The 125,456-nt window shown below is 50.5% G+C and overlaps 6 protein-coding genes and 1 long non-coding RNA gene across 31 annotated transcripts in view; 5 read left to right on the top strand and 2 right to left on the bottom strand.

Moving 5' to 3' along the window:
- The first annotated feature begins 5,631 nt into the window (after positions 1-5,631).
- Positions 5,632-18,246, top strand: MLF1 (myeloid leukemia factor 1). Of its 6 annotated transcripts, none has more exons than XM_038146180.1 (8): positions 5,632-5,756; positions 10,356-10,530; positions 12,819-12,863; positions 13,700-13,789; positions 14,106-14,234; positions 15,735-15,894; positions 16,154-16,286; positions 16,435-18,246. In XM_038146180.1, exons 1-8 carry the CDS (start codon positions 5,710-5,712, stop codon positions 16,535-16,537), a joined length of 882 nt encoding a protein of 293 aa, XP_038002108.1. In that variant the 5' UTR covers positions 5,632-5,709; the 3' UTR covers positions 16,538-18,246. The 6 variants fall into 6 exon arrangements, with proteins under 6 accessions (XP_038002108.1, XP_038002111.1, XP_038002107.1 ...); XM_038146179.1 differs by lacking the exon at positions 5,632-5,756 and adding an exon at positions 9,194-9,321; XM_038146184.1 differs by lacking the exon at positions 5,632-5,756 and adding an exon at positions 9,207-9,353.
- A 1,273-nt stretch (positions 18,247-19,519) lies between these two features.
- Positions 19,520-37,158, top strand: GFM1 (G elongation factor mitochondrial 1). The gene is made up of 18 exons (XM_038145486.1): positions 19,520-19,677; positions 20,331-20,483; positions 20,789-20,921; positions 21,345-21,549; positions 22,209-22,325; positions 23,052-23,202; positions 23,501-23,655; positions 24,419-24,503; positions 25,600-25,737; positions 26,630-26,731; positions 26,821-26,877; positions 27,189-27,326; positions 28,016-28,098; positions 33,516-33,678; positions 34,443-34,587; positions 35,771-35,931; positions 36,427-36,480; positions 36,742-37,158. Exons 1-18 carry the CDS (start codon positions 19,624-19,626, stop codon positions 36,871-36,873), a joined length of 2,226 nt encoding a protein of 741 aa, XP_038001414.1. The 5' UTR covers positions 19,520-19,623; the 3' UTR covers positions 36,874-37,158.
- LXN (latexin) lies at positions 24,513-33,509 on the bottom strand. Of its 3 annotated transcripts, XM_038145502.1 has the most exons (7): positions 32,992-33,509; positions 31,962-32,024; positions 31,339-31,513; positions 30,651-30,787; positions 29,499-29,561; positions 28,822-28,910; positions 28,465-28,781 (listed from the first exon to the last, which is right to left on the bottom strand). In XM_038145502.1, the coding sequence occupies exons 1-7, from the start codon at positions 33,118-33,120 to the stop codon at positions 28,778-28,780; spliced, it is 660 nt and encodes a 219-aa protein (XP_038001430.1). In that variant the 5' UTR covers positions 33,121-33,509; the 3' UTR covers positions 28,465-28,777. The 3 variants fall into 3 exon arrangements, with proteins under 3 accessions (XP_038001431.1, XP_038001430.1, XP_038001429.1); XM_038145503.1 differs by lacking the exons at positions 28,465-28,781; positions 28,822-28,910 and adding an exon at positions 24,513-24,941; XM_038145501.1 differs by having other exon boundaries at positions 28,465-28,910.
- Positions 37,159-39,367: 2,209 nt separating the features above from the next.
- Positions 39,368-46,734, bottom strand: LOC119704374 (ovocalyxin-32-like). The gene is made up of 6 exons (XM_038145500.1): positions 46,447-46,734; positions 42,460-42,522; positions 41,523-41,697; positions 40,749-40,885; positions 40,032-40,094; positions 39,368-39,943 (listed from the first exon to the last, which is right to left on the bottom strand). The coding sequence occupies exons 1-6, from the start codon at positions 46,669-46,671 to the stop codon at positions 39,785-39,787; spliced, it is 822 nt and encodes a 273-aa protein (XP_038001428.1). The 5' UTR covers positions 46,672-46,734; the 3' UTR covers positions 39,368-39,784.
- Positions 46,735-47,394: 660 nt separating this feature from the next.
- On the top strand, positions 47,395-62,959 carry LOC119704376. 4 transcript variants are annotated; one of them, XR_005257956.1, is made up of 6 exons: positions 47,395-48,224; positions 48,347-48,697; positions 50,008-50,128; positions 53,132-54,914; positions 58,495-58,610; positions 62,421-62,959. It is a non-coding gene; the product is annotated as an uncharacterized LOC119704376 (long non-coding RNA). The 4 variants fall into 4 exon arrangements; XR_005257955.1 differs by adding an exon at positions 49,255-49,379 and having other exon boundaries at positions 47,395-48,697; XR_005257954.1 differs by having other exon boundaries at positions 47,395-48,697.
- Positions 62,960-64,372: 1,413 nt separating this feature from the next.
- Positions 64,373-85,705, top strand: MFSD1 (major facilitator superfamily domain containing 1). Of its 14 annotated transcripts, none has more exons than XM_038145489.1 (17): positions 64,373-64,529; positions 64,625-64,677; positions 65,285-65,397; positions 65,761-65,803; positions 66,410-66,477; positions 67,353-67,461; positions 67,952-68,054; positions 68,853-68,951; positions 69,457-69,568; positions 70,049-70,105; positions 70,623-70,779; positions 71,905-72,002; positions 72,817-72,929; positions 73,304-73,351; positions 73,502-73,562; positions 75,143-75,257; positions 75,482-75,685. In XM_038145489.1, exons 1-17 carry the CDS (start codon positions 64,373-64,375, stop codon positions 75,539-75,541), a joined length of 1,566 nt encoding a protein of 521 aa, XP_038001417.1. In that variant the 3' UTR covers positions 75,542-75,685. The 14 variants fall into 14 exon arrangements, 10 of the variants coding, with proteins under 10 accessions (XP_038001417.1, XP_038001420.1, XP_038001419.1 ...); XM_038145492.1 differs by lacking the exons at positions 75,143-75,257; positions 75,482-75,685 and adding exons at positions 73,675-73,735; positions 74,317-74,961; XM_038145491.1 differs by lacking the exons at positions 75,143-75,257; positions 75,482-75,685 and adding an exon at positions 85,565-85,697.
- A 14,076-nt stretch (positions 85,706-99,781) lies between these two features.
- The window catches only part of LOC119704743 (IQCJ-SCHIP1 readthrough transcript protein-like), a 50,470-nt gene continuing 24,795 nt past the window's right edge, over positions 99,782-125,456 (top strand). The window contains exons 1-4 of one of the 2 annotated variants that reach the window (XM_038146394.1): positions 99,782-100,023; positions 113,277-113,341; positions 114,192-114,272; positions 117,195-117,384. In XM_038146394.1, the coding sequence (XP_038002322.1) occupies positions 100,015-100,023; positions 113,277-113,341; positions 114,192-114,272; positions 117,195-117,384 (345 nt within the window). In that variant the 5' untranslated portion in view covers positions 99,782-100,014. Of the gene's footprint in view, positions 100,024-100,200; positions 100,219-113,276; positions 113,342-114,191; positions 114,273-117,194; positions 117,385-125,456 lie in introns of those variants that run through there. The other variant, XM_038146395.1, reaches the window with a different exon arrangement.

Here is a 125,456-nt window from a genome sequence, read left to right as displayed (position 1 = left end):
GCTCATCCCTAATTGACCATCTCTGGTTTGTGTGGTGGGGGCAGCTGGGCTGCAGTGGGCTATAAAAGGAAGGTCCTCAGCAGCCTGCACGAGCTGCTGACAGCTCTATTTATAGCCCAGCCCCAGCCCCAAAATGTGTTTCTTCCCCTTTTTTGGTGCTGCAAGTTCAGGGTTAGGAGTTCCTGCAGGCAGGAGTTCCTCCTGCAGCCTCCTGGTGACTCCTTTTATCAGCTGCAGGCACACAAGGGCAGTTTTTTAGGGATATTTCCTAATTATACACAAAGAGAGGGCATGGGGAGGTTTTCTGTCACAAGTTGCTGGGTGGGAAATGGAAAAAATTGGAATAATAGTAAAAGAAATTGATTTTTTTTCTCTATAGAAAGGAGGGATTGTCTTTCCCTGGCTTGCATCTTATATAAAATAGGGTTCAACTTATCCAGGTAAGGCTGACAGCATAGTCCTGAACAGGGATTTTATATTTCATCACAACTAAACCTCCTCTGGTCAACACTTGGCTCTGATTGCTCCATTTCCCTCGTTAGGGTAATTAATTACCCAGCTTTTAAACCTTGTCAGACCCAGCATCTTCAGAGGAGACTGACAGGATTCAGACTGGGCTTCAACAGAAAAATCTGCTGATAATGAGCTAAGGAGCATCAATTCTTTCTTTCCTCTTGGTTTCTTCTTTGTGCGTACAAACCAGGTACTTCCTTTGAAATTTGCTGTTTCATTTCCTCTGTGTTTGTGTTTTAAAGAAGGGAACCTTGTCACTCAGTTCCACTCTTCAGTGAATTTCAGTCTGGCCAGCAGTGTTGTGCCCAGCCCCAGGGAGGGCCTGGCTCCACTTCTCCCACTCACACATGGGCAGAAATGCAATTTCCACCTCCAAGCGTTAAAGCATCCCTGCTGCTTCAGAATAATCCCTTGGGTTATGGGAGTGGATGGTTTCCCAGAAAGGCAGGAATATTCCTGGTTTTCAGCCGCTGCACCAAGTGTTCCCCACAGATTTTAGTGTGTTTTACATAAAAACTTGATCACAATCAGAGTCTTTCTGGGCATCACCAGAATTGATTTTTACTCTGCAGGGAACAGAAAACAAACCCAGACTGGTGGGAAGAAAACCTCTCAGCATGAGGAGTTAGGAGGAACTCAGGGCTTGGAGGGAAATGTTTGGGGCAGGAACCTAACCAGGGATCTTTGGAATGGAGAGAGAACAGGGGAATTACAAATACAACAAACATCAGTATGGCAACGTGACCTTTTGTTCTGGCTGCATGTGCTCAAGAAAGCTCTGAAGTCTGGAGCAGATTTAAATAGTCCTATCACCAAAATGAATAAGAATTAAGAAGGTAAATTAATTCCTAAGGGAAATCACTGTAGATCTCATTAGCTCAGGAACAAGATACCTTAAAACTTTTAATTAAAGATAATATTTACTGCAAACGGATAAGAGTTGGCAGGTTTCAGCAGAAGCCATAATCTCATTTATGCAAAGTTTTCTCCTATTAGGGCAGACATCATTAATCTCATTGGAGATGCCCTCCAGCCTGCCAGAGCTGCAGCAGAGGAGCTCCTCACGGAATTCTTTTAATCTGCACAAAGGAGCTGCAGCTGCAGCAGCCCCAGCCCCGGAGAAGGGCTGAGCAATTAAAGAGATCCCTGTGCAAACACAGCCCTGCATCCCTGGCACCCCGCATCCCAGAAGGAGCTCCTCCCAACAGCTGCAAAGGAGCAACCTCTGTCTCATCCCTGGCTTCCCTGTGGGATCCAGGGAAATGGGAATTAACAACCTCTGCAGCCTCATCCCTGGGTTCCTGCACAGGATCCAGGAAAATGGGAATTAACAACCTCTGTCTCATCCCTGGCTTCCCTATGGGATCCAGGAAAATGGGAATTAACAACCTCTGTCTCATCCCTGGCTTCCCTATGGGATCCAGGAAAATGGGAATTAACAGCCTCTGTCTCATCCCTGGCTTCCCTATGGGATCCAGGAAAATGGGAATTAACAATCTCTGTCTCATCCCTGGCTTCCCTATGGGATCCAGGAAAATGGGAAAGGAACAACCACTGCAGCCTCACGCCTGGGTTCCTGCAAAGGATCCAGGAAAAAATGGGGAATTGACACCTCTGCAGCCTGATCCCTGTGTGCTGCTCAGGATCCAGCCCTGGATGCAGGAGCTGCTCTGGAGCTGCTCTGGAGCTGCTCTGGCTGCCAGGTTCCATCCCTGGGAGTCAGGGCAGTGTGGGTGATGTGGAGTGCTGGGAACAGCTGTGGGAAAGTTGCACATCCCTGTCCCAGGGTTGGAAATCATTTCTTTTTTCATGGCTGAGTTTAGGGAATCCTGGAAGGGTTTGGGTTGGGAGGGATCTTAAAGATCCACCTGGATGGGCAGGGACACCTCCCACTGTCCCAGGTGCTCCCAGCCCCAGGGTCCAGCCTGGCCTGGGACACTGCCAGGGATCCAGGGGCAGCCCCAGCTGCTCTGGAATCCCATCCCAGCCCCTCCCCACCCTCCCAGGGAACAATTCTTTCCCAAAATCCCACCCAACCCTGCCCCTGGCAGTGGGAATTCATTCCCTGTGTCCTGTCCCTCCTCAGATTCCCCACAGGAAGCATGCCTGGGATAGCCAGGTGGGATTAGCAGAGCCTGGAGTGTTTCCATGGCAGTCAGGAGAGGAGATCCTGTTCCACCAGGATCCATCGGGCTGCAGGGGTCTGGCCCGAAGGAGAGCAGAGCCAGCAAAGGGCAATGAGCTGAGGCTGCAGCTGATCACAGCACCCAGCGGATTCTGCTCTCAGCTGCTGGAATTTCCTCAGATCCCAGGCTTTGGGATTCACTCCAGGCTGGAATGTTTCTGGGGAGTGGCTGGTGGCAGGGAATGCCGCCAGGGTCACCCTGATGCCTTCAGTTCAGCTTTGGATTTCCCAGGTTCTGCACTGCATTCTGACAGTTTGTGACTCTGAACTCCACGTGAAGTGCCAGCAGCTCTCCTCAGAGCTCAGTCCCACAGAACAATCCTTTTCCAGCCCCAGAACCAAGGGCACCACTGCAGCTTCAGCCCCAAAAGTGCAAACAGCAGGGAAGGGAGGAGAGCAGCCTGGGAGGGTGGGACTGCAGAACCTGGAGCTGGAACTGGACAATGACCCCAACATGGAAAGGGACCAAAACTTATAAAAGTGTGAAAACTCGTGGCTCGGGGTCTGTTTTGGGTCCATCTTGGGTGTAGCCTCAGTCAGGCTCTTGCACTGCCCAAGGTGTGTCCTGTAAAGGCCTTTTAATAAATCCCTGCTTTATTCCTTTATCGTTTCCAGCCTCTGTTCCAGGGGCCTCTGAAGGCATCAACCCCAGGTGACCCCTGGGGAGGAGAGAGCAGCAAATAAAGCAGCTCAGGGAGGCAGCTCTGCCTCTGCTGGGCTTTTCGTGGCCGAATCTGCCAGTTGGGATGGGTTTCATTGCTCACACACAGAATATTACAAATATTTCAGTAGCCTCCAGCTCTGCACTGCAGTTACTCAAAGATTTTGGAACTATTGAAAACTGCTCTGAAGGTAAAGTCTATCCACACTAAAAATGCCACAAGTATTGTTTTTAGCACAGTGATTAATTCATTTACAGTGGTCATTTATTAATTGTCAATATTCTGACTAACAGAGCTGCTCTGGTTGCTTTTAGGGCAGCCATTCCAGGCTGGAATGTTCACTTGTCACAAACCAGCCAGGTGGGTTTCCTTTAACACAGTTCCTGCATCAAATACAAAATTCAAATTCTCCTGTCACTCTAGGACATGAAACAACACGATGTGGACACGCTGCTGTTCCCAAGGTAAGAAGGGAAGTTTATTTTCTGACTCCAACATTTATAGGTTTCCAAAAGCGTCAGTGCATTGGAGGGTGACAGTGCCACCTCTCCAGTGACACCGGGCAGACCAACAGTCCATCAGACTCCTCCTCCTCCAGAAAAGAATGCAAACCAAGAAGTTATTTACAGAAAGTGCGCGAGACGCTTTGTTACAAGAACGCAAACATCAGAAGGCTTAGAAAGATCATAAAAAATCAGGGCAACATTCTCCTGCTCCTGGAACTTCATCTTCTCAAAACGTCCTATGGCTGGGAACGATCTCCCAAATCCGTGCTTTTGCTGAAACCTCCCTGTGACAATTCCAAGGGTTCGCTGGGGGTTTCCCTTTATCCGCTTCTTCTGCTACAACCAGGACTCGTTTTACCTGCCCAGGGCAGGGCCGGGAGGGGACAGTGAGCTGCCCCGGAGCTCCGGGGAGGGGACGTGCCCTGGCGCCCCGGTGCCGGAGCATCGCGGTCCCTGCGGCACCCCGGGATCCCGCTCACGTTCATCCCGGTCCCCGCGGCATCCCGGGATCCCGCTCACGCTCGTCCCGGTCCCCGCGGCATCCCGGGATCCCGCTCACGCTCATCCCCATCCCGGCGGCATCCCGGGATCCCGCTCACGCTCATCCCCGTGCGGCGGCTCGGGTGCCTCGGCGCGGCCTCCCGGTGCTTCCCGCGGTGCCAGCGCCGCCGGAGCCGCGGCTTTGTTGTACCGCCACCTCCCGGGAAACTCCCGAGCTCCTCCCGGCACCGCCGAGAGCGGGCGGGACGCGCCGCAGCCCCGCTGAGGCCGGGCCGGGCCCCGCCGCGCTCTCCGCAGGAGCGGGGCTGCGGGACGGGCTGCGATCCCCGCGATCCCCGCAATTCCCGCTTCCCGGAACTTTCCCGATTCCCGGTTCCGCGTTCCCGATTCCCGGTTCCCCGTTCCAGATTCCCGGTTCCCGTTTTCCGGTTCCCGGTTCCCGGTTCCCGTTTTCCGGTTCCCGGTTCCCGATTGCCGGTTCCCGGTTCCCGTTTCCCCGTTCCCGATTCCCGATTCCCGGTTCCCGATTCCCGCTTCCCGGTTCCGGGTTCCCGTTTCCCGTTTCCCCGTTCCCGTTTCCCGTTCCAGTTTCTCAGTTCCCGGTTCCCCGTTTCCCCCTTCCCGATTCCCTGTTCCCGGTTCCCAATTCCTGGTTCCCGATTCCCACTTCCCGCTTCCCTGTTCCCGTTCCAGTTTCCCTGTTCCAGTTTCCCCGTTCCCGTTTCCCGGTTCCCGTTTCCCTGTTCCCGTTTCCCCGTTCCCCCGTTCCTGTTCCCGTTTTCCCGGTTCCCGTTTCCCCGTTCCCGTTCCCCGTTCCCTGTTCCCGTTCCCGTTTCCCCGTTCCCGTTCCCCGTTCCCTGTTCCCGTTCCCGTTTCCCCGTTCCCGTTTCCCCGTTCCCGTTTCCCCGTTCCCGTTCCCGTTCCCTGTTCCCGTTTTCCCGGTTCCCGTTTCCCCGTTCCCCGTTTCCCTGTTCCCGTTTCCCGTTCCCTGTTCCCCGTTCCCCGTTCCCGGTTCCCCGTTCCCGTTCCCCGTTCCCGTTTCCCTGTTCCCGTTTCCCGTTCCCGTTTCCCCGTTCCCGTTCCCGTTTCCCTGTTCCCCGTTCCCGTTCCCCGTTTCCCTGTTCCCCGTTCCCGTTTCCCGTTTCCCGTTCCCGGTTCCCTTCAGGAGCGGCGGCCCCGCGGTCGCCACGGCAACGGCGGCGCGCGGCGGAGCCCCGCCCCTCGCTTCACGCCGACCAATGGGAACGGCCGGGGAGGTCACGTGCGGGGGCGGGGCGGCGCGCGGCGCGGTGAGGAGGGGCCGCGCGGGGCCGGGGGCGCGCAGAGCGCAGCGGCCGCCGCCATGTTCGGGGGGCTCGGGAGGTGCTTCGAGGACGATCCCTTCTTCAGGTGAGGGGCGGGCGGCTGCGGGGCGCGGCGGGGAGGCGGAGGAGGACCGGCCGAGAGCGGGCTGAGGCGGCGGTGGGCTCCGAGGGGCCGGTCCGGGGCTGTAAACGGGCGGGCGGGGTGGGTGTGTGGGACCGGCCGTTGGCTGAGGCAGCCCCGGGAGTCGGTGCTGATTGAAGGGGTCGGTGCCGGTGGATGGACCAGGATCGGGGCACATTGAAGGGATCGGTGCAGGTGTCACGACCAGGGCGGATTAAAGGGCTCGGGGCAGGTGGATGGACCGGGATCGGGGCGGGTTAAAGGGACCAAGGCGGGTTACGGGGGTCGGTGCCGGTGCAGGAGCCGCTGTCGGGGCCGTTGCACCGCCCGTGTGTCCCGGCCGGTACCGTCCGTGCCCCCTAAAGCCCGGTGCGGGTTAAACGTCCTCAGCGAGGTTCAATAGCGGAGCCTTGAGTTTGCCTCCCCTCTCAGAAGGGAAGGGTTTAATCCACGTTTCATACAGAGATCTTCCTCTCCGTGGCTGGCGGTTCTGGAGTTGGCTTGCTCTCGAGTTCCTAGATGCAGGTTGGGAGCGGTGCAGCTGATCCGGGTTTGTGCGTGCTGGATCAATCGCTTAGCCTCAGGCTGCCTCTGACCTCCTCTCGGTGCGGCCCTGCTCAGCACCGGCTGAGAGCGCTGATGGCAAACCGTCTCCTTGTGCTCGTTTCCCGATGGTGCTTTACCCCAGCAGATTGGGGTTTTATCCCCTGCGAGGCACAGGTTGTCCAGGTCCCTGGAATTGTTCAAGGTTGGACGGGTTGGAGCAGCCGGGGGTGGTGGCAGGTGTCCCTGCCCATGCAGGGGGTGGAACAGGACCATCTCTAAGGTCCTTTCCAGCCCAAACCATTCTGTGATGCTGTTTCCATAGCGTGAGCACAGTGGTGGCTCCTGTCTGTGAATGCAAGTCTGAGCCCAGTTTATTCCCTGTGGGAATCTTCTTTTGCCACTGGAATCCAAATAAAAGTAGTGAGTGATGCAAATGCTGCTCCCCTCAGCCAGAGCTGCTGAATTACCTGCTCTGGCCCCAGTCCATGTCTTTGGTCAGAAACTGTGATTTGTAGTGGATGGAAATGGGATCAGAGCACGCTGAGGAGCCTCGATAATTACTTCAAATCTTGGAAAAAACTCTCAGGAATTCAATTAGCAGCCAAGATAAGGGGTGGGTAAGGAAGGGAGCAGCAGGCCCTGTGATGTGGTTTGTTGTCTGGATCTCCTGGTTACTGGGAGCTCTGGCTGGGGCTGCTTAAAGGAGAATCTCCTGCTGAGCTACAGCACATTCCAGGAGAATTCCCAAAGCTGTGCCGCACACATTAGCACTCTTGGTTTCTAGGAATATTCCTGCTGTTAGAACAGCTCGTGAGTTCTGTGCAGGAAACTGCCCTATGCAAATCCTCTGCGTGAAATTAAAGTGATAATAGAAATTATGTCTTGTTTGAAATAACAATTGCTTCTTTATTAATTTATCGTTGTTATTGTAGCCACAAGGATCGCAGGAGGCGGAGGCAGGGAGCGTGGGTGAAAGATGAGCTGGAAACTGAGACTCATTTTCTCAGCACTGTCCTGTCGGTGTGCTTTGCATACAGTGAAGGAAATGAGCCGATCACCTCAGATAAGATTAGCCTCCAAAATAGAGTCATAATGGGCTCCAGCTGCCTCATAAGGACAGTTTGGTGCTGAACTGGAAATAGTGCCTGGGTTGGAGCCCCTGTGGCAGCAGCTGTCCCCGGGAAGCAGCAGTCACTCACCCAAAGGTGCTGGCTCCATCCCTGCAGTCACTCACCCAAAGGTGCTGGGCTCCATCCCTGCAGTCACTCACCCAAAGGTGCTGGCTCCACCCCTGCAGTCACTCACCCAAAGGTGCTGGCTCCATCCCTGCAGTCACTCACCCAAAGGTGCTGGCTCCATCCCTGCAGTCGCTCACCCAAAGGTGCTGGCTCCACCCCTGCAGTCACTCACCCAAAGGTGCTGGCTCCACCCCTGCAGTCGCTCACCCAAAGGTGCTGGCTCCATCCCTGCAGCCCTGCCCAGGTGCAGGAGCTGTGTTTGCCCTGCCAACTGCCCGCCCTGCATTTCGTTCTCTTCAGTTTGTTGTGCCAGCTGTTCTCTCCAGAGGGAATCTGCAGCTGCAGCCTTACATAACTTCCTGAGTGGGGAAAAAATCTAATATTTCCATCTAATACCTAATCAAAAGAAACACATCTAATACCAAGTACAGTTTACAAAAGTAGTAAGTGGGATTTATTGTTCTAGGACTGATTTTTCACGCACTGAAGTAAGCAGTAATGTTATACTTGCATGTTTAATGTCAGGTGGGGTCAGGTTAATACACATTAAATGAAATTCTGTTACTGCAGAGTGCTGGAAGAATAAAGGTATACATTGTTTGTCTCCATCCAGAATTTAATTTTAAAAGTAATTTAGTGTTTAACACATGGAGGGCACAGATGTGCTGTGCAAAGCCCTGTGAACCCCTCGCTTTCTCCTCATCACTTCTATGCTATAAGAAAAATCACAGCCTTCTCATCAAAAGTACTTCCCACCCCCAAAAAAAAGGTCATATTTAAGTCAAAAATTGTTAAGTTAGAGTGTCCTACACCTGTTGCCATCCCATAAAATCTCTGCTTGCAGCGAGGATCTTCAAATCCTGCAGAGGCTGCCTTGTTCAGTACATCTCTGTCAGGGTGAGCTGCTCCTCTTGGAATTCTGGCTTGAGTTTCAGTCGTTGGAACCACCAAGGTTCAATTCCTTGGAAACCTTGTCTTCCACATGGATTTTCTGTTCCCCTTCCAATGGTTTAACCCTGCTCTAGACCATACCAAAATTGGGGTGTTTCTTTTGAGGCTTGGCAGCATTAATTCTTTTTATTAATGACTCCCTGAAATTTGGGGTTGAGGGCCTTTCCTTCTGTTCCTGAGCCTGCCGTTCCTCGGTTTGTGTCTGATTTCCCTGTCCCTGGTTCCAAGGAGCTCTTTGTGTGTGATAACCAGAGCTCTCTGGGGCCTGGGATCTGCTGGAATTGTGCACATCCCGCGGTGGGGCTGCTGTGACTCCCTGCCCTTGGCTCGTGCCAGCCCTTTTTCCATCTGTTCTTCATCCTGGGCTGGGTGAGCTCCTTATCAACCAGGGCTGGAGCCAAAGCTGGGAGCAGAGCAGGGGCTGCATCGTGGCATCATTAAAACACTTTCTGGGCTGAGTTTAAATCTGGGTATAGCTTCAAGGGATTTTTTTGGTGTTAAAAAAATCTTATTTCAAAATTCATCCAACCTCACGTTCGTCTTTTTCACTTGAAAGGGAAAAAAATAAACATTGAGTGTGAGTTTGGCACAAGATCAAAGCGGCCACGTGATGTGGGAGCTGCTTTTTGTGGGGCTGGAGATAAGGGGTGGGAAGCAAAGCTGGGCAGGAGATAAAACCGGGCAGGGAAAAGTCAGGAGCAGCCTGGAGCCTTTCCTCCTGGGATGTCCCAGGAAAGGCTGTGCTGTCCTGAACGGCTTGGGGAGTGCCAGGAACTGAGGGGGAGGAGGATGAGGTGTGTTAAACCCAAATAACCATTCCTGGGAAGTGAGTGTTCATGGTAATAAAGTGTTTTCAGTGGGACAGCAAAGAGGAAGATGAGATGGAAGGAGGAAATGAAGCAGGGTCATTGGTGTGGGAAGTGTTCATTGGTGTGGGAAGTGTTCATTTGCAGCCTGGCCCTCAGGCAGCAGCACTGCTCATACCCTGCACTTCAGAAAAATTCCTCTTTGCTCCTCTTCTGGCCTTAATTAGGAATATCAGGGCTTGTCCAGCTTAGAGAGCTAGGGAAGTTGAGCAAGGTTTTCCTTGCAAGCCAAGCTTTGGGAATAGCAGTGGAGTTCTGTAGGTTTTTGGCAGAGGAGAGGAGAGAGAAAATAAGAGGCAAACAAAAAAGCCAGTGAAAATCTTCCTAAGCACAGGAAAGGGATGTGGGAACAGGATTTATGGAGAGGGAAGGTACAGGTGCAGCAGTGGGTGGCTACAAGAGATGGAACTGGCCTGAATTTAGAGGATAATGGGTATTTTTAAGCATAGGGGAGAAGGAAAAGTGGGATGGAAACTGCCAGCAGGATCAATTTGAGGGATGGGGGGGATCCAGTGGGACACGAGGAGTTCAGTGGATAGGACTGTGCTAAGCTTTGGTAGATGAAGGGGGAAAATTTAAAACAAATTATTTTATTGTCAGATGTTGGAGGTGGAAATAGTGAGAAATGAAATATGGGTGGGTTTAGGGTTCTGGCAGGTATTAAACTGGAGTGGAAGGTGCAGCCAAGGATGGATATTTTGGAGAAGATGAGGAAAAGGAATAGGGACAGCCAGGAGAGCAGTGAGGGCAGCTGAGAGAAAATAGATCTCAAACACCCAACCTGAGAGATGGGAAGGGAAGAGAAAATCAGAGTTTGTTAGGAACGGGAGATTGCCCAGTTGGGTCCTAGTAAAGTAACAATTTTGGATAAAGAACCCTATGGAATATTAAAAAAGGGAGTTTGAGCTATCCCGGAGCCGTCGTCCATCAGCTGCAATAACGCGGTGCCTCTCTGGCTGCAGGGATCCCTTCGCTGCCCACCATGAGCACATGAGGCAGGTGATGAGGAGCTTCGCCGAGCCTTTCGGGCGGGAGCCGCTCCTGAGCCTCCCGGAGGGAGGGGAGAGACCGGCCGGGAGGAGAGCGGGCGGCAGAGCCCCGCAGGACTCGCAGGTGGCCACGAGGAGCAGCCGCAGGGTAAGTGACCCTCCCTGGGCTCCGGGACTGCTGGGGAACGGGCCCTGCCCGGGAAACTGGCCTGGCTCTGCTCCTGGAGCCCCCTTCAGCCGCTCACCGCTCGGGCCAGAGGGTTCCTCTGCTGGTTCCCCCATGGCACGTTCCTTATCTCTGCTGAGCGTCTGTCTGGGGTTTGCTGATCACCAGACAGACATTTAATGAACAAACGGGTCACTTCTCCAGTGCTTGCTTTCATAAATGTTATACATTAAATGGTGCTGTCAGAGAAAGGCACTGAAAATGTCCCACATGTTCTCTACGTGTATTTCCTTTCCATGTGAACTTTAAAGGTGCCTGGATGTGGCTGCAGTACCCCTGTAAGTGTTCAAGGCCAGGTTCTTTCCAGGGCCCTTCCAGCCCGACCCATTCCATAATTCCATGATGTATTTGTGCATTTCAGTCCCTGTGTGCAGCTGGTTCAGTTTGATTTCCACAAGCCTGGGTTTCACCACCTCAGGAATATCCATCCATGGATTTTAAATCATGTTTCAGCTTTGCAGCTGGAAATTAACACTTCATGCTCTGAATTTGGGCTGATTGTCAATATTCTCTCAGATACAAACCTGCAAGAATTAAAGCTCAGGGAAATGGGTGTGGAATTCAGTATTTCTGTGTGTTACCAAGTGAAACTGATGGTCTGTGTTTAATTGAAGTGTTTTTTCAGCTCTGGGCATGCAGGACCATCATATCTAACCCTTATCTAGAGCTGTATTTATAGAGGATGAACGTTGGGAGCTGCTTCCTTTCCCTGCAGATACTCAGCAGCTGCCTCCCCGTTGCTTTCGTGCTTCCCGCTGGATTTTCAGAGACTGTTGAAGAAAAGGCAGGTGACAGGGGCTGGTGGCCAGGCCAGAGCTGGAACAGAGCCTGTCACCTGCAGCTCCAGAGGGGAACTGGCACATTCCTTCCCCTGCTCATCCAGTTCCTGGCAAATATAGAAACTGCATCTAATTAGGGCATCATCCTCCCTCTGATCCTTAGGCCTTGGATCAGGGGTGCCTAAAGCCAGATCAGAGCTTTTCCTTTAGAGAAAGAGCCTGTCAAAGCTCAGGGGTTGTGTCCCTGCTCCTGCAGCGAGGGACAAAGGTGAGGCCCAAACCCTTCCCAGGATCTCCTGGTGTTCCTCCTGTTCCCCTGGAGAGCTGTCAGATGTCACACCAGAGTCAGCACTGGTCGCTTTGCCTTGTCATCTCAAACTGCTGCTCCACCAAGGACTGAAACCCTTAAAATTACATTTTTATGTAGGAAAAGGTGGAGCTTTGCTGCCATGTCAAAATATACTTCACTCAAATTACTGACACTAATTAGTAGTGTTGTAATTCTGTTTAATTAAATTGCAGCACGCCTAAAACTGCTTTGAAAAGAACCACATTAGTTGGGACAACTCAAGGAGTGCCATTGTAAGATTCAGAGTTAAAACTGCTTTTCCTTTCTCCAGCAGGTTTGTAGTTCAGTTTTAGGGAAGAAGGAATGAGCTAAAACATATTAAGAAATGCTGTTAATTAGAATTTTTGGGAGATGAGATTATCTTATAAATAAAAATAAGACAAATGTTTAACAGCTTTTAGTGGCTTTTTAGTGTTCTAAAACAGCTTTGTATGCCTAATAACTCTTACTGGTGAGGACTTGATATGGAGAGAAAAAAAAAATATTACTATTTACAGCTCTGCCTAATCTGTCCTGACAGAAACCTGAGGAGTTCCTAAAGCTGTTCCAGAATTGGAGAATTCCTTCTTTTTCCACTAAAGTTCCTGCCAAGGGTTGGGTCCTTCTGGCACCCCGTGTGTGTGCAGCCCTTATCTGACTCTCCAGCCTGGGTTTCTTGGAAACACCCTGTGCTTCCCAGGATCCCACTGCCCTGCCGTGCAGCAATCCTCAATATCCGTGGGATAATTTGTTGATTTGTTGATTTTAATCAGCTTTCAGGGCTGCCTGACTGCATTGCAGGGTGGGGCCTGAAGTGTGGAATCAGCACCAAGGTTCTTGTGGGGTTCTGGTGTTTGCCACCCTCGGAGTGCTTTTCACACGCTCTTATCAGTATTTATTAGATGTAGTCACAGTTATCACTTTCTAATATCATCAGTATAAATATGTATTATTTCCACATACCCAGGGATTAATGAATTAATTAGCAAGGCCCTCCTGAGTGATTTTGATTAGATGGGAAATGTTTCATGCAATCTGCTTCATATAAAAGTAATTTCTGCTGTTCCTGATAATAATTCCAGGTGTTGCTCCTTTTTTTCCAGGCCACCAGCTTCTCCCTCATGCCCTTTGCAGGTTTTGGGAGAGGGGTTAGTATCCCTGGAGTAGCTCCTGTGTAAGCTGTGTGTAACCAAAGCATGGCAGAGGCTCAGCTCTGTGCTTGCATCCTGCTTTTGGTGCTCTTTGCAGTTTGGGAATAAGAAAATCCAGGGAAAAAATCCTTCCTGGGGCACTGACCTCTGGATATGGATGGGATCATCCCTGGGGAAACTGCAAACCCTGGGTGCTGCTGGAGAATGCTTTTGTGGGGGTGGCACAGAGCCACTGCTCCCAGGAGGGCAGAGCAGCTCCTGGAGATGGGCTTGGGGTGCTCTCCAGCTGTGGTTTGGGGGTCTGGAATATCCTGTTAAATATCCATCATCTGTCCATAGCTCTTGCCCAGAGGATTCCGATTTCTTGTACTCAAAAAATAAGTTGAAGATTTTCTGTCCTTTAATTTTACTTCGTTTGGGGCTTAAATGCAGCTTTAAGTTTGCAACGCTGAAATACGTAACCTGGAAATGAATTTATTGAAATTTAAACCCTGAAGGGTCATACAGGACTTTGAGAGCAGGAGCTGGTGAGGTTTATGAACACATTTGTGAAATAATTGGATGCTTGAATATCCAGGGAACATTTTTGTTAAATAAACTCATTTTGTGGCCAGTTTGACATCTGAGTGACAAATCTTCCACTTTTGTCTTCCCAATACTTCCATCTTAATCCAGCTGCCTCAATTTCCTTTTGAAAAGATGCATTTTGGCTTGTCTGTGTGTGAAGTGCAGTCTGAAAAGCTTTTTGAGTTAAAAATGCATGTGAAAACCAGCTCCAGGACTGGGAGAGTTGAGACTCTTTGAACTGAAGTCTTTTGTTTCCCTTCTTTCAGTGGGATGCAGATTTTGTGGATCCGTTTTCTGCAATGGACAGGATGATGTCAAACATGAGGAACAGCATGCTGGAAATGCACAGGAAATTTGTGAGTTCTTTTGAAAATCATTCTGGAATTTATTGCACTGGAGAGTGCAGTTATTTCAAATATTCCTTAGAAAATAATGCCAAGAGAAATGGGACTAATCTCAAGGAGATAGTAAGAATTAAAGGGGGTTTTGCCCAGATTAAATTGTGTTTATAATTTTTCTTTATTCTTTGAGGATAAAACCGAAGTTTAATGTGGTGCCAAACCACGACAGAGGGTTAATTTTGTGCAGGGATATTTTCCATAATAAAATAATAAGGAATAACTCTTATTCACCAGTTGTAAGTTCCAGTAATGAGCCTGCCTTGCTTTGCAGGATGACCTGTCCCTCCAGCCCGAGGGGCACAGTTTCAGCTCCTCCTCCATGATGACCTATTCCAGAGTGGGGGATGAACCTCCCAAAGTTTTCCAAGCCACGGCCCAGACCCGCACGGCTCCAGGAGGGGTGAGTGGTGCTGGGATCCAGCCCAGGAGCTGGGCACTGCCCAGGGCTCGGGTGCAGCCACACCGAAGCAGTGCCTGCAGCTGCTTTTCCTGCAGACAGTTACTCCTGGAGTTTACAGAATGCTGGCATCACTGAGCTTGCGCTGGGTCCAGTTTGTGCCCGGTCCCCACCTTGTCACTGAGTGCCACCTCCAGGCATTCCTTGGACACCTCCAGGGATGGGCACTCCAGACCTCCCTGGGAGCCCCTTCCCGTGTTTATTGCCCCTTTCCATGGAGAAATTCCTGCTGATGTCCACCCTGAGCTCCCCTGGCCCAGCCTGAGGCCATTCCCTCTCCTCCTGTCCCTGTGCCCTGGGAGCAGAGCCCGACCCCCCTTGACTGCTCAGAGAAGATTTAGGGATTGAGGAAAACACAGCGCTCTCAAACCCTGCTCGGTATTAAAGGTCTGGTTTCCTCCCTGTAATTTTGTGCTTTAAGTACACCCCAGAATAAATTACAGTCCCATCCAAGGCTGGGAAAACAGAGCACAGAGCAGCAATTTTCCAATGCCCTTCTCTTTGCTGTAATGAATCCTTTTCCTGTCCACTTCAACTCCAGGAGAGACACTGATTTATGCAGCCCCTGCCTTCAAAGCAGCCCTTTGCCCAGACACTTACATAACCCTGAGCTGCAGCTCCCTTGCAGCTGTTGTGTCTAATCCTGCCGGGAACTGGGAGCGGGAATGTGAAGCTGGCCCGGGCTGTGAAAGCCTAGACAGGATCCCCAAAGGCCGAGGGCAGGATTGGCTGGGACTGTGTGCCAGCTCCAGCACACCCGTTATCACACGGCTTCTAATAATAGCCCAGGACACTGATAAGGGCCAGCCTGCCTTCCAGGCCACTCAACACCACAGCCCAATAACTGGTTGTTCCTCACGCTGGGAATTTTGGCACTGGGTGTTGATCTTTCTGTTGCCAAGGAGAATGTTGGAACCTTGGCTCTGTAGGATTTTTAAACTCAGGGTTTTTTTCCCCCAATAATTAATAGCCAGTTAAAAACCAGAGGTGTTGTTTCATCTTCCTCTCTGGTGGCCAAAGGAAAAAAGCTTGATTTGTATTTTGTTGGTGTGTTTGCAGCCAAGACAGGAAATGAGAGAATTGGAAAAGCCTGGAAAACCTGACTTTTGTAAAGGAAAGATAAAAAACTGTTGGGGGAGGATTTAACCCTTGGCATGGGCCTGGAGTGCCAGGACAAGTGGGAATGACTTCCCCTGCAGAGAGCAGGGTTGGGTGGGATATTGGAAGGGAATTCTTCCAGGGAAGCTGTGGCTGCCCCTGGATCCCTGGCAGGTTGGACACTGGGGCTGGGAACACCTGGGACAGTGGGAGGTGTCCCTGCCATGGCAGGGCTGGCACTGCATGGGCTTTAAGTCCTTCCAACCCAAACCATCCTGGGATTCTGTAAACCCTTGTACCTCATTTTTAGTTGCAAGGACACTCAGTTCCATTTTTTTTTAACAGGTTAGAGAAACAAGAAAAGCACTGAAGGATTCTGAAAGTGGGCTGGAGAAAATATCTGTTGGTCACCACATCCAGGATCGGGCTCATGTCATCAAAAAATCCAAGAACTCCAAGACTGGGGAGGAGGAGATGAACCAAGAATTCATCAACCTGGATGAATGTAGGTCTTTTTAGGCAGCTAACGGGCTTTACAGTTTCACACTCTGATTTGGAAGTTCCAGCTTGAGATATCTTAAAAGGCACTTTTAGACTGAAAGTCTCCAAATCCAAATTCTCTTTTATAGATCCCAAAAACAGTTGCAGGCCCTGTGGAGAATTGTGGACTACAAAGCTTAAAATCACTACCCAAACCCCCTGACACTCATTAACTGTTTTTTCCTCTCTTTGTTAACATTTCAAATACATGTATCTGCTTTCAGCCGAGGCTGGCACCTTTGATGAGGAGTGGCAGAAGGAGATCATGAAGTTCAGGCCTTGCCGAAGCAGAGAAGCTGTGGAAGCTCCAAGATCCAGAAGTGTGCGTTACAGCCCCAGGGACGGAGGATCAAGAAGGTAAAAACAGTTCCCTGCTGTCCTGCAGGATAAGGAAATTCCAGCAGCAGAAGGAAAATCCAGCTCTGGAGCAATGCTCCAAGGGGAACTGCAGGTTTTATTCCTCCTGTTTTCATGGAGATGGTGACCATTGCTGCTCTTTTTGCAGAGAGAAGCCACTTGGAGCTCCAGGATCCAGAGTGCCCAGGGATTCCTTGGAGGCTCTCAGTGTGAAAGGAACACCTGTCCCCCTGAAGGGCTCCAGGAACTAAGTGTCCCCATTCCCTGGGGTGGAGGTTCCCTGGAGCAGATGATGGTGCTCAGTGCTCGTGTCCATAAAATACACCTGGATTTGTGACCAATCTCTGCTCTGTGTTGTGCCTTTGCTCCTCCTGCCTCTCAGTGTCCTCAGCTCCTCAGCGAATTCCAACCCAACAACTTTCTGCCTAGAAGCACTTTATGGGACATCTCTGAGCCTGGTAAAACCAGCTTGGATTTGCAGAGCTGTCCTGCTCCAGCTGCACCAATCTCAGGCTTTACTGAGCCTGCTACTGCAGCTCCTCCTTCCCACTCTGAGTGGCACAGAAAGCAAATTTCCTTTCTTTTGGGTTGCTGAAATAATTACTGATTTTCTAGGTTAATTAATAGAACTTGCATCCACTGTAAAGCACTACTTTAAAATCATACTGTAAATTGTTACAGAGCCCCCACACTCGCCTTGGTGTAATAAAAAACGAGAGGAAATACTGAAATATGGCAATACTTCACATTTATCAGAGTTTTTATGTTAGTAAGCTGTGCTTGCACCTCCTTTCCTGTGCCTGAACTGTCAGCTTTGTATTCCTGATCCTTTGTTTCCTGTGGAGTTAGCCCATCCATTTCCATTTTGAGGATTGTCTGTAGTAATTAAATACTGTAATTATCCTGTAGAAATAACAGTGTCCTGGGATCAGCTGCGACTAGGAGTTACTCATGGGAAAAATACATGGGAGAAATGAGTTTAACTGGAATGATTTCATCATTTCTTGTGTTCTAAAGAGCCCTGGATACAGGAACCCCTCTCCTTTGTGTGTTCTTTGTGTTTTACTGAGGGTAGAATGACCCTAAATCTATGTTTGATAGGAGTTTAGAAGAGCCAGCAGTGTCTGAGAGCAGGAAAATCCTGGATTCCAGGTGTTCAGTCCCTGTACTGTTCTACCACACAGAATTATCCCTGTGGTGTAGCAGAAAGAATTTCTGTAAATTAAATAATATAAATTAATAACATTAAAGCATTACATAAATTCAAGGCTCCATTATAATGCAGCCTTTAAAAGTACTATTTGTATGATAAAATAGAGTTTAGTAAGTTAAGAGTAATATTTGTTTGGCCAAAAAGCCTCTAAATCATATTTAATCTTCCTGCAGTTTCCCTAGGTTATTTAATTTTAATTAATTAATGTTTTTTAATGTGCAAACCCAATCAGCAGCACTTCTGTGGAGCTCTGAAAAGAGAAGGACAATTATTTGCTTGTGGTCTCTTCCTGAATTAGAGAAGTATCAGTGGCAATAAGTTGATGTGATCAATATTAATGGCAATAATTGAACCATTTAATGAGCAGGGGGGGTCAGGGGGGGTTGGACACCCCTTAAAGTCAGAGCTCAACCCAGGGCTCATTTTCCATCCACTGGAGACAAACATGGATTCTGTAATTTATGAGAGAATCTTCTCAGTAATTACCAGCAGCAATGTTTTGTATGTTGGAATTTGAGCAGGAATCTTGGAGAGCTGCTGCTGTTAAATTGAAGATTCACCTGATAACTGAGCTTTTTGTGTGAAATAAAACAGCACAGCCTGGGTTTGAAATGACAGTGGGAAGAGGTGAATATTCCCTCCAGATCCCTGTGCTACGCCAAGACTGTTCTCCTGTGTAAGGCACAAATTGTGCTCTGTAAAAGCATCTGAAACTGCAATTCTTTAATAAAGTTATTTATTATTTATGGGGTTTGTTGGTTTATTCTACTCCGCAGAGGGACTTGTGCGTTACTTTGGGCTGCTTTGCAACAGTTCAGTGAAGGAAAGCTGGGCTCTGGGCAGTGTCCCTGCCCAGGGAGGGGTGGAAGGGCATGGGATTTAGCAGAACCACCCTGGGATCCTCTGGAAATCCCTGTTTCCAGAGGTGACCATGCATTTTTCACAAAAAACAAAAGTTTGATGGAACCACACTGAGTACGGAGAGGGTTTTCTCTGGAGCCTTTGCAGGTATGAAAGGCAGTTCTGGGGGAATAATTTTAAATCAAGAATATATCTTAATACTTAACGTGTATTCCAAAGGGGTCCCTGTGCCCCATCCCAGCCTTGTGTTCCCCTTTCCCGGCACTTCATCCCCCCGGGCCCGGGAGCGCCGCTCTCCAGTAGTTTCGAATTCCTGCTAATTCCCAAACCCCTGCGATGTGACCCCGATGCCGGGCTCCGTCCCGCTGCACGCTTTGGCTGGAATCCGCCCCTTTCAGCCCGCAGTCGGAGAATTCCGGGGTGCGCTCGGGAACCCCACGGCTGGATCAGAGGGGCCCGTCAGGGGCCGGGGGCTGTGAGAGCCTCCCGTCTCCATTCCGCCCTCACGGCTCCCGCCGCTCCCTGAGGGGCCCGTGAGGGGCCGGGGGACCGGGCAGTGAGAGCCTCCCGTCTCCATTCCCCCTCAGGGTTCCCGCCGCTCCCTGAGGGGCCCGTGAGGGGCCGGGCAGTGAGAGCCTCCCTTCTCCATTCCGCCCCCGGGGCTCCCGCATGGTGCCGCTCCCTGAGGGGCCGCGGGCCGGGCAGTGAGAGCCTCCCCTCTCCATTCCGCCCTCAGGGCTCCCGCCGCACCGTGACGGGCCCGTGAGGGACCGGGCAGTGAGAGCCGCCCCTCTCCATTCCGCCCTCACGGCTCCCGCCGCTCCCTGACGGGCCCGTGAGGGGCCGGGGGGCAGTGAGAGCCTCCCCTCTCCATTCCGCCCTCAGGGCTCCCGCCGCACCGTGACGGGCCCGTGAGGGACCGGGCAGTGAGAGCCGCCCCTCTCCATTCCGCCCTCACGGCTCCCGCCGCTCCCTGACAGGCCCGTGAGGGGCCGGGGGGCAGTGAGAGCCTCCCCTCTCCATTCCACCCCCGGGGCTCCCGCATGGTGCCGCTCCCTGAGGGGCCGGGGGCCGGGCAGTGAAAGCTTCCCCCCTCCATTCCGCCCTCAGGGCTCCCGCCGCTGCCGGAGGGGTCCGTGAGGGGCCGGGCGGGGCCGCGGCGCCTGCGCGGGGCCCCGGAAGAGGCGGGAGCGAGCCGGGGCCGGAGCCGGGATTGGAGCCGGGGCCGGGGCCGGGAGCGGGGCCGCAGCCGCAGCCGGGGCCATGCTCAGGGTGTTACGGGCCGGGCTGGCCCCCGGCCGCCCGCAGCACATCCAGGTACCGGCGGCGGGACCGCCCCGCGCCCGCATGAGAGGACGGCGCCCCAGGGAGGGGAGGGAGCCGGGAGCAGAAGGGATGGAGGGCGGAGGGACAGCCCCTTGGAGGGACGGGCCGCAGCAGCTGCAGGGAACGAGCAGCCGCCGGTCACATGGATGGGGACAGGGGAACCGGGAGTGGGCAGCGGGGCGGGCGTGGAAGGGCCGCGCGGGTTGTGGTGACAGCTCCGAGGTGACCCTGGAAAGGCCATTCGGCCTGAGGTGACCGGCTCGCCATAGATTGGCAGGAAGCCGTGGGGAAGCGGTTTGGCAGTTTAGCCATGGGCACAGTGAATCCCAGGATAAATTACATTGCAAAAGCCCTTCAAGACTACCGAGTCCCAGCTGTGCCCAATGCCCACCTTGTCCCCAGCCCAGAGCTCTGACCTCCAGGAATTCCTTGGACACCCACAGGGATGGGCACTCCAGACCTCCCTGGGCAGCCCCTGCCAAAGCCTGACCACACTTTCCATAGGGAAGTTCCTCCTGGTGTCCAACCTGAGCCTCCCCTGGCACAGCTTGAGGCCGTTTCCCCTCTTCCCATTCCTGGTGTCCCGTGAGCTGTCCTGTTGGATCCACTCCTGGCTGAGCCAGTGCCCTTCTCTTTCCTCGCAGCTCCTGCTGACCTCCTGCAGGCACTGCTCCTCGGGGGTCCTTCCCAACGAGCGGATCAGGAACATCGGCATCTCGGCTCACATCGACTCCGGCAAGACGACGCTGACGGAGCGGATCCTGTTCTACACGGGCAGGATCGCGCAGATGCACGAGGTCGGCCTGAGCTCCCACCTGCATCTTCCTGGGACTCACCTCCACACTGTGTTTTTCTGCATGAGGGAGGATGCTCAGTCCATGCAGCATCACTCCTGCACATGGATTCACAGTATCATGGAATGGTTTGGGTGGGGAGAGACACCTCACCCAAAAGCTCACCCATCCCACCCCCTGCTGTGGGGAGGGACACCTTCCATAGATCAGGTTGCTCCAAGCCCTGTCAGCCTAGCCTTGGACACTTCCAGGGATAGGATGCGAATTCTTAGCGAACTCCTTGAACTAATTTTTTTGTTTCTCCTAAGGTGAAAGGTAAGGATGGAGTTGGAGCTGTCATGGACTCCATGGAGCTGGAGCGACAGCGGGGCATCACCATCCAGTCTGCAGCCACTTACACCATGTGGAAGGACACCAACATCAACATCATCGACACGCCAGGTAAGGGCAGTGCCTGGGGATTGCTGTTCCTCATGGGTACAGGGGATGTGGTGCATCTTTGTGTCCCTGGTTGTGGTGGAACGTGGAGCGATGGGTTCAAACTGACACGGGGTCAGATGGGATATGGGGAAGGAATTGTTCCCTAGAGGGTGGGCAGGCCCTGGCACAGGTGCCCAGAGCAGCTGTGGCTGCCCCTGGATCCCTGGCAATGCCCAAGGCCATGTTGGACGGGGCTTGGAGCACCTGGGACAGTGGAAGGTGTCCCTGTCATGGAGGGGTGGAATGGAGTTTAAGGTCCCTTCTCACCCAAACCATTCCATGACTGTGCTCCATCGCTTCAGCTGATGTCACTCACTGTGATTCCCTTGGCTGTTGCTCCTTTCCCCAGTGCATTTATCATTTTTATTTGTATCTGTTACCCAGGCCATGTGGACTTCACCATTGAAGTGGAGAGGTCTCTGAGGGTGCTGGATGGAGCCATCCTGGTTCTCTGTGCTGTGGGAGGTGTCCAGTGCCAGACCATCACTGTCAACAGGCAGATGAAGCGTTACAACGTCCCTTTCCTCACCTTCATCAACAAACTGGACAGGATGGGCTCCAACCCGGCCAGAGCAGTGCAGCAGCTCAGGTTCTGGCATTTACAATGCTTCCTGAAATTCCATCCCCGTGGCAGGTCATTAGGAACACTATTGGAAAGGCTTCTCTTGGGAGCTGCACTTTGGAGAATTCCTGATACGAGGTTAAATCCTGATCTGACCCAGGACAAATCTCCGTTGTCCCAAAACCCCCATATTGATGTCAGCCAGGATTTGCAGTGGCCAGGGGCTGGGGTTTGATGTTTATTTTGTTGATGGAACTGTATCAGGACCCACTTTGAGCAGCCTCTTAGTTTTCCCTGGATCCTGGTGCTGCTGAAATTCTAGCAGGGAGGTGACGTGGGGTGCTATAGATTCCTGGAAGTCCTGCTTATTCCCAGCCTTTCCCTGCCTAATTTGATCCATGAGATAAACTCATTAATACTCATTCAGGGAGAAGCAACTGCCTTCATCAAGCAATCAATCTCAAACTGCCCTGCTGCCTTTCCCATGGGAATTGCTCCCTGGGCCTGGTGGGATACAAAGCCCTAAACCACAGCTGGGTGGCTTTTATCCATATTGGCAGATTTTAGCACTGTCCAAAGGACAAAACATGAATTTTATAGAAGGGGGACATTGCTCAAAGACCATCTGGAGCACACACGTAGAAAATTACTTTTTTATTCAATAATTCCTATTTTCCCTTTTTCAGATCCAAGTTGAAACACAATGCAGCTTTTGTTCAGATTCCAATTGGGCTGGAAGGAAACTTTAAAGGAATTATAGATCTCATTGAAGAAAAAGCAATCTATTTTGATGGGGCACTTGGGTGAGTCCTGGAAATTGCTTCTTTTCTAGCTGGAGCTGCTCTTTGCAGGAGGAATTCCTGCAGTTTCTCTTCAGAGATGAAGCCCAGCTCTCTGGAAGTTTGGGAATGGGCTTGTGCTGGGGCTGAGGGTCCCTCTGCAGCTCTCCCAGTGCCCGGGGCCCGCAGGGAGCTCTGGGTGGGGGTGGCTGCAGCAGGATTTGATTGCTGTGAAGGGGTGGTGACCACCCTTCCCACCTGGAGAAGCAGGAGACTGCTCCATGACGGGATCCTGCAGCGTGTGTGGCTCCCTGGGATGAGGATCAGCTGTGGGTGAGGCTGTTGGGAGGTTTTCCTGATCTCTGCCAGGAGTGGGAAGGACTCTCCCACACCAGAGATAACACGCTGATGTTCTCAGGGGATTTTTCCCAGGATCCACGTGAGGGGTGGATCGTTCTCAGTTAGGGTGGTCACACCAGGGCTGGGCAGGCTGACTGATCCCTGTGGAATTCCGGGGGTCACTGTGTTCCCCGTGTGTGCAGGCAGACCCTGAGGGTGGAGGAGATCCCGGCTGAGCCCCCAGGGCTGGGCAGGCTGACTGATCCCTGTGGAATTCCGGGGGTCACTGTGTTCCCCGTGTGTGCAGGCAGACCCTGAGGGTCGAGGAGATCCCGGCTGAGCCCCCAGGGCTGGGCAGGCTGACTGATCCCTGTGGAATTCCGGGGGTCACTGTGTTCCCCGTGTGTGCAGGCAGACCCTGAGGGTGGAGGAGATCCCGGCTGAGCTGCGGGCGGAGGCTGCGGAGCGGCGCCGCGAGCTCATCGAGTGCGTGGCCAACGCCGACGAGCTCCTGGGGGAGCTGTTCCTGGAGGAGAAGATTCCCACAGCTGCACAGTTAAAGGTACCTGCCTTGTGCTGCCCGTTCCCTCACCCGCGTCCCTGTCCCCTCGCTCCTCAATAAATGCATCAGGAATTCTGCTCGCTGGAGTTGTGTCACCTCAGCTGAGCTCCGGTTCCCCCACGGGGAGGGCCCGTTCCCAATCTGTTGAAGAATTCTGGAGAGCAGGTTTTCTGGGAAGCCCTTGTGTTGGGGGTGTCCAGGGGACAGTGGAGCAGCTCTTTGCTCCAGGAGTGGAGAAGCCCGGGAAAGCCAGGGGATTGGCTGTGCTGCTGGAGGAGTTCACAGGGATGTTTTTCAGCTGGCAATCCGAAGGGCAACGCTGCAGAAATCCTTCACCCCTGTCCTCGTGGGAAGTGCTCTGAAGAACAAAGGGGTGCAGCCACTGCTGGATGCTGTCCTGGAATACCTTCCCAATCCTTCTGAGGTGGAGAACTATGCTCTCCTCAACCAGGGGTGAGTGCATCCAGCAGCAGCAGGAGTGCCCAGAGGCTGGGCTGTGGAGTGTCCCTGCCCATGGCACTGGATGGCCTTTAATGGCCCTTCCCACCCAAACCAGTCTGGGATTCCATGGAATGGTTTCAGAGCAGGAAACATTCCTAACAAGATCCACAATCCTTTACTACTGGTATCAAACAGTGCCACCAGCACTGGGCACAAAGTCCCAAAGCTCCTCTCTAATTAGGGGTTACTCTGTACTGGGATTTTAGCACATTCAGTGTTGCATTTGGACAATGACTGTCAGATAATTCTTTAGAATTGATGGCAGCCCTTGAAGCATGGCCTGCCTAGAGGAGGGAGCACATGCCAAGTGTGTAAATAGTGTTTTATTCTTATGGACATGAATCCCAGAATCCCTGAGGCTGGAAAAGAGCTCCAGGATCATCGAGTCCAAGCTGTGCCCAATCCTCCCTTTGTCACCCAACCCAGAGCACCGAGTGCCACATCCAGCCCTTCCCTGGACACCTCCAGGGATGGGCACTCCAGACCTCCCTGGGCAGCCCCTGCCAAGGCCTCACCACCCTTTCCATGAGGAAATTCCTGCTGATTCCAACTGAGCCTCCCCTGGCCCAGCCTGTGGCTGTTCCCTCTCCTGTCCCTGTCCCTGGGAGCAGAGCCCACCCAGCCATGTGAACCCCAAGAGCAGAGCCTGTAAATGTTTAGGGGAAGCTCCTGTGTTGGTTCCTAACCTCTCCTCCCTCTCATCCCTGTTTCTCAGGGATTCTCAGGACCAAACCAAGTTCCTGTTGAACTCTGCTCGTGACGATTCCCAGCCTTTCATCGGCCTGGCCTTCAAGCTGGAGGTGAGTCTCACTCTGCTCCTTCCCACAGTCATGGAGAGAGTCCAGGTGGTGCTACCAAACCTCACCTACAGCAGGCTTTTAAACCACTTCATACTGAAAGCAGTTTATATTTGACTTCAATTGAAACTTCTTTTTTAAAAAAGGCTTCAACCATAAAATCCACAAGCGCTGCCAATTTGGAACTTCAGGGTGGGTTTTGGACCTCAAGTATTTCCTGGTTTTCTTAGTTAAAACTTGAACATCTGGGGGTTTGTTGGCTTAATTGAAATATTTTCAGGGAAAAATCCTGCCCTTGGAAACAATTGGACATGAGAGAGTCAGAGAGGAAGAAGAGCAGAGATTTAAGCAAATAAGTTGTTTGCTACTTAGAGAGCAGCACTTGGGGATTCCTTTGGAATGTGGAAAATGGCTGGCCACATTCCATGGCAATGTACATCTCTTGGGAAGCTTTGGGAGTGAAAAATTGGTTCAGAAAATTGCCAAATTCCATTGCAGAGCCAAATGAAAGCTGTTAAGAATCTTTCATTTCCATTAGTAGAGTGGAAACTCACACCACATTTAGTCAGTGCACGCGGTGCTTGGAATTGGTGCTGGAGATGCCTTGTGCAGGCTGCCCTGGAGCAGAGGCTGGGCAGAGTCACAGAATAAAGCAGGGATTTATTCAAAGCATCTCCTCCATGGATCCACCTTGGGCAGCACAAGAGCCCAGCCAGGGCTGCCCCCAAGAGGAACCCAAATGGTCCCAAAATGCACGAGCGCTCCCGGGGTCTCTGCCTTGGCTCAGCTCTTCTCCATTTGCACCTTGCAGTTCATTGTCCAGTTCCAGCTTTAGCCCAGGCATTCCCACCCTGCTTGTTTTTCTCTCTGCAGCCCACGCTGTTTGTGCTCCTGGGCTGAGCTTTGGATCATTTGTCCTTGGTGCCCAGCTGGAGCAGGAATTGTTTTGTCTCCCTGCTCTGTGCAGAGCTCACCATCCCCTCATGTGCAGCTCAGACCCACACACTAAAGCAGCACAGAACCTGAAACATAGAAAAGCTGAAACCTGAGGCATCACTGGTTCCCAGAATGACCAGATTTTGGTGGCTTGTGCCTGCAGGCTGGCAAGTTTGGGCAGTTAACCTACGTCAGGGTGTACCAGGGGATGCTGAAGAAGTCAGATTACATCTACAACACCCGCACGGGGAAGAGGGTCAGGGTGCAGAGACTGGTCCGGATGCACTCGGACAACATGGAGGTGAGTGCATCCCCAGGGATGGCTGCCAGCCCCTGGATAGCCCTGCGTGGGTCAGCACTGCTGAGCCCATGGATAGCCCTGGGTGGGTCAGCTCTGCTGAGCCCCTGGATAGCCCTGCGTGGGTCAGCTCTGCTGAGCCCTTGGATAGCCCTGCGTGGGTCAGCACTGCTGAGCCCTTGGATAGCCCTGGGTGGGTCAGCTCTGCTGAGCCCTGGATCACCCTGCGTGGGTCAGCTCTGCTGAGCCCATGGATAGTCCTGGGTGGGTCAGCTCTGCTGAGCCCATGGGTCACTGCGTGGGTCAGCTGTGCTGAGCCCTGGATCACCCTGCGTGGGTCAGCTCTGCTGAGCCCATGGATAGTCCTGGGTGGGTCAGCACTGCTGAGCCCATGGGTCACTGCGTGGGTCAGCTGTGCTGAGCCCTGGATCACCCTGCGTGGGTCAGCTCTGCTGAGCCCTTGGATAGTCCTGGATGATGATCCTGAAGCACAGGATGGTCTTTGCTTAACAACTTTGCTTCTTGTTTGATCCTGAATTCATCCAAGCTGAGCCCTCCCTTCTGTCCTTTGAATAAAGAGGGAGATTTGCAGGGCTTTTTATCCAAGCTGGAAGTTTTTAAGGAGCTTAGTGTCAAGCTTTAAAACACAGTGTTTATGGATCTTCTATAATCCAGGTGGAGTTTGGATGTGAGGGAAAGACAGAATCAACCCTGGAATGGTTTGGGATGGAAGGGACCTTTGGGATGATCCAGCCACAAGGGCAGGGACACCTTCCACTATCCCAGGGTGATCCAAGCCCTGCCCAGCCTGGCCTTGGCCACCTGCAGGGATCCAGGGGCAGCCACAGCTGCTCTTATCCCAGTGTTGTCTGCAGAGGAATTTTCCTTCCCTCAGGATGTAAATGAAGTTTATGCTGGAGACATCTGTGCCCTGTTTGGGATCGACTGTGCCAGCGGGGACACGTTCACAGACAAAACCAGCACTGACATCTCCATGGTGAGCCCCCCTTGCCCTGGCTGCCTCAGGCACTGCCAGTCACCAGGATTTTGCTGGAATTTATAATCCCCTTTTCCTTGGCCACACAGGAATCCATCCACGTCCCCGATCCCGTCATTTCTGTGGCTATGAAGCCTTCCAACAAGGTAGGAGCCTTTGGATCAACCTCTTCTCCCTGAGTTCCCTCCCTTTGCTGCTTTGTGATTTTTTGGAACAGTCTAAGCACTGTTTTATCCCAATATCCAAGACTTTATCCCTTGGATAACCCAGAGCTGGATGCTGTCACTCAGCCAGAAACGTGAACTTGAAATAAATAATTAACACTTTAATCAAGAGTTATAAATCTTCCATGAAATAACCCAAAGAGCAGGAATGCTCAGCCGTGGATGGGAAAACGTGGGGCTTTTTTTCTTGGAGTGACTCGTGGATGTTGAGTAAATCTTGGCTTGTGTTTCAGAATGACCTGGATAAATTTTCCAAAGGCCTGGGCCGCTTCACCAGGGAAGATCCCACCTTCAGGATCCACTTCGATGAGGAGAGCAAGGAGACCATCGTCTCTGGGATGGGGGAGCTGCACCTGGAAATCTATGCCCAGGTAACTGGGGGAGCACACCCCATGGACTCTGCTTTTGCCTGCTTTTCCCACCTCCTCTTCCTCCCCCCTATTCCTTCCAGCTGCTTAGGGAAAAGTTGAATTTTTAGGTCAACTTTTGAAGGTTCTTTCTCTCCAGTGGTTCCATTCTGAAGGCTTCTAAAAGGAAATTTTGCCAGGAATGTTTTTAGGATTTGGTACAACCCATAACAATGTGTTACACACTACACTTTGCTCTAGTAGCCTTTGCATAAAATAATTAATAATACTTACTTATAATTAATTTCTACTGAAAAATCCTCTGTTTCTGTGGTTTTAAATGTATCATTCCCTAATAATAGCTAGTGCAGGGAAAAAGGAGTAGTTAGAGGGATTTTTTTCTTCCCAGCTGATGTCTATATTTTAATCTTAACACAAAAAATGTATCTTAAATATTGACAGAATGAAGAAAAAGTGATTTTTGCCTTGAGAAACTTGAATTTTAATTACATAATTCATGCTGTTTCCTTTTCCTGCATATGAAGCTGCAGGTCTTAAAGAAGTTGATGGGGAATAATTTGTTAATTTAAAAAAAATTATAGAAAGGCCCAAAAATCAATCCAACCCCCAACCAAAGAAGTGATTAATCCTGAAGAAGTCACTAAATAATTCCCAGTGGAATCACCCTAATCACTGTGGGTTTTTTCCTGCAGAGAATGGAGAGGGAATATGGTTGTCCTTGCACCATGGGGAAGCCCAAAGTTGCCTTCAGGGAGAACATCTCTGCCCCTGTGCCGTGAGTACTCCTGCTGGGAATTGTTGCATTCATCCCCTTGGAGGCAGAGCAAGTCCCTTTGGAATTCTGGGATCAGAAACGCCTGAGAGGTTTCATTTAATGTCTTCTGCCGTGGCTGGTCCCCACTCCATCACCTGCTCCTTCCAGCTGTGGGAGCTCCCAGGGGTGCTCAGGGGTTCCCAGGGGTGCTCAGGGGTTCCCAGGTATTCCCAGATGTTCCCAGAGGTGCTCAGGAGCTCCCAGGTATTCCCAGGTGTTCCCAGAGGTGCTCAGGAGCTCCCAGGTGTTCCCAGAGGTGCTCAGGTGTTCCCAGATGTTCCCAGGGCTGCTCAGGAGTTCCCAGATATTCCCAGGGCTGCTCAGGTGTTCCCAGAGGTGCTCAGGAGTTCCCAGGTGTTCCCAGCTGTTCCCAGAGGTGCTCAGGAGCTCCCAGGTGTTCCCAGGTGTTCCCAGAGGTGCTCAGGAGCTCCCAGGTGTTCCCAGAGGTGCTCAGGAGTTCCCAGGTATTCCCAGGTATTCCCAGATGTTCCCAGAGGTGCTCAGGAGTTCCCAGGTGTTCCCAGGTGTTCCCAGAGGTGCTCAGGAGTTCCCAGGTGTTCCCAGAGGTGCTCAGGAGTTCCCAGGTGTTCCCAGCTGTTCCCAGAGGTGCTCAGGAGTTCCCAGCTGTTCCCAGAGGTGCTCAGGAGTTCCCAGGTGTTCCCAGCTGTTCCCAGAGGTGCTCAGGAGCTCCCCGCTCCCGCGGCGCGGCTCTGGGACACTCGGGCCCCGCGCTGGGGGTGCCACAGCAGGGTCACCTCCCAGGGCAGCACCTCCTGTGGGGCACACAGCAGTCAGCAACCCCTACTGCCCCCCTCGAGCCAGCCAGCAGCTTTCTCCTGGAAAATGGGGGAATTAAACCCAGGGAAGGGGAGTGCAGGGGGTCAGGAGCAGGGAGATCCCTGCATTGTTCCACTCAAGAGCTTCCCTTCCCAGTTTTCTGTGCTTTTCCTATGAAAACACCTGCCCAGATGCCAGAATTTTGCTGGAGAGCAGCACAGGATGTCAGTGCTGTTCTGGGAGGCACTTTCTGCTGGGGGTTGCTGGGATTGCCATGGAGGCATCCACAGCCCGGCTGGAATTCAGCTGAGCATCCAGGATGCTCCAGCTGCCCCTTCCCTTGATCCCTGCCCACCCTGGCATCTCCCAAGGCAGAGCTGTGAGGGACAGTTTTGAACCTCAGCCATTCCCACAAAAGCCCCAAAGCAGCTGGAAGTTGCTGCTGTGGTTCCTGGGATGCTGAGACGGGCAGGGATGGGGACCCTGAGCTCACCCTGCAGGATCAGATCTGTGTCTGAGCTGGAGCTCACACAGCTGCGGTCTCAAAACACCCAAAAAAGGATTTTAGGAATAAAACTCTTTACCTGGGACACCATTTCGTGGAGTAGAACCACAAAGTCAAACTGAAGATCTTCATCACTTCTTTTCTGGAAAGACAGGAGGAAAAGGGCTGAATTTGGGGATTCTCCCACCTCAGAAAAAGTGGTTCAGTTCTCTGTGGTTATCACAAAATTCCCTGATGGATTTCGGATAAAACTGGCAGCTCCTGATCTCAAATGAAGCGCGTGGAGCTCGGCCACTGTAACAAAATTAAAAGCTCCTGGTTCTGATTTCTGTGCACTCCAAAACTGCACGGGAGACAGTGAATGTGGAGCTTTAAACTGCTGATTCCTGCCTTGCAGAGACCAGATCTGGCAGGAATTCTTTGGGATGCGAACACCTCATTCTAGCAGGTGTCAGTTTAACACAAACAATCCCAAATGAAATTGTCAGGAGGCCTTACAGTGAGTGACAGCCAGGGACTCTGAGTGACAACATGAGCCCTGGCCTTTGGAATAGATCCTTTTCCTGTGTTTTCAGGGAAAAAGGGATAAAACTAGAGAGATGGCAGATGGGTTAGTTAATAGTTATTTGTCTCCTTTATCCTTAAGTTTGTTAGAGAGAATCTTTAAACTCTTGCTGGTGCAGAGCCCTGCAGCAGCTGTGAATTCTCTAAAATGCCATCAGAGGGAGCAAAACATTCACAAATCCTACTCCCACAAGGAATTCCTGTCTTTCCTTCAGACCCAGAACTTCCTGGGAATTCACTGTCAGTTCAGAGGAGTAAAACTTCTGGAGCTTTCTGTTTTCTAAACACAAAATCCTGCTGCTTTTCCCTGGCTCCTGTGGAAAGTTGCCTTGAATTTAAAGCTGATGATCACTTCAGGGTTATTTTTAACTTGGAATCGATTTTCTCTAATAGAACACAGCAAAACGGGGAGGATCTGTGGAATCCTGTTGATTTAATTTATTATCCTTGCCACAACTGCTTAGCTCATGAATACTTTCCAGGGAAAGCCAAGGCCAGGCTGGATGGGCTTGGAGCACCCTGGGCTGTGGAAGACATTCAGGAGAAAGGGGGAGATTCAGATTCAGGGGGAGATTCATTTCCCCCCCAAGCAGGGGGAAAACGGGATGAGCTTTAAGGTCCCTCCAGCCCAGAGCAGGCTGGGATTCTGTTCCTGCTGGGAACTCACCACTTGCTTCACGTGTTGAACTTGGGCAAGGTGGAACTTGGTGTTTTCGGTGGAATTCTGCCAGATCACGTAGCCAGAGGCCACCCAGGCCAGCAGGTGGATGGGCTCCAGCTCGGGGGGAATGTTCCCATGGCTGTCTGCAACCAGAATAAACACTGGCTGTTAAAGAGAGCCCTTAACTGAGCCTTGTCACCTCATACAGGGCTTGCTGCTCGAGTCCCTCCTGTCACACAGCCTTCCACAGTGTTTGGAAGAGCTGCTCCATCACCACAGGGTTTTCCTCCCACTTCACACAATCCTGCAATGGTTGGGGTTGGAAGGGCCCTTAAATCCCAGCCAGTGCCACCCCACCCATGGCAGGGACACCTCCCGCTGTCCCAGCTGCTCCAAGCTCCATCCAGCCTGGCCTGGGACACTCCCAGGGTGTCCTGCTCCACTTTTTTCTCTGATCAGAAATCCCAGGTCTCGAAGGCAGGGTTCACTCTGAGGTGAGAGCAGCCCCTGTTGTGCATTTGGGGTGTTGGATGTGCTGTGCCAGGACACCCTCAGAGGGAGCAGGGACAGGTGACAGTGCCAGTGCCAGCTGCTTTTCCAGAACACTCCGAATTGGGAACAAATGCAGTGGCTGTGCTTGCAGACCCCCCAGAAAGAGAAAGGTGAGGGCCTGAGCCCCAGCCCTGGCTTGTACCTGGGATGTTCTCAGCCACAAGCTCCTTTTCCAGGCTCCTGATCCAATTGTAGAACTCCTTGTCTGCTTCCTGTGTGCTCCTGAGCTCTCCGTGCACTGTGACCTGCACATCTGGAGCAGAGGTTCTGCTGCCCAGGTGATACAGAACCTCAGCAGTGCAGCTGACAGTGCTGTCCTGTGGCACAGTTAACGATGTGCATTGTTATAGAATACGTGTATAACCAGGGTCATTTGCACTTCTGAAAATGTCATTTTGATGTAGTTGCTGTTTTCTCTGAGTCTGGGCCAGAGAGATTTGTGATTATTTAAGACAAGGTTAAATTCCTGGCATTTCTGTCAGTGTTTGAGGGTGGGATTTGCTTTCTGCAGTGATGGCAGGGGCAGTGGTTGGGGTGCATGATGTCCCTGGTGCTGTTCAGTTGGAGCTGAGTGACACTGAAATGTCCTTGTGCTCCCAGCATTGCCTGGTGGTGTGGTGGAAGGTACCACGTGGGCCGTGGGTTCTTTTTGGTTAAAATTCAGCCTTTTGGGGGCTTGATTGGCAGCACAGAAAAATCAGGAGTATGAATCAAAGTATGAAGTGCTGTGTGCACAGAGTGTGTCATTAAACCAGCGTGACTCACTTTGTCCAGGACATCCTCCAGCTCCAGTTCCAGGTAGTACTTGTGCCCCTCATCATCGATGTCCTAAAAAGGGGAAAATGTTAAAAACATTTCTTTTGGCAAATGTTGAATGGCTGCATCCTGGACAAAATCAGAGAATCCCAGGATGGTTTGGGTTGGAAGGGACCTTAAATCCCATCCAGTGCCATGGCAGGGACACCTTCCACTATCCCAGGTTGCTCCAAGTCCCATCCAGCCTGGCCTTGGGCACTGCCAGGGATGGACACTCTGTGCCAGGGCCTCTGCACCCTCCTTTCTGTCCTTGAACACCCCTGAATTGCCAGTTCTGGGCTCCTCTGTGATGCTCTCAAGAATTTGCTGCTTGGTTAAATACTCCCTTAAGAGCCTTCAGTGCTCCCTTCTATGAATTCCATTTTGCAGGTTATTATGAACTGGATCATGCCCTGTATTAATTTTTCTGGCTACAAGGAAGAGAGCAGGGGGGCTTTGCTGTGTCCCTGCAGACCCAGGTGTCCCTGCAGAGCCAGGGCAGGGCTGGGAGCCCTGGCAGGCACAGGAGCACCCAGCACCCTCCTCTTCCTCTTCCTCCTCCTCCTGTTCCTCCTGGCTTGGTGCCGGTGCCGTGCCCTGGGCAGGGCTCTCGGCGCTGCTGTCACCGCCGGTGACACACGGGGTGCGTCCCACAGCGCTGCCCCGCCCGCGGTGACACCGAGCTCCTGCCAGGACCCCCAGACGGACCCAGGCGGTGTCACCCCCGCGGCGACAGTGCCACCACCCCGGAGCAGCTGCGGCTGGGGAGTACATCGCCAATCGCCCAGCCCAGGCGGGGTCACCTGTGCGGTGACACCGGGACGCGCCCGGCAGGTTTGGGATGTCCCCAGAGCGGGACCGTCCACACCTCCCGTGCGGCTGGCCCCGTGCTCTGCCCGCTCCACGCCAAAAGCCCTTGCCGGTGCTGGTTCCCCGGCTGGCTCCCGGCTCCTGGTGCCGGTTCCCGTGCTGGTTCCCGGTGCCGGCTCCCGGTGCTCACCTGGCGGCGGGCGCGGCGCAGCTCCCGCAGCTGCAGCCCCCGCCCGGGGCCGCCCCGCCGGTACCGCAGGTAGCCCAGGGCCGCGGCCGCGGCGCGGGCGGCCGGGAAGTGGCCGGGAGGCAGCTCCATGGCCCGGGAGCCGCTTCCTCCTCCCGCAGGAAGCGCCGGGCGGGGCCGCAGCGGCGGGGCGGGGGCGGCGCATCCCTGCACGGCACGGGGTGGCGTGGCACACGGCGCTAGATGGGATATCGGGAATGAACCCTTCCCCGGGAGGGTGGGGAGGCCGGGGCACAGGTTTTCCAGGGAATTTGTGGCTGCCCTATCCTTGGAAGTGTCCAGGTTGGATGGGGCTTGGAGCAGCCTTGGATAGCAGAAAGCGTCCCTGCCCGTGGGATTTTGAGTTTAAATTCCCTTCCAGCCCAAGCCAGTCTGTGATTGTGTGACATCCAGAATGGGAGTGTTTTCCATAGAAAGCTGTGGTTTGTGTCATGAGTGACGTGGTGTTTGGGGGTTGTTGGGTTCAGGTTTGAGTTCACCCACAAGAAGCAGTCGGGAGGAGCAGGCCAGTACGGCAAAGTGATCGGAGTGCTGGAGCCCCTGGAGCCAGAGGACTTCACCAAACTGGAATTTGAAGACAGAACCATCGGCACAAATATTCCCAAGCAGTTTGTGCCCGCTGTGGAAAAGGTACAGACCTTTCTCTGTGATACAGAAAATCCTGATTGCTGTTGTGTTCCTGTAGTACCACCCACATTTGCTGTGCCTGCCTTGCCCCAGGAAAGGAGGCTTTCCCCTTGCTCCAGTGGCAGCAGGATCACAGCCGTGTGGTTTTACTCCATGTCTTGCATTCCTGGGGTTTCCAGTTAATTCAGGAGCTGCTGTTGTCTTTGGTGGTATGTGCTGCCTCTGTTTCCCTCGTGAGAGCCTCCTGCTCAAGCTGCTTTTTCCTGGCCTCTTCTGCTTCTGGTTGTGGCCCCACAGTTCTCCTCCCAACCCCAAAATATGTAACTTCAGTGACTTCTCTGAGGCCAGTTATAGAGGAAGCTGTAATTAAGCTGCATTTCCTGCCTCAGTTCCCAAATTCTTTATCTCGTCTGTGAGTGCCTCACTGTATAATTTATTACGCACAGCTGTAATTAACCTACCAACATCTTGGAATTCCTGGCATAACCTACAATTATTCCTTCATTTTTCCATGCTGCAACACTAGAAGATTTTTGCCAAATCCTGAAAAAACCACAGTCTTAAAGGAATCTTGTTCTCCAGGCAAGAGCTCTTTCCACAGTGAGCATTCTTTTGGGGTTTGGCGATGGAATCTGTAAAAAAGGCAAACCCTGAGGCCGCTTTTCCTTCTGGTGTGATTTTTGTTGGTACAATCAAACCTGGATGGCAGAGCCTGGCCGTGCAGAGGCTGCAGGTTCCTGCTGCTGACGGGGAGCTGTCATTCCCAGGGCTTCCGAGATGCCTGTGAGAAGGGTCTGGTGTCGGGACACCGCATCTCCGGGGTGCGCTTCGTGCTGCAGGACGGCGCCCACCACATGGTGGACTCCAACGAGATCTCCTTCATCAGGGCAGGAGAGGGAGCCCTGAAACAAGGTACAGCCTCCTCCTTGCACGGGTTCTGCTGGCTGGTATCCATCCACCCACCCACCCACCTGTTCCATCCATCCATCCACCCACCCACTCCTTCCTTTCCTTCTTCCTTTCCTTCTTCCTTTCCTTCTTCCTTTCCTTCCACTCACCCATTCCATCCTTCCTTCCATCCACCCATCCATCCATCATCCATCCATCATCCATCCACCCATCCATCCATCCATCATCCATCCATCCATCCATCCATCATCCATCCACCCATCCATCCATCCATCCATCATCCATCCACCCATCCATCCATCCATCATCCATCCACCCATCCATCCATCATCCATCATCCATCCACCCATCCACCCATCCATCCATCCATCCATCCATCCATCCACCCATCCATCCATCATCCATCCATCCATCATCCATCCATCATCCATCATCCATCCATCCATCCATCCATCCATCCATCCATCCATCCATCATCCATCCACCCGTCCATCCATCTACCCATCCATCCATCCATCCATCATCCATCCATCATCCATCCATCCATCATTCATCCACCCATCCATCCATCCATCCATCCATCCATCCATCCATCCCTCCATCCACCCAACCACCCATCCACCCACCCATCCTTCCCTTCATCCCCCCAAAGCTTGCCCAGTTTTCTGGACCAGAACATGTGCAAGAGTTTATGGAATTCCTGAGTGAGGCCCAGTGTTTCCTGTGGCTGTATGAAGGAATTCCTGTGTTTCTAGAATTCAGTGTAGCACCACCAGTTTCATCCTTTTGGGGTAGGAAGAGAACATTTGGCCAAACTGGGCCTTTTTAGGAAACATTCCTTCACTGCAGGAGAGGTTGACCACTGAAGGGGCTGCTTTGGGAGTGGTGGGGTGACATCCCTGCAGGTGCTTAGGCAACGTGTGGATGTGGCATTTCACAGCAGGGTTTAGTGAGCACGGTGCTATCAGCCACAGGCTGGTCTCGGTGATCCTGGAGGTCTTTTCCAGCCTTAATGACTCTGTGATTGTGGCTCCAGGAATGAAAGGCCAGGAGCTGGAATTCCTCGTGTTGCTCATGGTTTTCCCCTGACATTAACCATAAACCCTCTGCTGCTGTGCATGGGAGCAGCTTGCCTTGCACCAGCTTCACCTCTGACGCTGGATTCCTCCTTCCCTTCTTCCCCCAGCCATGGAGAACGCTGCCGTGCGCATCCTGGAGCCCATCATGGCCGTGGAGGTGGTGGCTCCTGTGGAATTCCAGGGAGCAGTGATAGCTGGGATCAACCGGCGCCACGGCGTCATCACGGGCCAGGACGGCTCCGAGGGCTACTTCACTCTCTATGCTGAGGTGTGTGCTCACTGCTCCTCCTCTTTCCCTCTCCTTTCCCTGGGTTTGATTCCGTTGTTTTCCTCAGTTTGTATGGAGGCACTTGTAGGTTCACTCAGTCTCAATGTTCCTTCTTTTATCTCCCTCCTGAAAATGATTGGAGAGGATCACTGGCTGTTTTCCTGCTGGGAGAGGGGCTCAGGACAGCCACAGCCTTCTGCTTCCCAAATTATCCTTGAAGGAATGTCTGGAGATACCTCAAACCTTGCTGGTTGTCTCATCACTGAATTTAGGATATTCCAGTTCCTGGTGCACTCAAACTCTCAGATTTTCTTGCTGAAAACACACTGCAAATGGAAATTAATTACAATAACAGATACTTTAGGGCAGCAGACCATTAAATCAGAGCTGTTTACAGACAGCACTGACTCTTTATGTCATGATTGGGATTAATTAGCTGATAGCCCAAAAGTGATGGGAAAAACCTCATTTTGAGCAAATATGTTTGGATTTTAGGTGCCACTGAACGACATGTTTGGATATGCCACTGAGCTGAGGTCTTGCACAGAGGTGAGTCCTCCTGGTCCTTTTTGCTAAAACGTGTTTGATCCTGTAAATTTGGGCTCGTGGATCATCCTGTCCATGGCAGCTGCAGCAGGGAATGAGATCACATCAGCCCAGAGCTGTGGAATTCCAGCCAAACAGTTCTGCTGTACCTGAGGAGTTTGGGTGGGATTGTGGAGGGTCCCTGGGATCCCTTCCCAGACAGGGACTGTGTGCCCAGCAGGGTTGCACGTGGCCCATCCTCATTTTCTTTTCCCAACTCTGCAGGGAAAAGGGGAATACACCATGGAATACTCCAAATACCAACCCTGTTCAGCCAGCACTCAGGAGGAAATCATCAACAAATACCTGGAAGCAACGGGGAGACTTCCTGCCAAAAAGGGCAAGGCCAAGAACTGATGGGATTCCTCTGGAGTCCACTGAACAGTTTGTCCCAGTCTTCTCCAACTGCTCGCTTTTCCAAGCCATGGAGCAGCCAGGCTGGCTGGGTAAGGTGGGCTCCAGTGGGATTTGGACTTGGAATTTTATCACAGCACCTTTCCTCTGGGGTGGTATCAGCAGCACCAGGGGATCACCACGGGATTGCTCTGTGTAAATGCTCTGGTAACAAAATAGATGTTAAAGCACGGCTGATGATTTGTCTTAATCAAGATCTATTAAAATAATTCTATTTTTTACTTGATACATCTTTATTTGGAAATGTTAAACTGAGGTGAGAGCTGCTGGGCAGGTATGGGGTGTGGAACATCGCTTGGCACGTGGTGCTCCAGCTTCCCTGCAGGGAACAGATGGAATTTTACCCTCCAAATCCTTTGGAAATGGCACAGGATCCTCCACTGGGCAAAGCCATCAGTCAGTGCTTGTCACCAGATCCACTTTCACTGGTCACAAGGATGGAGCTGGGCTGCCAAGGATGTTGGGAGGAGCTGCCTCTTCCCAAAGCTGGGAACAAGCTGGAATTACTGTGTGGCTTGGAGATGTGGATTTAATGGGCTTGGTGATGTGGGTTTTATGGGTCTGGGGTGTGGATTCATGTATGGGCTTGGCTTTTGGCTCCTGGTTAGAAATCCAAACCAAAGATCTCTTTTCCCAGAATCTCACAATCCAGAGGCTGATTTGCAGCTGATGTTCAGCTCAGGAATCACTTGACTTTGCTGCCTCAGAGTGGCTAGGTGAGGAGATATTCCCATAATTGTGTATTTGTAATTATTCCCAGAATGTCCACGTTGAGTTTTCTCTCCTCCTTCCTGCCCTACTCAGCTGAGAAGTGTTTTTGCAGATTGCAGTAAACAGGGAGCGAAGCTGCAGCTCAAACCCAGCGACATTCCTGGCACGGCGCTGCCGTTGCTGCTTCCCAGACAGAAACAAGTGGAGCAGCCAGGCTGCTTCTCCTCTGGAAGGGCTGGAAAATGATTTATGGAAACCTCGGGAAAGGATTTGCCAGGGCCTGGAGCCACTGATGGATCCCAGGCGAGATGTGGGGTGTCCGTGTGCTGCTGCCTTGGGACAAATCCCTGATTCCCGCACATCCGTGGCTTTGGTTTTGGGAATGCTCAGGTGGAATTCATTCCCAGAAAAACCCTGCAGGTTCTCAGACATTTGGAAGTTTTCTAAAACAAGCAAATGTAGCACTTTCCCCAAAATTTGGAGATGTCTGATAAAAGCAGTGTCAACACAGGACAAGGAAGAGGGTGGGTGTGATTTTATTTGTGCTTCTGGGGTTTATATTTGTGTGTCTGGGGTTTATATTTGTGCTTCTGGGGTTTATATTTGTGTTTCTGAGGTTTATATCTGTATTTCTGATGTTTATATTTGTGTTTCTGAGGTTTATTTCTATTGATGTCATTAATATTTCTATTGATGGGGTTTGTATTGTGTTTAGACCAGTTGTGATGTGAATTCCTGGCTGATGAGTCCTGCCACATGCGCTGGTTCTCCACAAACCCGGGAAAGAAACAAACCCCAAGAATTTTGCTGTATGGTTTGAGGTTCTAGGCTGGAACCTTGGCCTAAAAGCAGCTGGGGGAGACTTTGCCTTGGAATTCCACAATTCCACAGTTTTGCTACTTCTGCAGAAGTTCCTGAACTGCTGTGAGTTTGTGAGCAGCCAGTTCCAGCCTGATGCTCTATGCCAGCCCTGCAGAGCAGAGGCAAAAACAAGGCAAGGAGACAAAAGCAGAGCCCCCAAGTGCCAAATCCATCCTATTTTCTTGACTTAATTCCAAAAGAATATTTTAACCAGCTTCTTTAAGGAATGTTGGAATTTTACTCCCTGATTTCACACTTCTGATGAGAAATGTTTTCTCCCAGCAGGAAAGAACACACCAGGAGGGTGTGGAATGCTGCTTCTCTGGTTTATTGGGTGCTGAGGGGAAAAGCTTCAGGCAGGAAATCAGACTTATTTGTGTAAAATGCTGGAACTTGGGAAGCTGACATCACCCAGGGAAAGCTGCTGTGTGAAATCCTTGGATTGTTGTTCCCAGTTACAGCTCGAGGATTGTGAAAACCACCCCAAGTATAACAGAACAGCCACTGCAGAGCCTCTGTTCCTCAGGAACGTGCTGTTCTTGGGAAGGATTTCATTTATCCAGCCACAAACCTGGCAGATGGGGAAAAAAGGTGACTCTGGGACAGTTTGGCACATTGCAGTGCACAGAGGTGGGACAGTGATGGATCTGCTGGGAACCCAGCTGGAGAATTTGGTGGCACAGGACAAAGCCGTGACTTTGTGGCGGGATGGGACGTGGCAGGAATGACATGGGAGCTGTTCCCAAGCATGGGGATTCATCCGCAAGGAGCCTCCCTGGCTCTGCAGGTCTGGTTTGATTCGAGGTGACAGAGAAGGTGGAAATTTGGGCTCCAACGGCAGCAGAAAGAAAACCCAGCCTCGACCCTGAGTGATGGCATTTGGTTTATTGGAGATGTGAGTTAAAAATCAGTACGATTCTAGCCCAAGACATGACAAAAAATTAGTAGGCAAATCTCTCTTAGTGACAGATTAACGCTTTGCTCATGATTTTTATCCAAATATATTAATTTTGTTTGCAAACTCTTAAGTAACAGTTAATTAGTGACATCAAATCAACTGCTGTATGTTCATCTGGGTATATACGGAGTAGCAGAGGGTTCAGGCAGAGCTGCAGAACTTGAATGTCGCCGTTGAAGAAGTGACAGGAATTCGTTTTGGCACAGAAGAATCAGTGAAACCACTCCCGATCACTGACTTGCATGGAAGGATGATCCCAGCTCCAGGTCTGTCACCACAAGGATCTGCTGACTGGATCCTTATCCACAGAGCTGAGGATTTCACTTAAAAACTGGCTGCCTTTTCAGCTGAAGGCCCAGCGGCTGATCCAGACTCTGCCCCGGATCCCGGCTCTGCGCCGTGGCCCTCGGAAGCGCAGAAATGCTTCACTTTCAGGGGCTGCCCCGGGAGCCACGTCAGGCGCATGTGACAGGAAATGATTTCCTGGAGAAGGGATTTGAACACAGATCTGATCAGCCTGCTGCTGCTCAGCTCCTGCTGCACGAGGGGCTGCTCACCTGCACTGCCTTACCTGGGTTGGCATTTCGTGCAGTAGCACAGTGTAGTCAAACTCAACAAAATCGTCTCTCCTGATCTGGGCAGGTGTAAAAAAAGGGAAGAATTATCAGAGCACAGGTTTATATCATTACAGTTTAGTGTCTGCTGTGATTCACTGGAGCTCAGGGAGGGAGGTGAGCAGGGCCCGTGGCTGTGGTTGCTGGCTGCAGTGAGATGGGTTTCGGTCGTGGAAAGATGGAATTAGGAACACTTCCTGCATGGAAAGTTTGAGGACACCAAGAGCTGGGTGGCTCTGCAGCCTGTCTGCCCTGAAACCAGGTGCTAATTAATGGAGTTTAACCCTCAATTACATCTGAGAATTACATGAACCTCTCCTTCAGAGAGATGCTGAACAGCTGAGGAGCCAAACCTGGATCCTGCCCATGGATCCCAGCTGGCTGAGGGCTCTGGAAGTGCTGCTGGATGTGCTGCAGGCCTTGGAGCTGCTGCCCAGCTGGGGCTGGTGTCAGTGTGAGCAGGGGCAGAGGCTGCTGGGCTCTGTTTAGTGGCTCAGGAGCTGCAGCCCCTGCAGAAGCTGCTCCTGCAGATCCAGGTCAGGACAATGTTCCCAGCACAACCTGGCCAGAATGCTCATGCGGAGGGGGAGCTGCTGGTGAGGAGCAGGCCCTGGCATCGGGGAATGCCCCTCAGAGGGGGCTCTGTGCTGCCCTGTCCCTGCTGCCCCACTCACCCACTGCCTCACGGACTTCACTTGGGCCAGGAAGTATCCCAAGGTCTCCGTGGACTTTTCCCACATGATGGAGCTGCTGCCAGCCACAGCCAGGGCCCACACTGGCTCCAGGGCGGGCTCAATGTTGCCATAGCTGTCTGCAAGGCAAGGAGAAAGAGAAAATAATATTAATTCTGGCTGGGCAGCAGAAGAATGAGGAACCTCAGGGCAGTTTTGCCTGGCACAGCACCATTCCTGCATGGGGCTCCTCCCTCTGAAGTGCCACAGGGAGCAGGGAGGGGAATGGTGCTGGACCTGCAGCCCCAGGGGAGTACAAAGTGTGGCACAGCTGTCACCGCCAAGAAAGGATCCCCATGATGAGGTGAGAAACCAAAAATCCACAACAATGGGAGTCCTTACCCAGCTGGGAAAAAAGATGGGATTTTTCCAGGATGGAAAAATTGTGTTGGTCATCCTCAGTGAATTTCCAGCCACAGCTGGGAAGGTGTGTGGGTCTGGGCACTTGCTATTCCTGGAGGACACTCTGCATTGATTTGACTTAGAAATGGTGTGGAGCTGCTCTTAAACCCAAACCACCCTGACAGCATGGGGCCGAGTGCCTGTGATAAATCCAGAGGGGCTCTGTTCTCCCAAAAACCCCTGGGGAGGTGGGACTGCTCTGACAGCAGGAGGGGCTCGGGTGCTGCTGTCAGTAATGTCTCCTTTTCAAACGCTTGTGTCCCTCATGCTCTTTGAGATAAAGCGAAATACAGGTGAGTATCTGGAGGAATATACCTGGAATGTTGCTTGCAGTTATTGGCTTGCTTTGGTGCCTGATCCTTTGGTAAAAGCTGTTGTCCTCCTCCTGGATTTCCTTCTGGTCTTTGGTGTGGGAGCACTTGATGCTGACAACAGGACGAGACTTTTTCTTTGGATACAGCACCGTAGCCAGGCAGTTCCCAGCATCTTCCTGTCAAGGGAGAGTTTAAAGCTGTTCTTTTTAATCAAGATTTTATCTACCAGCAACTCACTCTTTGTATGAAGCTGTTCAGGGATTAGAAAGTGTCAAGAAGGATTTCATTTTTCTTTTTTTTTCTTTTTTGCAGGAACGAGGTTAAAACCACAAGGCTAAAGGGATTTAACAGAAGGTTTTAATTAATGCTTGTCCTGCTTTCAGGACATGACAGTGCTCTAAGTCATCTTGGAAATATGTTTGTGAGAGCTCAAAAAACAACATTAATTGATAACAGGGACTTTCATTGTGCCAGCCTTGAAACAAAAATAATCTAAGGCTTCACAGTAAGTTCTGAAAATCATTTGAATTCCACAGAGTGTGTGTGAAGGAAGAGGACAGTAAAATGCTGCTGACAGCTGGGGCAGAGTGAATGGAGGGGGTGGAACTGGAAAGAACGTGGAGCTATCAACTCCTGATTCCCATTTTGGGGTGAGGACAGCAGGAAAATGGGCAGCAGAGAGGGGGAACGGGGCCCAGCTGTCACCCAGCTTGGGCCACTGCACAGTTCCACTCAGGTCTTTGGTTGCATCAATGACTTGAGCAAGAATTCCCTTTGGGACTGAGGCCTGGTGATCACTCAGGTGAGCCCTGGGGCAGAGACAGGCAGGGAGGAGCAGAAAGGTGTTTCCATGGTGGCACTAGGGCACACGTGTCCCTGTTCTGGAGCTGCTGGAGTGGATTTAATGCCCAGGGTCAGGAGGAAGAGCAGGAACTCACCCCAGTCCTGTAGTCCTCAGTGCTGAACTGCAGGTAATACTTGTGGCCAGACTCTGGGATGTTCTGGAAGAGAGAAGAAGGAGCCAGCAGTGGAATTAAAGCCTTACGTGCTGCAAGGAGCTCTGAGGGGGGAAGGTCCTTCTGAAATTCCCTGGGTTTGAGTGCAGCATCACCAATTTTAGTCTTTCTTGGCATTAAACAATTGCGGCTGGTTGCAGGAGCCAAAGCAAACCCCTGTGTTATTCATCTAGCCCTGAGCCTTCCTGCTCCCAGCAGCCTCTTCCAGGAAATGTTTCATGGTACAAGGTGAGTGGAGTCTCATACCCACAGCAGATCCTGAGCTCAGCACCTGCCTGTGGCACCTGCGCAGAGCTGGGAAATGCAGGTAAACAGCTGCTTTGGTCACTCTGTTTTTATAAAATCCCCTCCTGGAGCTTTAGGATGAGGCAAGTCCGGTGTGCAGCCAAATCTCACCATGAAGGAGGTGGAGGAAACAGAGAGGATGAGCTCAGACTTTCTGATCATTTCTTTCTCCTCTGCATCCTCCTCCTGCCCTTCTGCCCTTTTTGTGTGTTGCCTCAAACGTTGTCCTCAAAGTGGCAGTGGGACGTGGGCAGAGCAGTGAGAGCTGACTTTCTGAAGTGCAGCATCCCCAAGAGGTGATTGCAATGAAATTGGAGGGGTCTCACCTCGTGCAATAACCACATTTAAGATTCTAACTGCTGTAAAGCCACTCAAGAGGTGTCATTGCTATGCTCTACAACACCCCTAACCTGGCTGAATCTGGGGATTCTTACAGTGACCCAGGAGGGCTCCTGTGTATCGGTCCTGCAGGAGAGAGAAGCTGCAACAGCCAGCAGGACCTTTTTAAAAGAGCACAGAATTCTGTGTTGCTGGTTTTGAAGCAGAGATTCCCTCCTGATTTGCAACAAGTACTGCTGGTAGCTACTACCACCCCACTACTGCTGCCTAGACAGCTTGCAAATGATGCTACACAGCTAAAACAAATATTTAATCTGGTGTCAACACCTGAGGCTTCCTGAGCTCACCAGGGAGAAGGGAGAAGCTCCGTTTGGCACAAAATAATTGTACCAAAGTCTTTGTAGTCACAAAGCAAAACTTTTATTTCCCCTATTTTCCCCACTCTCATCCCAAAATGCTGTTACCCAATCTCAGAGTGTGGGCTGAGCAGAGCTCAGGGATGTCTGGCAACCCCCAGGGAAGCAGCCAAAGATAAAAGTGTCCAAAAAAGAGAAGAAAACAAGTGAGTAATTCATTTTTCCACTCAATATCTGGGTCACGGGATTCTTTTACTTCTGGGCTCCAAATTACCGTGACTTTCCTGACAGATTTTTAGTCCTGGGAAGGCCAAAACAGCAACTTCAGAGCAGCTTCACTGCAGGTCCCTCAGGAGTCAGTTTCCAGTCAGTTTCCAGTCAGTTTCCAGTCAGTTTGCACTTCCCTCACTCCCCACGGGCACGGAAAGGGAGGATCCCTCTCTCCCCACCTCCTGTGGAGGTTTCCATCTCTCCCCCTCTGTTTTCCCACCAGGATTTCCCCTGGGCTCAGTTTTTGCCTGATCACTGAGCAGGGAGAAGCTGGAAAAGGAGTCAGAGCTGCCCCTGCTGTGGATGCTGCCTTTCCCAGCCGACGTGGGGCTCTGACTGTGGACATTACAGAACATTTCTAATCGGTTTCTGGTAGCAGGGAGCAGAGCTGTGGTGTTGCTGTTGTGTCCAGCCGAGGCTGTGAAATGTCCACCTGGATATTTGAAATTTGGATTTCCTAGTCCAATTTCAGCAGATATTGCACGAGGTCACCTGGCTTTTCCCTTTCCCCTTCACCTCCCTACTCCTGAATTAGGATTTCCAGGGCAGCTTGGGATGGGAAACTGCTCCCAAAAAACTTCCCTTTAAATTCTGGGATCTTCAGCTGGCACAAACTAATGCTTCGTTATCAAAAGCCTATTTTAAAGTGCAGGATGACAACTCCAGGAGATTTGTTTCCTAGAAGATCCTCACTCCAGAGAAAAGAACAAAACAAAAACCATCTGCATCCAACAGCAAGGTAAGGATTATCCCAGGTTTGGCATTTTGCTGCCAGGAAAGAAAGTCTCATTTTACCTCAACTTGAAAGATCTTTCCTATCTAAGAGAGTTCCCAGTGCTGTTTCCAATTACCAGCTTCACCAGCTCATGGGCTAATAAAGTTAGTATTAAATTACAGTGCTCATTATTAAATTCCACTAAAACATGATCCTGATTTTATGAGATCCAGTAATAGAGTAACCAATAGAAAATTAGCCCACTTTCAAAAATAATTAAAAACTAGACAAGCCTAAAAAAATACCCCGATCCCAACATTTCTGCCCTTTGCCTTCACGTAATACAGCAAATTCCTTGCAGGAAATTCTTTTCATTTTTTTCCAGGGGAGGACAGGAAAGAAGGAAGTGCCCACTTTTCATGCATTTCTCCTCTTGTTTGCACAGAGAGTGAAAAAAAAAAAAAAAAAAAAAGTAGGGGGGAAAATAAACTGCAGAGGAGCTCCTACAGCAGCCAGCACTAAGGAAATAAGGAGCAATTTCACTTCTCTGTAATGAGCCAATTCCTTTCCTTCCTGTATGAGGAGGCAGGTGGCTGATAGAGGGGGAAAAACCCCTTTCTCTCCCCACAAATATTCACTTATTCTTCGGCCAGGCACAGGTGTTTATATAAGGAAATATTTCATGCAGACATATGCAAAGTGCCCAGGAAATACAGATTTATAATACTTTTTTTAAAGTACTTTTAGAGAGTATAAAGTAACAGAGAATTCCTGTCATAGGTGTTTGTAGCAATTGCACAGGAAAACTTCAGTATCCCAGGAGCACTTCCATGCTCAGCACCCAATAATCTCTGTAACACAAGGGCTGCATTAATTAATGCATCCCAGATACTCCTGGTTGGTTTGGAGTATCTTTTTTGAAAGGGGAGGTTTAACACTACACCCTCTTACTCAGTTTTAGGAGCTACACAGGGCAAGTGGTGGAAGATCTCCAGATCCTGGAAAGGATCCAGTGGAATCCAGTGCTGCCTTTGGCACCTCACACTGGGAACCCAGAACAAGCAGCCCTTGCTCTCAGGAGATGCCCAGCAGAATCCAGGATCCAGAATTTGTTGATCTGGGAACCCAGAACAAGCAGCCCTTGCTCTCAGGAGCTGCCCAGCAGCAGGAGCACAGGGCTGGATTTAAATCCCATCCCTCGGCTCTCCAGGAAGGTGATGCATTCCTTCCAGAATCTACAGCCCGGGACAAACATTCCCCAGAAGTTTTTGCCTGATCCTGTACTTTCAGAAAGTGAAAAAGCTGTAAAAAAACCCCAAACCCGGAGGAGGAGAAGGGCTGTACCCGAGCACCACCTCGAGCATCCCGGTAAGCTCCTCGTGACGAGAAGGCTCTGTCCCCATAGCTGCTCCTCTCTGGGACTCTTGTCCCATTCTGCCACCTCAGTTCCATGTGAATTTTGGAAGATTGTATTTTCTGGTGGGAACTACCTTTAGATGAAGCTCATGGTAGGAGGGAGGGAGGGACATGTAAAATGTAAAAGGGAGGGACTGTGGGACAGCAGCTCCTGAGGAGAGCCAGGGGTCCCATGAGGGATGCGGCTGCAGGACAGCGGTCCCCGAGGAGAGCCAGGGGTCCCTGAGGAAGGAACAGAGGGACAGCGGTCCCTGAGGCGAGCCAGGTGTCCCTGAGGAAGGAACAGAGGGACAGCGGTCCCTGAGGAGAGCCAGGTGTCCCTGAGGAAGGGGAGAGGGGACAGCGGTCCCTGCGGGGACCCGGGTGTCCCTGAGGATGGAGCAGCGGCTCTGAAGGGACGCGGGCAGGCGCCCGGTGCCCTGCGTGGGAAGGCGCTCAGCTCAGTTACATATTACAGTACTAATGTAATAATTACCGTTAATTACGCTTTCCCAGCTCCCCTTTACACCCCGCCGGCTCCCCGCTTACCTTCAGCGTAGCCTTGCGGACCTGCCCGAGCGCCCTGAGCCCGCCGAGGGATCCCGCCTGGAAGTTGTGGTACTGCAGGGCCACCCGCGCCGCCGCCGCGGCCGAGCGGCTGCCGGGCTGCAGCTGCTGCGCGGCGAGGCTGCCCCGGGCAAAGACGAGAGCCAGGAGCAGCAGCAGGGCGGGCGGCGAGGCGCGGAGCCCCGGCAGGGCGCGGAGCCCCGGCATGGTGCGGGCAGCGGCGGGCACTGGGGCGGGCTCGGCCCCGCTCCCGTACAAATAGCGGGGCCCGGCCCGCTGCTCCCGCCCGCCCTCCGCCCGCTGCCAGCGCCCGCCGGAGCGCCCGGCCCGGCGGCGACTCCCCTTCCCTCAGCCCTCCCACCCCGGAGCCCCCCGGGCCGAGGGGAACTGCGGGCTGAGGGGAGCCGGGACGTTCTGGGGACCCGGAGCGTTGAAGATGCTGGGGGGACTTGAGAGGGACCGGGGTATTGAGGGAAGCCTGGGGGGTTTGAGGGGTCTGAGGTTTCTGAGGGGAACCAGGGGGGGTTGAGGGGTGTCAATACTGAGGGGAGCCTGGGGAATTTGAGGGGTGTCAGTACTGAGGGGAGCCGGGGGAATTTGAGGGGTGTCAGTACTGAGGGGAGCCTGGGGGGTTTGAGGGGTGTCAGTACTGAGGGGAGCTGGAGGAATTTGAGGGGTGTCAGTACTGAGGGCAGCCTGGGCAATTTGAGGGGTGTCAGTACTGAGGGCAGCCTGGGGCCCTTGATGGGCACCAGAGGTTCTGTGAGGAACCAGGAGGATTTGAGGGGACTGAGGGCTTGGAGGGCAGCCAGGAGGACTTCAGAGGGACCAGGGGCTTTAAGGGGAGCCAGGGGGGCTTGAGGGGGACCAGGGGTTCTGGGGGGTCAGAGGGATCTGAGGGGTACTAAGAGAATCCAGGGGGACTCAAGGGGGATCAGGGGTTCTGAGAGGAGATGAGGGGGACTGGGGGTGCTCGAGGCGGGCTGGGAGCCACGGGGACCTGAAAGATGCTGGAACTTGAGCAGGACCGGCGGTTCTGAGGGGAGCCAGGGGCACTGAGGGTCACAGGAATTGTCTGAAGGGAGCCTGCATCTCGAGCCAGATGTGCAATCCTGACACAGATCAGAGCACACCCAGGTAATGGTTGGAAAAACACACTTAGCTCCTTCTCAGCGTTACCACAACTCAACACCTCCCAAAAGTCCAGAGCCTCGCTCAGACCATGGCACGCTTTGCCTGGGACACAGCTGAAATATTCCAAATATAATGCACAAGAAGCATTCATCTCTGGGATAAATCTCACTTAGTGAAGTTTTTGGAACCAGTCTTGGTAACATGAAGAAAATCAACAGAGAAAGCAGCCAGATTCCCTTAAAATGATGTTTGGGATACAAGTGGGCTTGTTGCCTTGCTCCTCCTGGAATCATCTCCTTTGGAGAGACTGAATGTGGTAAAATGTAAAAGGCTGCAGCACTTCCTGTGTTAAAAAAGCTGATTTTGAATGACCTGCTCTATTACCATCCCAGCAGATGGGGGTTTGTGTGTGCAGCTGGGAATCTATTTTTGTGCTCTGCATGAGCACTGGGGCAGGTTTCTGGGCTGGGACCTCCGAGAAGTAAATCAAAACTCTGCTTAAAGACTCAAACTGTCTCCTGTGGGGCTTTAAGTCTCTTTTTATTTCTGGAATGCTTTTTCACAGGAGTGGAAGTTTAGTATTTCTGAGGCTTTCCTAAGTGAGGGAAAGAATTATTACAGTCAAGGTATAATATCATTCTTTATTACAGTTTTTATACCACCCAGCTAACTTTCCTGAATTTGTTGCTTATGATTTTCCCTCCTGAAATAGATTCTGTAATTAACAGTTTGTATCTTCTCATGCCAGGCTGGAGGGGGCTTGGAACAACCTGGACTAGGGGAAGGTGTCCCTGCCTGGTGCCAAGGATGATTTTTTTCCCTATTGGGACACGTGCCATGTTTGTCTCCAATATTTTTCGGGAAGAAACCAACATTTTCTCGTTAATCCTCGCAGTGGTGGCAGCGCTGCTGTCCCTTTCAGACTGAAATCCAGAGGCTGATTGCCCTCCCGGGCACTGGGAGGGGTCGGGCAGTACCAGCTGTGTCCTGCTGTCCCCTTGCTGCCCTTCCTGCACCGCCCTGGGTGTGGGACGAGCGCCGAGGATCCCGTGGGAGCGCAGGAAGCGCCGATCCAAGGAAAGGCGAGCAGGGGTGGCCGGTGAGGAGCCTTTGGTGCAGGATGTCGGGGAGGGTGGGGCGGGAGCGGCTTCTCCTGCTCAGGGAAGGAGTGAAACCCCCCCTGCGCCGGGGTTTCACACTCACAGCTTCGGTGCCTTCGATTCTAGGGGCGTTTCTTAAACAGAGGTAAAAGCCTCTAAATGCGGCTTGTCACAAGAACCTGCCAGGCTCAGAGCCGAGCCCGGGGACGCTGCCCCCATCCCTGACTTTGGATGCGCTTCCTTCCCCTCGCGTTCTCCTCCTTTTCCTGCTGTCCCGGTGACAGGGCAGTTTCCTTCCTCCCGCGGCTGCGAGTAACCGAGAGTCAGCGTGACCAGGGCACAGAGCCCTGTGACAGAGCAGGGACAATCCCAGGGCAGTTTCCTACCCTGCTGCCGTAATCTGCCGTTCATCTGAATTTACAAAACAGTTTGACTTGGGGAAAACAGAAGTTCAGACCCTGAACAGGCCCAGGTCAAGGCTGGGGCATGTGTGTGAATGTGTACAAGCACGAGGTTTTGTGCTTCCACAACATTTAGGAAATGTATTTCTTTTAAGCTCTGAAGGTTTTGGACCCTTAAAAGCTGGAAGTGCATCCTCCAAGAGCCAAGGTTGCTTCAGGCTCTTTGGTGAGGGTGAAATGAAGCTCTGCCGTGTGTCAGAGCTGAACCAGAGGAGCTGAGGTGAATTACCTGACCTGGAGGGATGCATCTGCTGCTGGGGCGAGTCCTGAGGATGCTCAGAGGGATGGAGCAGCTCTGCTGGGAGGAAAGGCTGGAGAATTGGGATTGCTCGGCCTGGAGAAGCTTTGGGGTGACCTCACTGTGGCCTCATCTGAAGAGGCTACAAGAAGGATGGAGGGGGACTATTTCCAAGGGCTGGAGGAACAGGACACAGGGAGCGGCTTCCACTGCCAGAGGGCAGGGCTGGATGGGACACTGGGCAGGAATTGTGCCCTGGGAGGGTGGGCAGGCCCTGGCACAGGTGCCCAGAGCAGCTGGGGCTGCCCCTGGATCCCTGGCAGTGCCCAAGTACAGGTTGGGACACTTGGAGCAGCCTGGGACAGTGGGAGGTGTCCCTGCCATGGCAGGGGTGGCACTGGATGGGCTTTAAGATCCTTCCAACCCAAACCATCCCATGATTCCATGATTCTGTATATTCTGGTTAATTAGCCTGTGGTGCAGGGGGGTTTTGTCCTTTATGGTATTTTCCCCTCTCATCCCACATCATTTGCTGCAGCCCCGAGGAGGAGGGAGCTGCTGCCAGTCCCATCTCAGAGCTCTCTCCCTGTCCCTTCTCCATCCCCTGCAGGAGCCAGGACACCCCGGGAAGCTCCCGAGCTTTGCATCCCACTTCTGCCACAGCTGACTTGGACCCTGTGGAGCTGGAAACCAGGCTTGCTTCAGGCAGTGGTTCTGAAAGGCATTCAGAGGTTTGCATTTTCCTTTCTCACACCTCAAGTGCCTGTTTAGAGGCCAATTATTCCTAATTAGTTTCGTGTTTGGAGGTGATTGCTGTATCCCCTGTATGCACCAGACCTCACTGGCTCACAATGTTGCCAGCTGACTGTAATTTAATACCGTGAATTTGGACAGCATTCACTTTATTTGGTTGTGCAACTTTTCCAGTTTTAACTTCACCATCTTGTTGCAGTTATGAACAAGTTCTGTTACTTGATTTTAACTGATTTGGAACTTATTCTCAATAATTAATCCCAAGAATTTATGTTTAATTGCTCTCCAAATATTTTGCTGGATAAATCAAGAGTTGGTCACATTTTAATGCATTTCTGGGCTGACCTTACCTATAGGAATCAAATGTGGGTGTTGATTTAGTGAGGCTCATTTTTTCCAGGAAAATTTGGGTTTGAAGGCTTCTGGTTATTTTAAAAACATGGATAGGATTTTTTTTAAAGAAATATTGGTATTTTGTGTCAGCAGCAGTTCTGTCACTCCAGGCCCTTTCAAATTTTCTCTGTCCATCTTTCCTGTAGCTCCTTTCAGGTACTGGAAGGCCATAATTAGGTCACCCCAGCACTTGACTTTTAAGGGACAATATTTAAGTCAATATTTAAGTCATCCAGGGAGGTCTGGTAACACCTTCTGGCCAAAACCAAGCTCGCTGGTGCTGTTTGCATTATTTTGTGTATTTTTATGTTGGGTTTCCAACGTGTGCCAAGGTCGTGCACATTGAAATGGCACCAGGAAGTTTCTGAGCTCTCTTAGCTGCTGCTCCCACTCTTCCAGTGAATTATCCATCAGCACTTCTGCTGCTGTTGCTTGCAGGCTCCTCCAGCCTGGAGGCTGATGGTGTGAAGTCACCTTTAATGCCCCATGTCATTCGGTTTGGTGTTTTTATTGACCCAAAGCAATACTTCTGCAGTGTCAGACATTCCCACACAGAAAAATCCCCTTGTGAACCCAGTGAGACAGAGAGGCACAGAAACTCCCAAGCACGTCAGCACTTACAGGATCCTCTTTTATTGCACTTCCCCAAATGTTGTTTTGCAAGGAAGCTGGAATAAATCTGCCATGACCTTACCCCAGGAAAGTGAGAGGACATGGCTTATAAACAGGGAGTCAATCATTGCAGATGATCACTGTGATCCTGATGTTGGAGAGAGACAGAACATTGGCAAACCTCTTGGGGACAATTTCCTTTGAATTCTGGAGCTGCTATGGAACAGAGAAACCTTTCCAGACAAACAAATCCCTTCCATGCCCAGTGAGATCCCATCACCCAGAGCCAGCAATAAACACGGGCAGTAAATAATCCCTGTTAATAACCTGAAATCACCGCGTTGCCTCGTGAAACTGTAACAAAAGCATGTGGGATCATGCTCAGGCCTGTTCAAAAAACAAACAGTAATTGAAGCAGCCCTTTGGAGCTGAGCTGCTGAGGGGAATATTTGCTTTCTGGAGCGCTTGATGGCTGTCACAGGGGAGCTCAGCTGGGATGTTTGGTTGTTGGACAGCTCTTGCAGCAGTTCTGCCTCTCCAGAGGTGTTTGGGCAGACCCCTAAAAGATGGGACTCTGAAATGAAGCTGTTCAGGTGGAATTCCTGGCAGATGATGGATTGGAGGCACAACCCCTCACCCCACAAAACTTTAATTTGTTTGAGGCTAACCTTTGCTTACCTGATAGCAATAAAAATCCTCTTGTAATGCTGACTTTCTGACACTGATCCTGTAAAGATTCAGTGCATGTCCCTGTGAAAGGGTTACAGGCACAATAACTTGGGAGGCGTTTGGTTGCACAATGTTTGGAGAAGGCATTAAATATTTGCACAACAAGGGGGTGATGCCTCAGGGATGTTTGAAATAAGGTGAGGACAGGAGAGGATTCTCACCAAAATTCCTCAGCATTGTCTCAGCAGCCCCCCTCTCTGCAAGGTGACAGTGGCCCCTCAGAGAGAAAGGAATTTTCCATGTCCTGCTCACTGGATCCCCTCTCCATGTCCTTTTCCAGGAGCTGGGGATGAGCTCTGAGGTTCCTTTCACCAAAACCCAAAAGGGACAGAAGCCCCTGTGGGACAGCCCTGCACTGTCACTGCTCTGGGCACACCTCAGAGGTGATCCCAACATTATTGATTTCATCACTGTTAACGTCTCTTAGACAAAATAAAACACAAAAATAGTCCTCACTGAGAGCTTCCTTGAGTAGCTGGGGATGTTATTTAGAGTGCAAAACAGGTAGAGCTTATTGTTAATTCTGTTCTGAGAAGAATTTGTGTTGCAGGGAGATTAATTAACTTAAATGAGGTGTTTTATCTTCACATACGAATTTCGTACTTAGGTTTTTTAAAGGTTTGCTCAAAGTTAAACACTTACAGCCTGTATTTATGTCAGCACACACATAAATTACTCATGGAATTATTCATTGAACTCGATGATGTTGGAGATCTTTTCCAGCCTTAATGATTCTGGGATTCTGTTACCCAATTTTCAGCTCACCCTATAAAATGTGTGATGACAGTTTGCAGGTTTTTAGTTTTAAACTCACAGGTTTTTAGTTTTACTCTTCTGCAGGATTTCCAGTAACCAGGCGACTGAAGCAGATTGAGCACCCTGACAGCAGGAAAGGCAGGTTATTCTTCAGGAACCCCTACAGTTATTACAGAACAAATCAAAATCCACACTGTGATTTGTCTGTATTGCAAAGTTCTTATTTATTATTGTAGGCACCACTCCTGGGAATTAAAAATCAACTAGGATTACATTTCTGTCTGAGTATTAGATGGACATGGAATTCAAACATCAGAGTCCAGTTCTTTAAGTAATTAATGTATATAACATCTCATTTCCATACTGATGAACGGTTCGGTTTCTCCCGTGTCTCATTGGTCAGTGAATTATCTCACAATAATCTCGTTCTCTTGGTTGTGATTAGCAATAACTCCTCCTTTGTTCTTTTCTGCATCACTGTGTGTTCCCAGAACTTCTGAGAAAAGGATCTTTTTCCCCTGGATTAGTCACGGTGCTTGGACAAACATGGCCTTGTTTCCTCAAGAAATGTATCAGCACCACTGTGTTTATTTCTCCACGGCCTTAACCAGCAGGAGGACGGGGAGTCCAACTGAACATTTGGATGTCAAAATCTGGTGAAACATCAGCTTTTACAAAGTTCAGTGTGGGCAGCGTGGTGCTTTTCATGAGTGTCGAGTGCCTGGCCAGTGTTGATCCTGTACAAACTCCAAGGGACGGGCGAGAGCTGCGAGCTCAGCGTGCCTTTGATCCAGTCAGCAGCTGCCCAAAGGACTTCCAAACATGTCAGGCTCAAGGAACAGCTTGTGGGGAGCAGGAGAGGGGCACAGTCATTCCCAGCAGCTTTCATTCCCCTTGCAGGCACTACAAGGAGAAAGCTCTTCCACTTTGATCCCTGGGAAGGGGAGGGAGTTGGTGAGATCTGGCAGAGCTCCCTCACCACATCAGCACCCCCAGCCCAGGGAGGGAGTGACCAGGGCTGTGCTCACATTCCCCGTGCTCCACTGGAGGAATGGACCCGGAATGCTGCACTGGGCACTAATGTTTAGTGGTTTTCCTGTCGAGGGAGAGTTTTTAGAACAGACGGCAAATGAAAATGGGAACAGTTTCATGTCTAAATGTGTATTTAATGTCTAAATGGTGGTTCTGGCTTGGAAAATGGGCCTTTGGTACCTCAAATGTTCACAGAATCATGGAATTCCAGACTGGATGGGTTGGAAGGGGCCTTAAACCTCTCATTCCCAGCCCCTGCCATGGGCAGGGACACCCTCTAGTGTCCCAGGCTGCTCCAGCCTGGCCTGGGACCCTCCCAGGGATCCAGGGGCAGCCCCAGCTGCTCTGGGAACTCCATCCCAGCCCCTCCCCACTCTCCCAGGGAGGGATTTGGGTCATAATATTTGGGTTTGGCTTAGAATGTAAAACCATGTCCAGGATGGGTTTGCTAATTTTTTTCCAAAGAAAAAATGTCTTCAGAGTTGTGGAATTTTATTCTTCCAGGTATTGGTGTTACAGAATGTGCTGAAATATGTGTATGGATGAAATGAATGAAATTATCTCAGATGGAATAATTTGCCAGTTAAGAGCCTGGTGCTATCATTTTTTATTAAATACAGATCTCTTTAAATTGGAGATGTGTTCACAAGCAACACATCTATATAAATTATAAATAAATATATTTATGTATTTAGTGAGAGAGGTGTAACCCATGATTGAAGGGATGTTGTGGCTGAATCCCTGATACTATCCACCTTTCCCTCTGAAAGGATTTTTAATTGAGTCTTTAATTGTCCATACAAATAGAGAAAGTTTAAGGGAAATTCTTACATAAAGGAAAAAGGGAGAACTTTCCCTTTTTTCTGTGTGAGCCATTGCAGAGTTTCCCTGCAGAAAGCTCCAAGCTGCATTGACATTTTGGTTTCCTTTCTTCCCTCATCCTGGCTGCCCTTGATTCCAGAGGAGAACAATGGGAGGGCAGTGAGTGCCGAGGGTATTTCAAGCACAGTCATGGGAAACGCTCCCATCACCACTGAGCCTTTCCCTTGCCCTGGTGAATCCTCTGGCTGTGCTGCAGCCTCTGGCTCCAGAGCCTCTTCCCCAGGGGAATTGTGAACATGGAAAACTCCTGGATTGCAGTGGCACCGTTGGGAGGCACAGGGACACCTCAGCCAAGGCCCAGGATCCTTTTGCTGCATTCACAAGGTGCTCCTGCACTCACTGATTCTAACAGCTCCAAAGGTCAGAGATTTATTCTTAATTAATTGTTTTTCCAGCCTTCTTGAATCTAATGATCAGCTTCCCACATCTGTAGTGATGGCAGGGCTTGGGAGGCAGCAGATATCTCATTTATACCTACATTTGATTCAGGTTTGATTTGCCATTTCATAGCAAGACTCTTAAAAGGGAGGGGAGTGATATTAATATTTCACATGGTTGGGAGAGGAAATGCCTGGCAGTCCCAGGGGAAGAGTCACAGCACCTGTGCTGAACTCACCCAGATTTTTGGCAGGAATGATCTCACTGTGAATGGAACAGAAATCAGTTCAGACACAAAGCAAGAGAAGCCTGGCTCAGGAGGTGCCATCACTGCAATCAGCTTTCAGTGAGCTGGAGGAGGTAACAGAAACAGGTTGTGTGTTAAAAGAAATGTCAGGGGGTAGAAGATCAATACCAAAAATCAAACCAAATCAATCTTTCCTTCTTTTATTTCTGCTGTGTTTCCATCTTTCCATTTGCTGTGTTTCCTTTCCAAAGCAAGGAAGGGGCAGGAGTTTGGGAGAGTCTGGTTCAGGTCAGTCTTGCTGATAAAGCAATTTGGGTTTCCCTGATTAATTTGTTTAATTAATTAAAACGCAGAGTTTGAGGAGCTGTTGGATAGTTGTGCATTTTTCTGCAGTTGGCTGCAGGAGACTGTTCTCAGACTGTTGGCTGAAGGTTGGGGGTGTCCAGCCTGGAGAAGAGAAAGACTGGGGAGACTTAACTGGGGCCTTCCAAGACCTAAAGGGAGCCTGAAAAGGCTTGAGAGGGACCTTGGACAGGGACCTGGAGTGCCAGGACAAGGGGGAATGGCTTTAAACTAAAGGAGGAGAGATTGAGATGGGATCTTGGGAAGGAATTCCTCCCTCTGAGGCTGGGGAGGGGCTGGGATGGGATTCCCAGAGCAGCTGTGGCTGCCCCTGGATCCCTGGAAGTGTCCAAGGCCAGGCTGGACCCTGGGACAGTGGGAGATGTCCCTGCCCACGGCAAGGTGAGGCTGGATGAGCTTGAAGGCCCTTCCATCCCAAACCATTCCATGATTCCAGGCAAAGCGAGCCTGGTTATGGAGCCAGCAGTGTCTGGGGGCTGCAGCACCTTCCCAGCTGTTGATCAGAACAGGCATTTCAGACATTTTATCCATTTTTTCTGGCTTATCCCTTAGCTGAGAGGTGATGGGAACAACCAGCAGGAGCATCCCCAAGCCCTGGGAGTGGGACACTTTGGGAGTGGGACACTTTGGGAGTGGGACACTTTGGGAGTGGCACTTTTATACCCATTATTGCCTTTGAGGCTTATCCTGAGCCAACAGAACCAACAATAAATTGTCACTTCGGGGCCAGCATTCAGTGCCAGCTCAGAGAAATGCAGGATGGCTGTGGCAGGTATTGAACACCCCAAATAAACCCTGGAGGAGGATCCCAGGGTAACAATGCCTGCCTGCCAAATCTGTTTGCAGACTGCACAAAGCAACGAGGAAAACATTGCAGCAGCACAAAAGTTTCCTTGCAGGTGCACCGCAGGCTGCTGCGTCAGCAGAGCTGTTTGTTGGTGCTTTTCTTGCAGCCCAAAGTGGGATTGGGCCAGGCACTGCATCCGTGGGGATTGGGATGCTGTGGCTGTAGGATAAACCCCCAGCCAAGGCCCCAGGGAGCCAGTTAAGCTGTTTGGAACCCGTTTGTTTTTCCTCATTTCCTTGAAGATGTGTGTGGGGAGCAGGGATTCATCCAGGCCCTCTTCCCAGTCCTGTGGGATGTGTTTGTTTCCCATTTCCTGGAAGCCCTCGCTGTTTGGGGAAGGTTGCTGGGCCACAAGGGAGGAGCTGCTGGACACCATCCACAGGCACTCTCAGGCATTTTCTGCTGGCTGGAACTCCCTGAGAATCCCAGCCCTCCAGCTTGGTGGGGAAATCACTTTTCCTTTGGGGCACACAGGGTGTGAGGCTGGCTCTGGGAAATATTCCCAGGGAAGAAAGGCTGGGAATGTGCTGACAGCAGCACTGCTCTTTCAGGTGTCAGTGTAAGAAGCTTATAAAAAGCTCCAGTTTTGCTTGGTGAGCAGAAAGTGCAGGAAAATGGGCTGGGAATGTGTGGAGGAGAAGCTGAAATGATGCTGGGACAGCTCGGGCTGGAGGCAGGAATGCTCAGCAGGGAAGGAACAGGCAGCCTTAAAAGGAAAACTTGAACATGTGAATTCTAGAGAAAAAAATGATACACAGCTGATGAATTGTGACCACTTTGCAGTGTTACTTTGGTGAAGTGACTTTGGAAAAGAAGGGTTCGGGTTCCTGAGGATGCAGATTTGGAAGCCCTGACTGTCGGAGCTGTGATCTGCATGTTGGGGTGGTGTCATCCCTCCCCCCAGCAGCACCAGAGCAGGGCTCAGATGTGCTCGTCCCACCCCTGATCTCCAGTGCATCTGCTGGCTCTAATTCCCTGCAATAATCAGATTTTAAGGAGCTATAAGAGCCCTCATCAGCTGTCTCTCCTCTTTTGGAGGGATGTAAACTCAGAGGAGCCAAGCAAAACACCCCAGTGGTTACCAGGCTTGGGCAGAGCCCGAGGGGTGCAATCCCAAAGGGATGAGGGGTCCTTTCCCAGCAGGCTCCGTGGCAGCTGGATCCAGGGAATTCAGCTGGGGAGGCTGGAGCCACAGCCTGCCCCAAAGCTCTTCTTGTTGGAGTGGAACATAAGAAGTGTGAGTTCCGAGCTTGCCAGCAAACTCAGACAAGGTAGCAAACACTCCAGCTGCAGGATGGGATGTCCTTACTTGGCGTGGCTCTCTAAAGCAGGATTTTTATCTGTTCCCTTTCCTGAGTTCAGTTCTCCCTCCCCATTTTCCATTCCCTATTGCTTTCCAGAGCCGTGCCCTTGGCACTTGTTGTCAGATATTTGAACTTGGGGCTGTATTTTCTATGAACACTTTGTGGTTGTGGATCTCAAATTTCCAGGGGGAAAAAAAAAAAAAACAACCCAAAAGCTGTATTTGCCTTCCAGATAAGAGAAAAAAACAAAACCTCATTTATTTTCTCTCCAGTTTCTTCTAATCTGACTTCATCTCCTGGTTGCCATGCAGGGAAGTGTTTGAAAATCCTGAGGATGTGGTTTAGTGCTGGGTTAAAAGCTGGGCTGATGGTCCTGGAGGTCTTTTTTAACTTTAGGGATTCTGGGAGGATTCTAAAAGGACAAAGAACTTGTGCTTCAAAAGGGTTTCAGCTCCTGTGAGTGTAACCAAAGCAGATTCCACGGGAGCTGTCCATGGCCGGGTCAGCATGGTGGGATTTCCTCCCCATCCGAGGAGAATGTGGTTTATATGTGCAATTCAGTCATTTGAATATTAATGTCATTGGGAGCAGGGAGAGGTAAAATCCCATGTGGCCTCCCACATCTCTGGGATCTGCTCCCTGTGCTGCTGGTGAGGGGTGGATGGATTCAGGATTTGCCTAAATGGAAGAGATAAATATAGAAATAAACCAAGATGTGAAGGAAAGGTTCTCCAAGCACAGCACAATTTCCACTCAAACCATCAGAGACCTTGCTTTACTCATTTCCTTCTCTCAAACCAGGTAATTTCCAAAGAATTCTGTCTTTCCCTCCTTCCCAAGGACCATGTGGAGCCCGGGAGCAGCTCGGACTCAGGTGCTGAAAGCACAGCACCATTTTCCTGCCTTGAGGGAAGAAGGTGAGTCCTGGAGGTCCCCTGAGAAATGACAACATTTTCCAAGCCAGGGAAGCTGGAATGACCTTTCCTTGAAACTCTGGGCTGCAAAAAATTCCCTTCAGGATTCCTGAGTGGGGATGAGCTGGCTGTGGTGCCAGGAAAGGTGAGGGGAATCTTTCAGTTACTCACCTGGAGCACTTGTATTTATTCACTTGTCATTTATGGGCAGCAACATGAAGCCTCTTGTTTCCTTCTCCCAGGCCATGAATAATATTGAGGAAATTGTTTGCACTTGGAAACCACAAGGTGGGGAGGTCAGGGATGTAAAAATGCAAAGAACTGTAATCTGTGAGTGAAATCACAGATTGGAATCAAGTGTTGAGCAAGATGCTTCTGAAGGAAACAATATATTTTCAGAATTAGATCACAAGGGGTTTTTTTGGTGTTTTTTTTTTTGCTGTGCAGAATAATTTCTCATTCAATCCTTGAAGGAAATAAAAAAGAAAATTGCACTTCATCTCCCTCTCCAGCCCCTTACTTTAACAAATACTTAGGCAGAATTTCTTGTACCCTAATTTGAATTATCAGTTTGTGAAATGTTTTTTTTCCTCCCCTCTCCAGCTTGTTTCCAATTCTTTGCCTATAAGGAAGTGATTATGCTCCCCCTTTCCCATCCTTTTCTCTTTTCCTCAAAATTAGAGCTTTCTGTAATTTTTTTCCCCATGGTATCACTTTCTTGGGTTATGAAGCAAAGCCTCATACTCAGAGATAAAGCTGGATATGTGGAGATGACTCAGGATTATTGGAATAATTGGGATTTTTCATTTTTGGTTTTATTTTAAACCATCTCAACCCAATGAGAATATTTAACATAACCATGTCAACTACAGGGACAGAATTTACTTGAATTTCCTCAGATCCAAGGCCTGGGAGAGCGGGTGAGAAGGAATTCCACTGAGAGGAGGAAGGAATTTGAAAGTGAGGGATCAGGAATTTGAAAGTGAGGATTCAGCAAAGGAATTCAATTCAGCAAAGGAATTCAAGCTCGGGGAACAACGGGACCTCTGAATCAAGTTGTTTGCTTGGAAAGTTCTCCAGGCTGCAGCAGAGAGAAGGGAAGAAATCCACCCCACCTCAGCCGGGCCTTGGAAAGGCTCCAGCAGAGCTGGGCCACTCGAGGGCAGAGGAAATGCCTGAGGAGGAGCTGCTGGATGTGCAGAAAATGCTCGGCCTTGGGCAGGAAAAAAGCAGGAGCCTGGCAGGAGATCTGCCTTTGGAATGGAGGAACTGAGGGAGAGAGCAGGGCTGAGAGGGGCCTGCAGGAGCCTGGAGAGAGGAGGTGCTGCTGGATCCTTGGCCCTGGGTTTGGGGACGGGATGGTTCCTGTGGTTACAGGGATGCCGTGGAGGCAGGGGGAGCAGTTCCCTCTGGCATCCATCTCCAGCACTCCCTTCTCCAGAGCATGAGGAGCCCTGGTGACAGTGAGCTCTCCCCGGCCTTCAGCCAGGGCAGGGGAGCAGAGCCCTTGGCCAGGGTGGGAACTTCCTTCATTCCCAGGGCACGAGGCTGGGTGGCACCACCCTCCAGCATTGGATCCGGGTCAAAGCTTCCTCCTGAAATTCCAGGGCTGAGCTTTGGAATCCTTCATGTCCTGAAATCCTTCATGTCCATCCTGCTGGAAGAAACAGGAGAGTTTCAAGAAGTGTAAATGTTTCGAGAAGGCATCTTTTCAAAGATGAACTATGCAGGAAAGGCTCAGTGGCTCTCAGGAACTGTCCTTGTTCAGTATTTCCACCAAATAACCTGGGGATTTTCAGAACTTAGCACTGCTAAGGTCCACCAGGAATTTGTGTATCCCGAGGAGAACAGGCACAAGGGGAAAGCTGTGCATGGAGCCAAGTTCAAGTGTTACCTAGAAATTCAGTTACAGTCCCAACAGCCCTCTGAATGCCCAGAATCACAGAATCCAGGCTGGTTTGGGTGGGAAGGGATCTTAAAATCACCTCATCCCACACCTTCCACTGGACCAGGCTGCTCCAAGCCCTGGCCAGCCTGGCCTGGAACATCAGAAAAATCTCCTGGAAGTCCTGCCTTGGCTGAGAAGCTGCACATCATTAACGGTGCTCCTACACTCTCCTGGGGGTGTTTTCACTCCATCACCTGAGCTGGCTTTGGAGAAGGAGCCTGGCAGCAGCTGTCCTCGGGAAGAGCTGGGAATTTCAGGAAGGATCAGAGCAATATGTTCAATATTTAACACAAGGAGCCAAACACCCACCCTGCTCGCTGCTGCTGGGACTCAGCAGAGGCAGGAGCTGTCTGCTGTGGCACAGGATCCCTCCCAGCCCCAGGAGCTTCCTCAGGCCAGGATCTTTGCTCTCAGAGAGGTTTATGGGGCAGGAAAGCTTCCTCAGCCTCTTCCCAGCACTTTGAAGAAGTCAGGCTTGTCTTGGGATGCTGCGTAAACACCCAGTAACGTCTGAGTGAGGCAGAGAGGTTTGTAATCACCCATTCCTCAGCACACGGAGGGATTAAAAACTGTCTGCATGCTGTGTATGACAGATCCCTCATCCTTTGGGGAGAAAGCATGAGAGTCTCCCTTCAGAAAATGGATAATGGGGCAGTGATGGTGCAGTCAGTCTGACCATGTGAAACGCAGCTCCTGCTCCACTGCGGTTTTGAAGCGTCTCCCCAAAGACAGCAACGACTCTGAGCAGCTGAGCCCTGGAACTCCTCCTTGTTTCCTGGGAATATTCGCTGTCCTGAGCGCTCCCTGCGCCTGATCCACCTGTGCGAGGAGGGGAGGCCACAGCACAAGGCTTTTATGGCCCCCAGAAAGCCCTGTACACAGCATTTCCTCCCTTTGCCGCTGTTAACCACAGCATTTGGGATCGGAGGGCACTTTAAGTGCTCTGATTTATGGGGAGGCAGCAATCGCAATGAATAATCAACATCCTAAAGCTGAGTTTAAGAGCAGTCCACTGTTTATTTGGGACATGAACACTGCAATGCATGTGGGAATCAGGGCTGAGCTCACAGGATCATCACAGCCAAGGGGAAGGTGGAGGTGACCGGGGGAAAGGCAAACACTGGGAATTAGCGAATGGAAAACTGTCTTTTCCTCCTGGTAAATATCCTGCATGCATGGCTGTAATTTCTCACTCTCTGACAAAGAGCCTGATGTAACACAGAACAGCACAACCCCAGGCTCGATTTAGCTTTGTTTCCCAAAGTTATCTGTTTTATCTGGGGATAGAAATCGTCTCCCTGGAATCAGGAAACTCCAGGACGCTCTGCAAGGACAATTATCTTTGAGCTCCCTCAAGTGGCACTGAAACCTTGGAGTTTGTCACAGAAATCCTCGAGTTTTTACAAAAACCCTCGAGTTTGTCACTGAAACCCTTGAGTTTGTCACTGGAACCCTTGAGTTTTTTTACAAAAACCCTCAAGTTTGTCACCAAAAGTCTCTAATTTTTTACAAAAACCCTTGAGTTTGTCACTAGAACCCTCGAGTTTTTATAAAAACCCTTGAGTTTGTCTCTGAAACCCTTGAGTTTGTCACTGGAACCCTCGAGTTTTTACAAAAACCCTTGAGTTTGTCACCAAAACTCTCTAATTTTTTACAAAACCCCTTGAGTTTGTCACTGAAACCCTTGAGTTTGTCACTGAAACTCTCCAATTTGTTGCACAACTGCTTTTCCAGGGAAGCCTTGTAATTCAAGACCATGTTTTTCACAGCACTGTGGTGAACTGAGATGCTCAGATTTCAAGGACTCTAGAGGAGTTCAGAGCCGATGAACACGATTCATTTAATAGCACATTTCTCTTTGCCAGGTCTCTGAACAGACACGTGTCAAGTGAAATGATTTATGTCCCAGAGGAGTCTGCAGCTGATTCACAACATGATCCCTGCGTGTTTGGAGAGGGTGTTTTGACTTTCTTCCATGGTTCCTTGTCAAATTCCCGACAGAGTGGCTGGGAGGTGACTGTGCTGCTCAGCAGCTCAGGTAAAACTCAGCCCTTTGCTTTCTACACCTTGCAAGGGTAAATAAAGCCTTGAATCACAAGTGGCTGTGCCTCATTAAGAGCATCTTTTATTCAATCAGAATTGATTATATTGATAAATTGCCATTGATTACATCCTGCACGCAGGATTCCGGTCATTTTTGGTGCAAGAAGGTGACATTTGATGGCAAATGGAGCTTTTGACAGTGACAAAGGAGCTTTTCCAAGGGTTTGTCTGATATGGCAAGAACCTTTTGGAGCAAAGAGCTCAAGAAAGATGACTTTGGAGAGGAGAAGCATTCCAGTGTTTGAAGGGGCTGCAGGGAAGCTGGAGAGGAAGCGTTCATCAGGAATGGGAGTGCCAGGACAAGGGGCATGGCTCCCACTGCCAGAGGGCAGGGCTGGGTGGGACACTGGGAATTAGGGACTGTTCCCTGGGAGGGTGGGGTGGGATGGGATGGCATGGGATGGGATCCATGGGGTGGGATGGGATGGGATGGGATGGGATGGGATGGGATGGGATGGGATGGGATGGGATCCATGGGATGGGATGGCATGGGATGGCATGGCATGGGATGGGATGGGATGGGATCCATGGGATGGGATGGGATGGGATGGGATGGGATCCATGGGATGGGATCCATGGGATGGGATGGCATGGGATGGCATGGGATGGGATCCATGGGATGGGATGGGATGGGATGGCATGGCATGGCATGGCATGGCATGCGATGGCATGGCATGGCATGGCATGGCATGGCATGGCATGCGATGGGATGGGATTCCCTGGCAGTGCCCAAGGCCAGGCTGGACACTGGGGTTGGAGCACCTGGGACAGGACATCCATCCATCCCTGCCATGGATGGCCTTTGATGTCCCTTCCATCCCACACTGTGCTGTGATTCCATGATCCCATGGCTCTAACACCCAAAATAAGGACAGCTGGTGCGTTTCCCTGGATGCTCACTGGGGGCTGCTTGCAGCCTGGCCCTCGAACTCCACTTCCATTTCTGTTATGGATACATATCATAATACTGGCTTTTTGCAGACATTAAAATGGATTTTATACGTGAAGTGTTAAAGTAACCTTGTTATAAAGATATGGTTTTTCTTTCTGATGTTAGTTAAGCCTAGTGAAATAGCTGATGTCAGTGTGCTTGTGCTGAACTGCTGCTGGGATGGGATAACAGCCAGGCACACAGGGGGAGCACACCCGTACAGATGTGCCAACCATCAGCACTCGCCCTCTGAAGGCAGTGAGGACCAAGCCCCAAAACTGCAGGTGATAAAAAAGGACTGAAGGCACAACCAAGGAATGTGCACGCTCTAAAAATGTGGAACCGAGGAGGAGCCGCGCTAAGCACTTCTTGGAACGTGTGAACTGGTCTGGGGAAAAGCTGGCCGTGCATAAGGGTCTATGAATACGCAGCAGGCTGATGTAATAGAAATGGTGAATAAAGGGTGTTTGCAGAATCGCGGGGGCGCTCCGGGCTGGAGCCGAGCACCCGCTTTTTAACCCTTTGCTTTACTTCTGTCCCCTACTGCATTTTTACTGGACTTTTAGAATTTACCCAGCAAGCCGAACCCCGTTTCTCACACTCTCCACCTCCATTTTTTTAATATTTATTTCACCTTCCCCTTCCCCCGGGCCTCCCCTCACAGGCCTGGGCCCGGCGCTGCCATGGCAACGGGGGGTCACGTGTCGGGCGGGGGTCACGTGTCTGACGGAGGGTCACGTGCGGGGCGGGTCACGTGCGGGGCGCTCACGTGAGGCGGGCGCGATGGCGGAGGAGGAGCGGGCGCTGCTGGATGGCGCCGATGGCGCCGATGGCGGCGGCGGCTCCCCGGGCCCTCCCCGTGCCCTGCCCGCCGCCTGCGACCCCCGCCGCCTCCCGCACCGCCTGCTCGTCCTGGCCCTCATGTGCTTCCTGGGATTCGGTGCGGGACGGGCCCGGGGGGCTGCGGGTGTGGGGGGGTGGGGTTGGGGTGTGGGGGCCGGGACGGAGCCCTGAGGCGTCTCCTTCTCCCCGCAGGCAGCTACTTCTGCTACGACAACCCGGCCGCTCTGCAAACGCAGGTCCAGCGGGTGAGTGGCTGCCAGGGCGCTCTGAAAAGCACCTTTTGTGTGGGCATGGGCTAACGGGGCGGCGGGGAAGGGCTTTCCGCTGGCTGAGGGGAGGTGGGATCTGGGCAGGAAGTGTTCTCTGGGAGGGTGGGCAGGCCTGGCACGGGGTGCCCAGAGCAGCTGTGGCTGCCCCTGGCAGTGCCCAGAGCAGCTATGGCTGTCCCTGGATCCCTGGCAGTGCCCAGAGCAGCTGTGGCTGTCCCGGATCCCTGGCAGTGCCCAAAGCAGATTTGGCTGTCCCGAATCCCTGGCAGTGCCCAGAGCAGATTTGGCTGTCCCTGGATCCCTGGCAGTGCCCAGAGCAGCTGTGGCTGTCCCTGGCAGTGCCCAGAGCAGCTGTGGTGCCCCTGGATCCCTGGCAGTGCCCAAGGCCATTTGGAGCACCCCAGGATAGTGGGAGGTGTCCCTGGGCTGGGAACAGAAGGAGTCCTTTCCCCAGCCCACGCAGGGATGCTGTGCATTACAGAAGATGCTGTGTCTGCGTGGCTCCTCCTGCACGCTCGCTCCGTGTCCCTGCAGCTAGCTCAGCAATAATAATGGTTCTTTCCATGCCCCCTGTGCTGTGCAGGACATGAAGGTGAACACAGCCCAGTTCATGGCCCTCTATGCCTGGTACTCGTGGCCCAACGTGGTGCTGTGCTTCTTTGGAGGCTTCCTGATCGACAGGGTGTTTGGCATCCGGTGAGTGCAGCCTTGGTGTCCCTGCTGTGCAGGCAGTCCTGACTAAAGCCACAGGTGAGCTTTGGGCTTTAGAATAGAAACCTTTTTCAAGGTTGTAACAAACCTCTCAATATTTTTTCCCCGCTCAGTTTAGGATTTTTTAACAATATAGGTGAGCTTCCTTTCCTGTATAACTTGAATAAATCTGTTCCAAGAGCAGCACCTCGTGCTGCCTGTTCTCTGTGAGCTGCACAGTTTATGACAGGGAGCTCTCAACTGCCCACCCACCTCCCCTTGTTCCCTGCTGCAGGTCTAAACCAGGGTTTTGTGGGGGGAAGGAGGAGGATTCTGGCTGTGCACGAAGTGATTTTGTTTTCTTTGCAGGCTGGGCACTGTGATCTTCAGCGTCTTCGTGTGTGCGGGCCAGGTGAGGGCAGGGGGAGCACAGGAGGGGCCTGCAGCTGGTGTTCCACCTGGGACAGCTGCCAGCTGGGGAGGGACAGCCCGGGGCTCCCCTGGGAAAGGGAGCCTTGGAATGGGCCTGGAACTGTGGGAAGGAGCCACGTTTCACCTTGGAATGTGGCTGGAACTGTGGGAAGGATCCACATTTCACCTTGGAACGTGGCTGGAATTGTGGGAAGGAGCCACGTTTCACCTTGGAATGTGGCTGGAATTGTGGGAAGGAGCCACGTTTCACCTTGGAACGTGGCTGGAATTGTGGGAAGGAGCCACGTTTCACCTTGGAACGTGGCTGGAATTGTGGGAAGAATCCATGTTTCACCTTGGAACGTGGCTGGGATTGTGGGAAGGATCCACGTTGTTTATGTGTGAGTTTTTGTGAGGTGCAGTTGTTTGAGGGTGACACAGTCCCACGAGGGCTGGGCTGGAGATGATGAGCAGCAGAGGGAGCAAAATCCAAGAAGAGCAGGAAGTGGGTTAGGGAAGGGCCAATCGTTTTTGTTCCTGTTCCCCACAGTTCTGCTTTGTTCCATTCCTGGTGTGCACACTCACAGTTCTCCTTTGCTCTGTGCAGGTGGTTTTTGCTCTGGGAGCTCTGTTCAATGCCTTCTGGCTGATGGAAGTGGGCAGATTCGTATTTGGGTGAGTCTGGAAGGGCAGATTTGTGCTCTTGGAGGTAAGGCCATCTAGAAAACTACAAAAACCAACCCTGGGAAGCTCTCCTGGAAAAGTGCTGCCACTTGGGGCCAAAACTGCTGCATTCTGAGGCCTCTGAGGGATGCAGGATCTCCAGTTCTTTTCCTTGGGTAACTTCGTTAGAAAACCAAAACCTGGACTTTGCAGGGTTGCTGAATCAAAACCTCTGGGACCACTGGTTGTTCTTCAGTCACTGCCCTTCCATTTTGGAATCTTCTGCTGCCTTGTGTACATGGATGTGTGTGGCTGTGCTCCAGGGGTCCCAGGATGAGGGGGGAGATGAGACTCTGGACTCCATGTTCCAGAAGGCTGATTTATTTATATTATTTATATATTATCATTTATTATTATATAAATAATATATAATATACATTATATAATAATATATATATTTATAGATTATATATTTATTATTATATATTTTTATTTATTTATATTACGATATACATTATATTAAAATGCTTTACTAAAATTATAGTAAAAAATAGAGAGAAAGGATTCATCAGAAGGCTGGACAGGAATAGAGAGGAACGATAACAGAATCTTGTGAGTGTCACAGCCTGGACACAGGTGGCTGTCATTGCTCCCAAGCAGAATCAGTTTCACATGCTGGGTAAGCAATTCTCCAGATCCCATTCCAAAGCAGCGGAACGGGAAGAAGCTGAAGCTTCCCAGCTTCTCAGGAGAAAAGATCCTGGCAAAAGGATTTTTCATCAAACAGATGTGCACTGAATCTGCCCGTGCAGAGGCTCCTCTGCCTCCTGCTGCTCCCGGGCCCCTGTGCTGTGCCTCTGCATGGGCTGCTGCCTTTGCCTCCGCAGGATCGGCGGCGAGTCCCTGGCCGTGGCCCAGAACACCTACGCCGTCAGCTGGTTCAAGGGCAAGGAGCTCAACCTGGTCTTTGGATTGCAGCTCAGCATGGCCAGGATTGTGAGTGCCCCAGGGCTCGGCTGGGGGTGGGCAGGGGCTGTGCTCCTCGTTTTGGGCTCCTTTTGGGGCTTTTTCACCACTGCGGGTGCTTCCCTGCTGGAGCTGGAGCTGCTCCCAGCTGGGGCTGGGGATGTTCAGGGGTGGCAGCCATGGATCCTTCTCTGGGGGCAGAGGGAGGGGAAAGGGGCTTTTTCCTGGTGCCTGTCAGCAGGGAATCCTGTTGGATCAAATGCATTCGGTTCAGCTCAGTGTCTGGGCTCGTGCACGTGGGTTTGTGCACGTCTCATCAGTGAAAGCTCTCCCGGGCTGGTATGAATTGTGTAAATCCCAGTTTGTGATGCTGTGCCCTTGACTGATTTACCAACCCAGCAGGGAATCCCTGGGATCCTTCTCCCTGCTGTCCCCTGGGAGCATTTCAATAAAAACCACTCCTGGTGAATCCCTGGAGCTGGGAAATGCTGGGCTCTTGACGTGGCTCTGTTGTGCCTAGGGGAGCACGGTGAACATGAACATTATGGGATGGATCTACTCCAGAGTGCAGGATCTCCTGGGCTATGCTGGTCCCAGCACCCTCGGCCTGGCTCTGCTCATAGGTCAGTGATGTTCTGGGCTGGTGTCACCTGTGTGTGTTACTGATTTGTTAACCACTGAAAAGCATTTATTAACCGCTGAAAAGCATTTATTAACTGCTGAAAAGCATTTATTAATCACTGAAACGCATTTATTAACTGCTGAAAAGCATTTATTAATCACTGAAAAGCATTTATTGACCACTTAAAAGCAGCACAACTCTGTTTGAGCTCAGGAGGAGCAATTCCAACACCTTTTGTATCATATTCTCATTTTCTCTTGGGTTACTGCAGCTGCTGAAATGCTGTGGCATTTTTGGGGTTGCCAAATTCAAATTCGTGTCTCGTGCAGATGAAATATTTCACATCCTCTGAGCAAAGGACAGGCTTGAAAGATTTTCTGAGTGTCAAAGCTTGTGTGTGATTATCTGATTGTGAAAGGGAAATTGGAACCATTTTGGGGTGTGTTCCCTTCCCTCAGCCACGGGCATGGGGATTGTGGTGTTGGGAATGAGGCCAGGTGTGTTTCTGTTCCTGCAAGGGGCAGATGAGGAGCTGAGGGATGACTTAAATAAAATAAATGAGGTGGTGATGATTTCAATAAAATAAATCCATGTACCTGTCTGTGCTCCAGGGCAGGTGTGTGCCACGTGTCGGGGTTCTGGTTTACCCCTGAACCTTGGAGTTGTGCAGCTCTTGAGCCCTAAAGCTGGTGGTAAACTTGGTGTACCTGACAGGTCCAACAAAACCTGCTCTGACTGGGCTGGAAACCCAAATTGCTGCTCGAGTTCTCAGCTGACCATGTGGTGTTGCCTTCTTCAGGTGGGGTCACCTGTCTCTTCTCACTGAGCTGTGCTTTAATCCTGGCTTACCTGGACAGGAGAGCAGAGAAGCTGCTCTGCAAAGAGCAGGGCAAGACAGGTGAGTGCTGGGGCTGAGCTGGAGCTGGCCCTTCCAGCCACCCTGCACCAGGCAGGTTTGCCTTTCAGGTGATCCAGTGCCTGCTGCTAAACTTTGTCACACTTGTAATCATAATTTTAGCTATTTTCACAAGGAGTTTTAGTTTTAAGCAGCAGCTCAGCAGGCAGATGCCCTGCCACCTGCTTTATTTATAAAAACAAGCGTTTGCAGCAGTTTGTGCCCCTGGTTCTGTTTTCTGGGAGCTGATTTCCTCCAGCAGGGGTGCAGAGCCATGGAGCTCCTCCCTGTCACTGGGCTGAGTTCTCCACGTGGGACAGAGCCAATTAAAAACAAACCCAGTTTGAGACCCAGTGGAATCCCAGAGTGGTTTGGATGGAGGGGAGCTTTAACCCCAGCCAGGGCTGTGCTTTGGGAGGGATTTGGGGTCACCTGGGTGTTCTCCAGTGGGGATGAGTCCCAGGTGTGCTCCTCCTGACTGCTGCTGTGCTGTGTCCCCCCTCTGCAGGAGAAGTGATCAAGCTGACAGATGTGAAGGATTTCTCCCTGTCCTTGTGGCTCATCTTTGTCATCTGTGTCTGTTACTACGCTGCAGTTTTCCCTTTCATTGGCCTTGGGAAGTAAGTGCCACTCACCTTTCCAGCCATTCCCTTGGAATTTGGCCAAGCTTGTAACCAAAATGCTTCAAAACCTCACATTCTTTGGGAATTACGAACTCAGGGGCATGAGGAATGTTTGATTTCCTGATTAAAACGGGATGCAGGTTTAAAACATGGGGTGGAATTTGGGCTCCTGTAGGATTCCTTCCATATTTACAACCCAGTCCCTCATTATTTGGGTCAAATGTTGGTTATGGACTTTTTATGTGTTCCCCAAAGTGAATAATCCTTAAACAATTTGAATAATCCTTAAATTAAAATCTGTGGAGTCTGACAGCAGACTGCTAAATTAATTATAAACGAGAATGTGGGATATTTATGTCAAAGCTCTATTTAATATTTTTGTAAATCACATTCTCATATTTTTGTCTAACTTAATTTTGATTTCACATCCTTCAAGTCTGCATTTTCCTAAATAGTTTTTTTTTTTCTTTCCCTCAGGGTTTTCTTCATTGAAAAATTCCGATTTTCCCCTCAAGAGGCCAGTGCAATTAACAGGTACCTTGTGGTTGATTTAACAGGGAACACTGCCAGGGTTCAGGGTGTATTTCTGGGCTCTGGGCAGGTGGGAAGAGATTTGGGGTCTCCCCTGAGCTCCATTTAAGTGGAGAAATAATTTCACACCACCCAAGGAGTAACTGGGAAACGTGGATGTGTTTTTTATTAAAAACAGATGTTCACACTGGAAAGAAAACCTCTGAAGGGTTTTATTTTAGTATTTAGTGATTCGTTTCTGAGTGATAAAAGCAGTTTGATGACAGCACTAAAGGAACTCACTTTGGGTAGTTTGAGGATGGATTTGTGATGTGCCAAAGCCCAGAGCAGTAAAACCCCTCAAGAAAAGTCTTGCTGGGCCCTGAGGCTGTCACTGCTGGATGCTGAGCACTTCCATGCCCTCAGACCCTTTGGGAATTCTAAATTATTGGGATTTTTTGGGGCGGTGCCTTTTCCTTCTGGCCTTGGAACTAACAGAGGACTCTGGGGCTGTTCAATCTTGAATTTCCCTGTCCTGCAGCATCGTGTACATCATCTCAGCCCCCATGTCCCCAGTGTTTGGCCTGCTGGTGGATAAAGTTGGCAAGAACATCATCTGGGTGCTGTGTGCTGTGGTCACCACACTGGCCTCACACATCATGCTGGCCTTCACCTTCTGGAACCCCTGGATAGCCATGGTAACTCAGTCCCAAACAGAAAAGAAACAGCAGATACTTATTTCTGGGATTTAGGCATAAACAGAAACAAAATATCCAATATTTGGGTCTGGGATTTAGCCCTAAATAGAAATAAAATATCCAATTTTTGTGTCTGGGATTTAGCCCTAAATAGAAATGAAATATCAAATATTTGGGTTTGGGCTTTAGACCTAAATGAAAATAAAATATCAAATTACTATTTCTGGGATTTAGCCCTAAATAGAAATAAAATATCCAATATTTGGGTCTGGGATTTAGCCCTAAATAGAAATAAAATATACAATATTTAGTTCATAAATATAAAATGAGCAGTGGGATTGGCACTGAATTATTCTGTGTGTTGTGAGGTGCAAACGATTCCTGACTCCATTGCTGAATTCCTGTGCCAGGTGCTCCTTTCCTCCTAAAAATGATTCTTTTAGTTTATTTCTGAAGTGTTTTACTGTTACTCAAACTGCTCACTTTTCTCTAAAGAATTTCTGAAGTTTATTCCTGTTATTCAAACTGCTCATTTTTCCCCTAAAATTTGTTCTTTTAGTTTATTTCTGAAGCTTATTCCTGTTATTCAAACAGCTCACTTTTCCCCTAAAATTTGTTCTTTTAGTTTATTTCTGAAGTTTATTCCTGTTACTCAAACTGCTCACTTTTCCTCTAAAATTTATTCTTTTAGTTTATTTCTGAAGTTTATTCCTGTTATTCAAACAGCTCACTTTTCCCCTAAAATTTGTTCTTTAGTTTATTTCTGCATTACTCTTTGGGTTACCGTTCCTCAGCCAGCCCCTGATGTGCAGGACTGACCCAGTGGCAGTCTGCCTTACTGAGGGCAGATTTGCTGCAGTGTTTGTTGGGAGCTGAGCATTTTGCTGCTCCTCGGTGGGGCAGGGATTGCAGGCTTTGGTTTTCGGGCACTTCTGCAGTGAGCTGCAGCTCTGGGTGCTCATTCCAGCCCCTTAATTTAAATTAACAGTTAATTTGGGGCTCATTCATGTTCCCTGAGCTCCTTCGTGCCCCTGCTGGGAGAAAGGGAGGGCAGTACATTGATTTACTGGAGCTGTCCCTGCGAGGTGCCCTGCTGTGACCCGTGTGCTGCTCCTGTGTCCCCAGTGCCTGCTGGGCGTGGCCTATTCCCTGCTGGCCTGTGCCCTGTGGCCCATGGTGGCCTTCGTGGTCCCCGAGCACCAGCTGGGAACTGCCTATGGCTTGTGAGTGCTCCGTGCCTTCCTGGGAACGCGGGGCTGGGGGCCTCCAGCCTGGGGGGGACAAGCTCTGGGGTCACCTGGGGACAAGGGACAGAGGGACGGGATGCTGGGAGTGGCTCCCAGTGCCAGAGGGCAGGGCTGGGGACAAGGGACAGAGGGACGGGATGCTGGGAGTGGCTCCCAGTGCCAGAGGGCAGGGCTGGGTGGGATTTGGGGATTGGGAATTGCTCCCTGGGAGGAGTTCCAGCGAAGGGAGCCTGCAGGAGAGCTGGAGAGGGACCTTGGACAAGGAGCTGGAGTGCTGGGATGAGGGGGAATGGTTTAAACTCCAGGAGGGATTGAGATGGGAGCTTTGGGAAGGAATTGCTCCCTGGGAGGCTGGGGAGGGGCTGGGATGGGATTCCCAGAGCAGCTGGGGCTGCCCCTGGATTCCTGGCAGTGCCCAAGGCCAGGCTGGACCTTGGGACAGTGGGAGGTGTCCCTGCCCATGGGACTTTTGAGCTTTAAGGTCCTTCCATCCCAAGCCATCCCCTGATCCCTGAGGCTCTGAATCTGAGCAGATCCACCCCACTCCTGGTTCCAGCTCCTCCAGGCTGGGAGCAGGAGTTCCCCATTCTGGGGAGGGGGTTTGGGACAGAGCCTGAGGCTGGGGGAGGCACAGGAACTTCTGCAAACCCAGCCCTGACTTCCCCATGTCCCAGCAAACAGGGGACAGTGCAGCTCTCATGGGCTCAGTGCCACTGGGGAGCTTTTCCTGAGGAAATGAAAATCCCTTTTCCTGAGAAAAGAAATGACTGCTGTTCCTGCTCTGTCCCAGCATGCAGTCCATCCAGAACCTGGGCCTGGCCGTGATTGCCATAGCTGCTGGCATGATCCTGGACACCAGGGGGTACCTGTTCCTGGAGGTCTTCTTCAGTGCCTGTGTTTGCTGTGAGTGTGGAACACGCTGGGGGTGGGCTCAGGGAGCTTCACTGGGCTCTTTGGCTTCACATTTCCTGGAGAACAGAAACCATTCCCCTCCTAGAGGTGTCAGCTGGGGCAGTGTTGGGATGAACTCACAGCCTGGGAAGTGCTTGGGGTTTCCTTGAAGCGTGGAGAGTTTCAGCATTTAAAAAATGGACTGAAAGTAGACAAACAATGCTTTTAAAGTGTAAATTAGAGGTTTAAAACTAACATCCTTTCTGAATTGCCACATGCTGTGAGCACAGGGAGATTTACAAAAGCAGGAAGCTCCTCTGAGATCCTGGCTGTGGGTTAAACCTGTTCATTTATTGCCAGCTGAACCCGTCCCTTTCCTTTGGCAGTGTCCCTGCTCGCCGTGGTCATGCTGTACTTTGTGAATCACCTCACAGGTGAGTCTTGGCAGCTTCTCCTTACCTCAATTTCTGCTTCTGTAAAATCCTTTTTCTGCTTCCTCAGTGAGGGCTCCTGGGGGAGTTTTGATAGCAAAGGCACAGAGCCCAGCTGTGACAGTCTCAGAGTGCCCACTGCTGCTCTTCCAGGTGGTGATCTCAACTGGTCTGCAAGGAAAAGGGCAAAACTGCAAAAAGCAGCTGCTTCTGAGTGAGTACAGAGCCAGCAAATGTCAGGGGCCTTGGGAGGTGTTTGTCCCGAGGGGATCAAGCAGATCATGTCTCCAGTCTGATTTCTGTTGGGTTTATTTTCTGCCCTTCAGTCTGTTTCAGGATTTCATATCCTGCCTCCCGTGAGCCAGTATTTGAGGCAGCATTATCCAGGTGTCCTTGCCTGCCACTCTTCCTCTCTGCTTTCCTTTATTTCAGTGGCCTCACGACTGAAATGGGGTACAAAATGTGGAGCTTTGAGCCCAAGCCACAGCACTGATGGGATCTGGGATGTCCCAGCCCAGTGTGTGTCACCCTTGTGTAGCAGTTCAGTGATTCCAGGGATTCTGTGGGATCTGGGATGTCCCAGCCCAGTGTTTGTCACCCACATGTAACAGTTCCAGCGGTTCTGTGGGATCTGGGATGTCCCATTCCAGGGTTCTATGGGATCTGGGATGTGCCATCTCAGTGTCTGTCACCCTTGTGTAACAGTTCCAGGGGTTCTCTGGGATCTGGGATGTCCCATTCCAGGGATTCTATGGGATCTGGGATGTCACACCTCAGTGTCTGTTACCCTTGTGTAACAATCCAGGGGTTCTGTGGGATCTGGGGTGTCCCATTCCAGGGTTCTGTGGGGTCTGGGGTGTCCCATTCCAGGGTTCTGTGGGATCTGGGGTGTCCCATTCCAGGGTTCTGTGGGATCTGGCTGCCCCAGGCCAGGGTTTGCAGTAATTGTTGTCCCCTGTTTCTTTCAGAAAGGAAAGTTGAGTAGCAAAGCCCCTCGCGGGTGGGAGCTGCAGCACCTCCCCAGCTGCCAGCAGCAGAGTTTAGGTTGCTCTGTAGCCCTCTGGAAGATCCACTCGCCCCCGGGGGTTCCAGCACTGCCCCAGCTCCTGCTGTTCTGTCAATGCCAAAATCGCTTCTCCTGCCGGCCCGGGGCTGGCTGAGCTCTGCCCCCCGAGCTCCTGGAGCTCAGCTCAGCCCCCTGCTCACAGGCTGCAGCTTTCTGAGCAAACAGCATTTCTGTGCTCTCACCCAGAGCTGCCAGAGCTCGCTGCTGCTGCTTCTGGCACTGTCTGAATGCAAAAACCCCTTCTGCAATGGATTCACAGCTCTGGGGCTGTGTCCTGTCCACACAGTTCCACACAATGCAGAAAGAGCCACAGATGCTCAAAGGGACTTTTTTTTTTTTGTAGATTTCTGAACTCTGAGACTGCTGAGCAGTCTTTTATTGCCTTCTCGATTCTCTTTGTATTGGAATGTTTATTTTAGGTTGAAAGTTTGTTTAATAGATAGAAAAGTTGTTACAGAACTCCCTGAGCACGTTGTAATCTGGGAAGAACCAAGAGGTTTCTCTTTCTACTGAAATCTTGGAATGAAATAAAAGGAACCTGCAGAAATCAGCCTCTCTCTTTCTTTACACTGAATTAATGATCCCTGCACATCTCAGGCTCCGTCACCTGATACCCCAGAGCATTTCCTAGCTATTAAAATAACAATATTAACTAATATTCCAATAATTCCCTGCTTGGCAGGGCTTTCCCTCAGGGCAAACACCTTTTTGCCACTTTTCTTTTGCAGAGCAGAAGAGCAGGAGAGGCTCAGAAGGCAGAACGAAGATGATTTGGCAAAATTGCTGCCAAAAGCTGATGCCTTTAGTTTAAGGAATAAATACCTGTCCAAGCTTGGAGCTCAGGTATCACTACCAGGGGTTCACAGACAATTCAAACCCAGAGTAATCAGGGGTTTATTTAAAGAATTTGGCTGGTTTTAACAGCCAGCAGCTCCACCTTGAGTGAAATTCCTGGGATTTATTCTCAGAAAGAAATCTCCCAGTAATTAAAAATGGAATGCAGGAAAGGGATCGAAGGCTGGCCCACCTCAGAAGCTGAGGAATGTCTTAATTTTATTTTTTTGCAGCTCCCAGCTCATTACTCCTCCTGTTTCTCAACCCTGGCCCACAGAAGTGTGCTGAAATAGCAGCCTGGCCCTGTGGAAAAGCAGGAATACTCTGAATTTCCTGGGACACAGAGCCCAGCACCAGCAGATGCTCCGTGCTTTGCTGCCAGCCTAGATCCTAGATTTAAAATATTGCCTCCAGCTCCTCCTCCTGGGCAGTGCAGAGATGCTGACGGGAATTGTGGCCCTGGTGGAAGCTCTGAGCAGCTGCTGCAGCTCCTGTCTCGTTCCGTGAGTAGCTGAGGCAGGGCCGGGCTCTGATCCCTGGGAAATCCCAATCTCTGAACGCTGGGCTGAGCCTGGGTGGAGCTGGGGATTTCCAGCCTCTCCCCTTGGACACCGTCCTTGCTCTGTGAGGAAAAGGTGAGGAAAAGCTCCCGAGGGAGTATTGCAGAGGAATCTCCAATTCCAGAAGGACAAAAAGTGTTCACCTTGGCATTTGTCCCAGGGCAGGAACAGCAATAACCTCCCCGAGCCTGAATAATGTGAAAACTGATTCATTTTTAAGAGTTAGTGACTAAAAACTGTAAAAAGAGTTAAAGCAAGAAGTGAGTTTTGCTTCCAGAGGGAAAAGCCGTGAATTCCATGGTGGAGCTCATCATTTTTCCATCATTTCAGAGGGAATTTCATTTCATTCATCCCTGCTTGCTGAACAGGGAGCTCCCAGAGCTCCTGCAGAGTGCACTTTGCTTTGTCCAATTACTCCTCGAGCTAATTGGATACATTACCCCTGAGGTGAGCAGAGCTTGCTTTCCAGGGCAGGAGCAGGAGGTTTGTGGAGCCCAGGAATGGGGAATGTTCCCGGGCATCCCCATGTGCCACAAAAAGCTCAGGAGCCTTTGCCACGTTTGGATCAGAGAGGGGAGCCTGTTAGAATAAAAATGCTGCATTTGATGTAGAATAGTCTTAGTTTAATATTTTTAATTTAAGCAGAGCTCACAGTCTTAAAGTTGGTTTTAAAAGAAACTTTTAAAAGCGGATATTTCTTCGATGTCCCCGGGAAACTCTCACCTTCCTGAAGGACCTTTTGGGTGGAAGTTCTGGATTCTGAAGGACCCTGTGGGACAGCAGAGCAGCAGCTTGGGAGCTCCCTGCCCCCTGGGCTGGGTTTTGCTGGTCCTTGCTGGCTCCTCAGAACCAGCCCTGAGGGCTTGGCTGGCTGGGTGGTTTCCTTGTAGACTTGTGAATTTTGGGTGTTTTTGAATAAAACCTTCCCCCGGACACTGGCACCTGTGGTTTTTGCCTGTTGAGGGTTCTCCTGTTGCCTTTGGGGGTTGTTGGGGCATTTTTCCCCTGAGAAGGGTGGAGAATCTGGGGGAGGTTTCTCTTTGAGGATCCAAAGGCAAAGCTGCCCCCACTGCTGGGTTGTTGATTTTTGCTAGGGGAGGGAGAGAATGAAACTGAATTTTGTTCTTCTGCCTCTCTTGAACTCCTCCAGGTTCTGGTGGGAGGATCTCCTCCGCGGCTCCCTCCAGGCTGGCATTTCCACCCCTGCAGTTCCTGTTTTGCTTTCACTTGCTGACTTCTCTGCACCCTTCAGGATCCTGTCCCGGCCCTGGGGAGCTTCTGGGGGACGAATTCCCCGTGAGCTGCAGCCCCTGTGGCTGAGCGTGGAGAGGGCTTTTCCCTCCCTGGGAGTCATTGGGAATATCCCAAAGGCAGGGATTTGCTGGGCCGATTGCTCAGCACCTGCTTTGTGCCCGTGCCCGAGGAGGGCAGGGCAGGGGAGCGGGCACAGCTGGGAAGGGACATTTATCCCCGGGAATCCTCCTTTTTCCAGGCACCTCTCACTAGAGGTCAGCACCGCCCCGCTGCTGGCTCGGGCTGTTGGGAAGTTGGGAAATTGGGATCAAACCCTTCGGGGCTGGGGTTTGCTTTGGTGCTGATTGGCACGGGCGCCCTTCCCTGGCAGTGCCCAGGCCGGGCTGGGCAGGGCTTGGGGCTCCCTGGAGCGGTGGAGGGGTCCCTGCCCACGGCTGGGTGGGGTCCGAGGTCCTTCCAGCCCAAACCAATCTGGGATTCCATGGGATAGAGTCCAGTCTTTGGGAAAAGCACCTCAATCCCTCACTTCTCTTGGACTGAATTTATTTCCAAAGTTGGTGAAGTCTTGGTGTTCTCTGCTGGGTTTCTCCAGGGCTGGTTCAGGTTGGGCACCAGCAGGAATTTCCCCATGGAAAGGGAGCTCCGGGCTTGGCAGGGGCTGCCCGGGAGCTTTGGAGTGCCCATCCCTGGAGGTGTCCCAGGAGCTCCTGGAGGTGTCCCCAGTGCTCTGGGCTGGGGACAAGGTGGGGATCAGTCACAGGTTGCACTCAATGCTCCGGGAGGGCTTTTCCAGCCTCAGGGATCCCAGGATTCTGTGGTTATTCCACCCGTTCCTGAGCGGGCCTGGGGAGCTTTTGGAGGATGAGCTTTGATCCAGCTGGGCCTGAGCTTTGGAAGAAAACTTCCTCATTTCTTTGGGGTTTGGGGCTGGAGCCTCTCTGTTCTTCAAGACAGAGGTGGGGCCTCCAGGGAACAGAAGGAAAAACATTCCAGCTCTGTTCCCCTGCCCAAGCTGCTCTTCCTGGGATTTTGATTTTGCAGCTGTGGCTCTGTGAACACGGGGCTGCTCCTCAAAGGATCCCAATCAACGTTAGCCCGTAATTAATGGAGTTGTTAACGAGTTTATAAAGCTCTGTGTGTGTGGGCACAGCTGGGAATGGCAGGAACTGAGCCCTGGTGGAGCTGGAATGGGATGGAATATGAAATAATCATATCTGTTTGATATAAATAGCAAATAAAGGTCAGGGAAGGAGCAGCCTCGTGGCACCTGGGGGGGAATGCTCACTTGGGGCTGGGGCAAACCCAGAGGGACAGCTCAGGTGTCCCCTCAATCCTGATGGAAATTTCCTCCAACTCCAGACTCCAGGACTTTGTTAAAAACCCAACTTTATTCCCAGGCTGTCTGCAGGTGAGCATTGCATGGATTTCTAATACTATTTGATATTTTTAGATGTGGGTTTGGGGGCTTATTTTACAGTGTGGCAGTAGGAACAAATCAGCTTGGATTTGTTGGGCCAGAGGAGGTTTTTGGGGGTCCCTCATTGCCCACCCTGCATTCCAGACCCCCCATGAAGAGGAAATCCTGAGCAAACCTTGACTTCCCCTTCTATCAGGAAAAAGCATTGCTCAGAAGAGCTCCCTAAAGCAAATTTCCCAGGATTTTAGATTAAAGAAATCCCTGCAAGCAGTTTGTAGTGAGACTGGAGGCGCCACCCCAGCTCAGGAGTCAGGAGGGAGGGATACACCCAGGGAGAGCTGGAGGGGAGAGGTGCAGGCTCCATGGAGATCCAGCAGCTCCTCATTTGCCTGGGTGCATTTCCCTGGCGTGGGCTCTGACATGAATTCAGTGCCAGTGATGGACTGGCTGCAATGCCAGGGTGACTCCAGAGCTGACTCCAGGGAAAATCCCTCCCTGGTTCTGCTGGAATTCGGAATTCTGGGCTTCGTTCTGCTGCAGGGGAAGCAAATCCAGCCCTTTCCTTTTGTCCTGGCTCTAATGGGGAAATGAGAGCAGAGGTGGCTGCGGGGGCAGTCCGTGGCCTGGAATTGTTTGGGATATTCAGGGCAGAGGGAGGAGGCTGCAGAGGGAGCACATTCCCTCTCGGAGCGTCCTGGGCTTGGCTTGGAGCAGGGCAGTGCCCCAGGGGCAGGGCTGGGTGGGATGTTGGGCAGGAATCATCCCTGGGAGGGTGGAATTCCCCAAGGGTGCCCCTGGATCCCTGGCAGTGCCCCAGGCCAGGCTGGGCACTGGGGCTGGGAGCTCCTGGGACAGTGGGAGGTGTCCCTGCCGTGGGAGGTGTCCCTGTCGTGGCAGGGTGGCACTGGAGGGGCTTTGAGGTCCCTCCAAACCATTCCGGGATTCTGGCACTTCCACAATGCCACACCCATCCATTTTTGTGCCGTTTCTATTCCCATTGATCCTTTTAAGGGTGTCAGGTGAAGGGCACAATCCACAGACTCGCATTTTTCCCTTCGCACAGAATCATTTCTTCCCTTCTCCTTTCCTCCTGCACTTCCTGCTCTCCGTGTGCCCAGGCTGCTGCTCTCGAGGGTTTCTTCATGAGCTTAACCCAATTACTGCCCCCAGGAGCAGAGCTGATTACCCTGCACATCCTTGTGGCATCCATCACGGGAATATTGCCTAACAGGGTTAGCCAGTGGCCTCCCAGTGACCCGAGGGGATGCAGGAGCTCATCCAGCCAGAGCACGTCCCCTGCCCCAGCACTGCCAGCAGTGTTTCACATTCTCAAAGTGGGGCTTTTCTTGGGGATCAGTCTGTGGTTTTCAGGTAGGAAACCCAGTTTGGCTCCGATGCAGCAGTTCCAGAGCTGCAGCTGTGATCCCTGTCTGAGGTTTTTTGGGAGAGATTCCCAGAGCAGCTCCCTTTGAGGAGCTGCAGAGCATTCCCAGAGCATTCCCAGAGCATTCCCAGAGCTGCAGGGCTCACAGGCAGCAGCTCAGGTGCCTCCATCTGCTTTCCTGCCTGGGAGCAAAGCTGGTTTCTCACCTTCAGTGGGAAATGCTCTTCCCCAGGGGAACCTTGCAGAAGGGATCTGATGCTGCAGAGGGTGCAGATTCCAGCTCTGAGCCAGGCTGATATCCAGAGGAAAATCACAATTCCAGCTCCTCCTTTAGACTGGGGATGAATTAATGGCAGCCTGGCATCGTTAGGTATTAATGGCTCCCTCTGATTTCTTTTTCTGGCAGCCTCCCCTGCTCCATGCATCATTCCCAACCAGCCCATTTCCCTGCTGGGGCTGAAGCTGGAGCCAGCTGCAGCTCTGTGGCACCTCCCTCCCATCCTTCTCAAGGGTGACTGATGGGATGGCACCCCCCAAAACCTCCCGCTGCCATCTGGGCTGCCCAGAGCAGCTCCTGCTCCCCAGCTGCTGCTCCCCAGCCCTTCGGGGCTGCTTTTGTCATCACAAACCTCTCCCCCAGCTCCTTTATTGCTGAGATAAGAAATGGATGCCAGGGAATTGTGCTGTGGGATATTAAAGTCAGTATTTATTTCTGAGAGTCGCTTTGGGGGGGCCTAATTGGAGCAGCTTTTCTGCTCAGGCTGCAGAACGGGGCAATAAAAATCAGAGATTGATGGTTATGAGCAGATTAAATGGGCATCAAAGTTATAAATTACAGCCCTGCCCGAGCTGGGATTGGCCACCAGAGATCCTGCTAAGTGCCAGTGGTGTTTAATGAGCTCGTTTATTTGCAGGCCTCCAACTGCATCAACTTGGGGAGTTTATTGAAAGAGTGTTTAAAACAACAACGGGCGGCAGGAGGCTGGGTGTGCCTGTGCTGCCCGGCTCAGACAGCCCAGGGGGAAGAGCAGGAGCTGAAAGCAGAAATCTGGATTTCCAGGGAAGTCTGAGGGCTTGGGGAGAGTGAGGGATCCATCCTGTGGTTCTGCACTGCTGGATTTTGTTTCCTCCTGGGTTCTGGTCATTTCAGTGCAAACACGAGGCCTCGGCGTGCCCAGTGTCAGAACCTTGGGTGTGGGCTGTGGTCAGATATTCCAGGGGGAAAAGCAGGAGCTGGAAGCAGAGGTTTGGATTTCCAGGGCAGTCTGAGGGCTTGAGGAGCGTGAGGGATCCATCCTGTGGCTCTGCCCTGCTGCAGTTTTGTTTCCTTCTGGTTTTTGGTCATTCCAGTGATGAGCCAGCTGTCAGAAGTGCTGGGCAGGGTTTGTGTTCGCTGGGTCAGATATTCCAGGGGGAAAAGCAGGAGCTGGAAGCAGAGGTTTGGATTTCCAGGGCAGTCTGAAGGCTTGAGGGGCAGGAGGGGCTCTGTCCCTTGGTTCTACGCTGCTGGAATTTTGGTTTCTCCTGGTTTTTGGTTATTTCATGGTAAACACGAGGCCTTAATCTGCCAGGCATCAGCAATCTTGGGTATGGGCTGTGGTCAGATATTCCAGGGGGAAAAGCAGGAGCTGGAAGCAGAGGTTTGGATTTCCAGAGCAGTCTGAGGGCTTGAGGAGCGTGAGGGCTCCGTCCTGTGGCTCTGCCCTGCTGCAGTTTTGCTTTCTCCTGGTTTTTGGGCGTTTCACCAGAAGCCCAGGGACCCCACGTGCAGCTGTGCTGGGGCGTGCCTGGGGTGCCGGGCTGTGCTGGATGCCCTGGTTATCCAAGGAATGAAATGTTTCCATTCCCAGGGTCGTGGAGGGACCTCGGCAGCACCAGCAGAGCTCGGAGGAGCTCGTGGAGCCCTGTGGGGCTGCTGGGATGAAGTTTAAAGGTTGTTTTTTCCCTGCTGGGAGACCTGACCCTGGTGAGTGCAGAGTTCCCCCCGTGCTCATGGAAGCAGAGGCAATGGAGGGCTCTGGAAACGGCAGGAGAAGGGAATATCCTGGCGCTGTTTGCTCAGAGCTGGGGGGGCACGGCCTGAAATTCAGAAGCACAATATTGGCACAGTGGGGATCTGGGGGAAGCAGCGCTGAGGCAATTCTGGTTATCCTGAGCTCCAGACTGAAACCTCGCAGGGCGAGCTGGGATTTGGGCTGCTCTGAGAGGAGCAGATCCCATCTCCTGCCTGGCTGAGGGGGTTCATAACGGGGTTCATCTCGGTGCAGGACGGTGCCATCAGGAGCTCCCCACTGTGTCCCTGTCCCCGGGCCCCCTCTGTCCCAGAATCGTTTGTTTTCCTCCCAAGAGCCCCTTTTCCCTCCTCCAGCCAAAAGCTGCTCTTTTTTTCCCCGTGGCTGCATTTCCCCTGGGAGCTGTGATCAGACCCTTCAGTTCAGGGGGGTTGGGAGGGAGGGTTTGGGGGTGCTGGGGCTCAGAGCAGCCTCTGCCTCCTCCTCCTCCTCCTCCTGCAGCAGCTGGGATGCTCTGCCCTGGGACCAGGGGGCCCTCCCAAGGGGGGAAACGTTATTGAAAGTATTTTAAAAACTGTATTATTGAAAGTGCTATTTTAAAATTATATTATTACAGGGATACCTTTAAGGTCGTGGTACTTAAGGTGATTTTTTTTGAAGTGATATTATTTAAGGTATCTTTTTTTGGAGTGACTTTTGGTTTTGGAGTGACTTTTTTTGGAGAGGTTTCTTTGGAGGGATTTTTTTGAGTGTTATTTTTTTGGAGTGACTTTTTTGAGTGACATTTTCTTGGAGTTACATTTTTTTGAAGTGATATTATTTAAGGGGATATTATTGAAAGTGATATCATTTGAGGTGGTGCTCCTTAAGGTGATATTATTGGAGGTGATATTTTTAAAGTGGTGTTATTTAAAGTTGTATTATTTAAAGTGATTTTATTTAAAGTGATTTTATTTAAAGTTGTATTATTTAAAGTGGTGTTATTTTAAGGGCTGTTATTTAAGGTGATATTATTTAAGGTGAAGTTATTTAGTGATTTTATTTAAGGTGATATTATTTAAGGAGATATTATTTAAGGTGATATTATTTAAGGTGATTTTATTTAAGGTGAAGTTATTTGGTGATTTTATTTAAGGAGATGTTCTTTAAGGTGCTGTTATTTACAGCAGCTCTTGGTGGCCTCCCAGCCCCTCGTGCAGTTTAATGGAACAATGGCAGCTGCAGCTTTTAACAAAAATGTGGGGTTTTCCTAAAGGAATGGGGTGAACTCTTTGACACGGGGCAGAGCTGCGGGATTTTTTTTTCCTGGAAAACCTGAGGAATGTCTGAGGAGGAGCCATTCCCAGCTGGGAAATAGAGGCAGGGGCAGGAATTCTGTCCTTGCCCGGAGCACCTGTGGCTGCCAAACCCCTGGAAATGTCCAGGGTTGGGTGGGGAAGGTGTCCCTGCACAGGGGATGGGATGGGCTCCGAGACCCCAAACCATTCCACGATTCCTCTCTGCTGGAAAACAAAAAGGAATTCGTGTGGCCTGAGGCCTGGCTGGGGGTTGTTCCCCCTGGGGAAGGGAATGCTGCTCCAGCAGCTTCCTGGGAGCTCTGGAAGAGCAGCCCCCACCTCGCATCCGCGGGAGATGAAGCACCGGGATGATCCCAATAAATTCCAATAATTGTGCCTGGCAGCATGTGGTAATTTAAAATGGATTCATCTAACAAGGCCTAAAGAGGAATAAATAATAAACATCTCCAAGCAGGGGGAGCCCTGCTCTCCTCCCTCCTGCCCGGATATTAATTACTGCTCAGAAGCTGCTGCAGAAACCAGCCCGGAGGAGAAGGAAGGGGGAATTCAGCCCGAGGAACGGGGCAGAGCCAGGGGAGCATTCCCAGCCCCCAGCAGGAGTGGGAATGCGCTGCCTCCATCTGGGGGCTCAGCTTGGGCTCTGCCCCTCGTTTCCCGGAGCTGGGGTTCCCCAGTGTCCCCGTGGGCAAGGGATGGGGCACAGCTGGTGTGGGCACCTCCCCACCCATGGAGCTGAGCCCCAGGGTCTCCTCCTGGCACATGGATCCCAAAGGAGACCTTCCTGGGCTGGAAAGGGGGGGAGGGCAGGCTCCAGGGCTGGATGTGAGCTTTTCCTGCGCCCTGATCCCTGCGCTTGGCTCTCACCCAGTCTGTGCCAGCATTCCGTGCTGGTCCAAGGGTTGGATGGGATCTGGGGCAGGGATTCCAGCCTGGGATGGGATTCCCAGAGCTGGGAATGCCCTGGAGCGGGGTTGGATGGGATCTGGGGCTGGGATGGGATTCCCAGAGCTGGGAATGCCCTGGAGCAGGGTTGGATGGGATCTGGGGCAGGGATTCCAGCCTGGGATGGGATTCCCAGAGCTGGGAATGCCCTGGAGCGGGGTTGGATGGGATCTGGGGCAGGGAGGGCAGGCTGGGATGGGATTCCCAGAGCTGGGAATGCCCTGGAGCGGGGTTGGATGGGATCTGGGGCTGGGATGGGATTCCCAGAGCTGGGAATGCCCTGGAGCAGGGTTGGATGGGATCTGGGGCTGGGATGGGATTCCCAGAGCTGGGAATGCCCTAGAGCAGGGTTGGATGGGATCTGGGGCAGGGAGGGCAGGCTGGGATGGGATTCCCAGAGCTGGGAATGCCCCGGTCCCGGCAGTGCCAGGGCCAGGCGGGGGCAGCTGGGACAGGGGGTGTCCCTGCCATGGCCGCGGGAGCTCTGAGGTCCCTTCCAGGTCCCCCCAAGGTCCCTCCCAGTCCAAACCAGTCTGGGATGGGATCCTGGGCTGCACCCTGCGGGTCTCTGCTCTCCTGTGTCACTCTCCTGATTAATCTCAGTAATTAATTACTCGATTAGCCTGGTTCGGTGTTGCAGTAGACAGAGACACGGGCGGGTTTTGTGTAGAATGGGTGGATTTTTAATTCCAGGGTTGATTTTTACGTGGTATTGGAAGGCGCTGGGTGTGGCTTTAGTTAGTGAATTAGTGACACTCGCTGCGTTGCCTGGCAGGGGCCGGTGTGTGTTCATCACCTTTCTCTCTCTCTGGACTGTTCACGTTTTTTCTCTCTTGGGGAGTCAGTGTTTCTCACGGGTGCAATTTCCTTTGCAGGCGCGAGCAGGTTTTTCACAGGAACAGATTGTCATCTAAACTGATTCTTACCCTTATAATTTTATTTTTTAATGGGATCTGAGCAGGTTAACCTAGAACAGCAAGGCTCGAGCTGTGTTTCACAAAGCTCTTGAATTGTATTTTTATTTCTGTGTCACAGCCAGCTGGGTTTGAAGATCTGCTTCTCCCGCTCCTTTCAAACCCCAGTTTGGACAATATCGCTGGTGACAATGTGGAGATTGTCACCAAAACATTTTTTAAACAAAAATATAGCAGCAGCATTAATCACAACTCCAACAGCAGTGTTTGGTCCTTTCAGATTTTAAAGAAGAAGGAAAACCAGAAGGGAAATGCTCTCCCAGGGAGCAGCTGAGCTTTGAGGTTCCAGTGCTCGTTTTGTTTGTAGATGCATCATTAATATTCAGAGGGTCTATTAATATTAATAATATTAATAACATTAATAAAATTAATAATTAAATATATATTTTAAAATTTATAAGTGTAGGTAAGAAATTTAATAGAATTTAAAATACTAATATTGATGAAATCAATGTTATTTGTGATTTGTTTCCAGTCTCCCACTCAGAGTTTCTCTGCCTGGAGTTCCATCCCCGTGTCCGTGAGAAAGAAATGAAAACAAAGTTTCATTGTTGAAATAAAATTTAACCATTTAAATTTAACAATTAAAATTTAATAAAGTTTATTTATAAAAATAAAATCTCTTTTGTTGGAGCACAGGGGCCGTGTGTGCTGTGGTGCTTCTGGGACTCCTGGGAAAAACTATTTCAGGATTCCCGGCTCCTGGATGCTGTGCAGGCTGATTTGGGGCTGGTTTGGAGCTGTTCTGGCAGTTCCTGTTCAATTCCAGTTCGGGGCGTGGGTGCTGCCAGGGAAAGGTTGAAAGCAATGAAAAGATTCGGAGAGAATCGAGGAATAAAGGCTCTGATCCACCAGGGACGAGGACACGGAGCTGCCTCCTGGGAGGAGAACCCGAGGGAATCCCTGGGAATGTTCTGCGGAATTCCAGAGTTCTTGCGTAGCAATTCTAGGGAAAAATAATTTAAAAATATTTATCTAAATATTTATATCTAAAAATATATAATATATATAATAGGTATATATAATATTATAAATATATATAATATAATAGAAATATAATAGATATGTTATATTATATATATAATATAAATATCTATATATTTTTAATTATAGATGTATACATATCTAAATATCTATTTTTAAATGATATAGGTGCATATGTACACAGACATATATACATATTATCTACACACACACACACACACACATTTATATATATATATATATATATAAAAAACCACACGATTCCAGAATTCCATCGTTGATATCCCTCCCAATTCTAGAATAGAATTCTTGGAGTTTTTACTGTATGATTAGTGGGGATAGGGATTGTTGCTCTGTGTCCGAGGGCATGGCCAACCCGTGCCTCCGTGTCCCGTAATCGATGATCGCTGATCCGTGAGCGCCGGTTCACCACCAGCAGCACTCGGACAAATCCCAGTTATTGAACCCGGGACACGACTGCCCCGGGCCACCGGGGGGGACAGAGGAGAGGCCCCGAGACCCTGCCCGGCTCTGCCCCCTGCCACTGTCCCTGCTGTCCCTGGGACTGTCCCTGCTGTCCCTGGGATTGTCCCTGGTGCCATCTGGGATTATCCCTGGGACTGTCCCTGGTGCCATCTGGGACTGTCCCTGGTGTCCCTGGGCTTGTCCCTGGTGTCTCCTGGAACTGTCCCTGGTGTCCCTGGGATTGTCCCTGGTGTCCATGGGCTTGTCCCTGGTGTCACCGGGGCTCTGGAGCTGCCACCCCCAGCCCTGCAGGGCCTGCCAAGGGACACAGAGCCCTGCAGGGACACAGAGGAGCCCCAGGACATTGTGGGCACACCTGGGGACAGCCAGGGCCCAGGGGACCCCCGGCTGGGGGCACTGGGGACAGGGGGACAAGAGAGGGAGCACGACACCCTCCGAGGAGCCAGCGTGGGGGCAGAGCAGGGAGCCTGGGGCTGAGGAGCACACGGGGCTGCTCGGGGGCACGGACACCTGACCGGGGACACCCGAGAGCGTTCCGGGGCTGCTCCAGGCCACTGGGGTCATCCCAAGGTCACTCGAGGTCATTGGGGTCATCTCAAGGTCATTTTGGGGTTACTTGAGGTCATTGGGGTCATTTCAAGGTTATTCGGGGTCATTTTGGGGTTACTTTGGGTCATTGGGGTCACTTGAGGTCAATTTTGGGTTTTGAGATTTTTCAGTCCCTGACTGGGGTTACTTTAGGTCATTTTGGGGTCATTTTGGGGTTACTTGAGGTCATTGGGGTCGTTTCAAGGTCACTTGAGGTCATTTTGGGGTTACTTTGGGTCATTGGGGTCACTTCAGGTCAATTTTGGGTTTTGAGATTTTTTCAGTCCCTGAATGGGGTTACATTAGGTCATTTTGGGGTCATCTCAAGGTTACTCCAGGTCATTGGGGTCATTTAAAGGTCATTCAAGGTCATTTTGGGGTTACTGTAGGTCATTGGGGTCATTTGAGGTCAATTTTGGGTTTTGAGATTTTTTGAGTCCCTGACTGGGGTTACTTTAGGTCATTTTGGGGTCATTTTGGGGTTACTCGAGGTCATTGGGGCCATCTCAAGGTCACTCAAGGTCATTTTGGGGTTACTTTGGGTCATTGGGGTCACTTCAGGTCAATTTTGGGTTTTGAGATTTTTCGGTCCCTGACTGGGGTTACTTTAGGTCATTTTGGGGTCATTTTGGGGTTACTCGAGGTCATTGGGGTCATTTCAAGGTCATTCAAGGTCATTTTGGGGTTACTTTGGGTCATTGGGGTCATTTGAGGTCAATTTTGGGTTTTGAGATTTTTCAGATTTTTTGGGGGGTTACTTTAGGTCATTTGAGGCCCTGTTTGGGGTCACTCAAGGTCATTTCAAGGTCATTGGGGTCATCTCAAGGTCATTTTGGGGTCATTTGAAGTCACAGGGGTTACTTGAGGTCATTTTTGAGTTTCGAGGTTTTTTGAGTCTCTGACTGGGGTCACTCGAGGTCACTTGAGGTCATTTGAGGTCATTTTGGGGTCACTCGAGGCCATTTTGGGGTCATTTTGGGGTCACTCGAGGCCACTGGGGTCCCCGACTGACCCCCGGTTGATCCCGGGCTCGGAGCTTTGCTGTGGTTTGTGTTTCCGTGTCGGAGCAGCGGGGCTGGGGCTGCCCGCGGAGCGCGGGACCCGGGACGCGCAGGGATCCCCGCAGCAGCCGAGCTCCTCTGGGGCACAATTGGGGTCCTGGCCCGGCCCCAGCGCCCCCCGGCCCCAGCTGGCAGCAGCCGAGCTCCTCTGGGGGGGAACGGGGGTCCTGGCCCGGCCCCAGGGACCCCCGGCCCGGGCTGGCAGCGGGGGCAGCTCCGGGGTCGCTCCTGGCAGCTCCTACAAATGGGAAAACAATGGGGAACAATAATGAGGAACAGTAATAATGGGGAAAAAAATAATGGGGGGAAATAATAATGGGGGAAATAATGGGGAAAAAATAAGGAGGGGAAAATAATAATGGGGGAAGAAAGATGGGGAAAATGGGGGGGGGGGAAATGGGGGGGGGAAATGGGGGGAAATAATGGGGAAAAATAATGGGGGGGAAAAGGGGGGAAAATGGGGGGGAAAATGGGGGGAAAATGGGGGGAAAGGGGGGGAAAGGGGGGGAAAGGGGAAAATGGGGGGAAAATGGGGGGAAAATGGGGGGAAAATGGGGGGAAAATGGGGGGAAAATAATAATGGGGAAAATAATGGGGAAAATAATTGGGGGGAAAATAAGGGGGAAAAATAAAAATAAAGGGGGAAAAATAAAGGGGGGAAATAAAGGGGGGAAAATAATGGGGGGAAAATAATGGGGGGAAAAATAAAGGGGGAAAAATAAAGGGGGAAAAATAAAGGGGGAAAAATAAAGGGGGAAATTGGATAGAAATGGGGAAAAATTGGGGGGAAAAGGGAGACAAAAGGGGGGAAAAGGGGGCTAAAAAAGAGGGGGGAAAGGGGGTAAAAAGAGGGCGAAATTTGGGGTAAAATGGGGGGAAAAGGAGGGGGAAAAGGGAGAAAGGAAAAGCAGGGGGAAGGGGAGGGAAGGGGGGGGAAGGCAGGGGAGAAATAAAAGGGAGGGGATTTCTCCAGCCCTATTGAAATCCAACACTCACGCTGCCAGCAGCCAGCCAGGGATTTCTTGCTCCTCACGGCTCTTCCTCCTCCCCAGCCTTTGGGGGAATCCCTTTTTCCTGGTTTGAAGGACAGGAGTCTGCCAGGAGGGCAGGAACCTTCCTGGAATGGAAAATCCCAGGAAAATCCCCTTCTCTGCAGCTGTAACTCTGAAATTATGGGGTTTACAGGCAAAATATGGGACAAGGAACAGCAGCTCTTCACTAGAATGGATGGAATGAGGAAAACAAGCAGCAGCCAAGGAAAACAATCCCATTAACAATCCCAAACGCTTTTCCCACCCTCTGGGCCATCCCCCCTTGGTGTAGCTGTGGGAACAGCAGGATGTCCGGGTGGCTGTGGGGTGTGGGTTAAAGTGGAACAAAAACCCCCAAAGCAGCAGCAGCAGCAAACACCTGGAGGAGGCAGGAGGTGGAGGAGAGAGGGATTTTTTGGGGTTTTCCTGAGCTCTCACCTGTCCCGTGCAATGCCCTGGGGGTGGCAGTGGCAGCCACGAGAGGGGGCAGGGATTGGGGTCCTGGATTTCCCCTAAAGCACCGAGCAGAGGTGCTTTAGGGGAAATCCAGGATTTCCCTAGGGTGAAGGGTCAGGGATTGGGGTCAGGATTTGGGTCTTGTGTTCCCTCTGAGCAGAGGGTGAGGGGTCAGGGATTGGGGTCCTGGATTTCCCCTAAAGCACTGAGCACAGGGATTGGGGTCAGGGGTTGGGGTCCTGGATTTCCCCTAAAGCACTGGGCAGAGGGTCAGGGTCCCTCTGGAGGGAGGGATTAGGGATTGGGGTCCTGTGCTCCCGCCGAGGCACTGAGCAGAGGGATTGGGGTCCTGGATTTGCCCTAAAGCACCGGGCAGAGGGATTGGGGTCAAGAATTGGGATCAGAGATCAGGGTCCTGGAATTCCCCTGAGCACAGGGATTGGGGTCCTGGGTGTCCCCTGAGGCACTGAGCTGAGGGTCAGGATCCCTTTGGAGAGAGGGGTCAGGGATTTGGGTCCCAGGTTTCCCCTAAGCAGAGGGAGAGGGGCAGGGACTGGGGTCAGGGATTGGGGTCCTGGGAGTCCCCTGAGCAGGGGGTGAGGGGTCAGGGATTGGGGTCCCAGGATTCCCCTGAGCACAGGGATTGGGGTCAGGGATTGGGGTCCCAGGATTCCCCTGAGCAGAGGGAGAGGGGCAGGGACTGGGGTCAGGGATTGGGGTCAGGGATTGGGGTCCTGGGAGTCCCCTGAGCAGGGGGTGAGGGGTCAGGGATTGGGGTTCCAGGATTCCCCTGAGCACAGGGATTGGGGTCAGGGATTGGGGTTCCAGGATTCCCCTAGAGCACTGAGCACAGGGATTGGGGTCAGGGATTGGGGTCTCAGGATTTTGGAAAGCCCCCAGTCCCTGGAGCACAGACTCACCCGTGGCAGGAGGAGCAGTGACGGACAGGGCTCTGGTGGCAGGGAATTGTCCCCACAGCAGCAGCAGCCTGGCCCCAAACCCCTCCCTGATCCCCAGAGGACCCAGGGCAGCCCTGAGCCCAGCCAAGCCCCCGATCCCTGCCCATCCCTGCCAAACCCCCAGGCACCGAGCTCAGCCCCGGATAAAAACCACAACAAATCCTCATCCCAAACAAAAAAACCCCAACAAATCCTCATCCCAAACAAAAAACCCAACAAATCCTCATCCCAAACAAAAAACCCCAACAAATCCTCATCCCAAACAAAAAACCCAACAAATCCTCATCCCAAACAAAAAACCCCAACAAATCCTCATCCCAAACAAAAAACCCAACAAATCCTCATCCCAAACAAAAAACCCAACAAATCCTCATCCCAAACAAAAAACCCCAACAAATCCTCATCCCAAACAAAAAACCCCAACAAATCCTCATCCCAAACAAAAAAACCCCAACAAATCCTCATCCACATCCCCAAAAAAAAAAAAAAAACCAAAAACCAAAAAAACCCCAAATCCTCATCCCAAACAAAACTAAACCCAGCAAATCCTCATCCCAAGCAAAAGAAACCCCAACAAATCCTCATCCACATCCCAAGCAAAAAAAAACCACCCAAAAAATCCTCATCCCAATCCCAAGCAAAAAAAAACCCCAACAAATCCTCATCCCTATCCCAAGCAAAAGAAACCAAACCAAACAAATCCTCATCCCCATCCCAAGCAGAAAAAAAATCTCAGCAAATCCTCATCCCCATCCCAAGCAAAAGAAAAAAAAACAAACCCAAACAAAAAACCAAAAAAACAACAAATCCTCATCTCCATCCCAAGCAAAAGAAACCAAAACCCCAACAAATCCCCATCCACATCCCAAGCAAAAAAAAAAAACCCAAAAAAACCCAACAAATCCTCATCCCCATCCCAAGCACACCTTGTGTCCCCTGAGCACCCTCATTCCATCTCTGAGGAGCAAAAGGGAACAAAGCTCCCTGGGAGAAAGAAATAAAAAAAAAAGAAAAAAGGGAAAAAAGGTAACCTTCCACACCTGTGGGGTTGGCACAGCTGGGATCTGTTCCCCTGGCACGGAGGGAAGGGCAGCACCAAAAATGAGCCCCAAAAAAAGGAGAGCAAGGACTGAACAGGCCACCCAAATGTCCTTTGGTACAGGAATAATTATTGTTATTTAACAGTGTGTGTGTACAAAAATGCAGCACCAGAGGAGAGCAGCACCTCATTTAAATCAAGATTTAAAAATATTGAAGAAGCCACCCAATTGTCCTTTGATACAGGAATTAACCTGTTATTTGACTTTTGTTTTGCGCCAAAAATGCAGCACCAGAGGAGAGCAGCACCTCATTTAAATTAAGATTTAAAAATATTGGAGAAGCCACCCGAATGTCCTTTGATACAGGAATAATTTTTGTTATTTAACTTTTGTTTTGTACCAAAAATGCAGCACCAAAGGACAGCAGCACCTCATTTGAATTAAATGTAAGGTACTGAACAGGCCACCCAAATGTCCTTTGATACAGGAATAATTTTTATTATTTAACAGTGTTTGTGTACAAAAATGCAGCACCAGAGGAGAGCAGCACCTCATTTGAATTAAGATTTAAAAATATTGAAGAAGCCACCCAAATGTCCTTTGATACAGGAATTAATTTACTATTTACAAATTTGTTATTTAATTTGTTATTCATTTGTTATTTACCCTGGTGGTGTCTGCCCAGCTCCAGCCCCCTTTGGTGCTGCCCATCCCCAGCTCGCTCTGAGCAGAATAAAATGTTTATTTTGAATAAAATGTTTATTTTGAATAAAATGTTTATTTTGAAATCAGCCCTCCATTTGAGCCCTGGCAGCGTTTGGTACACCACAGGTTGCCTCTGGCTCGGTGTCTGTGGGCAGGAATTCCCAATCCAGGTGGTTTTCCCGGCTGTCGCAGCGTTTTTCTCCTCTGTGCTTGGCTCGGGGGTTTTGGTGTCGTCGTGGCTCTCACCAAACCCCACAAGGGCTGAGTCCATCTCTGGCTTGGCCTCAGTGACCCGGGCTGGGCAGGCCGGGCTGCTGGGGAGAGCACAGAGCAGATCCCAGATGGGAATGACACCAAATAATCACTAAATAACACCAAATGACAACAAATGACAACAAATGACAACAAATGACAACAAATGACAACAAATGACAACAAATGACAACAAATAACAACAAATGACAACAAATGACAACAAATGACAACAAATGATCACCAAATAACAACAAATAACACCAAATGATCACCAAATAACAACAAATAACAACAAATGATCACCAAATAACAACAAATAACAACAAATAATCACCAAATAAACACCACATAACACCAAATGATCACCAAATCACCAAACGAACACCAAATAACACCACATAACACCAAATAACAACAAATAACAACACATACATCAAATAACACCAAGTAACATCAAATAACACAAAATAATCACCAAATAACATCAGATAATCATCAAATAAGCACCAAATAATCACCAAATAACATCAAATAACATCAAATAAACACCAAACAATCACCAAATCACCAAATAACACCAAATAATATCAAATAATCACCAAATAACACCAAATCATCACCAAATCACCAAATAACATCAAATAATCACCAAATAATCACCAGAACCCAGGCAGGACTCCATCAGGGAGCAGTGTTTGCACTGGGAAAGGGCAGATCCCTGGCTGGGAATAGTGGAGCTGGTAGAAAATCAGGAATTCCCTGGATAATGTGCCAATGGTTCATTTTAAGCCAGGTTTAGCTGCCCAGTGTGCCAATGGTTCATTTTAAGCTGGGTTTAACTGCCCAGTGTGCCAATGGTTCATTTTAAACTGGGTTTAACTGCCCAATGTGCCAATGGTTCGTTTTAAGCTGGGTTTAGCTGCCCAGTGTGCCAATGGTTCATTTTAAACTGGGTTTAGCTGCCCAGTGTGCCAATGGTTCGTTTTAAGCTGGGTTTAGCTGCCCAGTGTGCCAATGGCTCATTTTAAGCTGGGTTTAGCTGCCCAGTGTGCCAATGGTTTATTTTAAGCTGGGTTTAGCTGCCCAGTGTGCCAATGGTTCATTTTAAGCTGGGTTTAGCTGCCCAGTGTGCCAATGGTTCATTTTAAGCTGGGTTTAACTGCCCAGTGTGCCAATGGTTCATTTTAAGCCGGGTTTAGCTGCCCAGTGTGCCAATGGTTCATTTTAAGCCAGGTTTAGCTGCCCAGTGTGCCAATGGTTCGTTTCAAGCCAGGTTTGCTGGGGATGTGGATTTGGAGGAGCAGAGCTGGGAGCAGCTCCAGGGCCCAAAGTGGGCGCTCCTCTCTGCCCAGAACTTCATTTCCTGGAGACTGGGAAGGCCAAAATCAGCATTTCAGGATAAACGTGGGGTGTTGGTGGGGATTGGGGGTCAGATTCTACCGAGTGTCCCAGAGCGGTGGAGCACCCCGGGCTGGAAGGGATCCACAAGGATCCAGTGCAGGATCTGCCATGGGAAGCGCTCCAGGAATGCAGGAAAATCCCCCCCACTGCTCCTTAATTTTGGGGGTTTCCATCCCTGAATCCCGTCCTGAATTTCTGGAGGAATTCCCCCAGATCCCAGCCCGGCTCATCCATCAGTGCTAATTCCCCATTTTCCTTTGTTTGGACTGATGCAATCTCTGCAATGGTATAAATCAGGAGAGAGCGTTTATCTTATTCCCCAGGCACCACTCATGACTAATTACATCCCATAATTAACTGGAGCAAGCCCGTGAGGAGCAGCAGGAGCACCATTCCCAGACAATGGAAGAGCATTTCCCACTGGATTTGCATCCCGAGGGCCGAGCGGGAGTTAAAAAAATTCAATTCTTTTACTGTTTGCTCTCCAACATCAAGATTTCATATTTAAACACGATGATTAATTTTTCTAGATGAATTCTGGTTGGTTTTCCTAAATCACCAGAGCCAATGGACGCACTCAATTTTTCCAGGGATTTTTTTTCCCTCAGCAGCACCAAAACCCCCAGATTTTTTTATGGATGAGCCATGGACATTCATAAAATGAATGATTTTCCAGGGATTTTTCCCTCAGCAGCACCAAAACCCCCAGATATTTTATGGATGAGCCATGGACATTCCCCTCCAGATAATCCCTCACATCGCCTCGCAAATCTTTGGAGTTTCAGCTCCTGCAATCCCTCTGCTCCCGGAGGAAAAGGCTGGAGAGGGCATTTTAAACAAGCCGTGTCCTTGGGAAGCAGGATGGGGTTTGGGAGTTTTCCCGTTCGTTCCTCCCTCAGGCTGATGGGTGCAAGGCCTGGATTTGATTTGAGCTCCGTGGCAGTCGGGATTGGGTTTTGAGGGAGCAAGGGCAGCTCCCCCTGGGAAGAAAAACGGATTTTCCAAGGGTTCCACTCATCTTGCACGGCACAAGGACGCTCAAAATGAACATCTGGGAGAGATTCAAGGACCTAAAATCCATGATTCACAGTGAGAGCTCTTGGTTCTTGCTCTGGGAAGCCTCTGGAATGGGAAAGAAAAGCACTGGGAAGCTTTAAATGGAGCAAAATCCACAATAAAGCTGGGGAGGGGATGGACAGACACAAGAGGCGCTGGGCAGGGCAATTAATTAGGGATAATTAAGGGAGGGGGATGACAGCACCCAGTTTAAGGAGGAATTAATGGGAATCTGCATAATTCCTGCTGCTTTTCCTGGGAAAGGTGTGCTTTGCGTCCCACAGCTCTGCCCGGGATTGGGAGGGGGGTTTGTGCCTTAAACGTTTGGGGTTTAGAACAGAGGCATTGAAAATCCACCATTATCTCAAAAACTGTGGAATTTATGGTTGGACCAATAAATATTTCGCAGCCTGAACCAGGGGCAGTCTCCAGGGAAATGCCTCCAAATTAGCCATGGAATTAGAAGAATAATTAAGAAATATTTACTTACAATTATATCCAATCCCTTTTTTTTTAATGCTGTGATTAATTAAATTCCCAGATTTCCTCGTAGTCTCCGAGTATATTACAGATGGAAATTAATTTTCTCCAACAACTCATTAAGGGCCCCAAGTGCTGCAGATCCCACTCGAATCAGTTATTCCTTGTTTTGCATTGGAAATCCTGCCCTGCACATCCCTCAGGCCCAGCTCCCACATGGAGCAAACCTGGGAATTCCAGGGAATTTGTAGCAGGGAAAGTTCTTTTTGGGACGTTGGGTTGGATTCATGAACCAGGTAGGACTGAAGGGGGAATTTCCCAGCATCCAGATGAAGTCCTCAGGAGGCATCCAAAGCCATCTCCAGGTGTTTCCAGGGATAAATCCAGTGTTTTCCAAGTGTTTCCATGTGGTTTTAGTTTCAAATAATTGAAACATTTCAAATTCTTGAAATGGTATAATTTAAAGTGGTGATTTTAAGGTATTCAAATAATAAATTAAGAAGAATTTTATTCCAATGCACAGGTGCTTTTGTCTGGTGCATGAAATGGGGAATTCTCCATTTTCATCCAGGAATCCAAGGCCTGGGAGTGCTGAGTGCTGGGAGAGTTGGGATGGGGTCTCTGCTGCCCGGGCCCATCCTGTCCTAACAGGGAAGGTGGGCTTTGCATGGACCCCCTAACCCTCCAATCCCATGGAAAAATTGGAGATGGCATCCCCATCTTAACCCAGAGCCAGGGGATGGTTAGGGTTGGAAGGAACCTTAAATCCCATCCCATTCCACCATTCCATCAGGAGCTCCCACTATCCCAGGTGCTCCAGCCCGTGTCCAGCCTGGCCTTGGGCACTGCCAGGGATCCAGGGGCAGCCCCAGCTGCTCTGGGCACCCTGTGCCAGGGCCTGCCCACCCTCCCAGCCAGGAATTCCTCATTCCCAATCTCCCATGTAAATCCCACCTCCACACACAGGTGAGGCTCCCTGGTCTGCAGTTCCCGGGATTTTCCTTCCTTCCCCTTCTGAAAGCAGGAATGATGTGTTCCATCGTCACGGCTGCTGGAAAACTGCTTTTCAGGCTTCATTGCACAAGGAACTTGAGGTTCCTTCAGACACCCTGCAAGGAGCCACATCCAGGGTTTCATTTTCCCTTGGATAAATCCATCTGGAAGCGACCGAGCGTGGGCGGGATGAGACAACTCCAGCTTAGTCCAATATTTGACCGAGGCAATTAAATAATTTCACTCTTGAATATCTGGGAATCTGTTCCTTGAGATTTGGGGGAGGCTGTGGAAGTCACCCAGGAGCTTCTGTTCAGCTGGGGTATCCAGGAGTGGGAATCCCAAGCAGAGATTCTAGCGCTGAGAGACTGATGGAGATCTCCAGTGTTTCCACACTAACGAGCTCCCCGGGGAGGGCAGGTTGAGCACAGGGAGCCAGCTCAGCTCTTCCTTTCCATTGGCATTCCGGGAGTGCAGAGCTGCAGAGCCTGGGGCTGATCTCCATAAATGATTAATCTGCTGTTTGTAGCGGCCAGTTCTTCCGTGGGTTTAGTCAGAAAATCAGATTTTAGTGCCAGACCCTGTGTTAGGCCCAGTTTTAGTCAAAAGCCTGGAATAACTGAACACTTGGGCTCGGTTTGGTCAGGGTGTCATGGCACAACACCCCCAGCGTGTTCTCCTGATGGAGCATGAGGAGCTTAGGCCTGGCCTAAGGACACACAAGGACTGGCCTAAGCCCTGTTTGCTTTGACAGGGGACAGATGTGGCCTGGGTGTGGCTCAGGAGAAGCTGCAGGTGTGCCCTGGAGAACAGGGCTGGGAAGTGACCTGGAGCTGGGAATGTTGAGGAGCATCGTGGGCCGGCTGGAGCACCCCATTCCAGATGGATCACTCTGCTCCAGATGGACCTCCCTGCTCCAGAGGGACCATCCTGCTCCAGAAGAACAATCCTGCTCCAGAGGGACCATCCTGCTCCAGAAGAACAATCCTGTTCCAGATGGATCACTCTGCTCCAGAGGGACAATCCTGTTCCAGAGGGACCATCCTGCTCCAGAGGGATCACTCTGCTCCAGAGGGGCCATCCTGCTCCAGAAGAACAATCCTGCTCCAGAGGGACCATCCTGCTCCACATGGATCACTCTGCTCCACATGGATCACTCTGCTCCAGGGGGGGCATCATGTTCCAAATGGACCATCCTACTCTACATGGACCATCCTACTCTACATGGACCATCCTGCTCCAGATGGATCACTCTGCTCCAGAGGGACCATCCTGTTCCAAATGGACCATCCTACTCTACATGGATCATCCTGCTCCAGAGGGACCATCCTACTCTACATGGATCATCCTGCTCCAGATGGACCATCCTGTTCCACAGGGACCATCCTGCTCCAGAGGGACCATCCTACTCTACATGGATCATCCTGCTCCAGAGGGGCCACCCAGCACCTCCCCGCTTTGTCCGGATCACTCCACCCCACCCCTGCCCAGATGCCAAGAGCCAAACCCCCACCGCTCCCAGAGCCCGTCAAATCCATGGCAGGGCAGCAGAAGGGAATTGCTCCTCTGGAGGAAGCTGGCTCAGCCCTGGCCTGAGTGGCCCTGGTGGGGCTGGCTGGGCATCCGGGGCAGCTCCGAGGTCACGGCGCAGTCTCAGATCCCACTGGGAGGGGGAGGCAATTATCCCTTCGTGGATTTCATTCCTGATGTAATTCCTGGGGTTAAGGCTGTTTTCAAGGGCTCCCAGGCAGTTCTGGGAACGCGGGAGCTCCTGGATTTTGGCTGCTTTAGCATCTCTTGGTTGGGCAGGGAGCGCTCATTATTCCAGAGTCCAGTGGGAACGGAGCAGCCTGGACACCAGGAACCTGCCCGGATCCTGCTTTCCCAGCCAGGGCTCCCTGCATCCTTCCTGCTCTCCTGAGGAGCAGGAGCAGCTCCTCTGCCTGGCCAAGGCCACCCGTCAGGTCCTTGCCATGGGATCAGCTCCTGGGAGCACGGGGAAGGACAATCCCGGCTCCCGGGGAGGGCAGGGAGGGTTTTCCTGCATGGAGAGTGAGGGAGAGGGGCTGGAGCTCAGGAGACCAAATAATTCCACGGACAGCTGGAGCTTGGACTGTGAGGAGCACCAAGGGTTCTCTGTCTGATCCAAAATTATTACTGTTTTGGATTATTATTTCTTTTCCTTTTGTTGGAAGGACGCTGCCAAAGCAGAAATCTTTGCACGAGTTTGGGCTCGGAGCACTGACAATTTACCGTGTGCTTGAAATCCTTGGAATTACCTCTGGAGAATGGATTTTTGGCAAGGTTAGGGGAAAACCCCTTAAGGAATTTGTGCCTGAAGAGCATCATAAACCCCAGTGAAGCCACCTGCATGCAGATTTGGGGTTGGGATTGTGTGTAGTAAAATTCCCGTCGAGGAGCTGCTGGAACGAGCTGTTTGGAGTTTGTGCTGGCAGCTGGGTTTATTTCTAGAAAAATGTAAAATATAAACCAGAAAATGGAATATAGAATCTCTAAAATGAAATATAAAAAAGAGAATCTATGGGATATGTAAGAATATAGAATATAGAATATAGAATATAGAATATAGAATATAGAATATAGAATATAGAATCTATAAAATAAAATCAAATCTATAAAATAGAACCTATGGAATATATAAGAATACAGACTATAGACTATAGAATATAGAATATAGAATAGAATATAGAATATAGATATAGAAAATAGAATCTATAAAATCAAATCTATAAAATAGAACCTATGGAATATATAAGACTACAGACTATAGAATATAGTATATAGATATAGAATAGATTATAGAAAATAGAATCTATCAAATCAAATGTATAAAATAAAACCTATGGAATATATAAGAATACAGACTATAGAATATAGATATTGAATAGAATATAGAAAATAGATTCTATAAAATCAAATCAAATCTATAAGATAGAACCTATGGAATATATAAGAATATAGACTATAGAATATAATATAGAAAATAGAATATATGATATAAAATACATCAAGTAAGACCTAGAAAATGGGCTGTGTGAAGTAGAAGATGGGATCGATGTGTTTCTGTGCGCTGCACACACCCACCCGCCATTCCCTTGTGGACCCAGCCTCGCCGGCTCCCTCTCAAGCGCTCCCTGCCGCGCTCCGCGGCTCGGAAGCCGCCCGTAAATCCAAGTTTCCCCATTCCCATGGCTGCTGGGGCTGACAGCGGATCCCTCCCTGCGCTGGAGCCGTGCCAGAAGTTTCTCCTCTCGCTGCCTGTGAGCTGCTCGCTCCCGCTCTGGCTCTTCCCATTTTTCCCCCCCCTCTCTTGGAGGTTTTCCTGGCGCCTTTAGAGCGAGCTCAACTCCGAGGCTCGCAGCCTCCCTGCTGCCGCCGTTCCTGCCTGCTCTTCCTGGGAAACTTCACCATGCGGCTGGTAAGGGATGGGATTCCTCACGGAGCTCCGGGATGGAGCGGCTCCGCCGGGAATCGTCGGGGAGGGGATGGCGGGGCTGGGGGAGCCCAGCGGGACGGGGATGTGACACATTTCCCTAGGGAATCGGGGAGCCGGCGGCGCTTTCGCCTGGGGAGAAGGCGGCCGGAGCGATCGCGATGCGATTCCTGACGGGCTGTAAGTTTATCACGGGAATTTAGGGCTGCGTTCTGTGCTCGGGAAGGAGGGAATCGTCTCCGGGCGGTAACAATTCCAAACGGCGCTTGGGAAAGATGCCCGAGGATTCTCGGGGGTTCTCAGGGCTCGGCTGAGCCGGGGCCGGATGCTGGGGCAGAATTTCCCTGGATTTCACAGCCTTTTTCCTTTGGGCTGCGCTTCCCGGGGGAGCAGCCCGCGGCTCTGAGCCTCGGCACTCCGCAGGGATTGCAGCCCCGAGCCGGATCCATGCGGGGCTCCCGGAGCCGGGAGTTCAGCTGTTCGTCAACACGGGGAGCTCCCGGCGCCGCATCCCGATGAAGTCATCCCGGGAATGCTGCGGGACCGATCCGGGCTCTGGCGCTGGGCAGAGCGCCGGGATGATCCCCGGTGCCGGATTGAGTGTGGGGTTTTGCCGGAGTAGTTGCCACAGGGCTGGCTGGGTTGGGCATCCAGGCTCTTCCCAGCGCGTTGGGGCAGAGATTCGCTCAGGAGCAGCTTCCACAGGGTGGTTCCTTCCACCCCAAACTCCATCCCCTCCGTGCTGGGCGCAGGCAGCCCACGAGGCTCTCCCAAACCTCATTCCAGGGCTCGGACATCCCACGAGGCTCTCCCAAACCTCATTCCCAGGGCTTGGACATCCCACGAGGCTTTCCCACACCTCATTCCAAGGATATTCATCGGGATGTGATGGATGGGAGTCGGGATGTGATGGATGGGAGCGATATAAACAGCAGAGGGTGGAAATAAAGCAGGCAGAGAGTCTGGGAGGCAAGGCAGGGAGCTGGGGAGGGTTCCTCAGGAATTCCAGGGGCAGGGAGCCGACGCTCAGGTGCGGATCCATCCTGCACATCCCATTCCTCACGGGAGGAGGAGGCTGAACACGTTGGGATTGATGGATCCTCCACAGCTCTGAGTTCCAGGTTGGGTGGCTGGAAATCAGCAAATATTGAATTCTCATTTCTCCCAAGCTGGAATTAATCCGAGCTTCTCTGTTTTCCCAGACAACTTGTCAGACGCTGGAAACTCATTTGTTAAATTGCACAGGGAAAAAAAGGGGCTGAATTAGGAATAGCTGACTTACCTGGAGCTGAATTTATTTGGATTCCCTTTGCTGGTTCAAGTTTTTCAGCTTCCCAAAAGGCGGGAGAAGCTCTAGAGGAGTCTCACAAATAAAATAACCCCATAGGAATTTCCCTGACCTGTAGGATCTGGGATTTACTTCATGTTCCCAGTGCAGCACTGTCTAACCTCTGGAATTGAGTATTTCCTGAGTATTCCAAGGCACAGACAGAATTGGAGTCCTTTCCCTGCTTTAAATCTCTTAAAACTTGGATTTTCTGTTATGAGGCTCCTGCAGGTCCCGGCTGTGGCAGCCTGGGGATTCCTGGAATCCCAGTAAAACCAGGGAGACTCTTTGCGTGCCCAAGGGCTGAAGCCTGGCTTTGTGTGCAAAAGCTTGTACAGACCTGAAACACAGGGAAGAGATCAAATGCCAGGGAATGTTTGTACTTCCAGCAATTTCCCTGGGTGCCAAAGAAAACACAGGAATAAACGACAAACTGGTTGGGATGAGCTCTCTGAAGGGGAAATGTTCCTGTTTCCAGGGCCCTGTGGCTCTCAGTGCCCTGACTGCAGCTGGGCAAACACAGCAAAGCCAATATTCCTGATTTTCTTCAGCTGGAAAACCTGATTGCAGCGTCCTGGCTTCAGGTGGGCAGGAGGGGTCGGACACCTCCAGGTGTTGTCCCGGATTTCTGTGCTGTCCCCTGAGAACAGGGGCTGGGACCTGAGCTCCAACTCACGCCTCTACAGCTGGCTGGATGAGTAAATACAGGGTGTAACTACAGAGAGTAAAATCACCCAGAGAAAACATGGAAATGTCTCCTGAAACAAGGATCTTAATCCAGGGCTTAGCTGCAGTTTGGGCAGCTCTGCTCATCCCAGGTTTTAAGCAGGACCTTGCTGTGGGGACATTCCCATGTAGCAAGGTCAGAGCCTTTGAAGGGTCTAAAGAGTGGTTTGGGGGGAAAAACAGAGCTGGGAAAATATCCATGAGAAAAAGGAATTCTCAGCTCTCCTCTTTCTCTGAGACCTGGAGATTGAACTGGGACAATCCCTCGTCTGAAGGGACGTGAAGGGAGTGGAAACAGGAAAGCTGTGGGAAAGTGGGAATTTGAGAGCCCATCTGACCCTGAGCTGGGCCAGAGAACCCCTGGATGATCCAGGCTGAGCTGATGGGAGCAAGGTACGGAGGAGCTCCCATCCCCTAGGAATGATGATTTCCAGGCAGTTCTGTTGGATTTAGGAATACCCTTGAGGCCTTTCCCAGCTTCAATAATTCCATGATTCCTGCTGAAGGAAGCTGGATCTGCTCTCCCAGCTGCAGGAATGCTGCCATTAGTGTTGTGTGTAAATCCAATTACATCCTCCAGTGTTTTTTGCATTTCCCTTGTTCATGATTAATTTATTTGCCCTCAATTTCACCAGAATTCAGCATTTTCTGTCAGGTTTCACTGACTCCCGGTGTCACCTGCAACTCTTCCCCCTTGCTGCTCCTCTGCTTTTCCCACATAAATAATAAAAGGGATTTTTGGGAGCTCTGGGAAGCTCTTTACAAGCTGTGCAAGTTGGGCTCATTTAATTCCTGAAGGCTGCACATCCACATCCTGATATCCAGGCAGGGAATTCATTTACATGCCATGGATGGCTCAGCCACCCCTCAACTGCTGGCATTTCGTCCCTGCTTTGGAATATTATTTACATTTATTAAAAAGCCGTTGGAGAATGTTCAACTTGGTGCCTTTTAAAACAATGTGGAGTGGCTGCTTTCAGAAAGACACAGAGAGGGTCCCCTATTCATTAATTTCCTGTTAATCCTTTAAATTCCTTCAATTATCAAGTATTTAAAGTGGTTTTTATGTGCCAATAACTGGATGAGAAGTGTGGAGCGATCCATTCTCCAGGTACCTGAAATTTGGGGTGATTTTAGCTCATCTCCTGCCTTGTTTTCTCTCTCCACAAAACATCCCAAGCTTTTCTCCCATCCCTTTCCTTCCCTCCCTGCGGAATGCAATGGGGCCAGCAGTGCCTGAAGGGAATTTTCCATCCAGTGACGTGGTTGTGTGGTCATTGATTGGAATCCTGATGGAAAATGTCCTCTTGCAAAGGGAGAGATGTCGAAGGAATCTGCTGGGGGTTAGGCTCAGCCTAAATGGGGGATGGGTCTGTGTAAACCCCTCTCAGGATGGCTTTAGGCCAGCATTTCAGCGGCTGATTTGTGTCCAACTCCTCCTCCCAGAGTTCTGCTGGAAGCAGGATCTGCCTACACCTGCAAATACAGACCCAAATTGGGTGTAATTAAAATTAAACCAGTGTTCAAACTGCAATATATCCCTGGCAAAGCAGCCCTGAATTATCCATTTACAAGCACAGTTGCTGAGGGGAAATGATCCTTGTATCAGTGTGGGCACAAAGCACGACTGATTTTAAAGTGATTGTGACTTTGGGCAAACTCATCTTCCACGGAAAAAGAGGAAACCTCTCCCTTAGTCCAGGAAACAGCAGCACATGGGTGTCACCGGAGCAGGGAATTTCATGGACGTTGTGCAAATGAAAAGCTCCTTTCTCCTCGGATTTAGGATTTGAAGGAAGGATGCTGAGTGTTGTGATGAAAAGCGCAGCAGAGGCCTGAGGCTGATGGATGTGATCCCCATGGAGGAGCTCCGGGGTTTTTCCCCGGCAGAAAGCTGATGGGAAGTCACCATCAGGACAGAGCAAACGCATCCACGCCGGGCTGGGGGGGAGGAACTGCCCTGGGAGCGGCCTGGGAATATTGCAAGGCAAATTTTAATTGAAAATATGGCCTGGATTGTGTGGGACGTCACGGTCACTCCGTGAGGGGATGGAGGTGCTCCTTGCCTGGGGATGAAGCGGCCTCAGTCTTGTGGGGCCCGTCACAACCCCACAAATAATGGAATTAAGGAGTAAAGGAATGAAGGAATTTGGCATCTGACATCTCTAAACACGAGTTCTGATGGTGGAAATGGGGTCAGGGAGCCCAAACTCAGGGAGTGGCAGAATTAAGGCTCGTTTAACAGGGAGAGGCCACAAGCACTTGGTGCAGAAATTGAAATGCATTAATTGAGACATAAGACACACAAATGTTTGGAGACATCGGCTTGCTGGGGGCGCTAACAGATCAAAACAGCACTTTTTGGGTTTATTGCTGTTTGCAGCATCCCAGATGGCTGCAGATTGTAGGGTTTGGGCCCCTCGTGTCTGTCCTGGTGCCAAATGGACAAAGCAATGCTCGGTGCTGGCCAGCCTCAGTGCAGTGCACGTGCCAAGGCTGGGAATGGCTCCACTGTGCCACCAGACTGATGGGAGCAGGCTCCGGGCAGGGCGTGGGCTTTAGTGGGGTTATTTTGGGATTCAGGCTTCTGCTGGGGGGCTCTCTGGAAGAGGGATCCGTTTGCATTGCCAGCACATTTCTGCTCCGAGTGCTTCCCTCTCTCAGTTGTTCCTGGGTGTATTTTGGGACAGAAACTTGTGTGTGGTGCAGACTGGAGCCTCTGGAAGGTGAAGAATTCATTTTTGTGGGGAGGGGTTGCATCCCGAGTGACCCCACACGTTTGGGATCACTGTGTGTGCTGTGAATCCCAAAGAGGTGATTCCAGCTCTCAGCCTGGCTGCTGGGGACTGGAAAGTCAGGAAAGAGATTCACTGATTGTGGCTTTGTCTCAGGCTTCCTGGAACACCCCCAAAGTTGTGCTTGTCCTTGTGGTAAAATCCAGTTTTGTCACCAGGCACTCTCCTTGACCTTCTCACTCCAGAGCAGCCACGGAGCTCCTGGAGTTCACTGGAATGCTGCTGTTTGGAGCACATTCCCCTGGGAATTATCATTTCCATGAGGAAATATTTCTGATTCCAGCTCTTCCCCGTGCCAAGGCTGAGCCAGGGCTTCCCAGAGTCACCTGCAATTCCTGGGCACTGCCCAGCCCTGGCCGTGAGGAGCTGGAAATCAAAGCCTGAGCTGTGTTGTGCTATAATTTATGCCAGGAAGCAGATTTAAATTATGCAAATTGCTGTCTGCACCGAAGCTGCCATCTGGAAAAAGTTCTGCATGCAAAAATCTGTCGGGGCAAGGCAAGGGACGAGGGATCATTGGGAAGGGAGAGCTGATGGGATAAAAACAAGCTGCTCCTGGAAAATTGATTCCCCTGCTCCAGTCCAGTGGCAAAGCTGCTGTTCTGTAGGAGCCAGATTAACATAGTAGGGGTAAAATAATTGTTTAAAGCTGCTTTGGAGCTGGAAGAATTCCTTGTTATCCAGGAGGGATAAAATGCAGGTTAGGAGGAAAAGGAGGAGCCTTTGGAAGGGTGGCACAGCCAGAGCTGCAGGTGGGCAGGGATCAGCAGGGAAAGGGTGAGGCTGAGAGAGGAGATGTGGCCTGGAAATTCTGGGACACAGGGTAAGTCCTGGAGCCACCCAACATGGAATATTTCTGTAATAAATGGGAATTGGAGAGGTTAAAGGATTTGCTGCCTCTCTGGAGCTGGAAATCAGGGGAAGGTTCTTCCCCCAGAGGGTGCTGGGCACTGCCCAGGGAATGAATGGGCACAGTCCCAAACCTGCCAGAGCTCCAGGAGCACTGGGACAGCGCTGCCAGGGATGCCCAGGGTGGGGCTGTTGGGGTGTTTGTGCAGGGCCAGGGGCTGGGCTGGATGATCCTGGTGGTCCCTTCCAGCTGAGGATATTCCAGGATTCTTTCTTTTCCATCAGAACAGACTTGTGTGACTCCTTCTCCCCCAAAGCCAGAGCTCCCATGGCAGCAGGAATGTGCACCTTGGAGTTACATCACCTCCTGGGGTGAATTTTTGGGGCAATCCACCACTTCATGAGCAGGAGTTGCCTTTCCTTGTTCCCCCAGGATGTCCTCAGACAAAACTCTGCAGAGCCCTCTCCAGAAATCAGTGTTGGTGGGGTCAAGGGCTAGTGGAACTCTCTGGAAGGGCAGAGGTGGGTTCTCCACACCCTCACAAATATAAAACCTCTTGGCTTTCTCCACGTGCCCACGTTTTGTGCCCTCAGTTTGGGGGAGCAGCAGTGGCACCGTGTCCTTTGTCACAGAGCAGCACGGGGTGCCTGTGGTGACATCCCGCGAAGCAGAGCAGTAATTACAGAAAGCTTTGTCAGATTTTATTCTCTGCTCCTGCAAAGGATCCTGAGCACGAGGCCAGGCTGTGGAGAGACCCCTCGCTGCCTGCACTCCCATTAACTCCGTAGGCACGGCGTTAATTTGGAAAAATAGCAGTTGGAGGCTGTCAGGGATGCTCCATAAAAGCCCCGCCGGCTCCTGCTGCAATGCAGACAGAAAACAAATGGTTCCCATTTCAACTTGGCACGCCGTAACCCCACTGAGCTGACTTCCCAGGATAAACTATTGCTGTGGAATTGTATTCCCACAAGCAGCACGAGATCCTATTTAAAAAGCATCACACAAGCCTGTGTATTCCTAATTATTTGTGTGATGAAGGAAGAAACACTTCAGTGCTGGTTTATTCTTGCTCACCATCCTCGTAACTAAGCTGGGAGTGCTTTTCCTCTTTCCATGGAGCTGCTCTGGTAGATGGGATGTTGGGAAGGAATTCCTCCCTGGGAGGGTGGAGATGGGATGGATTCCCAGAGAAGCTGTGGCTGCCCCTGGATCCCTGGACGTGTCCAAGGTCAGGATGGACAGGGCTTGGAGCAGCCTGGGACAGGGGAAGGTGTCCCAGGTGGAATTGGATGGGCTTGAAGGTCCCTCCCAACCCAAACCATCCTGGGATTCTCCAGCAGGAGGGTTTGGCTCTCAGGAGTTCCTCGGATTGGGATGGCACAGCTCTGCAGTCCTGGTGCTTTGGTGTTTTGTGTTGGTTTCTTATGGCCATAAAAATGGATTTTCCAACAAGGAAGTGGTCACTGAACCAGGGACTCAGTTGACACTCCTGGGCTTAATCCCTAAGTTCAGGGCTGGTGTTTTATGGTGGGTTTAATGCTTTACATGGCACGGTGTGCCCTGTGCCTCAAATTCCCCCACCTCCGTGTCCCACTGGAGAGTCTGGCACAGGGATGGAGGGATGGAATTCCTCCCTGTGACAGGAATGCCCCAAACACCCCAGCAGCCAAGGCCTGTCTGCAGCATTTCCAGCACTGAGCTGTGCCTGGCTCACACAAAGCATCGCCCAGCTGCTGCCCTTTCCTCCCACAGCCAGAGCTGATCTCCCTGGAAAGCCTCTCCTGTGGGAGCCGTGATCTGACCTTTTCCAGCCCCAGCAAGCCCTGACAGAGGCAGCAGGAGAACACCCAGCACCAACATTTGGATTTGTTTTAAGGCAGATTGTGACAGATCCCTCCTGTGAATGCTGCAGCTGCCAGAGGTCCAAGCACAGCATTAAAGCAGCAGCTCCAGTGTAACATTTCCAGAACATTTCCTTCCAGCTTCCCCCTCACTCCTCCACACACTCGGGATCCACAGGGATGGACTCCTCGTGCCCGTTTGACCTTTTCTGCTGCTTTTCAGTTGATAGAGTTCACTCCTGTGACCCCGGTGCAGCTCGGCAGAGGCTGTGTGTTGTTTCTGTGGTGTTCTTGACATTCCTGCAGCATTAAACCTGGCAAAATTGGGATGTTTCACTCTCGGGCTCGGCTGTGAAAGGTCTTTGGTGTCACTGTGAACTTAGAGAATTAAAGGTGTTCTAAAAGCAGCTGGAAAAGAAGGGATTTAATCAGTGAGATGCTGCCATGGGGGAGCCCATGGGCTCTTGGATGGCACAGAAGTTCAAAGCTCTGGTGGATTGACTTTCTGTCCTTTCTGTCCCTTGGATGGAGGCAGGATGGAGACATTTCAAAGGAAGGGTCTTGTCGTAACTCTGTCTGACACTTCAATTCAGTTTTGGTCTTGGAAACCCCAAGCAGAGGCTCCTTCCTGGCAGAGACTGCAGGGAGAGCAGGCAGTGAGGGAAGGGGCTTTTGTCACTTTTGGGGGTTCTTTTGCTCTGAACAATTATGCAGCATTTTGGTTTAGTTTGGAGAAAGGTCCTGGAAGGGCAACAAAGCTGATGTAATTCCACCCCCTCCCCGTGGCCAGGGCCTCCTTTCATTATCCCAGGTTTTGTTTGTGAACGCTGGGATTTGATTTGGTTTTCGATCTGATCTTGTGATGTCTGGGAGCTGAGACCTTTAATTTCCTGTCCTGGTGGATCTGTCTCTGAAATCCTCCTGGGGATGTGTGTTTGCAGGAAACTGGCACCGGGAAAAGGCCCCTTCCCTCTGTAAGGATGCGCCGGGAACCTGGAGCAGGGAGGGCAGAATTAACAACCCAATCAAGCCAAGATTGTTTAATTCAGTTCATTATGAGCTGACCCCACCTGGCTGAATGAACAGAGGATGCTGCAGGTCCTGGGGTCACCTTCACATTTCCCAGCACAGAAATTCAGTGGAGCAAGCTCAGCTGCTGCAGAAAACCAGGATTTTGGCTCTGTGATTGAAGAATCCAACTTCCCTGGAAAGGCTCAGCTGGGATTATTTGCTCTCAGGCACCAGGAGCAGTTTTATCTCTCAGGAACTTGTTAAAAAACTTGAAATAGGTGTAGCTTGGTCATAATGGGGACTCCCACAAAGCCAGGTGGGGTTTTAATCATTATTTTATTATTATTTTATATAAATGAGTGGCAGGTTTCATTTGGAGAGTGTTTCAGAAAAATCAGAGTTGAACCTGGGAGTTGTGTGGCTGCCTGGGCAGAAAAGCTGGGAGGAATCAAAGCTTTTCCAGCTTTTCAGGATGGAGCAGCCACTGACATTTGACAGAAGAAAAATTGGATGAGGTGTTGAACGAGTTCTCCTGGCAGCTTCTGTGAGCTGAGGAGCAGGATTAGGGAGAACCGGAGATTTGGGAGGCAAAGCTCAGTTTTAGTCTGGCTCCAGCATTTGTGATTAACTTCTCCTGCCTCTGGCTCTTCAGGGCAGCGAGGCTGCAAAATCCAAACCAAATTGCTCTGGAGACGATTCCCTTTCCACTGCCCACAAAATATCAGGGTATTTCTTTATTAGGATGAGGTTGATGGGAATGTTGGGTGTTTGTGGCTGAGCTCAGGGAGATACATTAATGAGATCCCCATCAATGCCGTGGCTGGGGTGATGTCTGGAAATAAAGCCCCACCTGACTATTTTTTTTACAAAGTGCTGTGGAAAAATATCCAAAAGCTTCTCTGGAATTCATAAATCCAGCTCTGCCCCAACATCTCAGCCCTGGAGCCACATTCCCATGCATCTTCCACAGAATAGCCACAGCAATGCTAATTTGGGAGTTGTCTGGGGAGCAAACTCGGAGCCCCAGAACAAGACTAATCCCCGTCTGTGTTTCCTCTAATAAAAGGGAAGAACACTAAATAATTAACGTCAACAAATGAAAACTAATTTGCCAATTTTTAATTTTTTCCCCATTGCGTGATCCCTGTTAATGAATAATTTACCAGCCAGAGATGAAAATAAAATGAAAGGATTTCTCTGGGGTCTGCTGTGTTCTCTGAACATCCAGCCTAACAGTTTAGATATCCATACATGTATTTCTTTTAAAGAGTAAAAAATAACCCCAGAGAAAACAGCATTCAGCAGGAACCAGGCAGGAATAAAAAGAGCTGCAGCCTCCAGAGGTTTTCCCATTTCCTTCTAGACCTGAGATCATTTGTCTGAGGCTGTTTGTGAATTATTCATACCCAGTGGAGCTCTTTGCTTTCCCAGATTGAATGTGACCAGTTTCCATCTCAGGCCTTCCCGTGCTGCTTTTTTTGTTCGCATTTCAGGTTTGCCTGGGATGCCCTTTATCCCAAGGCCCTGCTGGATGCTGGGGGACTCTGTTGGTCAAACATCCACAACCTGCTCTGTGCTCAATGCCCACAGCACATGAGGCAGCTGTGGGAATGGGATAACTGAGGAGCTGGAAACCCTGGAATCATGCCCTGGTCCTGCTTTGGCTTTGGAGTGGAACCTCCAAGGGAAAAGTGTTTGTTATTTTAGCTCTGGGTTGATTTTAAGGGTCCTGTGCATCCCCATCCCTGTGTCAGATTAGCAGGAGGATCCCAGTCTGTGGAAGTGTGGCAGGTGATGGAATGAGATGGGGTCTGAGATCCCAGTTCAAACCCTTCTGCTTCAGCTGCCACTTGAAACCTGCTCAGGTTTGGATGTACTAAAGAGGATTGGGTGCTCCTGAGGAGCCAACCTGATGTTTGTTCCTGAGGAGCCATCCTGGTGTTCCTGAGGAGCCATCCCAGTATTCCTGAGGAGCAATCCCAGTGTTTCCTGAGGAGCCATCCTGATTTTCCTGAGGAGCTGTCCAAATGTTCCCGAGGAGCCATCCTGGTGTTCCTGAGGAGCCATCCCGGTGTTTCCGAGGAGCCATCCCGGTGTTCCTGAGGAGCCATCCTGGTGTTCCCGAGGAGCCATCCCGGTGTTTCCTGAGGAGCCATCCTGGTGTTCCTGAGGAGCCATCCTGGTGTTCCCTGAGGACCCATCCTGATGTTCCTGAGGAGCCATCCTGGTGTTCCTGAGGAGCCATCCCGGTGTTCCTGAGGAGCCATCCTGGTGTTCCTGAGGAGCCATCCTGGTGTTCCCGAGGAGCCATCCGGTGTCTCCCTGCTCCAGGGGAAGAGCGGCGCTGCCACACGTGGGATGCAGTTGCCGAGCAGCCGCTGGAATCCAAACCATCTTTGGAGCCATCGGCGCCTCTGAGAGCGGAGATGTCCCTGCGCAGCTCCGGAGCCTCCTCCTGCCATCTGTGCCCACTCACCTGGAAACTCGGCAGGGGTTTTCTTCTCTCCTGTGACCTGTGCACATGCCCGGAATCCCGGGATCTCCGAGGCTGGAAAGGCCTCCAGGATCCAACCGGTGCCCGATCCGCAGCTGGTCACTGAGCGCCACAGCCAGGAATTCCCGGGACACTGCCAGGGATGGGCACTCCAGCCCTCCCTGGGCAGTTCCAAGGCCTGAGCACCCTTTCCATGGGGAAATTCCTGCTGCTGCCCCCCCTGAGCCTGCCCTGGCCCAGCCTGAGGCCGCTCCCTCTCCTCCTGTCCCTGTTCCCTGGTGGCAGATCCCAATCCCAGCCAGGCTGTCCCCTCCTGCCAGGGAGTTGTGCAGAGCCACAAGATCCCCCCTGAGCCTCCTCCACCCCCAGACTCCTCAGGTTTCCCCCTAAAACCCCAGGAAGAAAATACTGTAGAAATATCATTTTTTTCATAGATTGTTACTTTTTACAGGAACCTTCTGATTCCCAACCTAGTTCATCCCTCTTTTGTGAGGATTACAGACATTCCCCCGTGCTGAAAGGCTGAAAATTGGATTAATAGATTTCCTTTCAGTTTTCAAACACTCCTCTGTTGTCACTAAAATTAACAGGCTCAGGAGCTACAAAAAAGGGCTCCCTGCTTTTTCTGGGGAAAACTCCTCCCCTGGGAATTCAGAAATGGATCTGCCATGTGAGATTTCCCCCTGCCTTCCCCTCCCTGCCATGCTGGAATTCACTCTGCCTGCTTTCCAATCTCCTCGTGTTCCTCTCCAAAGTAATCCAGACTCAAGGGTGTCATGCAATTAAAACAATAAAAAATTGGAAAAATATAAAATTAACAAACCCCAGGAGGCTGGGTATGCTCAGGCTGAAAAAATATTTAATGGATTAATGGAATGAGCACCTTAAGGACTGGGAAAAGACACTTCAGGTTGCTCTGAGTGCTCCTCAAGCTTTCCTGGATTTTTTTCCCTCAGTGTCTCCATGCCTGGAGCTGCCCAATCCCTGTCCACATCTGTATCCAGCTGAAGGAGGGAAAAGAAAAGCCCAGGAAGTTCCACAGTATATTTGTTTTATCCGGGCTCAGAGAGGCCCCATAACTCATCCTGGGTTCCAACAGGAGCGTGGATCCCTTCCAACGGAATTCCCTGGAGTTGGGTCCCTCTGGGCAGGATGTGGAGCGGGGGTGGCACCATCCTGGCTGTCCCTGTCCCCCGCAGTGCCCCTGCAGCATCCCGCCCCTTTTCCACGGGCTCAGCACCACGGGCAGCTCCCCAAATCCCGCTGCGAGGAGCGGCAGCCGATCCTGCACGGTTGATGATGCCCGGCTGAAATTAGGATCGATCTCCTGTCTCCTCCTCTCCCCAGCTATGCAAACTTGGCCGTGCCCCCTCCAGAGCTGCCTTTCATCCCAGCTTTTAGAGGCGCTGCCCAGTGAGGGTTCATTCGGAGTAGTCAAAAACATCACAGCCGATTCTGGCTTTTGCTTTTTTTGTTCTCTGCTCAGTCTTCACCCCGGGGTTAATGGAAAATGATGTCAAACACCAGGAGTGATTTATGGAAGTCAGGCAGCTTTTGGCACCCTGAGCTATGGATAAAGTCAACTGCAAATTGTTTTCACATTCTAAATTACTGTACCCAGCTCTGGAGGAGGCTGGAAAAACTGCCAGAGGGAAACCGTGGGAGAAGGAAGGGTGGTGTGGTTATCTCTGAACTGAGCTGTGACTCAGAAGAATTCCATTTTTTAAGCCAAACCTCTGTGCTGAACGCCAGGGATGGATTTTTCCTGGGAATTACCATGGGCGTGGGGATTCCCAGCTCCACGTCTGCCACATCAAACTGCTGGAACAGGAACTGGTGCAGGCTGGAAATCTCTTCATGAAGAGCCTGAACAGGTTTTGATTGCAGAACAAAGATTCCCAGGAGCATCTCTGGAATCAAAGATACCCAAGAAGGGAAAGGAAACTTTCCTCTTTTACTCTGTGTATTATTTTTGTAGCTCTGATATTTCCTTCCCAACTTGTGCTGGATTATCAATAAAATATTGGTTTCTTTGTCATTGTTATGGATTTCTAAATTTAAAATCACATAGGTGGCACCTGAGGGATTGTTTTGTTTGGGGGTTGACTCAAAACTTGGTTTTTCTTGAGGCTGAGAGGGAATCTCCAAGGGCTTCCCATAAAAATATTTATTTTTTATGTCTCTCTCCTTGCAGGAAGAACTCAGGAGGCTGCAGCACACCCTGGAACAGGTCAATGATGGCAAAGACTCACTCCAAAGGTAAATGTACCATTTCCAAAATAGCTCACCCCAGAAAATGAAACGGGTTTGCCAAGGTGGGAACCCTTTGCTGAGGGATCCTCTTTGTCACAGACAATATCCCAAAATTTGCCTTTCTCCCATTAACAGTCCCTAGTTTTAGTTACAAGAGGACAATTTCTGACAACGATATCATTGAGTGCCCAGTAAAGTCCCAAATAACTCCACAGGTCGGGGTCTGACCTCCCAAATTTCCCTGCCAAGAGCTGCCATCCAATCCATGCTGCTGCTCCACCCAGGGCAGTGTTCCCAGATGCTGGATTTGGATATTCCAGCATTTTCAGATTGCTTTCTTCGAGCCATCAGTTCCCAGCAGCAGCTCCTCAGCCATCATTTATTACAGAGAATTTGTTCCTCACCCCCCACATGGCTTCTGCTGCTGTAGCTCATTTGCTGCCAGCATTCCCATTGTTCCTTTCCATTTCCCTCTCCGGCTTTTCCAGCGTGGCCGTGGGGATGGAAGTTAATTTAGCAGGAATATCTGTTAGATTTGCCAGCGTTTGTTTTTTTTTATTATTATTTTTATTTATTTACAGCAGCTCTTTTGCTGGCTGTGCCTGTCTCTGGAGCTGTGGCAGCTGGGAGATTTAAAACAGGGATTCGGGCAGGTTCCCACTGGAAAACTGCATCCAAATTCCCATTTTTTTGTTGGGAGCTGGACACAGAGATCCAGATAACTTCCTCCAAAGACAGCAACTCCCCCTGATCAGCAGCTCTTGTTTTTTCTTGTCCAGATTAGGGAATTCATTCACAGGGTTGCAGGAATGTCAGGCTGGAACACGTTAAACTCATTTCCTTTTCTTTCCTGTAGCCGTCAGCTCGCCATGGATGAAGAAAATAACATCCAGGAATATCCTATCAACCTCCAGCCCTTGGAATCCAAAGTGAAAATGTGAGTGAGGAAAAGAGTTGGGTCTGCCTTGGAATGCAGCTGGGGGTGTCCAGCTCCTGAGCTGCAGGATCCACACTGGATCCATCCTGGATGAGCTGCAGGATCCACACTGGATCCATCCTGGATTTCTGTGTAACTGGATAAAAAAGCCTCTAATTAGCAAATTAATTAAGTTCTCTATGTTTAAGAATCTGGTGCCGGGAAAATTTGGGTTGTTCAGCCTGGAAAAAAGAGAAGGCACCAAATTGTGTCCTTCCAGTGCCTAAAGGGGCTCCAGGAGAGCTGAGAGAGTCTGGGGACAAGGGACAGAGGGACAGGACACAGGGAATGGCTCCCACTGCCAGAGGGCAGGGATGGATGGGAGATTGGGAATTGGGAATTCCTGGCTGGGAGGGCAGGAGGGGCTGGGATGGGATTCCAGAGCAGCTGTGGCTGCCCCTGGATCCCTGGCAGTGCCCAAGGCCAGCTTGGATGGGGCTTGGAGCAGCCTGGGACAGTGGGAAGTGTCCCTGCCGTGGCAGGGGTGGCACTGGATGGGATTTCCACTCCCTTCCCACCCAAACCATCCTGGGCTGAATCACGGACTCACACTGATTCCCTTTGAACTGAGTTTCGAACGTTAAACATCAGTGTTGAACTCATTTTGTCATTTCCTCTGTGTAACTCAAGAATTTTTGGGAATCTGCTGCATTTTTCCGTGCGAGCAGAGAAGCCAGAGGAGGGAAGGGCAGCACGGAGCCTTTTCCGTGGTGATTTCCCCATCCACCACCAGTTCCCCAGGGATTCCCTGGCAGTGCAGAATCGCTGCTCCGGGCTGCAGCAGAGCCCTGCGCTCGGGAGCAGCAGGATTCGCTCGGGGCTCAGCCGAGCACACGCTGACACCGAGCGCCGCCGGCAAGGGAGGGACACGCAGCCCGGGGCACGGGAGCGAGCTCCGAACTTCCAAACGCCACCGAATCGTGGCATCCTGGAATGGTCCGGCTTGGAAGGTGTCAGAATCCAGGACATCCCTCTGGGTGCCCTGGATGGCCAGAGCCGCTGGCAGGGGGCTCTGAGACCCTGGCACGCAGCCAAAGACACACGTGGGGTTTTGATCTTAGCCCGTGGAGCAAATCACCAACTCTGTATGGAGAATTACAAGCCACACACAAAAGTTTAGATATTGTAGTAGAAGTAGTCACAAAGTGAAAGGAAGGGTTTCTGAGTGCTGTACAGGGGGGTTTTAAGCCTTGTACGCAGGGGTCCAAGTTTTGTACATGGGGGTCAGGGGTTCTAAGATGGAGGGATTTGGGTGTGCCCTGTCCTCTTTCTTTCTCCTTCCCAGCCTCCATGTCTTTGGTGATGTTGGCACTCACAGATTGGTCTAGAGTAGAAAGTCACCATTCAATATAGATAGTAGGCATTGGGGAAAAGGTATAAACATGTAGTACGTAATATATGATATAAAAGATGGCCCCAGCCCCTGGGAGGGCAGTGTGCCTTTGTCTGACCTGCTGAACGGGCCACAGCAGCTCAGGAGAAGAATCTTTTAGATAACCAACAATAAACTACCTTGAGATCAGACAACAGAGGACTGCTGAGTCTTTCTTTAAAAGCACGAGTTGGAGGAGAGACTTTTCCATCTTTCGGGGTCACCCCAATCCGGGGCTGGAAACCCCACAGGAAGGGAGCTTTAAAGAACTTTTAATCCAGCCCTGAGCAGGGACGGCTTCAATTAGGGCAGCTTGTCAGCCTGATTTGGGGTGTTTTTAGGGGTGGGGAAATCTCCCCCCACCAGCCTCATGGGAAAAGAAATCCTTCCTTATATCCTAAATCAATCCTCTTTTCAAACTACAGAATAATTTTCATTTTTGCTGTACATTACATGATACGGAGTTTTCCCTGGCATCAGTTATTCTAGAAGTCTTGATTTTGAATAATTTAACTTCCCCACATATTTATCAGAGTGCGGGATTCCTTTTGGAGCCTCTTCCAGCACGGATCCTCCAGCCCTGGCACAGGAATTGCCTCCATCCAGAAAACACTGCCTCACTCACAGCCCATTCAAATATTAATGCATATTAAAATATTAAAAGGACATGAAGTTTCAAATTAAAGCCCAATGTCTTTTAAGCTTTTAGTCATGCAAATAAAAGCCAGATAAAAGAATCCATTTTCAGGGAGCTTTCTGGGAGACTAATTATGACTTAAGCTCAGTCTATTCTCCGGCTTTAGAACAGAAATACATGTAAATATAAATATGTAAATATAAATATGTAAATACTGCTCGTCCCAGTGAATAAACCCTCAATTGCTTAAAAATCCTACAAGGATTTTTCCTGCTAATCCTGCAGAGAAGTTGTGGATGCTGGAATTGTTCCAGACCAGGCTGGAGGGGGTTTGGAGCGACTTGGGATAGTGGAAATTGTCCCTGCCCAAGGCAGAGGATGGAATGAGATGACATTTTCCAACCTAAACCGTTCTGGGATTCCATAATTCCATGATACTGCTCCAGCTCTCAAATTCCAGTTGCATCTGAATTATAATATGAAATGTGGTATAAAAATAAGATGTAGATGGTTGTCCATTCCTTGAAGTGGACAAATGGATATTTTTATTATGATGGTGGAATGTAGGAGAAATTCCGAGTTCTGGATGGCCTCAACTGAAATCACTTCCATGGGTTTTGGGATTGGGCTGGACTCTGAGTAATGTGGTAAGAGTTTGGAACCAGATCATCCTTAAGGTCCTTTACAACCCAAACCACTCCAGAATTCCCTGATTGTCCTTCAGCAATATCCTAAATTCTCCCAGTGGTGCCTTATACAAACCTACAGAGGTAGTTCCACATGATCCTTACCCAGACACGAGAACAAAACACAGGAACCCCCAACCCCAATGTTCTGAGCCAGGGATCTGGACTGAAATCCTCTGTTCCCTCAGCATCCAGCGAGCATGGCGTGAGCACCTGCAGCGCCAGGACCTGTCCCCATCCCTGGAGCTACGGGACAAGGGCAGCCTGTCCCCGATGTCCCCAACGTCCCCGGCATCCCCAAGGTCCCCAGCGTCGCCGGCCTCGGGCAAGATGAGCAGGTCTGTCAGCATGAACACCTTCTCCGACAGCAGCACCCCCGTGAGTCCGGCTGGAATTCCTCCTTTTTCCTTTGCTGCCTTCCTTTCTGGGGTTTGGGACAAGTGGAAGCTCAGCTGAGGGTTCACGGGGTTGGTGATGGGTTAAAAAGGGGTTTGTAGGTGTCCCAAATGAGCTCCAGGCAGAGATTCCTCTTGTAGGCTCATCAGGATGCGGGACTGTGGGTATCAGACCTGGAATTCAGCAGATTTTGGAGGTGTTCTTGCTGGTAAAAAGGTGCTTCTAAGTGGTCCTGTGTCCTGTGTGTTTAGGATATTGTGTTCCCAAAAAACCTCACACTGTGGTGCTTTTCATGCAAAGGAGTGTGGTTTCATGGTTGATTTCTGGTTTTGTTTGGTTGGTTGCTTTTAATCAAAAAAGAGACCAAAAGAGGCTAAAAGGGACTTTGAGAAGTTGATTTAGGAGATCAAAATTAAATTTGATTTTGGAATAAATATTCCGCCTTGACCAGTGGCTGGAGACTGCATTTCTCTTTTTAAGGTGACCCTAAATAAACCCCAAATACAGATCCCATTTCTGGAATACAAACAGCTCTGTGGCTGTCTCTGATTTGGGGTTTTTAGGTCGATAAATAAATAAATACAGAGTCTGGAAATGTCGCCTTCAGCTTTGTAGCTGGAATAATTCATGCAGACTGGAATAATTCATCATGGAATAATTCAGGAATTCCAGGATTGCCCTGCTGTGTGGTGCAGGAAGTGTGTCCCTGCTCCTGAGGAGGGAACAGCTTGGTTGGATCCTCACTGCCAGTGGCTGTTGTCACTCCCAGGACAGCATTTGCTGGCTTCTGAATCCCGACAAAAGTCTGGGAATTATTGTTAGCGGTGTTCTTCAAGCTGAATAAATTTAATTCTGCCTTGAGTTGCAAAGTTGGAGAGATTTTAATCTTGTGAAGTCCAAGAAACCGATCAAACACAGCTTTTCCACACTAAAAACCCCGATTTTGGAATTTTGGGGATAATTTGTCTCCGTTCAGTGTTGATCCAAGTGCTGATCCAGGCCCAAAGCGAAGCTGCTTCCAGCAGGTTTATTTTGGGACACGGTGCTTGACAGAATTTAATAAAACATTCCTGAGGTCACTGCTTTATTTTTGGTTGGGAGCTGGAGAGCAGGAGGATAAAGTGGGCTGGAATATTGGGTTAGACACTGACGTTTCATGGATTCAAGGGGTTTGGTTCCTTTAATTAGAGGAATAAATGAAGATACAAATGTTTATCTGCCGCTGGAATCTGCTTCCACCAGAGGTCCCTCGTACCCTGCACAGAGACTTTCCTGGGTGCTCCAGAGTTTCTCCAGCACTGATCTCATTTGGAAAACGACACTTTGGGATGTTTGGGATTTCAGGAAGGGCAGCTGTGACTTCTGTGTTTGTGGGGAGAAAGCGATGGCTCCATCTCCCAGTGTTTGTGGGGTACAACACGGGGCTCCCCCGGGCCTTCCCCACGGAGAGAATGATGGAACGGGTGCGATGTCAGAGCCTGAGGGATGAGATGGGAAATGGAGAATTCTTGTTTGGCTGATGCTTTGGAGCAAAGAAAAGGTTGTGTGTGTATAGTAAACAGCTTTTTAACTGTTAGAAAAGATCTGTTATTGATCACTGATCATATTGTGGTATGAGCAGCACACGGGCTGAAGCTGTGTTGTCTTCACTGGCTTTTGTTTTCCTTTTGTGTATTAATTTTTGCTAAAAAGAAGTTAGAGCACAGATGTGTAACAGATTTGAAATAATGTTCCTCCTCGTAAATGTTTTATTTTTTGCTACCATGTAGAAAAGTGCCAAAACTTTCCTTCCCAGATGGGTTTCTGCTTTTTCCTCCAAAATCACTGAATGGTTTGGGTTGAAAGGGACCTTCAATCTCATCCCATCCCTGCCATGCAGGGACACCTTCCACCATCCCAGGCTGCTCCAGCCCCAGTGTCCAGCCTGGCCTTGGGCACTGCCACGGATGCAGGGGCAGCCCCAGCTGCTCTGGGCACCTGTGCCAGGGCCTGCCCACCCTCACAGGGTCAGGAATTCCTTCCCAATATCCCATGTAAATTTCCCCTCCTTCAGCTTGAAGCCATCCCCTTTTCTGTCACTCCAGGCCCCAGTGAAGTCTCTCTATGTCTTCCTTGTATCCCTATTCTGATTCTGGGAGGAGCTCTGAGCTCTGCACACACCTTCCTCTTCTCCAGGCTGACAAAATCCAACTTTCCCAACCCGTCTCCACAGGGAAAGAGCTCCAGTCCCCTTATCAGCATCATGGCCAGTTTTGGGCTTGCTGCAGCAGTTCCACGTCCTTATTACTGTGTGGACACCAGATCCGGGCGCAGCATTCCAGGCGGGGTCTCGGGAAGCATTCCATGTCCAGGGGGATGTGCCAGCCCCGCTCCCACCCTGCCGGGCTGCCCTGGCAGGAGCGGGAGCCCCGGGACGCGGCGGCGGCGCTCGGGCGTTCAGCACCGCGGACAGCGGCGGGGCCGGGCCCGCTCAGCACCGCGGACAGCGGCCAGGCTCTCCCGCTCCGCGCCCGGGACCCGGGGCCTGCCGCCCTTCAGCGTGGATCTCACCCCAACCCTATCACTCCTGACCTCCCACCCTGGCAAAGCATCTCATTTCCTCTCCTAAAAATCACTGGGATGCTCACGAGAATGGCAGGAACTGATTCCGTAAAATTCCCATTTCTTTTCTTGAGCCCAGCACTCCGATAGGCAGCTTTCTACCAAGAAACGGGGTTTTAAACGGGTGTAACCACACAAAAGCTGCTTTTCCAAACAGGAATGGTTATTTCCCCATCGGTTGATGCCACAGAAATATGCCATGGGGAAAAGAGCCAGGATGGAACTCCTCTGCCCCAAAGCCCAGTTTGTTTGTCCTTCCTGCCCCATGGGGTACCTTCAAAGCTGGGACTTTGCTCAGTGGTTTATTAAGGTTTGGTTCCAAAACAGAACAAAATCTCTCTGCAGCCTTTGTGTGTTGCTAGGTCTCCCAGCAGAATCCCATTTTCCCGCTGGTGTCTGTGACGTTCCCAGGTGGGTTTTGCACCTGCAGGAGCGATGGGAAGTTGAGGGAGAGGGAAAACCGATGTGTGGGAGGCAGTGAAATCCTAACAAGCCGTGGGGTGTTGATATGGGGAACATTCCCTCTTTCCTGCGAGCCTGAATTCCCAAATCAGTGAGCAGCAGAGAGGGAACCATCTGATAAATATTTACAATGTGACTTCTATATAATGTAAAAATGCAAAGCCTTGCTCTTGAGCAGCGTGGATGGAAACATAATTAAAGATGAGGGAGACAAATCCAACTGAGATGAAAAGGCCTTAATTAGAAATCAAATGTTTGATGGGCTGAGGAGAAACATTAACGCTGATGTGGCTGTCAGATAACACTTGGAATGAAGGGAACAAATGGAAAACAATGCTGTTTTCAATCCCTCCCATTGACTTTGGATAATCTCAGTTCTAAAAGCGAGCAGGGAATTCAAAGTGCTGTGGCCTAACACGGAATTTGTCTTTTAAGTGTTCTTTTTTTTAATGGAGAAATGGTTGTTGACTTTGTGTTTATTTGTGTACATAATCATCCCCAATGATTATCCAGGTTTAAATCCCTCACAAATATCATCCCATGGGATTTGAACTGTTGGGATACAAAAGGACCCTCTTGATCCTTTCTGCTGGTGGGAGCAGAACGCCAACAATTTCTTCTTTTTTATGTTGTGCGCATTGAAGGTTGGATATTGACGTGATTTTTGATGTCAATTTGAGTCCTTGTGGTTCAGCAGCAGCAAAATCAATCCAGAAATGCTCTTGGTTGATGACAAAACCTCTGATAAGACATTTCTGATGCTGTTTCTGGGGGAATATTCAGCTGCTTGAGACACTTGAGAACAGGTTTTTGTGTTCTGGGGTGGGTCAGGCTCTGTGAAGGTTCACAATGAGATGGCTCTGGTGGGTATCAATGACAAATCTCAAAAATAGTTTTATTTATGTCCCACTTCAGGAAATTTGGCTGGATCCTTTATAAATCCTTTCTAAGCTAATTCTATTTACAATATCTCATTTATCCCCACAGCAGGGAAATTCCACTGCCTGCCTTTCACAAAGCCAGGCCCCAAAATGAAAATAGCATTAATGAATTCTTTAATGCTGAATTAAGCAGGGGGTGCAGAGCAGATTTGCAGCCTCACAGAAAGTTCTTGGGGGATTTCTCTCCAGCCCTGTGACAGCACACTGAAAATCCAGAATTTCCTTTGTCTGAGCAGCTTCCAGAGGGCAGGGACAGATTTTCAGAATTCAGTTTTCATGGGACCAAAAAAGAGGGGAAAATGTAAGTAATGGACAATAAAGTCATGATTACAGCAGGAGGAATTAGATGTATAAAATATATTTAATAGAAACTTACTGGGATGGAGGGAAAATCCAATGGAAATTGCCCCATCCTGAGCCATTAAATTATTTTAGTGGCTCTATCACCACTGAAATGTGGCAGCAGCACTTTAATGGGGACTATTACAGAACAGTGGATCTTTCCAAGTATATCCAGATTATCTCCTTCCAAAGGGCAGAGTATTGATTTCTGCTCGTAAAATGAATTTTCAGAGTAAATACACCAGAAAAGTACATTTTTGTGGGAATAAATATGATTTGAGCTATTTTACTGCTTGGAATTTAGGCAAATAATAATCATCATTCTGGTTTTTGGGAGATTCTGACTCTGTTTCAATAACTTGATTTTTTGAGGCAATTTTCCACCTGTGAAATGACTTCTTAGGGTCAGCTAAAGGTCATTAGGAAGACACAAATGACATTTGAGGGAAGCATTGAAAGAAAAAGCTGTGTTTTCTTTGGGAATGTTTTCAAGGGAGTGAAAATTTCACACTGGGGGTGAAAAAAGCCATTTTAATTTTAACAAAGAACCCAAAGTGAGCAGCAGGGAGGTGCCCTGGTGGTGGTGGTTCATGTCCCACCTGCTCTGCCCATCCTGGAGCTGAGCACAACCACGGGTGATGCTTTTGGGAGGAAGGTTGGGCAGCTTCGCTCCTCAACAAGCACCTCCCTGAACCCAGTTTTAATGGACATTTCCACATTGGAGATATTCAGGTTTTCAACAAAAAAATCCTGTGTTAATGGAGATTCCCAAGCTGGAGTTATTCAGGCATCCAGATTTTCTCCCAACCCCATCTCTCATACCAATAATTTTTGGCAAAGCCTCCCTTCAGCAAAGGTCTTTGAGAGATCTAAGTCCAGTAGTGGATTTTGGTGTTTATTCTGGATTATTCATGACTTCCATGATGTGTTTGATTGCAATATCTTGGTTCTCCCTGTTTTAACTTCTGCTGCTCTTTCAACCTTCCCTTTAAAGTGTCAGCCTTTATGAGCCCCAGAACTCCCCAAAGTTCCTCTGTCCTGCCCCTGTAACTGAATTTTGGAGGGTTTCCCATTTCCCAGGCTCTTCTCTCCAGTTGGATTTTGTTCAGCAGTGCCAGGATCACCTCAGACCCCACTTGTGTCCTTACCCCTTGGACTGTGCTTTAAACTTTCCTTCACTTCTGAAATTTTGACCTTATTTTGCCCTTCTTTACTGATATTGAATTAAAAATTTGTCCTCCCACTGGCCAGGGCAGGAAAACGCTGGGAGCTGAGCAGTTCCCACCTGGGGACACCAGGGCCAGAGGTGAGCTGTGGAATATTCCTGTGGTTTATTACATTGGACATTTTCCTGCTGTTCTGATAACGCATTCCCCACACCCTGCGCACACCAGTCCTTCGCTGTTTGAAAATTTGGCAGCTCTCATTTTTCCAACTAAACCCCTGTTCCCAGTTGCTAATTAAGGCGCTGTTTTAATTGCATTAATTCCTCTCACTCCGAGCCTGAGCGGGGAGCTCGGAAAGCACTGCTCCGATGGCGTCGGTGGCCAGGCTTTGGCTTTTCCAAGGTGTTTAAAATTCCATCGCTGCTCCAATAAACCTCAGCCACTGGATTATTTCTCATGGACAGACAGTCCATCCTTCTCCTGGGGGCTTTATGGACAGAGTGTGTAAAATGATAACACAATGAATGGGCCACTTGCCATCCTCTATCAGCTGCTTAAATCAGCTGCTCCAGACAGGAATTCAATACAGGAGAAGCTGTTCCAAATGGATTTTTCAGGTACAAGGCATAACAAGGAATTTCAGGAGTATTCTTGATCCATTGGCACCAAGACAGCTTTAAAGACATTTATGGGCCTTCAATAAAGATGCTTTCAAACCATCTTCAGAATAATAAAATCGCTTCGGTGCTCTGAGGAGCTCAGAAGAAAATCAAATTATTGTTAGATTTGATTATGTCAGTGTCCAGAAATCCCAGACATTGGATAAAATCCGCTGGGAAGCAAAAGGAGAATCTCATTCAGGGAGGGAAAGGAAGAGATGGTTTTGCATGCAGGAATTTAATATTCCCCTGTAATTTTATTTTTATGTAAATTATGTAAATTAGATGAAGATGTCATAATATTTCCCGTGCTGAATTCATGCTATTTATGAACACTGCAGTGCCTGTTTCCCCCTCTGCTGTAAAAACCTGCTGTGCTTCCCAGAATGCCAGGGATTTATCTCGTCTCCTGTGTTTAATTTTGCAAAATTAGGATGCAAACTTAAATATGAAATCTTGAAGCCAAATTTCAGGAACAGATCTCCTACCTCGAAGGAAATGGAAAGGGAATATGAAGGTGCCATGGAGAATTCAGTGTTTTTAGTCCAGAGCTGTGTTTTTTGGGATGTAGAGAAATGAAAAGAGGCTGCCCAGGCAAGTGGTGGATTCATGGATTCACCATCCCTGGAAGTGTTCCAAAACTGCGTGGAGGTGGCACTCGAGGACATTATTTGGTGGTGAATGTGGGTTGATCTTGTGAGTCTTTTCCAACCTCGAGGACTCTGTGATTCCATGAAATTCTGGCCTTGGTGTCCCTCCCAAGACTGGGAAGCCTGCTGTGGCTTCCTGCCCACTTGGGGCCTATTTTGATGTTTCTCTTCCTGGCCAAATATTTCCTGGATTTTCTTCCAAAATCATTCTAAATTCCATTTTTGGGGTGGAGTTCCTGGGTGGCTGTAGGGCAGGGCTGGACCTGTGTCTGTACCTTCCCATTTCTGGGGGAAAAAAGCCCCAGACCACTGACTGAGCCCTAAATCTCTATTAGGACAACACTGAGGCTCACAGGAGCTTGGAGTTTGCATAACCAAATCCCAGTCTGGCTTTTCCATGTCCCAATTCCCATTCCGTACCTTTAATCCTGATGCACTTCTTTGTTAAGGCCATCTGCAGGAACTCCTTCATTCCCTTTGGATGGATCAGATCCTCTGCTGCTCCTTGTCCCAAAAGAAAGGGAACTGGACAGCTTTGTGCCGGGATTGTGACCTTTCCCTAAGGATTCTTGCTCCCTCTTGGAGAAATTTTTGGGAGGGCACAGATTCCCTGCAAACCTGAGCCTGACTCATCACATCGTCAGAAATCCCCAAACCCTCGATGCTGTAAAAATATCCCAGAGTTCCTTCACTCGTTTTCCAGGAGGAGTTTAATGATCCAGAAAATTAAGAATATTCACGTTTTTTCCCAGCGAGGAGATATTTTAATTCCAAATGTTCCCACTTAATTTCCCTCAGAGCATAAACTCAGACCTTCCGTGGCAATGTCCTTTCAGCTGTCCTTGTTTTGGGGATTTATCTTCTCCATGCTTTCATTTTAAACCCTGCTCTTTGACACAAGAGAAGAATTATTTCATTTATTAAAGGCTGTGCCCACCATGAGATAATCATGGCAAAGAAACGAGAGGCTGTCACTGACTCCTCTCTCCATGGAAAAGGAATTGCAGAGCTCCTGGCTGTCAATGGATGCATTTTCCAGCAGCACTGAAGGGCTTTATTTGGCCTTTTACAGCACCACTGTCCTTTGTTTCCAGCCTCTGCCACACAGTGGAACTTTGTCTGCTGGAAGGGTTGAAATGGTAGAGAAGGTCCTAAAAACTCACGGAATTTCTTTTGGGATACATGAGCCTCAGTAAATGATGTTTTATTACTGCAATGGGAGCATGAAGAGAG

Source organism: Motacilla alba, chromosome 9 (assembly GCF_015832195.1).
Source record: "Motacilla alba alba isolate MOTALB_02 chromosome 9, Motacilla_alba_V1.0_pri, whole genome shotgun sequence".
Lineage (NCBI taxonomy): Eukaryota > Metazoa > Chordata > Aves > Passeriformes > Motacillidae > Motacilla > Motacilla alba.
This window is presented reverse-complemented; position numbering and strand designations above follow the sequence as displayed.

Excerpts from the sequence above, each read along its gene's own strand:
- LXN (XM_038145503.1), bottom strand. The coding sequence starts at position 33,120 with ATGGAGCTGCCTCCCGGCCACTTCCCGGCCGCCCGCGCCGCGGCCGCG. Across the intron at positions 32,025-32,991 it reads TGCGCCGCGCCCGCCGCCAG|GACATCGATGATGAGGGGCA; the intron begins GTGAGCACCGGG and ends TCCCCTTTTTAG. Across the intron at positions 29,562-30,650 it reads TTCAACACGTGAAGCAAGTG|AAAAGAAGTGATGAAGATCT; the intron begins GTGAGTTCCCAG and ends CTGTCTTTCCAG.
- GFM1 (XM_038145486.1), top strand. The coding sequence starts at position 19,624 with ATGCTCAGGGTGTTACGGGCCGGGCTGGCCCCCGGCCGCCCGCAGCAC. Across the intron at positions 20,922-21,344 it reads CAACATCATCGACACGCCAG|GCCATGTGGACTTCACCATT; the intron begins GTAAGGGCAGTG and ends TCTGTTACCCAG. Across the intron at positions 27,327-28,015 it reads ACCTGGAAATCTATGCCCAG|AGAATGGAGAGGGAATATGG; the intron begins GTAACTGGGGGA and ends TTTTTCCTGCAG.
- LOC119704374 (XM_038145500.1), bottom strand. The coding sequence starts at position 46,671 with ATGCCGGGGCTCCGCGCCCTGCCGGGGCTCCGCGCCTCGCCGCCCGCC. Across the intron at positions 42,523-46,446 it reads TCCGCAAGGCTACGCTGAAG|AACATCCCAGAGTCTGGCCA; the intron begins GTAAGCGGGGAG and ends TCTCTCTTCCAG. Across the intron at positions 40,095-40,748 it reads TGAAGTCCGTGAGGCAGTGG|ATCAGGAGAGACGATTTTGT; the intron begins GTGAGTGGGGCA and ends ACACCTGCCCAG.
- MFSD1 (XM_038145489.1), top strand. The coding sequence starts at position 64,373 with ATGGCGGAGGAGGAGCGGGCGCTGCTGGATGGCGCCGATGGCGCCGAT. Across the intron at positions 68,952-69,456 it reads CAAAGAGCAGGGCAAGACAG|GAGAAGTGATCAAGCTGACA; the intron begins GTGAGTGCTGGG and ends CCCCCTCTGCAG. Across the intron at positions 72,930-73,303 it reads CTTCAGTGCCTGTGTTTGCT|TGTCCCTGCTCGCCGTGGTC; the intron begins GTGAGTGTGGAA and ends TTCCTTTGGCAG.
- MLF1 (XM_038146179.1), top strand. The coding sequence starts at position 9,251 with ATGTCCCAGGAAAGGCTGTGCTGTCCTGAACGGCTTGGGGAGTGCCAG. Across the intron at positions 13,790-14,105 it reads TGGAAATGCACAGGAAATTT|GATGACCTGTCCCTCCAGCC; the intron begins GTGAGTTCTTTT and ends CTTGCTTTGCAG. Across the intron at positions 14,235-15,734 it reads CCCGCACGGCTCCAGGAGGG|GTTAGAGAAACAAGAAAAGC; the intron begins GTGAGTGGTGCT and ends TTTTTTTAACAG.